At 42.0% G+C, this 121,896-nt stretch overlaps 5 protein-coding genes across 7 annotated transcripts; 4 read left to right on the top strand and 1 right to left on the bottom strand.

Moving 5' to 3' along the window:
* Positions 1-287: 287 nt before the first annotated feature.
* Positions 288-30,549, bottom strand: LOC115159393 (autism susceptibility gene 2 protein homolog). Its single transcript, XM_029709051.1, has 19 exons — positions 29,376-30,549; positions 19,609-19,824; positions 17,611-17,703; positions 17,451-17,477; positions 16,726-16,755; positions 14,923-14,971; positions 7,017-7,353; positions 6,694-6,914; positions 6,304-6,533; positions 4,244-4,294; positions 3,905-4,009; positions 3,724-3,792; positions 3,581-3,610; positions 3,406-3,477; positions 2,989-3,124; positions 2,530-2,601; positions 2,232-2,315; positions 1,898-2,129; positions 288-1,807 (listed from the first exon to the last, which is right to left on the bottom strand). Exons 1-19 carry the CDS (start codon positions 29,724-29,726, stop codon positions 784-786), a joined length of 3,429 nt encoding a protein of 1,142 aa, XP_029564911.1. The 5' UTR covers positions 29,727-30,549; the 3' UTR covers positions 288-783.
* A 9,809-nt stretch (positions 30,550-40,358) lies between these two features.
* Positions 40,359-60,467, top strand: LOC115159396 (polypeptide N-acetylgalactosaminyltransferase 9). 3 transcript variants are annotated; one of them, XM_029709059.1, is made up of 10 exons: positions 40,359-41,414; positions 47,202-47,391; positions 47,501-47,667; positions 47,799-47,973; positions 49,410-49,607; positions 55,878-55,995; positions 57,877-58,062; positions 58,157-58,390; positions 59,480-59,647; positions 59,758-60,467. In XM_029709059.1, the coding sequence occupies exons 1-10, from the start codon at positions 41,174-41,176 to the stop codon at positions 59,902-59,904; spliced, it is 1,824 nt and encodes a 607-aa protein (XP_029564919.1). In that variant the 5' UTR covers positions 40,359-41,173; the 3' UTR covers positions 59,905-60,467. The 3 variants fall into 3 exon arrangements, with proteins under 3 accessions (XP_029564919.1, XP_029564920.1, XP_029564921.1); XM_029709060.1 differs by lacking the exons at positions 40,359-41,414; positions 47,202-47,391; positions 47,799-47,973 and having other exon boundaries at positions 47,600-47,667; XM_029709061.1 differs by lacking the exons at positions 40,359-41,414; positions 47,202-47,391; positions 47,501-47,667; positions 47,799-47,973; positions 49,410-49,607 and adding an exon at positions 50,516-50,925.
* An 18,664-nt stretch (positions 60,468-79,131) lies between these two features.
* On the top strand, positions 79,132-80,976 carry LOC115159407 (heat shock protein beta-1). The gene is made up of 3 exons (XM_029709076.1): positions 79,132-79,906; positions 80,076-80,139; positions 80,386-80,976. The coding sequence occupies exons 1-3, from the start codon at positions 79,504-79,506 to the stop codon at positions 80,543-80,545; spliced, it is 627 nt and encodes a 208-aa protein (XP_029564936.1). The 5' UTR covers positions 79,132-79,503; the 3' UTR covers positions 80,546-80,976.
* Positions 80,977-94,980: 14,004 nt separating this feature from the next.
* On the top strand, positions 94,981-101,031 carry taok3b (TAO kinase 3b). The gene is made up of 8 exons (XM_029709067.1): positions 94,981-95,463; positions 96,530-96,766; positions 96,967-97,095; positions 97,214-97,417; positions 97,583-97,822; positions 98,043-98,255; positions 98,362-98,544; positions 98,629-101,031. The coding sequence occupies exons 2-8, from the start codon at positions 96,581-96,583 to the stop codon at positions 98,788-98,790; spliced, it is 1,317 nt and encodes a 438-aa protein (XP_029564927.1). The 5' UTR covers positions 94,981-95,463; positions 96,530-96,580; the 3' UTR covers positions 98,791-101,031.
* An 8,864-nt stretch (positions 101,032-109,895) lies between these two features.
* Positions 109,896-112,939, top strand: m17 (IL-6 subfamily cytokine M17). Its single transcript, XM_029710602.1, has 3 exons — positions 109,896-110,014; positions 110,423-110,565; positions 112,391-112,939. The coding sequence occupies exons 1-3, from the start codon at positions 109,957-109,959 to the stop codon at positions 112,865-112,867; spliced, it is 678 nt and encodes a 225-aa protein (XP_029566462.1). The 5' UTR covers positions 109,896-109,956; the 3' UTR covers positions 112,868-112,939.
* Positions 112,940-121,896: the final 8,957 nt, after the last annotated feature.

The raw sequence follows: 121,896 nt of genomic DNA, 5'->3' as shown, positions 1-121,896 counted from the left end.
GGTTGTATGTGCTTGTCTGATACAACATGAGGATTTCATAAAAGGTAGCTTTATGGTCATATAGGCTATTTGTTTACTGAAAGCTACACAAATCTGATGACCTTTGCCACTTGATAATCTAAAAGGAATTAAATCAAATCCTTGCTTAGATTCAGCATTTAGTTGAACTATTGAACCCTGTGCCATCAATTCCAAGTGGACAGCATTCTACATTTTGTACCAAGTCTGCCACAAGAGGGAGCACTGCTGATGCAAGTGAAAATAAGAATGAATTATCAAGTAATTACTTTTTTGTTTAAATAGACATTCTTTATAGAAACAAATGACAGGTTATGTGAATATTTACAGAAGGTAAAAGTCAATAACATTTTCAGGTAGGAAACATGGTTACATCTAAAACGAACAATCAAAAGGAGAACATCTATTTTCTGTTTTACCTGTTGATAAATGTGTAATAAAGAACAATGTAATGCATTACACAAAAAACATACAAAATATACAAATTCATAAAATCTACGTCTGTACACGGAAATCTTACAAACATAAAAAACATCATATATTACTATCAAATAACATTATCCAACATCAGTTATTCAACTTATTCAACAGTTTCTATGCAGACTCACTACTTAAACTTCTGATTTATTAACAAATACTCTACAATACACAATTTTGACTTAGAGCTTTTTAATTTTAAAAAGCGAGACATTTCATCAAGTTGAGTGTGTAATGTGTATTTAAAAGGATCCCATTCTTGTCGCTTATTTCTAAGAGACTTCCATGCTACTGTGCCTCTACCTCTACCTCTTTGGCTTTGCAGGATGGGGTGGGGTCCCCAGAAGGTGGGCCACTGGTGGGCGTGGTCTTTCGAGGAGTGGCAGGTCTGCCAGGGGTTGTGGTGGTGGGCACCAGAGGGGGTGGGGCACTAAGAGTGACAGTCTGAGGAGTCCTGTTCAGATGGCCACTGTGTGGAGCTGAGGGGCTGAGCCTAGGGTACATCACCCCACCCAGAGAGGACACAAAAGTGGGTGTGTGGGCTAGGTGGCCCTCCATGGGAGAGCCCTGGAGCTGGTGCAGCCTTGCCCTCTCCTCTGCCTGCCGGTGCCTGTCCTGTAAGTACTGCTGTGGCTGGGGGTGTTGCTCCCGCTGTCTGTGGCCTCTCTCAGGGTCATAGGTCAAATGTACCTGCTGGCTCTGCAGGTACAGCCCTCTGTAGGGGTCTCGAAGTGGGTCCCAGTGGCCTGAGAGGTGAGGGGACACACGGTGGTTTCGACCTGCAGCTAGTGTACTGACCCCCATGAAGGGCTGGATACGGGCTCGCTCCATTGCACTGAGGCTACTCACTGGGTGCACGGGGCTCATGGAGAGGGGTAGAGAGTGAGGTAGATGACTGCTCTGAAGCATGCCTGCGGTGGGGAAGTGGTTGCGCCTTGATGAGGGGTATGGAGCCTGAGAGTGGCCTGGTGGGAGTAAGAGGGTACACTCCGGGGGCCCAGCCATTACCTCTGGCTCATCTCTGCGCTCCTGCTTTATGTTTAAAGGTCCCTTCAGAGTTTGTGTGTTCTCGCTGGATTGGTGGTTCTTCACTGTGGTGTATGGGGTTGAGGATCCTCTATCCTGCACCTCCAGCGCTGGAGAGGAGCTCTGCTTCACCTGGACTCTCCCAAGAGAGGTGCCCTCCCTCTCAGCCTGGGGTCCCTGATCTGGGCTGCTCCTCTTCCTCCCTGGGCTGCTGCTGCCAATCAGGTTACTAATCTGAAAGCCTGAGGATGCGTGGGTGGACTGATGGCTTCTTTCCAGAGTATTCCTATAGAGAGGACAGAATATTATTATATCACAACTTTTGAAGGCCTTTATGGATAGGAAACGCCATTTCCACACTAAGGCTGTCACTGACCCGTCTCTCTCCGACTCCTCCTTGGTAGCAGAGTGATCCCTTTTCTTAGCTTCCCTTTCCCTCTCGCTGCTATGGGCCGCGGGCTTGCGGTCCACATCAGCAGGCCTGGACAGTGCTGGAGGTGTGGGGAAGGAGGGGGGCGTTCGGTGCAGGCGGTTACAGGCTTCCTGAGGGGGGCTGACAAAACCTGACAACCCATGGCTCTGCCTTCCACCAAACAGGCTGCCTGGGCCTGAGAGAGGAAGGGTTGATGTATTTTCAATCAATTTACCAATTTAGTTGAAACAGTAGGTTGTCTTTGGTTGAGGTCAATTATTTGAGAGCGAAAACCTACCAATAGAAGAGGCACCCAGGCCGCCAAATGCATTAGTTGCCAGTTGTCCAAGGTTTCCATAGTGACTGGCTCGTCCAAATGGATCTGAGGAACATCACAAGAACGGCACCTCTTAATGTCTATTCTAAAACTGGTTGTTTGGATCCTGGATGCTGATGCTATCGCGTCGGGCCGAACAATGCCGTTTACCTGTGGCTGTATTCATAATACAGCACTGCCTCTTGTGCCTTATTGCTTAACTGTCTTGGACTTTAAACATCATTATTTAGACGTTACACCAGCAGCCTATGGCACTTACCAGTGAGGTGGCTAGCAGGTAAATAGTGGACGTGATGAGTGGCGGCGCTGAATGGTGATGCAGACAAATGACCTGTAGGGGGTGAAGGTACAGTAGTGAGCGAATCAACCACACTGACGAAGGCTGTTGCCAAAACGTGTCTGTTTGTTGACCTCTGCTGCTGCTAAAATACAGTAAAACTGCAATAAAAAAGGCGTTTTCCTTCTTTTCGCTATGCATTTTTTTTACTCAGCACCGAAGACTTCCTGTTAGTCTATAGACTTGAGTTGCACGCCAATTTTTTTTCTACGAATCAACCACACTCACATTGACATAAAGGGATATAAAGTAAACATGTAATCTCTACAGTAAGCGACCAACACAGTTGCTCCCAAGGCCGTAGAATATCATCATAACTGCACGTAGATCCTCATTTAACATCCACAATAATGAATATGAAAATGGAATGGGCTGGCTAACCTGAGGAGGACAGGAGAGGTCGGGCCAGGTCATGGCCATAGGACAGACCAGGAGGAAGACCCGGAGCAGCTGGCCGACTAAACAGGTCCAGCTTCACCCCGCTCATATTCAGCTTATGTGGATCAAAGCGCATGTGCTGTTTAAGATAGACAGATAAAATGGGGAGGAGAAAGATTGACAGAGGGAGCGAGAGAGAGAAGATTAAAAGCTCAGTAGAGATTGAGAGGTGAGTTGCTGAGACCGAGGAGGATACGGAAAGCATAACTTCACTGATTATTGTAAGTAAGAATTTCACAGCAAGGTCTACACTTGTTGCATCCGGGCGCATGTGACAAAAAGTTTGATTTGGATTTGATTTGTATCGCTATTTGAAACTTTCGCTCCATTGAGTGAAATAAATGAACACATCTTAAGTACCTTCATCCTCTGCTGGTGGTGATGAATCTGCCAGGCGATCTGGGCATGCATTGCACACCATTTGCCAACCTTCTGCAAGAATATATAGAAGGAAAATAATTTGATTAGTCTTAAACCTGAGGGCTAGAATTCTGTCAACAAGCTTACATAAGGCTGGCGAATGGCATATTCTTACCCTAGCTGATGATCTGAATGGATCAGTTATCTGTGAACAGAGCGAGACCAGAAGAACAGAGGATTCATATCTGAACATACACTACGGTATTTTGTGCACACTTTAATGGATACACTGTTATTGTACAGAGAACAGAGGCCTACCCGTAGTCCCTTTGGTAGGAGATTGTGAGGGACTTCTCCTGGCCGTGTCGCCACATCCATAGGATTAGACTAGGGAGAGATAGGAAGTCACGGGTTTAGATTGAGAACAGCATGTGTGGGGTGGTTAACACTGGGTAATGAAAGAGAGACAGACAGAGGGAGTCAGTGATGTGTTATGGACCTTGGGCTGGAAGGCTCCTTGCAGAGAGCTGAAGGGCCCTGGGGGTCCTGAGTGGGGGTGCAGGGCTGGCATGCCAGGCATCTCTGGGGGGTAGGAGGGGAAGAACTGGGCAAGACCACACATAGGTTAAGGTAAGAATACATGAAGTATGACTTTAGGGTAAACAAAATAACTTTGTATGCTCAGAGTAGATCTGTGACTGTACTGCTGAGGTAGTATTGAGTAAAACATCAAATAACTGAATTCATTGAGAAACATATTATAATACAAAATAATTCATTTGAAAGGTAATCCAAAGGAACATATCCCCATCTTTCTGAAAGCAGTACTTTCACTTACATTTTTATGTCTTATGTAGGGGTTTTCCAGTTTAGCTGGGTACTTTTCCAACTGAAAGACAAAAAATGTTGTAAGTAACATTAACAATATTAGACAAAGAAGAAACATTGATGTAAAAATGCTACAAATGATTGTTTTGAGCATTTTGTCATCTTCAAGTCCTGACCTAGTGCTGACGTCTATGCAGCTAAACCTGCTCATTGACTGTTTAACAGATGCATGTACACACTTCGGATGGCTATGTTCAGAGTTTCCATATCTCGGCTGCTTAAACCCAACTGAAGCCCTGCCAATGCTGGCAAAAGCGTCCATGAGCAATTACCCATGATCAAAAGCACTCTAATGACCTCATTCTTTCTGCTGCGGCACAGTCCTTTATCCTGACAGCAGGGCTTTGAGTGTGTCAAAACAGCCATGAGATCCATTTCCATTGGCTTTACTGAGCTGTCAGTGGAACAGCCAGCCATTTCAGGGCTCATACATTTTTTTCCAGTATGATGAAATATTTCAAAATGTTCCCTGGTGGGTGGGAAAAAGTTGAAAACGGCTGAAAGCTAAAATGTGTCTCTCAGGGACTGTATCTGATATTTCTGTTATGTTGAGATACTGTAATAAAGAGTTTGATATTTGAGATGTGAATCTAACACAAGGTTTCCCCCAGAGTAAAGGAGGCGGCTGCTGAGCCTGAGGCTACGCTATTAAGGAGATTGAGTTCGGAAAACAGCAAAAACAAAGCACAGCGTTATCTCTCTCTCTCGTTTCTGGGTGACCTAAAATGTTCCACACAATGAATGTGGGTTTTGATAACATTAAAGAGTAAAACATTGTGAAAAACCATACCAGATGTTTTAGGCTTAGTTATAGTGAAACACGTCAATTCTGGTCTTCATTTTGACAGTTCGTTGCAAAAGTTATATCTTTTAGTAGTAAATCTAGCTATTTTTTCCCCTAGAGGTTCAACTCTGCCATTCAAATGGTGATGTAGAAGCACCTTGAGAAGGTTCCTCTACGTCATCTCAAGGAAGGGGTTCGGTATGAAATACACTCCCTTCTAGATGTGCTGAGTGGTACCAGCTCAAGGTTCACTGTAAAAGCAAGATGCTTCCTTGACTAGGACTACTGACGTTATACAAAATTCAAAATGCAGTAAGGCACTTTTCCGCATATGACCAAATTCAAAGTTTTGTGCTTACAGTTCCATTCCTTTTACGAAGGAAAAAACACAAGTAGGCTATGAGGATTATATGTTTATATTCGTAGCTACATCCATCATAACAAGAAATAGATGACAATGGTGGTCATGTCAACTCGTTGAGTTTTTCCCCAGCTGCTATGAATGATTGGTGGCGCAGTCCAGTAAGACAGTAGACTCATAGTTCAATTACTCCTATTTCTTATCCCACATGAATCAAATATTTTATTTACTATTTTCATTCCGTGCCCACACACTTCTAATTCTGAAAAGTGAAAGCATACCTGTGAGAGGGGTCACCCTGGAAGTAGTTGTAGGTTTTTATACAGTACCCAAGACCAATCTGAGTTCATTTGACCATTGGAAAAAGAGCTACTGCGTAAACACTGCAATGCAGGTTGGATTGAATTGAGCACCTAATCTTCAATTTCAAGGTGATGATTGCACTTTTCTTCCCAACACAATAACGTAATAAATGTCAGTCTACATTTCAACGATTTTTTTTTGCGCCCCACGGGGGATTAGAATTTACACGGATAGTGGCAATAGATGTCAGGAACTTGGTGTCTTACCACTGTGAGCTAACTGTCCAGAGTCGTATTTGCTCATGATGCACATCATTTTATTATCAGAGCGTGCCAGTGGACTTCTGGTAAGTATGCTTTAGTGAAAAAGTGTTGGGATCAGGTACAAGTATGTTTACCCACCCCCAAAATGAATAATTATGAGCAATTCCCCCCACCCACAACTTCTCACCTGAATGCATATTTTTTTATTTGAAGGGGTTGGGCAAAAGCTGAAATTGGGGTTGAGAGTTACCCTTTAACCTCACATGAAGCAGTTTGTGGTGGCCATGTACTGGACTTACATTTAGGTCAGCTGTGCGACCCATATTTGGGGTTGTAGAGAGGATGCCTGGTGGAGGAGGCAAACCATTGGGGTAGGATAAGAAGGTGAGCTGGTGCTGGTGTTGATGTTGGTGCTGGTGTGTGTGCTGGTGGAACTCTGTCCTCAGCAGAGGTGGCCCCGAGCCAGTCCCCCTCTCTGCAGTCTGCGCCAGGAAACGGTTGTTCAGTTCTTGGCGAAGCAGGTCGTGCTCTGTTGTGGGTGAGAGGTTAAAGGTCATACACTATGACAAAAACTGCTCTTTCTCACCCACAACCCGTATCACCACCTACACCTGTTGTACACTAAACACCAATCTATCTCCTATACGGCTCCTTCAATATCCATCTCCTTTACTGTTCAAGCCTCTTACCTGAGTAGCCTGCTTCAGTGGAGTGTCCTACGATGCCATTGGTTGGTAATCCCAGAGGGCTTGTGAACATGGCCGGGCGGCGATGCCCGTGAACTGGCAGGAAGAAGTGGGGTGCGGGCAACTCCGAGACGGACAGGGGGAGGGCCGGCAAGGGAGAAGAATGGTGCCCGAGGTGGGGGGATGGCGGGAGGGTTCGCTTGCGGGAACCCTCTATGCTGCTGCTGTAGGGAGGAGAAAGGCAAGGTTGTAAATAAATATCACCTCATCTAGGATATCAGTATTATGAAATGGTTTGAACAAGTACAGTCAATGCCATGTCCTACCTGTTGTGGAGACCAATGTACAGGGGATGGCCCTGGTGATGTGACAATGGTTCTCTCTTGACCTGGGATAGGCCTGACCCTGGCAGAGTTGGGGTGGTCGTGTTGTGAGGGGACGTCCTCTCCTGCTTCACACACACAGCAGGAAGTGGGCTGGTGGTGCGGGTGCTGGTGAGAGGGGCTGCAGGGGAAGGGCTGCCTGCAGGCTGAGAGCCAGGGGCAGGACTGGCAGCAGACAGATCGAGGGGTGTGTCGCTGCTCTGCTCCTGGCTGCGTTGTAGACCTGACACTGTGGCAGAGCTGCACACCTTCGTCTCGTCCCTCTTATCAACGCCTATGTCTATGAGCAACCAGAGAACATGGGTTACCAACCACAGTTTGACAGAACTGATTTGAAGCTGCAATATGAAACTTTTTGTGGTGAACTGACCAAATTCACATAGAAATGTTGTTATAGATCTGTCATTCTCATTGAAAAAAAGTCTATGTGCGCTATTTCTATGCCTCCCGTTCTTAAGTTTCATTTTTTGTGTCTTTTACATTCGATTTTGTACCCTGGTAGTAGTTGTAGTTTTTTTTTTCTTCAAACAGCTGAAAATACAATATTTTTGGTTATATACTTGCTTGTTTGTTTTGTCACATAAACTGAAATTAGGCAAACTATAAAAATGTTAGAAACCAGGAAATGGCAGACTGATTTCTGCAGAGTGCATCTTTAATATTCTTTCCCACTTCAAATAAATACTGAAACTTATTATACACTATAAATATACAAAAGTATGTGGACACCCCTTCAGCTTAGTGGATTTGGCTATTTCAGCCACACCTGTTGCTGACAGGTGTATCAAATCTAGCACACAGCACACGATCTCCAAAGACAAACATTGGCAGTAGAAGGGCCTTACTGAAAAGCTCAGTGACTTTCAACGTGGCACCGTCATAGGAACCCACCTTTCCAACAAGTCAGTTTGTCAAATTTCTACCCTGCTAGAGCTGCCCCAGTCAACTGTTAAGTGGAAACGTCTAGAAGCAACAACGGCTCAGTCACAAAGTGGTAGGTCACACAAGCTCACAGAACAGGACCGCCAAATGCTGAAGTGCGTAAAAATCATCTGTCCTCGGTTGCAACACTCACTACCGAGTTCCAAACTACCTCTTGAAGCATTGTCATCACAATAACTGTTCATCGGCAGCTTCATGAAATGGGTTTTCATGGCCGAGCAGCCGCACACAAGCCTAAGATCACCATGCGCAATGCCAACTGTCGGCTGGAGTGGTGTGAAGTTTGCCATCATTGGACTCTGGAGCAGTGGAAACATGTTCTCAGGAGTGATGAGTGACACTTCACCATCTGGCAGTCCGACGGACGAATCTGGGTTTGGCAGATGCCAGGAGAACGCTACCTGCCCCAATGCATAGTGCCAACTGTAAAGTTTGGTGGAGGAGGAATAATGATCTGGGTCTGTAGATAGCGACACCACACTATCTACCGAGAGAGTTTTCATCTGTATTTTTCATAGCTGTCTACATACCACCACAGACCGATGCTGCCACTAAGACCACACTCAATGAGCTGTATACCGCTATAAGCAAACATGAAAACACTCATCCAGAGGCGGCGCTCCTAGTGGCCGGGGACTTTATCGCAGGGAAACTTAAATCCTTTTTACCAAAGTTCCGCCAGCATGTTAAATGTGCAACCAGAGGGAAAAAAAAACTCTAGACCACCTTTGCTCCACACACAGAGACACGTACAAAGCTCTCCCTGACCATAATTCTACTCTCCTGATTCCAGCTTACAAGCAAAAATTATAGCAGGAAGCACCGGTGACTCAGTCAATAAAAAAGTGGTCAGATGAAGCAGATGCTAAGCTACAGGACTGTTTTGCTAGCACAGACTGGAATATGTTCCGGGATTCTTCCGATGGCATTGAGGAGTACACTACATTAGTCACTGGCTTCATCAATAAGTGCATCGATGACATCGTCCCCACAGTGACTGTAAGTACATACCCCCAACCAGAAGCCATGGATTACAGGCAACATCCGCACTGAGCTAAAGGCTAGCGCTGCCGCTTTCAAGGAGCGGGACTCTAACCCGGAAGCTTATAAGAAATCCCGCTATGCCCTCCGACGAACCATCAAACAGGCACAACGTTAATACAGTACTAAAATCAAATCGTACTACACCAGCTCTGACGCTCGTCAGATGTGGCAGGGCTTGCAAACTATTACAGACTACAAAGGGAAGCACAGACAAGATCTGCCCAGTGACATGAGCCTACCAGACGAGCTAAATTACTTCTATGCTCGCTTCGAGGCAAGTAACACTGAAACATGCATGAGAGCATCAGCTGTTCCGGACGACTGTGTGATCACACTCTCCGCTGCCGATTTGAGTAAGAGCTTTAAACAGGTCAACATTCACAAGGCCGCAGGGCCAGATGGATTACCAGGATGTGTACTCCGAGCATGCGCTGACCAACTGGCAAGTGTCTAAACTGACATTTTCAACCTCTCCCTGTCCAAGTCTGTAAAACCAACATGTTTCGAGCAGACCACCATAGTGCCTGTGCCCAAGAACACTAAGGTAACCTGCCTAAATGACTACCGACCCATAGCACTCACGTCTGTAGCCATGAAGTGCTTTGAAAGGCTGGTCATGGCTCACATCAACACCATTATCCCAGAAACCCTAGACCCACTACAATTTGCATACCGCCCTAACAGATCCACAGATGATGCAATCTCTATTGCACTTCACACTGCCCTTTGTCACCTGGACAAAGGGAACACCTATGTGAGAATGCTATTCATTGACTACAGCTCAGCGTTCAACACCATACTGCCCTCAAAGGTCATCGCTAAGCTAAAGACCCTGGTACTAAACACTTCCCTCTGAAACTGGATCCTGGACTTCATGACGGACTGCCCCTGGGTGGTAAGGGTCCCCTCCTGTACTCCCTGTTCACTCATGACTGCACGGCCAGGCCATCATTAAGTTTGCCGATGACACAACAGCGTTAGGCCTGATCACCAACAACGACGAGACAGCCTATCGGGAGGAGGTCAGAGACCTGGCCATGTGATGCCACGACAACTTCTCCCTCAACGTGATCAAGACAAAGGAGATGATTGTGGACTACAGGAAAAGGAGGACCAAGCACGCCCCCATTCTCATCGACGGGGCTGTAGTGGACTAGGTTGAGAGCTTCAAGTTCTTTGGTGTCCACATTACCAACAAACTAACATGGTCCAAGACAGTCGTGAAGAGGGCACGACAAAACCTATTCCCCCTCAGGAGACTGAAAAGATTTGGCATGGGTCCTCAAAAGGTTCAACAGCTGCACCATCGAGAGCATCCTGACTGGTTGCATCACTGCCTGGTATGGCAACTGATCGGCCTTCGACCACAGGGCACTACAGATGGTAGTGCGTACGGCCCAGTAAATCACTGGGGCCAAGCTTCCTGCCATCCACGACCTCTATACCAGGCGGTGTCAGAAGAAGGCCCGAAAAATTGTCAAAGACTCCAGCCACCCTAGTCATAGACTGTTCTCTCTGCTACCGCATGGCAAGTGGTACCGGAGCCCCAAGTCTAGGTCCAAGAGGCTTCTTAACAGCTTCTACCCCAAAGCCATAACACTCCTGAACATCTAATCAAATGGCTACCCAGACTATTGCATTGCCTGCCCCCCCCCCTCTTTTACACTGCTGCTACTCTGTTATTATGTATGCATAGTCACTTTAATAACTCTACCTACATGTACATATTACCTTGACTAACCGGTGCCTCCGCACATTGACTCTGTACCGATACCCCCTGTATATAGTCTCGCTATTGTTATTTTACTGCTGCTCTTCAATTATTTGTTACTTTTATTTCTTATTCTTATTTTTATATATATATATATTTTTTAACTGCATTGTTTGTTAGGGCTTGTAAGTAAGCATTTCACTCTAAGGTCTACACCTGTTGTATTTGGTGCATGTGACAAATAACATTCGATTTTTCATGGTTTGGGCTAAGTCCCTTAGTTCCAGTAATGGGAAATCTTAACGCTACAGCATACAAAGGCATTCCAGATGATTCTGTGCTTCCAACTTTGTGGCAACAGTTTGGGGAAGACCCTTTCCTGTTTCAGCATGACAATGCCCCGTGCTCACTAATGCTCTTGTGGCTGAATGGAGGCAAGTCCCTGCAGCAATTTTCCAACATCTAGTGAAACACCTTCCCAGAAGGCTGTTATAGTAGCCAAGAGGGGACCAACTCCATATTAATGCCCATGATTTTGGAATGAGATGTTCGACGAGCAGGTGTCCACATACTTTTGGTCATGTGGTGTATGTGTTCATGCTTAGCTAAAACAACCTTCATTCATAGTGGTGAATAGCTCCTAATCTCTGTTGTCTGGTGACAAAAGCCCTAGTCCTGTGGCCCCCAAGACTGAATACTAGGCCTACATCTAGAAACAACAATGAGGCAACTAATGAGCAGCTTCATAACAGCCAGTGGGTTCATGTCTTGGGCAAATGAGCATGTTCATATTACAAAGTGCTCACAATTTGTTAGTTGCACCATTATATTTTCCATTCACTGCCAGACAGTGTAAGAAAATTATCATTCAATTCAACAAAGCCTATTTTCCCAGCACCAAACAACACTAGTCTCTACTCCCTGCAGTCTTTGAGCTCTGACAAAACCCGAGGGCCCTGGGGAGAGACTAGTGGTGTGTTTAGCACTCTTTGTAATCATAACGTTCAATAGGCTGAAGTCATTGGAAGACTCAATGAGAGACCTCGAAAGCAAACAACAAATGCCCTCTCCAAAGCCCACCACAAGCAGCTTGGAGGTAGGGAGAGTTAAATAGAGACCTTCTAATCGCTTTCACAAGGCATATTAAACCCCTGGCTCAGCTCTAAAAGGTTCTCACCGCCAGCCAGCCAGTGGGATTAGAGCATGCTTTATGCTGCCTGGCCCTGGATGCGCGTCTCCGCTTGGCTCTTTCAGGCCAAATGAGGCCAAATGTGACCATGTTAGTTCTAATGAGCTTTGAGTTTGAGAAATCGTGGGTTGTGAAGAGAACACAATCAATCAAGCTGCCCATATAAGGCAACAACAACTCAGTCGGGTAAAGAATACTGAATGGGAGAAATACCATTCAGTGTTGTTGCTTTGAGAGGCATTCCCTTGGGTGAAAATCGCACTTAATTGTTGAATTGCAGCTATAGTTAGATCACAATATGGACTTGCTAAGAGATGCTAAGGATGATAATAGGGAATATTGCAGTAGATTACAAACTTGCTTGAGCCAGTAGTCTCATTGAGAATGACGTGTGACTCCAAACATCACGTCTTCCTAGCCCCAATGAAGCAGCTAAAGCCACTGAAAGTGCAGGTTCAATCCAATTCATAGCTAAAAGATTGTTTAGAAAGCATTTATCAACTATTTCACACAACTCAACACATTCAAATGCACACACATCTCTGTCAAAACACTTGCATCATTATTCTGTTTTATTCAACATAAAACCCCTCTAGCTCAGAGACTTTATTCTGTTTTATTCAACATAAAACCCCTCTAGCTCAGAGACTTTATTCTGTTTTATTCAACATAAAACCCCTCTAGCTCAGAGACATTATTCTGTTTTATTCAACATAAAACCCCTCTAGCTCAGAGACTTTATTCTGTTTTATTCAACATAAAACCCCTCTAGCTCAGAGACTTTATTCTGTTTTATTCAACATAAAACCCCTCTAGCTCAGAGACTTTATTCTGTTTTATTCAACATAAAACCCCTCTAGCTCAGAGACTTTATTCTGTTTTATTCAACATAAAACCCCTCTAGCTCAGAGACTTTATTCTGTTTTATTCAACATAAAACCCCTCTAGCTCAGAGACATTATTCTGTTTTATTCAACATAAAACCCCTCTAGCTCAGAGACTTTATTCTGTTTTATTCAACATAAAACCCCTCTAGCTCAGAGACTTTATTCTGTTTTATTCAACATAAAACCCCTCTAGCTCAGAGACATTATTCTGTTTTATTCAACATAAAACCCCTCTAGCTCAGAGACTTTATTCTGTTTTATTCAACATAAAACCCCTCTAGCTCAGAGACTTTATTCTGTTTTATTCAACATAAAACCCCTCTAGCTCAGAGACTTTATTCTGTTTTATTCAACATAAAACCCCTCTAGCTCAGAGACATTATTCTGTTTTATTCAACATAAAACCCCTCTAGCTCAGAGACTTTATTCTGTTTTATTCAACATAAAACCCCTCTAGCTCAGAGACATTATTCTGTTTTATTCAACATAAAACCCCTCTAGCTCAGAGACTTTATTCTGTTTTATTCAACATAAAACCCCTCTAGCTCAGAGACTTTATTCTGTTTTATTCAACATAAAACCCCTCTAGCTCAGAGACTTTATTCTGTTTTATTCAACATAAAACCCCTCTAGCTCAGAGACTTTATTCTGTTTTATTCAACATAAAACCCCTCTAGCTCAGAGACTTTATTCTGTTTTATTCAACATAAAACCCCTCTAGCTCAGAGACTTTATTCTGTTTTATTCAACATAAAACCCCTCTAGCTCAGAGACTTTATTCTGTTTTATTCAACATAAAACCCCTCTAGCTCAGAGACTTTATTCTGTTTTATTCAACATAAAACCCCTCTAGCTCAGAGACTTTATTCTGTTTTATTCAACATAAAACCCCTCTAGCTCAGAGACTTTATTCTGTTTTATTCAACATAAAACCCCTCTAGCTCAGAGACTTTATTCTGTTTTATTCAACATAAAACCCCTCTAGCTCAGAGACATTATTCTGTTTTATTCAACATAAAACCCCTCTAGCTCAGAGACTTTATTCTGTTTTATTCAACATAAAACCCCTCTAGCTCAGAGACTTTATTCTGTTTTATTCAACATAAAACCCCTCTAGCTCAGAGACTTTATTCTGTTTTATTCAACATAAAACCCCTCTAGCTCAGAGACTTTATTCTGTTTTATTCAACATAAAACCCCTCTAGCTCAGAGACTTTATTCTGTTTTATTCAACATAAAACCCCTCTAGCTCAGAGACTTTATTCTGTTTTATTCAACATAAAACCCCTCTAGCTCAGAGACTTTATTCTGTTTTATTCAACATAAAACCCCTCTAGCTCAGAGACTTTATTCTGTTTTATTCAACATAAAACCCCTCTAGCTCAGAGACTTTATTCTGTTTTATTCAACATAAAACCCCTCTAGCTCAGAGACTTTATTCTGTTTTATTCAACATAAAACCCCTCTAGCTCAGAGACTTTATTCTGTTTTATTCAACATAAAACCCCTCTAGCTCAGAGACTTTATTCTGTTTTATTCAACATAAAACCCCTCTAGCTCAGAGACTTTATTCTGTTTTATTCAACATAAAACCCCTCTAGCTCAGAGACTTTATTCTGTTTTATTCAACATAAAACCCCTCTAGCTCAGAGACTTTATTCTGTTTTATTCAACATAAAACCCCTCTAGCTCAGAGACTTTATTCTGTTTTATTCAACATAAAACCCCTCTAGCTCAGAGACTTTATTCTGTTTTATTCAACATAAAACCCCTCTAGCTCAGAGACTTTCCACAGAGTAGAGTGACATTCAGTGTCAAACCACGTTGTGCAATTAAGAGTGTGTGGGTATCCTTAAACTACAATGGCCACAACACCTTGACAACAATTAGGTAATTCTTGATAATTGTGTGGTTTGAATAAGGATGTTGCCCTTATTCAAGTGAACAGAAATGGAATGTCCGAAAAAGCATATAAGAGCATGTCACTGAGACAAATATATCTATTCTGTTTAGCAACAGCTAAGCAAGGACAGAGAGTCAAGTGCAAAAAAAAATTGAGAGTGAAAATATTCTTACCATTAGTTGTCCTTAGTGTGAAGAGCTTTTCAGACTCAATCCCTGAAACCTGAGTAAAAAGGAGAAAATAAAAATGTTAGGATTTTGAGTCTGGAACTGTCGCCAAAAGTGATTGCTTTTCCATGGTAATCTTTAACAGCACTCGATCAACAGGACCATCCGGTATGCTGGCTCTTGCTCCACTCCCAGACTCGACGTCAGCTCCACACTCAGGGGGGTGTGTTCAAGTTCCCAATGAATGTATGATCCCGTGGGGCTCAGTTGGTAGAGCTTGGCACTTTCAACGCCAGGGTTGTGGATTCGATTCCCATGGGGGACCAGTATGAAATGTATCCACTCACTACTACTGTAAATTGCTCTGGATAAGAGCGTCTGCAAAAATGACTAAAATAGAAATGGAAAATGAATGAAAATGAGATCAGAGGAACAAAAGGTGAGACATAACTCTTGGTGAACCCAGTCCAATGACATGAGAGGGAAAGGTTTCTAAATGAAACTGAATGAGATTAAATCGAAACCATTCTAACTTGATGTAGTATGTGACAGCTCAATGAATGCATCTTTTGACAGTATAATAAAAAGCATCAGAACATAGATTAAACATTAAGAGGCAATTAATGTAATCAGTCATTTCTTTCATGTAAGAGCACGACGTAAATGCCCATGACATTTACCTTGTGAAAAACAAATTAGAAAGTGGATGACACAAATTAACTTAGTAGCTAAGTATCTTATTCTAATCCATAAATTACATTTAAAACAGTATGTTTCTAATTACATTGCTGAATATTGGCCAGATTGTCATACCAGGCAGCAGACACACACACGCACACACACACACTTAAATAAACTATGTAGTGATATTATATTTGATGTGCTCCTGTGTATTCCTCATCTTTAAGCATTCTGTCCTTTGTAAAGTGTCAATCATACGGATGCTGGGAAAGCGCATGATTATACACTAATGACATCAAATAGACATCAAACTGACCAGATTCAATTGCTAAATCAAATTGTTGAACTCAGCGGAAATTCAGCTGTGGTAAACCATCATGAGGTTCCTTTCGTGTTGCAAATGTAAGTACCTTATTTCCAGATATTCCTGGAATCCAGCAGTTGATTAACAACCTTGCAAAATGCTACATTACCGTAATCTGGTTCATATGACCTCTGTCATGAGTTCAATTTCAGTTTTGGAGCCTCCATATTTAATAGGAGGTTGCTGACACAAATAAATAGATCATATGGAGGAAATAACAGAGACTTGTTATGATAATCAGAACGTCCTTACTTTCGTAAGTAGCCCTAATGATATTCACAGTGTAATCAAGTTAGCTTCAGCGCATTCCTTAGATCAAAATCCAATAATGCAATCAAACAGAGCTGGCATTATTAACATGTAGACATTTAAAACAGAGTTCAATGTCTATAATGTCCGTAAGACACACAGACTGAACGTCACACTCACAAACCAGTACCAAAACACAAGTTAGAGTTTGTGGCCATTTACCCTCCTTGACGTCAACTACGTCCCAAAAATAGTCTGCTCAGGATGGAGGAGGACCACCACTGAGACCAAAGACACCCCACACACTGTTTACGCTGCCCTGACCTATTAAATAAAAAGGTCAGCCAAAACATCTGACCCCATCACAACCCTGTCTGCCATTTGGAGGACCCCCCCCTCTCAGTACAATACAGCCTGGCCAGCTGACAGCCCAGATGGAAATACACGAATACATAACAGAACATGTAGAGGACTGATAAGTTAATAGTTCTGAGAAGTGAGAATGTTGATCTGACCTTGTCATCGATGTCACTCTCACTGTCACACTGCGGGAGAAAGGATGCGAAACGCTGCATTAATTCACGAGAACAGTTTCATCCATCAACACTCAAAATGACACTTTTTAAATGCATCTATAAATAATGCCAATAAAAAACATGGAGATCCATATTATGGTTAGATTAGTAGAAATGTGTTTATTCCTAGAAGAGTCTGTTTACATATCAAGTCAGAGAGAGAGAGAGTGTGTGTGTGCGAGAGAATGAAACCGAGCGGGAGAAAGGGGACATTATTATGCATTAGGTCTGTTACTGCGTTCCAAGTCAGCAACGTGTGTTTAACTGCTGTGTGTACTGAACAGTTCGCTCTAAAGGAATCATCACGCCAGGCGACGCAGCAACACAACTGTGAGCTACTATGTCAGACGGTCAATTTCTACTGAAAACCACTGATAAATCATGTGTCAGTCCCTCCCTCAAGTCCTGGTCACTGGCAACGTGTCACTCAGATATACAAATCACTAATCCGTGTTGACATGACACCTGTTGAGCTACATTACTAAATATCAGCCTGTTAGCTTCTGAGGACATTTTGTTCCAGCAAATGAGGACATTTTGTTCCAGACTGTTCTTCTCAGTATGCACGAGCTAATCACTGACCCGGTTTTATCCTCATACTCTGAGCAGTACCATAGGTAACATAGGGGACATTCATTCTCTCAGAAAGGATTGAAGTCACTCACCGAATAGCCCCGACCAGAGAATGAGCTCTGTGGAAAGAAATTATAATGTTCATGAGCAAGGGCTTATAACAGATTCTGATAAATGCCTTCTGTAAATCAGTCAATAGGTTGTTGTTGGCACACAAAAAAAATCCCTTTATCCAGACAATACTGTTCATACCCCACTGTGGTGTTCTTTAGAGTTGCTTCTCTGAGGCGTGCCCTGTGTTCTGGTGACCTCGGCTCCGCCTTGCCTTCCCAGAAGCCCCTTCACCTGAGGGACAGGACAGACCCAGAGGACAGATCAATCACACACTCAAAGGCTTCCAATTTAACTAATTTTCATCATGTCTTTGAGTCCAGGGTTATCTACATAACATTGAGTTGGAAGACAGTGAATTTACCAGCCCACAGCCCCTCCGCCCAGATGAGAATCTGGCCCACCAGAGGGCACTGGTGTATTACAGGAATGAGTGATTACACATCAGTGAGGACATCCATTTCAATGACACAGTTAACCCGATTTAAAATAAGCAGAGTTCATGTCCAGACTCATTCACTGACCGTGATGGGCAATTAGCCCTAGCCCTGGCCCTGGCCCAACTCCGAGCCAGAGCTGGCTTTTCTTTAAAGGCAAGATAAATGCAGCGCATGCATAAATGGGCACACACACACACCAACATTGGGTTGGAATGGAGACCTTGAATGATCCATGCAGCATAATGCAGATTTTATACAGATATTGATTCAGGAGATCACAAGTTGTTTCAGGACAAAACAGAGAAATCATATTGACTGAAAACTCAGCATGAAGTGATTAAACAGGAACAGCACAATAATGTGGTGTAGATCTGGGGTTTCATGGTTTAAAGCTACCGTTCCATAATGTTCAGCCCATCCTGCAGCATTCCTTTGGCTGCTACACTTCACTGCTTTGACAGGCAGGCCCAGAACACTGTATGTCTAGGTCCCGTGTGGCTCAGTTGGTAGAGCATGGTGTTTGCAACGCCAGGGTTGTGGGTTTGATTCCCACGGGGGACCAGTACGGGAAAAAAAACAAATGTATGAAATGTATGCCTTCACTCTGGATAAGAGCATCTGCTAAATGACTAAAATGTAAATGTTTGTGTAAAAATGACTTATTTAAATAGTCCAGGTGGGATTTTACAGTGGCAGTGAACATGCCATCTTCCAGCTAGTCTCATGACTTGATTTGACATGGTGAATGTCCTGTGTCAATGCGCTTTAGCAAAGTACATGTTATCTGAGAAAGGATGTTATCTGAGGTCCTTCTACTTCCTACAGCACTCCGGATGTTGCTTCAGTGACACAATTAAACTGCTCGATTGATCAAGTGTGAGTAGGTTTCATCCCTTTTGTAGAGTAGATCCCATTTACCTACAGTGTGCTAAGATAAACAGTAAATTCAAGGAACAAAATACAAAAACATACTGAAACAAACCTGATAATAGCTCTGTCCTGTTTTGCATACGAGGCTACCACCCAACATACTGTTTTGCATACTGTTCAGAACAAGAGAGATCCACAAGGGGTCATCAAACAAGCAGTATCTGGTCGACACATACAGATTGGGACGCGGGAATTGGCTAGGCCAGGGACTGATATGGAAGTGGGCATAAGTTTGTGAGTGCCTGGTGTGCTCTCTGCTACAAACACAGACAAATCCTGCGCTGAGGAGGAAGCTCTTCACAAAGCACCTTATCTCGTCTCTTTATTGGCCCTTGTTTCCTGTGTGGCACTCTCCTAACTTCCTGCAAAGCAGACACGCTTGTGTGAAGCAATTACTAGACCAGGATGGGAAGATTCGGAAATTAACCTGATAACACAGTTCATTGACTGGCTGGTGCCGAAAATTAAACACCTCACGGTGGAGCCATTTATTTAATTTTTTTACAGGACAAAAGCCGTATCACCATTAGAAAAAGAAAACTGTGGGATTTGAAGTGGATGACTTGAAACAGCTAAGGAAGAACTCCAAATAAACATATAGCTGCTTAGCTAGGTTAACAACCAAAACAACCAAAATGAAAACAAACTGTAAGACCTCTTTTACTTCTCTGGGCAAAATGCCCACACACAATATGAGGTAGACAGGTTTTAGTTTGTAGGAGAGCATAGTCATTAAAATAGAATGAAGGTTAATTGATCCATAGACTACCTGCTTGCTCTTCTTTGATCTGTTTTTCACCTTCCCTTGCTCCTTCTCTCCATCCTGCTCATGTTCAAAGTCAGCTCGATTGTCAGTGAATCCAATCACAGGAATCACATCCCCCTCAGCAGTCTGTTCAGTCTTCCGTTTCTTCAGCACCTGGCTCTCCCACTTCTCCTTGCCCCCCTGCGACCTCAGGCTCTTTGTGCTCTTCCTCAGAGCCACCTACGAAAGAGCAAACACAAAGGAGGCTTAATATGTACAGCACAGAAGGAGAGCCACCTCGGTATGAATGATGATAATGCTTACACTGAGTCAATATGATAAGGCGGCAAGGAAATCCTTCCAAAACCTCTAGTACATAAATAAAAACCCATCATAAAGAAAAAGGGAATTGAAGAAAAGCCAAAGCTCATGATGCTTCTGGGCATGGTTGTGTATTGAGGTCATATCCTATGAGGCAGGCCTGTGAGACTAGAATATTGGCGGCCAGCTGCTACCCATTGTCAGGCTGTGGCGTTTGGCAGTCTGAGCTAAATGCCCCTGGACTAACCATGCCAGTGGCCTGTGAGTGGGTTGTCAGTGGTGTTGATATGCATACTACCAAGCACAGTGGAGGCAAGCAATGGACATGAACAAGAATCAGTTACAGGTCATCTAAGCCACAGAAGTCGGTGAGATCTTGGAAAGGAGCAATTGAATACATGCTCCCCTCCCCCGATGGCTTTTGGGGTATTGTTCAATGCAAGCACAACTAATCTCACTTAGCCAACGAGTGTGAACTGTGAGCATTCCCTGCTCAGCGTCCCCCCTGCCTACAGCTTCAGCTATCCATGAAAACAAGTGACCTAATGGCACAAGTGTAATCTCCAGAACCATTGCCATAGTGATATTAATATTCATGGCACTGCTAAAAGACTAGCGGCGTGTGGTAAATGATGTGTCACTGTGTTTCTCCACCTCCCTGGACAGTTACCAAGCATGTCTGATAAAAACAATCACTGAGCTTGGCTCTGAATAGCATCAGGCACACACAGCTGTGGAGACGCAGGGGGGGGAGAAACCAAACAAGGGCTGAGTGAGAGAGAGTGGGTGAAAATAACCTTGGGTAGTTGATCCGTTTTGCCAGCTACACTGAATAAAATAGGGTGAAACCAGCTAAATCCAGGTTAGGGTTTGCAGTGAGAATGGCTTTGAGAACGAACACTGGCCCTAAATCCCAGGTAAAGCCCAGCGGCTTACAAAGGATTCAGTGGATGGGCTCTCATCAAGTTCCACTATCACATTCGTACCTCCATCCAGTCACTCTCACCATCCATGAAGCCAAAAGTGGCAGTAACATGCATGTTATAACACGGTCTCTCCTCGGTGGACAGAAGGACATGAACATCAAGTTATTAGCAGCTCGTGTGCCACAGCTTCTGCAATCAGACCTCACATATCAGCTCTCGCCAGGTAGCTGAACATAACCTGGCCTGCGAACGTTCCACAAAGGACACGAGATACAAGTGGTTCGGGAAACAAGGCGGCTTGTTACAGTAGGCTGTTCAAATCCAATTTGCATCCAATCAGCCACTGGCACAGTAAGCACTGCTTCAGCCTCCATTAACGGCTCTGTAAATCATTAACTCTATTGATGTGACATAGATTTCAAAGACGCAATGCAAGCAGGGGTACAGAGAGTCGGTCAGTTAACTGTATAAAGCTAATAGCATCCGCTAACATGCCTTTATCAGAGTAATAGATAGCTAATTTCAGAGAGCTATTTTCCCATGACAAGATATCGTACAAGACAGTAGCGCACAGTTCCTTCTAGAGATCCAGAGAGATCTGTTACAGTGAAATATATGACTACAGTTGTTCCTTCCTATGTTCATTGATTTAAGCACTGCACTGTAGGAGAGTAGACCCAGCAGACCTTGACGTTCCTGGGCATTAGATTCATGATTCTAAACTGTGTGTAAAGCTACAGGTCTACAGATCATTTGTCTTTATCCTCCTGACCACGAGAGATAATACTGGTAACAGCCTGTTCATAGGTGAAGCACTCCATTTATCCATACATCCCCAGCTAGACCGCTTTCTGTCAGGAACTGTTCGATCACATGGCACTATAGGCCAACATCTTCTGGTACAAGGTTCACTTTAAATGCCCCTGACTTTTAAAGATGCCATCTGTAGAGTGGCCAGTGGTGGAAAAAGTACCCAATTGTCATTATTGAATAAAAGTAAAGATACCTTAATAGAAAATGACTTGAGTAAAAGTCGCCCAGTAAAATCCGACTTGAGTAAAACTTTAACAGTATTTCGTTTTAAATACACTTAAGCATCAAAAGTAAATGTAATTGCTAAAATATACTTAAGTATCAAAAGTAAAAGTTTAATCTTTTCAAATTCCTTTTATAAAGCAAACAAGGTGGCACCATTTTCTTGTTTTTTTAAATGTACGGATAGCCAGGGCCATGCGCTAACGCTCAGACATAATTTACTAATGAAGCATGTGTTTCATGAGTTCACCAGGTCAAAGGCAGTAGGGATGACCAGGGATGTTCTCTTGATAAGTGTGTGAATTAGACTATTTTCCTGTCCTGCTAAGCTTTCAAAATGTAACGAGTACTTTTGGGTGTCAGGGAAAATGTATGGAGTAAAAAGTACATTATTTTCTTTAGGAATGTAGTGATGAAGTAAAAGTAAAAGTAGTCAAAATAAATAGTAAAGTACAGATACCCCCAAAAACAACTTAAGTAGTACTTTAAAGTATTTTTACTTAAGTACTTTACACCACTGAGTGGCTATAGATACACTAGGTTCATAATCGCTTTATTTGAATGCTGAAATGGAGTTTGTGTGTCATTTCCTACAGTACTTGTGACACATAATTAAGTGGTAATTAGACACTTAACATTCTGACCAGACATGTTGATTTTGTCCACCCACACCAGACACGATCAGGACACACAGGTTGAAATATCAAAACCAACTCTGAACCAACTATTTTAATTTGGGGACAGGTCAAAAAGCATTAAACATTTATGGCAATTTAGCTAGCTAGCTTGCTGTTGCTAGCAAATTTTTCCTGGGATATAAACATTGGGTTGTTATTTTACCTGAAATGCACAAGGTCCTCTACTCCGACAATTAATCCACAGATAAACGGGGAAACAGAGTTAATTTCTAGTAATCTCTCCTCCTTCAGGCTTCTTCTTCTTTGGACTTTATATGCCAGTTGGCAACCAACTTTAAGGTGCATTACCACCACCAACTGGACTGGAGTGTGGACCTCAGGTCATCTTTCAATCACCCATGTAGGTATTTGCTCCTAAAAACCAATGAGGTGATGGGAGAGGCGGGACTTGCAGTGTGTCAAGCATCACAAATAGAACCAAGTTCTATTTTAGCGCCTGCCTACGCAGATGCTCATTGACTCACAAGAGCAGTGTGTGTGCAATGATTTAATAACATGTATGTGTAAATTTATTTTGCAACGCGAGCTGTGTGGTCAGCATAACACTCTCTATTTCCCATGACACGTCCAGCAGCCTGAGGTCACGGGTCCTGCCACTGAATTACTGGACCTGCACTGACTGGGCAATCAGTCGAGCAATTTATGCACCAGTAATGGACTGAAGACGAGTCATAAACATTCTGGCACTGCCATGGCTTTGCCTTACAAGTCTAAATGTGTAGGCTACTTTGTCACATAACTGTCAAACATATTTAAAGGAGGTACTGGTGGCCAAAAAAGAAACATTATGAAATTGCAATAGAACATAATGTCACTTTCTTGTGTCACAACCTACAGTAATGATAAACACGAGGGCGGAAAATGGAGGCAGTTTATTATCTCCTAGATCCATATGTAAACACGACTGTATATTCTGTCCATATATCACAGAATATAGACTATCTACAGTCCCTGTTGTCTTCATTCTTAGAGGTTGCATGCCTATTGTATTCAGTGTAGCTGGAAATCTACCACAGATCATTTTCACCCACTCTCTCTCATTCAGCCCTTGTTTGGTCTTTGGGTTTGAGTAGTTTCTCTCCCTCTCAACAGATGTGTGTGCCTGATGCTATTCAGAGCCAAGCTAGCAGTGATTGTTTTGATCAGACGTGCTTGGTAACAGTCCAGGGAGGTGGAGAAACCCGAGTGGCGCAGTGGTCTAAGGCACTGCATCTCAGTGCTAGAGGCGTCACTACAGACCCTGGTTTGATTCCAGGATGTACCACAACCGGCCGTGATTGGAGTCCCATAGGGCAGCACACAATTGGTCCAGCGTCGTCCGGGTTAGGCTGTCATTGTAAATAAGAATTTGTTCTCAACTGACTTGCCTAGTTAAATAAAGGTTAAATAAAATAAAATAATATAAAAATGTAATCATAACTGTGTGAAACAATGAGTGATTGCTTCTTCTGCCCAGTACAGATCCGTTCAAGGACATTCCGTGCTTTTATAGACTGATCTTGTCCTGCATAAGAGCGATGTCAGTATCATACAGAATCCTGTCTGACTTACTGTTCATCGACTCAATACATTATCTGCACTGTCAGCTCAGGTGAATCAGATAAAAGACAGACACTGACAAGTGATCCTAATCAGAACTTTGAACTGCTGACAAAAGCAAACAGACAACAAACATGATCAATCCTCAAGACCCACATTATTACACTCACTCTTTTTACAGCGAGATTATTGAGAGGAATTTATCTCAAATTATAAACTGGGTGGTTCAAGCCCTGAATGCTGATTGGCTGACAGCCGTGGTATATCAGACCATAAATGTCAAAACATTTATTTTTACTGCTCTAATTACGTTGGTAACCAGTTTATAATAGCAATAAGGCACCATTGGGGGTTTGTGGTATATGACCAATATATCACGGCTAAGGGCTGTATCGAGGCCATCTATTTTGTGAAGTGCACCAGTCCATCCTGCAGCAAAGCACACCCACAACATGATGCTGCCACTCCCGTGCCCTCACGGTTGGGAAGGTGTTCTTCGGCTTGCAAGCCTCCCCCTATTTCCTCCAAACATAACGATGGTCATTATGGCCAAACAGTTCTATTTTTGTTTCATCAGACCAGAGGACATTTCTCCAAAAAGTACGATCTTTGTCCCCATGTGCAGTTGCAAAATGTAGTCTGGCTTTTTTATGGCAATTTTGAGCAGTGGCTTCTTCCTTGCTGAGCCGCCTTTCCGGTTAGGTCGATATAGGACTTGTTTTACTGTGTATATACATACTTTTGTACCCGTTGCCTCCAGCATCTTCACAAGGTCCTTTGCTGTTGTTCTGGGATTGATTTGCACTTTTTGCACCAAAGTACATTAATCTCTAGGAGACAGAACGCGTCTCCTTCCTGAGCGGTATGACGGCTCCGTGGTCCCATGGTGTTTATACTTGCGTACTATTGTTTGTACAGATGAATGTGGTACCTTCAGGCGTTTGGAAATTGCTCCCAAGGATGAACCAGACTTGTGGAGGTCTACAATTTTATTTCTGAGGTCTTGGCTGATTTCTTTTGATTTTCCCATGATGTCAAGCAAAGAGGCACTGAGTTTGAAGGTATGCCTTGAAATACATCCACAGGTACACCTCCAATTGACTCAAATGATGTCAATTAGCCTATCAGGTTCTAAAGCCATGACATCATTTTCTGGAATTTTCCAAGCTGTTTAAAGGCACAGTCAACTTAGTGAATTATAAGTGAAATAATCTGTCTGTAAACAATTGTTGGAAAAAAATCACTTGTGTCATGCACAAAGTAGATGTCCTAACCGACTTGCCAAAACTATAGTTTGTTAACAAAATAATTGTGGAATGGTTGAAAAACTAGTTTTAATGACTCCAACCTAAGTATGTAAACTTCCGACTTCAACTGTAGACTGACCAGGTGGAAGATATGATCCCTTATTGATGTCACTTGTTAAATCCACTTCAATCAGTGTAGATGAAGGGGAGGATACAGTTTAAAGAAGGAGTTTTAAGCCTTGAAACAATTGAGACATGGATTGTGTTAATGTGCCATTCAGAGGGTGAATAGGCAAGACAAAATATTTCAGTGCCTTGAACAGGGTATGGTAGTAGGTGCCAGGCGCACCAGTTTGTTTCATGAACTGTTTTTCATGCTCAACAGTTTCCCCTGTGTATCAAGAATGGTCCACCACCCAAAGGACATCCAGCCAACTTGACACAACTGTGGGAAGTATTGGAGTCAACTTGTCAAGTCCATGCCCTGACATATTGAGGCTGTTCTGAGGTGGGTGGGGGAGGGGGGGGGGGGTGCAACTCAATATTAGGAAGGTATTCTTAATGTTTTGTACACTCAGTGTATGTTTAGGCAATACAGACATAGCACAGTCATGTTTTACTCTAGCCTATCTTTGACGGCTGTTTATAGTGGCTTGATGAATGCCTCCCCTCTTCTGCCAGGTACTGAGACAATTAGATGACACCATCAGTACCTAACGAGGACTTTTCCTCAGAGAACCTATTCACAGTGGCCTTGCGCAACAGTGGTTGCACTGCGCCCTGGAACTCTAAATTTGGAACTGTATCATATTCGGCAGATAGCCCTACTTATCAGGGCTAAATAGTACCTATCCGCTAAATGGGGCCAACAGTCATTATTAAGCCAGTGGATTGAGGTCATGCAGTAGCAGCACATTCTACATATTAATTTTCTAAATAAAACTCGCTGTCTCTCTCTGTCAGTCTGTCTGTCGCTGCAACAGACAGACATAATGGTGTTCCATGTCAGTTCCAGGCCGTTCAGGACGACTGATGGTTTATTTACAGCATGAGCCGACAAGCAGCAGAACAAAGGATAGGAAATCACAGAGGGGGTTTATGGCAGGGAGAGTCAGCCTGTTTCCTGTCTCACAGCCTGGCTGGGCAGTGGGCCCAGGGAGAGATGGACACACACACACACACACTTTTTACAACTGCGGCCTGCAGCCCTGCAAGTTGTCCATTATGTGGAACTGCGACGAACAAGGGTAAAACACGAAACGTTCAGCATTATTTGGCTGAGTGAAGTCATTGTGCTTCCACCATGCTGAAGAGGCGGATGTAATCCTTGGACATGACAGTCTAGCTGGAGACTAGGGGGGATGGCAAGGACAGATAACATAGAGGAGGGTAAATCAATGAGTGCCTGAGGGAGTAACACACTAACCTGGCTGTGGGACTATATTCAGGCAAACTGAACAGGCCACGGAGAGGTATTTTCAGTGTTCCTAGAACTAGAAGATTGATTCTACTGAAAAAAAGGGCTGAAAGCAAAAGCACGGCTTTCCTGTAAGCACACCGTATTATCAGCTGTCAGTGAACACTTTTACATACACAGACAAGTGACACCTGCTTGTTTAAAAACCCTTGCAGGTCCCCTGAAAGCCAAGCACTTCCTCAATCTTGTCCACACAAGGAACTTGTAAAGAGCGTCATCCGAACAGGCAGGCAAACACCACAAAGAGACAAGGAGCTGTGGGGCAGCAGCCTTTCCCCCTCTTGACTGCCTGGCGAGCTCTCAGCTGGACAGATGGGCCAGAGGTCCGGGAGGCTGGTGCACGTTAACTATGAAGCAGGGCCTTGGCTGTAATAAAGAACCTCTAGAAAGATTTACCAATCAATAGCTGGAATATTTCAATGATATGCTTCTTGATAAAATAAGACCACTGTACCCCTACCTGTACAAGTTCCACCACAGAAATAATCTTGAATATAGCAACACAAAAATAAACCGAGAGCAGTGTCCTTAGAATGCTCTCGACAGTGTTTCTCACGTGCTGCAGCCTATTCAATTAACATTTAGCTTTTGACACACTGGTAGTGTTTATCAAACAGTTATTTACATGGCATCACCTCTGGGGTGTACAGTACAGTACAGTACACACCTGACCGGGAGGACGGACTCCGAGAATACATCAAACATATCATTATATTACTGCAAATAGAGTGTCGAAATGTCTGCTTGGGGGGCCCTACTGCAGTAGGATACTAAACACTTGTAACAGTCTGACAGCTCGCTTAACAAATGACTAATCCTAGATTTAGTATTAATGAAATTCTATCTGGTGAAATCCTAGGAGCTCAGTCATCATAAAAGAGGGAGAGCAGGGAGAGATTCTCCCTGCTGCCAGAGCAGAGCTAGAGAAGAGAACAGACCGTATAACAGAGAAGCGTTTCGCCGTTTCAAGGGTAGGGCTGCTGCAGGCGTCACCCAATCATCCGCATCTAGACTAGTGCCAAAGCCAGACTAGCTGGTTACAGAGCTAATGAAACTAACCCTGTGTAAACAAACATACAGTGGGCCAGAACATCCCAGAGTCACGCCCTGGTGAGTTACACCGTCTCGGTTACAGCACTCACTACAACAATCATTATACAACTATACAGGCCTCGTATTCAAATCCAGGCCTGGGTCATTTTGAGCTGGAGCCATCATCAGTCTACAGTCATCCTCATCCAGAGTATAGTGGAAATCATGTTGGCAATATGCAACAGCTGTATGAAGCAGCTGTTTCTACAGTGATTCATGTGGTTAGCCGTGTATTAGCCGTGTAGTCATATAGCAAAGCATTTCCATGAGTTACACCTCTGAGAAGCAAGGTTTGACAGGGACGGATAAGGACCATCATTACCGATGACAGAAGATCGTGTTGAGTCCTGTCTTGTTTGTCACCCCTGACATTTGGTATAACAATAAGTTTCTCTTCCTAGATGGAGAATGAATCAGAATGATGATGAGTATTCTGTCAGGGCCATATGCACCAATCACTGAGTCAGCTCTGGCTTTTTACTGCCGGGTTGTCTTTCACACAGTGTCACTTAGATACCATTTATCAAGTTTACTGTTAGTCACCATCTGGCGGAAAGCATTAAGAGAAAAATGTCCTCTCCAAGCATTTCAGGCACATAGAAGTCTCCAATGCCTTTATTATTGTCTATTTTGTATCTATTTTGACACATGTCCCTGTGGTGGCCTCGCGGGTTAAGAGCGTTGGGTCAGTAACCCGAAAGGTCGCTGGTTTGAATCCCCGAGCCGGCAAGGTGGAACAATCACATACACTAATACTCCAGCTGATGAACCCTGCACCCGGAAGCATGTAAGAGCAAGACAGGAGTTTTATATCAAATGGGTCAAGCCTAGGCCTACAGTTTACAACTTTTGATTTTCCATTTTTGGACCATCAGCAAATCAGAACATATTCAAAATGTGTGACATCTACCAGCTCTCTCTGCCAAACCCCGGGAATTATCATGACATTGACCAAACCAGCCAGTGTGCAGTAGTGCATCAATAATAATCTGTATTCCAGAAACACATATTCTGGAATGGAAGTAAATCTGATCTATAGAAACACATGGACTGAGTGACACCTCAAAGCATCATAATGGTTGTTGTTGGGATAAATCAATAGTAACCTAACAGCATATGTTCAGCCATCAGCCTCTTGGCATATTGGCCCTGCAAACCAACCAATGTGTGTTTACAGCAATATCCTGGGTCCTGAAAACCTTGTTACAAGGCAGGTACAGTGTAATCACAGTGTAGATAACCATTTTATGTAACACTGTATAGGCTGTTACATAACTTTTACAATAAATGTGCTAATAAACTCACAATGGAGATAACTGCGTCAACTGCACATGACCCTGGCGGAGATCTTGAGCGATGTGGGCCACGCAGGAAGATGTAATCGACTTATGTGTATCATGTCCAAATATACAAACGTGTGTCAAAAAACAACAACAACATAGGCCAACGTTCTTACCTCTAAAGATTCCAGACTGAGAAAGCTGGCTATGGCAAATCCATCAATAATGTCCTCCTCCTGAGACACTGACCCTCGTCTCTTTTTCCGAGAGGGACGCGGGGGCCGGACATAATGCAAGTTGGTCATTTTTCCATAATTACACAGGGCCTTATTCCTGACCGGGCTTTGCCCTAGGTCGGAGCCAGATGATGGACTCCGGTTTTGGTCATTCCTGTCAATCGCATCCCTTCTTCGCACGCGGTCTCGTTGAGATCTTGACCTCCGGCTGCGCTTAATTTTCCCGTCCATTTTCGAACTCAGAGTCGAAGCGATCGCCACACAACAGAGCGAAATTCGTTTTTTGTCCATGTGAAGTAGAAGTGTGCAGAACAGCACTTGCTTTGTTTTACAAATTAAATAAACGATCTGAGACAATCTTCGATCCAACAATAACAGACAAGAACATTTTCGAAGGTTGGTTTCGACTTGAATGCGAACCGTGACTGCCTTTCTAATTGGACCACCACAACAGCAGATTGTTACTTTGTTGTGCCCAGAGAGTGGGAGAACTCTAAATTGTAACTCTTACAATAATATTAACTTGCTTTGCAACTTTTTTTTGCTTGCAATTGTTGTCTGGCTGCGACAGAGCGAGCTGTCAGACGAAGCTACAACGCTGTATCATGTCGGACTGTTCTTCTTCCATCACCGCCCGGCCAAATCTATAGTCATGAACGATTGTGCTTGGCTAGAGGGATCCCGTTTATTTAAGTAAAATAGCCTAAACAACACTTCACTTTTGATAATGTTTGGCCGATTGATTGATTGTTACTCTGGCCGTAGATATGCAAAAGCGAGACACATGAATAATCCACTCAACTCAATAAATTCCGTGATTTGTTGAATCATCCATTCTCAGGCTATTTGTTCAAAGCTTGTCAATCTTCACGCCAAAGTAAGCAAACCCCAGCCAGAAAACGATTCGCCTTTCCTGAATCGGTATTGTTTCTAAATAAATCCAGCCTCGAATTCTTCTTTCCTTGGTTGATATGGTTGGTTCGAATGGCCCGTTGATCTTGAGTAAAATGTTGTGTAAATGGTGTATAAAAAAATTAAAAAACACGTTAGAGTTAAAGCCCACTTCCCCACTTCGCCCTACATTGCATTTTCGGTTGTACAGTAAATCCCAGTACCGTGAACAACTGACGTATTTCCGCCACTTCTGCACGGAAGTGCCTGAAATGATCAGCGAATTAACGCTGAGGGGAGGAGGTGAAAGATGTACCCTTTCATGACCCTATGTACTGCTTGAAAAGGTTGGTTTTACTTCTGTTCTTTATACTGCATTATTATAGGTTTGGAGTTTATTACAACACTGAGTAGCCTATGCTGAGAATAGGCAGATCTTATTGATACTTTAAACAAGCAACAACAAAAAAGAGTTAGTGATGGTGAAATAACGGGTTTTGAGGGAATGTGATTAATTTATTTCACCATTAGTCATGAATAAATACAAGCAAAACAGTTTTTCTAAATGGATTCTCTCTTCTGCATAATAACCTATTACTAATGGGAAAATGTTGCCTACGATGTGTTTAACTAAGGCAGTGTTAAATTAATCGGAGTGGCCACAGATCCAACTTTTCCGGACCCTTCTTCCCAACATTCTCTGCTTTACTCGTTCGGCTGCTCAGAGAAGAGAACAGGCTACTCTGGCAAATGGTTCTCGTTATATGGTTTGATCAAAGCCGAGACAATATCTGCAAGATCACATAATGATATTATTCTACATAACAGAACGGAATAAAATAGCATAGTATGACGTTACTGTAAGACAAAAAAACGCCACCTAATTTCCTATGAGATTTTAGGATGATTGTGCGAATGGTCACATATTTCTCTCTTAAGTGGCCAAAACTCAACAGTGCGCGGCACAAGGCAAAATATGTGCTGTGATTGAAACAAAACACAGGTACACTACCGCTCAAAAGTTTGGGGCCACTTAGAAATGTCCTTGTTTTTTAAAGAAAAGCACATTTTTGTCCATTAAAATAACATCAAATTGATCAGAAATACAGTGTAGACATTGTTAATGTTGTAAATGACTATTGTAGCTGGAAACGGCTGATTTTTTATGGAATATCTACATAGGCGTACAGAGGCCCATTATCAGCAACCATCACTCCTGTGTTCCAATGGCAAGTTGTGTTAGCTAATCCAAGTGTATCATTTTAGAAGGCTAATTGATCATTAGAAAACCCTTTTGCAATTATGTTAGCACAGCTGAAAACTGTTGTCCTGATTAAAGAAGCAATAAAACTGGCCTTTAGACAAGGTGAGTATCTGGAGTATTAGCATATGTTGGTTCGATTACAGGCTCAAATTGTCCAGAAACAAAAAACGTTCTACTGAAACCGGGGCCTCCCACTCCTCTTTCCATTCTGGTTAGAGACAGTTTGCGCTGTTCTGTGAAGGGAGTAGTACACAGCGTTGTACGAGATCTTCAGTTTCTTGGCAATTTCTCGCATGGGATAGCCTTCATTTCTCAGAACAAGAATAGACTGACGAGTTTCAGGAGAAAGTTTTTTGTTTCTGGCCATTTTGAGCCTGTAATCGAACCAAGAAATGCTGACTTTACAGATACTCAACTAGACGAAAGAAGGCCCGTTTTACTGCTTCTCTAATCAGAACAACAGTTTTCAGCTGTGCTAACATAATTCCAAAAGGGTTTTCTAATGATCAATTAGCCTTTTAAAATGATAAACTTGGATCAGCTAACACAACGTGCCATTGGAACACAGGAGTGATGGTTGATGATAATGGGCCTCTTTACGCCTATGTAGATATTCCATTAAAAGTCAGCCGTTTCCAGCTACAATAGTCATTTACAACATTAACAATGTCTACACTCTATTATCTGATCAATTTGAATTTATTTAAATGAGCAAAAAAATGTGCTTTTCTTTCAAAAACAAGGACATTTCTAAGTGACCCAAACTTTTGAACAGTAGTGTATGTTGCAGTTAACACCATCTGCTCTACAATTCGCTCACTGTAGGCTACATGATCTAAATGCATATCCCCATGAAACTGATTGAGATGAAATGGTTGGCATGCAGATACTGCATGGACGTTTCACCAGTAAAACTGGTAGTGATAAATGTGAAGGGAGGCCACAGAAATGTGTACATAATGTAGATCATAATGTGATCTTGCAGACGTTGATTCAGCTTTGATCTAACTTTATTAAACTAGTAGCATTCGCCAGTGTGGGCCTATCCTGTTCTCTGTGCAGCCGAACAAGCAGAGCAAAGACTGTGCGTAAAGTAGGGAATCCCGCACATGCACAGTAGCTTTGGGACCTTTAGCTGTCGGGAAGAAGGGTCCGGTGCAGCCTAGGCCAGAAAATATTCAAACGTTGTAGGTCTAATCCTGATGCACAAGCATGCTCGGCATCGGCATTCCTGTGCCGAGAAAACAAATAAACCTCCATAGCTGTAGGACCTACATTGATTCACGTTAGTGCTCAAAGTGTCCTGCTACAATTGCCTCAGGAACAGGAAATAGTAGAAAAGCTTCCTTAATGCACAGGTTGCCATTACCAGTAACATCCAGCCTTTATTGAGCCTGCCCATGGTTAGAGTCTCTCCCAGAGGAACCTTAGCAGAATGTTAAAATATGCATGAAGCATGAAGATGCTCATATCATCCTCTCTGTTGTCCTCTGGGTTTCTGAACAAAGTTGATCTGATAACGGCTTTATTACTGCAGTTCTACATTTTGCTCTATTATCATTTAACAGTCTCCAAACTCTGTTGATTTTAAATTTATTTGATTTACTATCCTTGTATAGTGAGAGCTGTGCTGCAATAGTTACTACATTCCCCCATTCCCCATGTGTCTCAGGCCTCTAGAGGTGCACTGACAGACTGTGGGTTTACCCTAATTAAGTGCTCTATTTAGAAAGGTCCTGTAAGTTGAATTTGTACAGAATTGCTCCAATAGGCTGCCGGGGAGCATTTACAAATGGGACATGTATGCTCTGAAACATTCAATACTCATTAATGTTCATTTGCTTCATTGTGCTCCCATTTCTCTCCTATTACATTGGATGCAATGGTGATGCTAGCTGGCCGACAAAATATACATCTTGACTTAAGGTAAGGTTATGACTGTCTTCTATTCTTGTTGCCATTCCCAGATGCCAAAGCATTGAGTCTTAAAGCACACTTCAGACAAACCTTTGTTATGAGTGCAATGGTTTACTTTCTAATTAAATCTGACTGATGAGTTGCAGTGAAATTATATGAAACACAGAACAGAGGGACAGAACTGAAACCATCTTTTGTGAGAAACAGGAACATATGTCGTACTTATCAGTTTTGGAATGGTTGGCTAGTAATAAACTAGTCCTGAACATATCTAGAACTTAAAGCGTTATATTTGGTACTAATCATTCCTAAGTTCTAGACCTCAGCTAAATCTGGTAATGAATGATGTGCCTGTTGAGCAAGTTGAGGATACTAAACTTGTTGGTGTCACCTTAGACTCTAAATTGTCATGGTCAAGGCATATTGATTTGATTATTGTAAAGATGAGCAGAGGTCTGTCTGTGCTAAAGAGATGCTCAGCATTTTTAACACCACAGTCCCTTCAATTGAAGCGGTGGGAAACAAACAAGTGACCACATCTCTCACAAAAACTGATAAAAAATGAAATCACAGATAATTATGAGAGCAGGAGAACTTATAAATTGGCTCCAATAATAATAATAACTTTACAAGCACCAAATCAAGGAAATGTCTGATTTTCAAGGTAGGCCTATTTGTCACGGATGACGTATGAAAGAGACCAAGGCGCAGCGTGCGTATCATTCCACATCTTTATTTCTATGTGAAACTATGCAAGACAGACAATAAACAAAAACAACAAACCATGACGACGAGACGCTACATGCATAAACTCAAAATAATCTCCCACAAACACTAGTGGGAAAAACAACAACTTAAATATAATCCCCAATTAGAGACAACGATGACCAGCTGCCTCTAATTGGAATCATACGTAAACCCCAACCTAGAAAAAAGAACCTAGAACACAACATGGAAAATGTAAACTAGACAAAAACCCAACATAGAAAAAAGAACCTAGAACACAATATAGAACATTTAAACTAGACAAAAACCCAACACAGAAAAAAGAAACTAGAACCAAACATAGAAATAATTAAACTAGACAACCCCCCAGTCACGCCCTGACCTACTCTACCATAGAAAAATACGAGATCTCTATGGTCAGGACGTGACACTATTCCAGTACTTGCATTTCTGAGCTCCAAATTCAAGTTCAAGTAGGCTACTTCAAGTCCCTTATATTTTTTTAAATTGCAGGTGTAACTGTCACATCTGCTCCTGCAACGCCCTCTACTGCTCATCCTGTGTCTCCTTGACCTGCCGCCACTCCCCCAGTACTCTCTCCCTCTCTCGCTCTCTGTGTGTGCGTGATTATGTGGGCGGAGACAGGTGTGCTGGAGTCAGAGCAGATCCCCACCAGCTGCAACATGTTCCATAATCAAGACCTCTACAAATACTCAGCCCTGCCACTTCCACGCTGCCAGATCGTAATCTCTGTCAGTCTACGTTTCTAGCCGTTTGTTACTATTCAGATCCTGTTGTCCCTGTTTTCCTTGCCTGATGCTGTTTTCCTCTCCAGTTCTGCCCACTCTGACTCTGGTCCCTGTCTCCAGTCCCACGTATTGTATTCCTAGTACTCTGTCCTGGATTCCCCACTCTACTACTCCCTTGGATTCCCCCCCCCCCCCCGGACCTGCTTACCCTGTCTCACCCCCTCTCGCTCCAGCCTCAGCCTCCGCACCTGGTTTCCAGCAATCCGCCGGAGCTTCCCCTGACCTGCACTCCATCTCCCCCCTGTGTTTCAATAAAAATACCTTTGGGTATTTCATCCCAGTCTCCTCGTCTGAGTCTGCTCTTGGGTTCCACTCTGCGTAACAGTAACATGGGGTAAAAAAAAATATTTATGTAATTTCCTTACCTGATCATATTGTGAATAAGCCCACTAGGTTATGTAATTTGTTGTCATTATATCCAGAATAATTAATAGGAATATCGTTGGATGTTGCACAATAGTCTATCCTAATAGTTGAGCACCGTAGACTCGGTGTCCAATTCGAGGCACAAAAACAAGGAACTTATTAACTTGATGCTTTGTCTGTTAAATCTAAGCAGACCCTGCTGTAAATCAAGCAGACAACAGATGATCAATATTATATCCACCATGGATCCAGTCACAGCTGTCTTCACCGGCGTAAGGAATGAGACACCAAAATATTCTGGACATTCCTCTTGAACACCTTTTTTTCCAGCACTTGGGCTGTTGTTGCATGGCATGCTCTATCGCCACAGTTGTTCGTCACTTGACCGTCATTTGGAAAATTCCTTCCTGGATCAGATGAAAATATCAAGGTCTAACTAATCAGCTGGACACCAAATGCGCATCCAAGAAGTATTATGCATACCGTAATTTCCGGACTATTAAGCGCACCTGAATATAAGCCGCACCCACTGAATTAAAAAAATATATATATTATTTTGAACATAAATAAGCCGCACATGTCTGTAAGCCGCAGGTGCCTACCGGTACATTGAAACAAATGAACTTTACACAGGCTTTAACGAAACACGGCTTGTAACAAAAATAAATAGGCTTTAACGAAAAATTAGCAGTAAGCTTTAGTTGTCTTTTTGCACTGAGTCAATTCCTCATGCTGCTGTTTCCAACGTCTTATCATCGACTCATTAAGACCAAGCTCCCGTGCAGCAGCTCTATTTCTTTTTCCAACAGCCAGATCAATCGCCTTCAACTTGAAAGCTGCATCATATGCATTTCTCCGTGTCTTTGCCATGATGAGGGTGACAAAATGACTGCCGTAATCAGAATGATGGGAAGTTTGAGAGCGCTCGATTTAATCTAAACAGTAAACAAAAAAGTTGTTTGACCTTAACCCGTTCGGCAATTTCATTGGTCTAATGAAAGCTTCATGCCGCCAAAAAACTGAGAACGTCACAGAATATTTTTTGGAGAAAAAAAAATTGAAAGCGGGAAAAATCCATATATTAGCCGCGTCATTGTTTAAGCCGCGAGGTTCAAAGCCTGGGAAAAAAGTTGCGGCTTATAGTCCGGAATTTATGGTAATTATTGAAAAAACACGTTAATGTCAGTATCGATTTAGGTTTTCAGTATCAACGTAAGGTGACTCTCGGTTAGAAGCATTACATTTTGGAATACATACATCATTTGGGATTTGTATGACCATGAAAACTGTTTTCACCCCGTGACAGAAGACACGAAATGTTACATAAATACACCGCATTTTTGAGATCTCTATACAAAAAACTGTCCGACAGCTAGACCCAGGATTCCTACAGGGTTCAAGTTCAATGTCTAATTTAACTGTTTAATGCTTATTATATATAACAACAACTTACACTGCCATAAATGCAAGGACAGAAAAGTAATGTTTTATGCCACACTTTTTTGGACAAATCCATCAAGACACCCACCATAATAAAGGGTTAAACAGGTTTAAAACAACTTGTGACTTTTATTGAATTATAGTTATGATCCCCTCTTTTATTTTAATGTAATGACATGAAAGAAAATTGCAGATTGTTATCAACGACATCAACAGCTGTAACAAGTTGTCCAGTGTAGGAAATCCTCACTGGAACCCTCGTTTAACTGTCAGTAATGTGGGTAACTGTCAGTCATGTCGGTAACTGTCAGTTGTGGGTAACTGTCAGCAATGTGTTCTATTGTTCTTATTTTAAATGTGTTTAGTCCTTGAGCACTTCTTGTGTATTGATGTTCTGTATTATGTCATGTGTTATGTTTTGTGTGGACCCCAGGAAGAGTAGCTGCTGCTTCAGCAACAGCTAATGGGGATCTGAATAAAATACCAAAAATACTAAATATACACTGTCATTTCAGTCACGCACAGATCTGAGAGATCACAGGGCAAATTTGCAAGAATAATCAGTAATGTGTAATGCAATTGTTCAATGTTATTCAATACTAGATAGGCCCAGACAGTCACCATAGCCATTTAATTTTGTGTTACACTGCCCTCTGCTGGTGTAATGCCTGGCTCTTTGAAAACCCCTTGAGAAATCAGAAACATGCCTGTCAGTAGAGGGCAGCACAGGTCTATTCAAGCACAGAGATTGATAGAGGCCTCTAGTTGCCAAAAGGCTATTTTAGCATGGGCAGTGCCATTGAGGGCCTCCACCATGCTTCCCCCATTTTAAAGTTGTCAAAGTTGTCAACTGGGTGGGTATTCCTATAGGTTGTAGCCACAATGGCTCTACCCATGCTGTCACATCCTATAATGGCACACATATAAAGATGAGTCCTCTATCTAGCTCTAGGATCCCAGGTCACTCACTGTGCTGTTGGATCCAGTTCTCCAACATTTACATTGTACCTTTTACTATGGGATGAATGGTTTATCCACAGCTTCCACATTCACCTGTAAAAATCTTTCCCTGTGTGCACATTGCACATCATCTAACAGAAATACCTGCAGAAACGCTCTCATTAAAATAATTTTGTCATCTTTAGCTAACGATGATATTGAATCTTTTCAATGTCACCGTATGGTAGACATAATAGCTAAGCAAACTTACAATACAAGATTACAAAACTCTGATCAAGGACAACAAGATAGAACTGCAGCTTGTCTGTGTCTTGCATAGAATTAGAAATTAGAACAGTAATTTAGTAGGATCTCTATGGTGTCTTGTCTCTCCCCTCCATCTCAGATTTCAAAGAAACAAATGCCATTGAAACATGTTAGGTAGACTACATATTGCAATGAGGCAAGGATCTCTATTATCGTTATTCTCACCATCTTTTTTTCTGCTTGTGATGTGCTGTATAATCCGTTTACTGAAGCAGTGACCACAGCAGCTGGAGCCTGATGGCGCTCATGAAGTTGTGAGGTTAATCTGGCTAAGAGAGGGTGTCTGACACCGAGGCAGCCCCAGGCTCTCAGTTGGATGAGATGGCTTTAGACAGTTGCTAATACAGAGGCAGGATTGCCTGGGGAATGTGTTTGCATTGATTCACTGGGAAGGCCAATTAGATAGAGCGAGAGAGAGAGAATCAGGCAGTCATCCCCAGTGCCACCTCTGCTGTATCTTTTTAAGCGATATATTCTGGATGTTGTGGATTTCAATGGGGTATTCTTCAGCAATGATGTGTAGTGTTGGTTCACAGAATAGCTACTAGATGGGCTATTGCTCTCGAATGGTTTAAGGTAGAAAAGCAAAAGCAACTTTAAAATGTGCAGACAGGCTGGCTTTTGCTAGTGTCAAATATATCTTAACAAACACTTTATGTGGCTAAAGGTCAGTGTGTTTTTCAAACAATAACAAGTTTAATGGAAGATTAGTGGCCTTAGCCAAGGGTACCCTAACTGGCGGGAAACAATTTTTTATTGTTAGACATAAAAGACTGTAAAAACACCAAATCTGTTCCAAAGTATCCCATGTATAATAGAGAGATATATGCGATCGTATACAAATGCAAGCAAGGTTGGAAATGATTATGTTTTAGTAAAAAATAATATCTGTTGGGGCTTCTTGTGGTTCATTTGCAGTCTACAAATCATTTGTAATTATGGCTGAATCTGGTTGATGATCCCTGATTTGACCTATTGCCCTGTGCCCTTTAACACATGATCAAGTAAGAAAATATTATCAGTTGGCATTTCTGTTCTGAGCAGACATTTTCATTCCTGTCACTTTGCTGAAAATAAACACCGTTTTGGTCACAAATCAACTTTTGTTAGAAACATTAACCTGCCCTCAGCACTTTTTACCCAGAATATAACATATCTTATGAAGTCAGGGTTATGCTGATGGATGTAAAGCTGTACATGAATATTCTCTATGGATGATTTGGTTTGTCTGCATAATCAATTTCACCAAGCAAATAACAGTTTTGCTAATGTTGTTAGATGCAAATAAGGGATTTGGCAGATCCACATATCAGATTGAAAAGATTAAATTCATGTGCTCAGAACATGGCACTTCTTGGATCACTTTGACCAAGTAAATAAAAGTATTGCAAGTATTGGGCCCTGGAAAACATGTATGTCCTTATTCTTGACTTTTCTTTTAGATTATGGTGCAGCTTCTTCAATGCATAATGCTACTGTAGGATTATTTAACAGCTGGCTTCAGTCCTTTATTACTGCAATATAATTTAGGTCTTGATGATATGTATTTTATTATTCAATAAATTATGCAATTGTACACATGTGATAATGATTATGTGTGGGTGGGGATATTTATTCTCTCTCCATAGGTGTTTATTATCATTGGATGTTCTGGGACAGGCTTTATTTATTCTATATGATATGAGGCCCCACAAACCCTCCCCAGGTCTAGACTGTTGACCGTTGCCCTGAGGAACAGTTTGGGCCTCTGGGGTGGATTGTGTAATTATAGCAACGCACATTCAGCACCCGCCTGCTTTATGTGGGGTGCCCTGGGAAATAACTGTACAGCGAAAAACCACATCAGCAAAACTCCACAGAATGACATTGTGTACTTTCCTGGCTTTATTCATGGTGTTTCCTAGAAAGCACACCAAACATCCTTGATTGACCTTGGTGGCTTAGTTTCTTGACGATGGAAGTAGGCCCAGTCATGTTACCTTGCTTAATCAATAAGGGAAATAGGTTTAGATCACAAGGGTTCACAATAGATTACCAATTAATAAACATTTAAATACAATTGGCATTTAATATAAAGTCAGAGCTGCTGAAAGTAATTGGTGACAAATTGCACCAGATATTATTATTTTTTTTACCTCAACTGGTTAAAACTATTAAACCAATTGTTACCTCAACTGATTAAAACGATCAAAACAACTATTGATCAGCTTTGAACACTGACTGTAATAGGGCTCTTCGAGAGAGAGAGATTCTTATTCGTATTTTTAGAACTACATTGTTGGTTAGGGGCTTGTAAGTAAGCATTTCACGGTAAGGTCTACTACACCTGTTGTATTCGGCGCATGTGACTAATATAATTTGATTTGATTTGAGAGAGAGAGAGAGAGACCAGTAACAAGAATGCTTTTATCTCTCTGTACAGACAGACGCAGAGAGCATCCGCGCGATATCGGACATACCTTGGTCCTTTTATCGATAGCCTTCTAAACAGTCTTCATCAAGCGAGCATGAGAAACTGCGAGTAAGGATTACATTAATGTCTCATCAGTAACTCCTTGGTGTTTTTTTTCTTTCATGTTTTTTTTAAATCATCAAGAAGGGTGACTGAGTGAAACCAGAAGGGATAATACCTACTCTAGCTTCTTTTGTCATGAATTTTAGCCTACTACTGGCAAGTGGAAAACAAGCCCCATCTCTCTCAATTGAGAGAGAGATTCTGTCGTTCTAACGGTGTGGCAGTGTAAGCAGTTGGTTGGGGGGGCAGGAATTCGTCCTAAAATCTCTTCTCTCTTGACCCATTTTGGAGAGGATAACCTGTGCAATGGAATGGCAATGAGATTCAATTTGGGTTGATTGTTTTTATATAGTCTTCTTGCCTACTATAATCCCTGCGGCGAAAGTGGTGCTGATGACAGGATATCTCATTTTCTGCGCGGGAGCACTGAGGTGGCTATGATGACGATACGTTCCTTATACATATAAACAAAGATCGGTCACTAAACTTGGATTGTGCATGTTTTTCTATCACGGGTAGATGTTGTCGGTTTCCCTTCGGTTTCATGGCTGGCGCACGGCAGATAAAAACTTTGTTGACTTTAAACATCTGCATGTTTGTGGGTATTATACTGTTCTCGGTTTACTGCAGAATTCAGGATCGTTCAGAGGAACTCCTGAAGAACGGCAGGACCACTGTGCAAAGATCTAACCGCAGAAATGGGAAAGTTACTAACTTTGTGGAGAAGCAAGCTATTCTTCAGAGGCTTGAGCATCTTGAGGACGTGGTCTACCATCAATTGAACGGTAAATGATTGATCCATGTGATCATGAACACCAAGAGTCAGCTTGGTGCAACTTTATTTCACCCCACATCAGTGCTTTATGAATTACTTTTATAGTGGCCCGACTGAGTAAATCATGCATTTTACAGTGTTTCTTTGATTTGCCACATCTCAGCTGTTGTACAACCTATGGGTATTGTCATTCCCCTAAACTGGAATAACCGATCAACCTGGCCCACATCCACCTCATCCATTATAGTCCCACTCCCAGCATCGCTTTCAGCCTAAATGTCTAATCTGTTTTTACATCATTCAAAAATAACCCAGACAAAGGGCTCTGTTTTTCTCCGAAAGAACGGCATTATACAAATCTATTCCAGGGTTCCCCAACTGGCGGCCCTCAGGCCGAACTTGGCCCTTGGGTGATTTTATTTGTCCATTTTTTTATTGTTTGACATAAACGACTGTAAAAACACCAGCAAATCAGCTCCAAGTGATTTTCATTTTGGAAATATGTTCCCAAGTATTCCCACTAGAGTTGCAATTTTGGGGAATATTCCGAGGTGGAAACTTTCCGTGGGATTTAATGGCAATATATGGGAATTAACGGGAATATATGGGAATTAACGGGAATATATGGGAATTAACGAAAATATATGCAAATTAATATTAATACCATTTAACAGTAGATGTTTTTTTGCATTGGATAAATTGACCATATCATATGGAGACAGAAACATAAACCTTTTACCTTATCATAAGTAGTTAAAATAATGAAATCCTTCCAATAGAAATTTTAAAAAACAATTTAGTTACGAATTGAACTTTAATTAAATGAGTTGACTTCACATGGGATGATTTCACTGAACAACAAAAGGGAATATTGAATGATCCCCAATGATCCATCGCATCTCCCAAAAACGTTTTCAATATACATCTGTAAAATGATAGTCTAGAAACTAAAGCTTTGGATGTCTTCCTCTGAGGCTTCCATGTCTTCTCCCTGGACCTCCTCAATCTCCACCTCTTGAACATCAGACTCCAAGGCCTCATCTTCACTGTCACTTTCCAACCTTGTTGAGGATGGCTTGTTGTCAGGCTCAAAAAGCCTCAAATTTGCCCAGATGGCCACCAATTTTTCAACCCTTGTATTGGTCAGCCTGTTGCGTTCTTTGGTGTGTGTGTTCCCAAACAAGGACCAGTTGTGCTCTGAGGTGGCTGATGTTGGTGGGATTTGGAGGATGATGGAGGCAACAGGGGAAACAGCCTTAGATCCACAAAGTCCCTTCCACCAGGTGGCTGATGAGATATGTTGGCACGACTGCTATATTGCATCTCCATCCCAAAGCCCTTGCTTGGAAGTGTACTTTGCCAGACTACCAAGAACCGTGGCCTCATCCAGGCCAAGCTTTCGAGACACGGAAGTGATGACACCATAGGCCTTGTTGATCTCTGCACCAGACAGGATGCTCTCGCCAGCATACTTGGGATCCAAGTATCCATGCTGTGGCGTGTATGGGCTTCTTCTTCTTCATGCTTTTTGATGTATTTCAGAACTGCAGTTTCCTCTGCTTGGAGAAACAGTGATGTGGGCAGGGCAGTACAGATTTCTTCTCTTACATCTGCAAGCAGAGTCTGAACATCAGACACGATGGCATTGTCTCCTCAATCCGTGCAATGGCTACTACTATAGGTTTCAGGAGTTTCAGGCTGCTTACCACTCTCTCCCAAAATACATCATCCAGGAGGATCCTCTTGATGGGGCTGTCCATATCAGCAGACTGTGATATGGCCATTTCTTGGAGAGACTCCTTCCCCTCCAGGAGACTGTCAAACATGATGACAACACCACCCAAAACGGGTGTTGCTGGGCAGCTTCAATGTGGTGCTCTTATTATCCTCACTTTGCTTGGTGAGGTAGATTGCTGCTATAACTCGATGACCCTTCACATACCTAATCATTTCCTTGGGTCTCTTGTAGAGTGTATCCATTGTTTTCAGTGCCTTGATGTCCTTGAGGAGCAGATTCAATGCATGAGCAGCACAGCCAATGGGTGTGATGTGAGGGTAGGAATCCTCCACTTTAGACCAAGCAGCCTTCATGTTCGCAGCATTGTCTGTCACCAGTGCAAATACCTTCTGTGGTCCAAGGTCATTGATGACTGCCTTCAGCTCATCTGCAATGTAGAGACCGACGTGTCTGTTGTCCCTTGTGTCTGTGTTGTAAAATACTGGTTGAGGGGTGGCGATGATGTAGTTAATTATTCCTTGCCCACGAACATTTGACCACCCATCAGAGAGGATTTCGATACAGTCCGCTTTCTCTCTGATTTACTTGACCTTCACTTGAAGCAGTTAGATTAAACAACTCCTTTGTAAGATAAATGTTTTAAAATGAAACATGTATGGAAACAGGTGAATTAACACAGTTAGCAGGCTCAGTTAGCAGGCTCAAGCAAGCTAAAACCCACATGGTAGCAAAAACGAATTAGCAGAAATTGTTAACAAGTTAGAAATGATTTAAAAACACACTTTGCTGTAGGCTACTATTTACTAGTTAACCAAAAAATCATGTATGTCATATAAAATATATTCACCCCACCCAGTATTGTAATCAAAACTTACCAGAAAGCATGTAGTCCTTGGCTCAGACAGTGTAGTAGTGTGGGCTCAATAGCATCTCATTAGTGTGCAAGATCTTGAGAATCAGCTGTACATGTGATGGAGGAGTGCACTGCACATGTGATGGAAGAATGTACTGTGCATGCAGAGGGTTACAATTCCATTGAATTGGGGATAGTGTAACCAAAATATGCCACAAGGCCTAGAATTGCCTTATGTGTATCCCACAAAAAAGGTTCACTGTTATAAGCTAACTTTTTTGATGAATTTAAGCAAAATTCCCCAAATTCCTGGGCTTAACTTCCCTTGGAAAATGTCCAGAAAAATTACGGAAATTTACCGGAAAGTTTCCGACACTTTGCAACCCTAATTCCCACGCATAATTCAGAGATATGTGATCGTATACAAATGTAAGCAAGGTTTGAAATGATTCTGCTTTAGTCAAATATTATATCTATTTGGGCTTCTTGCGGTCAATGTGCAGTCTATAAATGATTTGTAATTATGTTCTGGCCCCCAGACCATTCACTCAAGAAAAACATTTAGTTGATGAGCCCTAGTCGAATCCATATGGAGAGTTATACTTTACGTTTTATATAAAATAACATTCCAGATAATTAACACTATTACTGTAAATACAATGTGTGATTGGCCAGACATTTGTTTGTTTGTTATTAGATAAAATAAAATATTATTTGTCACATGATCCGAATACATCATGTGTAGTAGACCTTACCGTGAAAGGCTTATTTGCCAGCCCTTAACCAACAATGCAAATTTGCTAAATAAACTACAAGGATAAAATATAACACAATAAAATAACAATAATGGGGCTATATACAAGGGGTACCGGTACCAAGTCAATGTGCAGGGGTACAGGTTAGTCAAAGTAATTTAGGTAATATGTACATGTAGGTAGGGGTAAAGTGACTATGAATAGATAATAAACAGAGAGTAGCAGCAGAGTATCTGAAGAGTGCGAAGGAATGTGTGTGTGTTTGACATCAATACGCATGTGTGTGTGTGTTTTGTGTGCTGGAGTGTCAGTGTAGTATGTGTGAGTGTGTGTTTAGAGTCTAGTGAGTGTGCATAGAGCCAGTGCAAGGGAGTCAGTGCAACAAAATAAATAAAAAGACAAATAAAATAAGGGGGTCAATGCAAATAGTCAGGTTAGCAATTTGATTAATTGTTCAGCAGTCTCATGGCTTGGGGGTTAAAGCTGTTAAGGAGCCTTTTGGTCCCAGACTTGGCGGTCCCGTACTGCTTGCTTTGCGGTAGCAGAGAGAACAGTCGATGACTTGGGTGGCTGGAGTCTTTGAAAATGTTTAAGGCCTTCCTCTGACACCTCCTGGTATAGAGGTCCTAGGTGGCAGGAAGCTTGGGCCCCAGTGATGTACTGGGCCGTACACACTACCCTCTGTAGCGCCTTGCGATCAGATGTCAAGCAGTTGCCATACCAAACAGTGATGCAACCAGTCAGGATGCTCTTGATGGTGCAGCTGTAGAACTTCTTGAGGATCTGAGGTCCCATGCCAAATTTTTCAGCCTCCTCAGGGGGAATAGGCGTTGTCGTGCCCTCTTTACGACTGTCTTGGTGTGTTTGGACCCTGATAGGTCTTTAGTGATGTGGACACCAAGGAACTTGAAGCTCTCAACCTGCTCCACTATAGCCCCGTCCTTTTCCTGTAGTCCACGATCAGCCCCTTTGTCTTGCTCATGTTGAGGGAGAGGTTGTTGTCCCGGCACCACACTGCCAGGCCTCTGACCTCCTCCCTATAAGCTGTCTCATCGTCGTCGGTGATCAGGCCTACCACCGTCGTGTCATCGGCACACATCATGATGGTGTTGGAGTCATGTTTGGCCACACTGTCATGGGTGAACAGGGAGTACACACCCCTGAGCACACTCCCTGAGGGGCCCCCATGTTGAGGGTCAGCGTGGTGGATATGTTGTTGCCTACCCTCATCACCTGGGGGCAGCCCGTCAGGAAGTCCAGGATCTAGTTGCAGATGGAGGTGTTCAGTCCCAGGGTCCTTAGCTCAGTGATGAGCTTGGAGGGCACTATGGTGTTGAACGCTAAGCTGTAGTCAATGAACATCATTCTCACGTAGAGGTGGCCAACACTCTTACTGGAGAGACACTAATAAGGTGCTGAATCAGATTTGTTTTAGAGGACTGTTTGGAACAAAAGACTGCAAATCCAGTAGCTCTCCATGAGAAGAGTAATGTCCATGGCCCCTCTTTTTAGCACCTACAATAGTTAGCAACATTCTCTTTGAGGAGCTTAATTGGACTCCACCACAAAGCAGTTTAGGAGGATGGATGCTGTCAGCCTTAATTGATGGGTCTCAACCTTGCTTTAAACAAGTGTAGAGGACAAACTAGTTATCCTGAAATATCACCTCTTCTTTTGCTGCACAAAACAAGCAGTCCCAAGAAGAAATCTCTATATCCCATGATCCTGAGGTTATATATCAGGAGGTCACTGATGTAATTTAAGCCAGTTAGGGACATTTCTGCAGCAGGTTTGACGGTTATATCACATTTACTGATTCCTCTTCCTTATCCAATGTGGTGTTGTATGATGCATTTGCATCATAAAATCCCCCCAAGGGACAAGCTAATTCAATCAATTTATTCAACCAATAATTGCTCTAACTCATTCCCAATGTTTTGACTATGACACTCATAATTCAGTGTTTAAATGCATAATCAGTTCAGAAGTTGGATTAGCAAGATGCCAGGTCCTGCTGTAGTACTGACAGTATAAGCCATTCTACTCACATTACAAGTCAATCATCCTATCCCCTGTCCCACTGTGTATTACTTCCCACCAGTAAAGTCTAGGTGAATAATAATAATAATAATAGCCTTCAGTTTCCTTTATCCCTGGCTATCCTGTTTGTCAGTCAGACTGGGAGTTTATTAAGATGACCAATTATAATTTCACAGACAAGGTGCTGCAGACAGTAGACTTGTCAATTATTTCTCTTGTCTAAACTTCAATTGCCAACTCTCTAATGAATCTAGATGCTCACCTTTTGTTTACGTTCTCGGGGGAAAAGAGACAGCTCAAGTGACTGACACATTGAGATGAAAAGGGTAACAGCTTGCTTGCTTTTGTGATCCAGAGGCACCTCAGACAGTTTGCAAAATGAGTCTGACATTTTTCTCTGACTTTCCACAGGTCTGGGAAAGCCAGTTGGGGTACTGGAGGGACGAGTGGGCCAGGGACAGGGGCAGGCCAGGACCCCTGCAACTCTGAGAAACCCTGTCCGCGACCCAGATGGGGGAAAGTACGAAGAGTACGGCTACAACGCACAGCTGAGCAATCAAATCCCACTGGATAGATCCATTCCTGACTACAGGCCGAAAAAGTAGGTCCTAAACCCTGCCCTCACAGCTTGAAAACCAGAAGGTAACATAATAAAGCATTATGAGTTTAGGGTACTGATGTGACAGCTTCTCACTAAATTGTGTTGACAGGTGCAAGCTGATGACTTACCCAGATGACCTCCCTCAGATGACGGTGGTGTTCATCTTTGTAAATGAGGCCTTGTCAGTGATCCTACGGTCAGTCCACAGCCTGGTCAATCACACACCTGCACACATCCTCAAGGAGATCATCCTGGTGGACGACAACAGTGACAGTGGTAAGACAAGGGCTTTTACAGTGTGCGTGTGCGTGTGTAAGAGGGAGAGAAAGAGCGCAAGAGAGAGAGAGAGAGATTTGAAATGATGGTTTTCTAGTTTGAGCTCCAACAGATTATTCTTGTTGTTGTAGTGGAGCTAAAGCTGAATCTGGATCAGTATGTGAATAAGCAGTACCCAGGCCTAGTGAAGATGGTGAGAAATAGCAGACGGGAGGGACTTATACGGGCCAGAATCCTTGGCTGGAAAGCTGCCACTGCACCAGTTGTTGGCTTCTTTGACGCACATGTTGAGTTCAACACAGCATGGTGAGGAACAGCTTCTTATTTCCCCTCAGATTGACACTTGAAAAGGAGTTTAAAATCGTCTCATGCATTATCATCAATCAGATGCAGATTCCTCCCAACACTGAGGTGCCATACGTCCGCCATATGTCCTCCAATATCTAGCTATATACTGTACTATTTTAAGCCTGGAATTCATTACACTGAGATCTGCTGACAGTGTTTGTGCAACTGACAGAAAGCATTTTTATTTGCAAATCAGAGGTGTTCCTTTCTCTCAGTAATGGAAAGACAAGGAGGTACAGTAGTCACCACAATCCATCTTTACCACACCACTTCAGAAAGAGGAATTAATTCAGGCAAGGTGACACTCTCTCTCAGAAGTTAACCCTGTTTGTTCTAAAAATGATATTGCAGCTGTGAAATGTAGACTCCTTAACTGCACTCATATTGCAAAAGTTATGTCCACAATGGAAATGATATCTGATTGCATCAGTCAAGTTTTACACTGAAAAACCATTGAACACACCATGCGTCCCATGGGTCGTTCCATGTCATTTCAGTAAACCATGACACCCACCATCTGAAATTGTTTCTGTAGTTAGAAACATATAAGATTAGCATTCCTGCAACATTCTTTTGTCGAAATATAATCTGATCTCTGAGAAATTAAGCTAATTGATTGCACCCAAATTGTCCATTTTAATTTATAGGATTCATATAATATTAACTAAGTATAGTACCTAACATCTAATTTGGTCCAAACTTTTTTCAAACAATGAGTAAGACATGAAGAATCCAAAGACATGATCAAAAGACCCCCACGCACCCCTGCACACCCCATGCCAATCCCAATCCAAAAACAAGTATAAAATGGCCAATTTGGATGCAATCAATTAGCTTAATTTCTCAGAGATCAAATTATATTTCAACAAAATAATGTTGCAGAAATGCTAATCTTATCTGTTTCTAAAAACAGAAACGATTTCAGAGCATTCTGAGATGGTGGGTGTCGAAATCCTCTTTCTTGTGCTTTTTGAGGTGGAACGACCTACATGTGAGGCCATCAGTGTTTCACTACAGTTGTAACACATAGAACTGCTAGCTACAGTACATAAATTACTAGTTATTTGGTTTTGTTCTCTGGAACGGATGTGAAATGGAAAATAAACTGTCAAGTGTAAGGGAAGATGAGAACAGTACGGTACCTTCCTCTGCTAGCAGTGAGGATTCAGGATGTTTTGATGATGATGATTAAACGCTTGAACAGACTGTGGTGGCCCCATTTTCCCCCTGGGAACAGATGAGATGACAGAAACATGATTTACTGTCATGCTTTTCCTATCATGTCAGCATGAACACCACAGTGTACAGTTACCAGTAAACATCTCAAGCAACTTTAGAATATTTATAGAGATGAAAAGTTTGACTAAAATCTGTTTCCTTTCCTCCTTTGACAGGGCAGAGCCAATCCTAACCAGAATCAGGGAGGATCGAACACGTATTATTCTACCGTCGATCGACAACATCAAGTACAACACGTTTGAGGTGCAGCAGTATGCTAACGCGGCCCATGGCTACAACTGGGGCCTTTGGTGTATGTACATCACCCCCCCTCAGGCCTGGCAGGACAGAGGAGATGAGACGGCCCCCATCAGGTATGGGAAAAGTACAGTATGTCTCTCGGACATTATTGGGGCAGTTCTCTGATGCAATATTCTGCAATACATTTCCTATCGATAGTCTACACCCCTTCTATTCACATTTTCTTGCATTACAACGTTGGATTGAAATAGATTTAATTGTAATTTTTGTCATTGATCTACACAAAATACTCCATAATGTCAAAGTGAAAAGAAAATTCTACACATTCTTTGAAATTAATCCAAATGAAATAAGTATTCACCCCCTTTTTTTAGGCAAGCCTAAATTAATTCACAAGTAAAATTTGGCTCAACAAATCACAGTTATATGGACTCACTCTGTGTGAAATAATAGGGGTTGATGTGATTTTTGAATGACCACCCCTTCCTCTGTCCCCCATACATCAACAACTGTAAGGTCCGTCCCTCAGTCAAGTATTGAATTTCAAGCACAGATTCAACTACAAAGACCAACAAGCTTTTCGAAAGCTTCATAAAGAAGGGCAATGATTAGTAGATGGGTGACAATAACATATCAGACACTGAATATCTCTTTAACCATGGCCAAGTTAATAATTATGCTCTGGATGATGTATTAAAGCAGACACAAAGATGTAGTCGTCCTTCTGAACTGAGCTCTATTACAGGAAGGTATGCTTAGGGATTAAGGCTGCAACCCGCCTCAACCAATGTGGTACGGATCTGCTATTTTTATACTTTAGAACCGAAACCCCCATCAGCAGCTAGCCAGCTAACTAGCTACTAGCTAGTAGTCAGTTAGCCACTGCTAGCGTTCTTCCCCGTTAACTCGGACACCAGCCAGCCTCAGCTTGGTCAAGACCTGCCAGTCTGCACAGCGCGATATCAACCCAGAGACTGCTTTTTCTCTACCACATCTCAGGATTCCTACCGCAAGCTCTGAACCTTTACACCAGATCTTCGCAGCATACTTAGCTTCAATCCGAGTATCTACCCCTGGCTAACGTCACTGTCCCGAAGCAAGCACCAGTTAGCCTTGAGCTAGTCTCGAGTTAAGCCCATCTCCCGGCTTGCCAAAGAGGTCCACCAGCTAATTCCTGGGCTACAATAACTCTTTTGCCAATTGGCCTGGACCCTTTACTGCTGACACGGAGCCCCGCCAATCCATCATGACTGGTCTGCTGATGTAATCATCCGAGGTGGTTTCAACAGGCCCTTCCGTTCCGACATGGTCAAAGGCCCATCTGCTTTCCCCGGCCCGCTACCTGTCTGAATCGCCGTGTCTCCAGCTCGCCTAGCGTAGTAGCGACTACTGAATCGGCTCCCTGATTCACCTAATGCTACTCATTGGACGGTATGATCACTTGGCTACACATGCCTCTCCCTAATGTCAATATGCCTTGTCTATTGCTGTTTTGATGAGTGATTATTGTCTTATTTCACTGTAGAGCCCCCAGCCCTGCCCAATATGCCTTAGATAGTTTTGCCTCACCCCCCACACATGCGGTGACCTCACCTGGCTTAACTGGTGCCTCTAGAGACAAAACCGCTCTCATCGTCACGCAATGCCTAGGTTTACCTCCACTGTACTCACATCCTACCATACCCTTGTCTGTACATTATGCCTTGAATCTATTCTTCCACGCCCAGAAATCTGCTCCTTTTACTCTCTGTTCTGAACACACTAGATGACCAGTTCTTATAGCCTTTAGCCGTACCCTTATCCTACACCTCCTCTGTTCCTCTGGTGATGTAGAGGTGAACCCAGGCCCTGCAGCCCCCAGCACCACTCCTATTCCCCAGGCACTCTCATTTGTTGACTTCTGTAACCGTAAAAGCCTTGGTTTCATGCATGTTAACATCAGTTTGTTTTTTTCACTGCTTTAGCATCCTCCGCCAACCCTAATGTCCAAGCCATGTCTGAATCCTGGCTTAGGAAGGCCACCAAAAATCCTGAAATTTCCATCCCCAACTACAACATCCGATCACTGTACCTGTACACAGCCAATCTGTAAATAGCACACCCAACTACCTCATCCCCACATTGTTATTTATCTTCAAATCAAATGTATTTATATAGCCCTTCTTACATCAGCTGATATCTCAAAGTGCTGTACAGAAACCCAGCCTAAAACCCCAAACAGCAAGCAATGCAGGTGTAGAAGCACGGTGGCTAGGAAAAACTCCCTAGAAAGGCCAAAACCTAGGAGGAAACCTAGAGAGGAACCAGGCTATGAGGGGTGGCCAGTCCTCTTCTGGCTGTGCCGGGTGGAGATTATAACAGCACATGGCCAAGCTGTTCAAATGTTCATAAATGACCAGCATGGTCAAATAATAATAATCATAGTAGTTGTCGAGGGTGCAACAAGTCAGTAACACAAGAGTAAGTGTCAGTTGGCTTTTTCATAGCCGATCTTTGAGAGTATCTCTACCGCTCCTGCTGTCTCTAGAGAGTTGAAAACAGCAGGTCTGGGACAGCTTCTTGCTCTTTTGCACCCCAGTATATGTACTTGCACATCATCATCTGCACATCTATCACTACAGTGTTAATGCTAAATTGAAATTATTTCGCCTCTATAGCCTATTTATAGCCTTACCTCCCAAATCTTCTACATTTGCACACACTGTACATAGATTTTTCTATTGTGTTATTGACTGTACGTTTGTTTATGTGTACCTCTGTGTTGTTTTTGTCACGCTGCTTTGCTTTATCTTGGCCAGGTCGCAGTTGTAAATGAGAACTTGCTCTCAACTGGCCTACCTGGTTAAATAAAGGTTAAATAAATAAAAATACAAAATAAATAAAAAATATGATATGATATACAACGTCTGCTGGAGTGGTGTAAAGCTCGCCGCCATTGTACTCTGGAGCAGTGGAAATGCATTCTCTGGAGTGATGAATCACGCTTCACCATCTGGCAGTCCGACGGACGAATCTGCCCAAATGCATAGTGCCAACTGTAAAGTTTGGTGGAGGAGGAATAATGGTCTGAGGCTGTTTTTCATGGTTCGAGCTAGGCCCCTTAGTTCCAGTGAAGGGAAATCTGAACCCTACAGCATACAATGACATTCTAGAAGATTATGTGCTTCCAACTTTGTGGCAACAGTTTGGGGAAGGTCCTTTCCTGTTTCTGTCACCTGTTCCTGTGATGCAAATAGTCCAGGTAGCCATTTGATTACCTGTTCAGGAGTCTTATGGCTTGGGGGTAAAAACTGTTGAGAAGCCTTTTTGTCTTAGACTTGGCACTCCGGTACCGCTTGCCATGCGGTAGAAGAGAGAACAGTCTATGACTGGGGTGGATGGGGTCTTTGACAATTTTTAGAGCCTTCCTCTGACACCGCCTGGTGTAGAGGTCCTGGATGGCAGGTAGCTTAGCGGTGATGCACTGGGCCGTACGCAATGATGCACTGGGCCGTACGCACTACCCTCTGTTGTGCCTTGCGGTACCAGGCAGTGATGCAACCAGTCAGGATGCTCTCGATGGTGCAGCTGTAGAACCTTTTGAGGATCTCAGGACCCATGCCAAATCTTTTTATTTTCCTGAGGGGGAATAGGCTTTGTCGTGCCCTCTTCACGACTGTCTTGGTGTGTTTGGACCATTCTAGTTTGTTGTTGATGTGGACACCAAAGAACTTGAAGCTCAAGTCAACCAGCATGATTTTCCCGTACTCCTTTTGCTATTCTCTTTTTGATCGTCTTCCCGGTTTTGACCCCTGCCTGTCTCTGGACTACTTTCCCGCCTGCCTGATCATCCTGCCTGCCCTGACCTTGATTCTACCTTCCCTTCGGTACCTATTGGACTCTGAACTGGTTTTGACCCTTTTGCCTGTCCACGACCATTCTCTTGACTTACCCTATTGGATGAATAAATACTGTAAGACTCCAACCATCTGCCTCCTGTGTCTGCATCTGGGTCTCGCCTTGTGTCATGATAGTTTCAGCATTACAATGCCCCCGTGCACAAAGTGAGGTCCATACAGAACTGGTTTGTTGAGATCGGTGTGGAATAACTTGACTGGCCTGCACAGAGCCCTGACTTCAACCCCATCAAATACCTTTGGTATGAATTGGAACACCACCTGAGAGCCAGGCCTAATCACCCAACATCAGTGACCGACCTCACTAAGGCTTTTGTGGCTGAATGGAACCAAATCCCCGCAGCAATGTTCCAACATCTAGTGGAAAGCCTCCCCAGAAGAGTGGAGGCTGTTATAGCAACAAATGGGGGATTTTGGAAAGAGATGTTCGACGAGCAGGTGTCGACATACCACTTGGTCATGTAGTGTGTCGTCAGACATAATATCCCGATATGTAACTGTATAGATTTTGTCCCCCATCACTATTAGGGCTGCCGCCATGAGGCCATTAGTGCTTTTTAAACAGCTAAAAGGTTCTATGACTGTGATGGGAGAGAACTGAGGATGGATCAACAACATTGTAGTGACTCCACAATAATGACCTAAATAACAGAGTGAAAAGAAGAATACAAATATACAGAATATTCCAAAACATGTGTGGTGGAAATTCAACACCAAGGACACCTGAAGTCAGTATTAAATGAATCCCTCTTTATTATCACGGCCGGAGAGGTCCACCAACTCAATCTAAGCTTGATGCTACACAAACAAGTCATATAAGCATGATTTACATGTTTCATTATTCATTTTTAATGTTGGTTCCTGCATGTGACTGACTGATACCTCACAAGGTATTTTCTTTCATAGCTGGGACCTTGAAACTGAGATGCTCCTTTTGGTTACCAGAGCAATGTTCTGGGCGTACTGCCAAATTGCTTATCAATGATATTATGGTTTACTCCTGTGTGTAGTCAATCCGTCACTCGAATGAACCCAACCAAGACATGTAATTACAAAGCAGCATTATTCTAAACATATGACCACCATTAAGTTTGCCGATGACACAACAGTGTTTGTCCTGATCAACGACGAGACTGACCAGGAGGTCAGAGACCTGGCCGTGTGGTGCAAGGACAACAACCTCTCCCTCAACGTGATGAAGACAAAGGAGATGATTGTGGACTACAGGAAAAGGAGGACCGAGCACGCCCCCATTCTCATCGATGGGGCTGTAGTGGAGCAGGTTGAGATCTTCAAGTTCCTTGGCGTCCACATCACCAACAAACTAACATGGTCCAAGCACACCAAGACAGTCACGAAGAAGGCACGACAAAACCTATTCCCCCTCAGTAGACTGAAAAGATTTGGCATGGGTCCTCAGATCCTCAAAAGGTTCTACAGCTGCACCATCGAGAGCATCCTGACGGGTTGCATCACTGCATGGTATGGCAACTGCTCGGCCTCCAACCGCAAGGAACTACTGAGGGTAGTGCATACGGCCTAGTACATCACCGGGGCCAAGCTTCCTGCCATCCAGGACCTCTATACCAGGCAGTGTCAGAGGAAGGCCCTAAAAATTGTCCAAGATTCCAGCCACCCTAGTCATAGACTGTTCTCTCTGATACTGCACGGCAAGCGGTACCGGAGCCCCAAGTCTAGGTTCAAGAGGCTTCTAAACAGCTTCTACCCCCAAGCCATAAGACTCCTGAACATCTAATCAAATGGCTTCTCAGACTATTTGCATTACCTCAATTACCTTGACTAACCGGTAATTATTTTAGATATTTTCTTAAAACTGCATTGTTGGTTAGGGCTTGTAAGTAAGCATTTCACTGTAAGGTCTACACCTGTTGTATTCGGCGCATGTGACAAATACAATTTGATTTGTTTTGATACACACAGAGAACATTTCCATCACACATGCAATGTATGCAACGAGGCACTGAAGTAATACTTATAAGAACATGGCAAAGGAATACACTTTTTGGCCTAAATGTTTGGGGCAAATCTAACACAACACTTCACTGAGTAACTGCCCCCTTAAATTGCTGTCTAGCCATGATCCCCAACACCTTGACAGAGCTTGGGAAAATATTGCACAATCCAGGTGTGCAAAGCTCATATGAGACTTACCCAAGAAGACTCACAGCTGTAATCACTACCAAAGGTGTTTCCAACATGTTAGTGTCGTACATATTAGTGTTTTATTTTTCATTACTCAAAAACAAATGTTAGAATTTGTCTTCCACTTTGACATTAGAGTATTTTGTGTTGATCGTGTTGATCGATCCACTTTGCAACAGAATAACAGTGAAGAAATCCAAGGGTGTGTAGGCTTTCTATAGACAGAAAACGTGGGCTTGAAAAACTTGTTCTTAAAATATACACGATGTTCTAACTCTGTACAGGGTAGGCCGCTAGGCCTTAATCTGTTATTTCTCCGTTCAGGACCCCTGCCATGATTGGCTGCTCCTTTGTGGTGAACAGAGAATACTTTGAAGAGATTGGCCTTCTAGACCCAGGCATGGAGGTGTATGGAGGAGAGAACATTGAATTGGGCATGAGGGTAAGTTTCTAAATGGTACATGCTTAAACTAAGAACTGATCAATACAGTATGTTATGTGGTCCATTATGTGTTAGCCATTACAATGTGATTATAAAGCAAGAAAATCATTCTGTAATTGTGACTGGCGAGTTCAAGTGTTTGTGTGCTGTAAGAGATGCATGAAGTTCAATTAAGCTGTGTCACAGTAAAAAGGATGTGGGTGGGATTTAATATGAATGTAACGGTAGCAAATTGTTCTATATATTTTGGCCCTGATCCAAATAGATTTCAATATCTTTTAAAAAGGGATAGGCTGCCATTATGTGAAGTATGATTCAAAACAAGTTCAGTTTTACGTTTTAAGTCTTGTGTACAAGTCCAGTGAAATGCCTTTCTTGCCAGCTCTAAACCCAACAATTCAGTAATCTATATCAATGTAGTACTAAACATAACAAAAGGTAGAACAAAAACACACAGTAATAAAAATAAGAAATAAGAAGAACATGATAAAGTAAGCACATTATATACAGGGTCAGTTTTGCTATCAAACAGAATGGAATATTCAATCCGATCATTTAACTTAGGTCCTAAAATAATTTGTGACTTGGCATCAATGGCATGTTATTAAAACATATGGGTCTGTTCTGACTAAATTCTCTCCCTGCATGTTTTGTTTGGCTCTGCTGAGATCATTAAGGAATCATTAGGCTCTAAGCATACAGAGAGACCAGTTGGCATGAATATGGATGGAAGTTATCCTGCACCGCACCACCTGGTACTGCTGAATAACAAAACATGCCCTTATAGTGCACCAAAAAATGGTCTGTGTCAGGTGATTTGTCCATCAGTTATTTCCCAAAAGCTTTTTCTAATACTATAACTGAGATAGTTTAATTGTTTTTGGGAAACAGGAATATTTTTGTTTGTAGACTGTAAAAAAGTCTGTAGTGACGTTGGTGTGGAAGTTGTGTCCCAGTGTGAGAACTGAATGTGTTCCAGAACTCTGCAGTCACCTACCAGCGTCCCACTGACACACAGACTTATTTCACACTTCCAACATGATCGTTATGACGTGAGCAGCAGTGTGCGGGAAACGAGAGGAGACAGCAAGACAGAGACAGCAGGACAGAGACAGCAGGACAGAGACAGCAGGACAGAGACAGAGACAGAGACAGAGAGACAGAGAGAGAGAGAGAGAGAGAGAGAGAGAGAGAGAGAGAGAGAGAGAGAGAGAGAGAGAGAGAGAGAGAGAGAGAGAGAGAGAGAGAGAGAGAGAGAGAGAGAGAGAGAGAGAGAGAGAGAGAGAGAGAGAGAGAGAGAGAGAGAGAGAGAGAGAGAGAGAGAGAGAGAGAGAGAGAGAGAGAGAGAGAGAGAGAGAGAGAGAGAGAGAGAGAGAGATGCACCTATTATGCTGAGAGGGGAATAAAGTACAAAACATTTGGTCCAGGTAATGGAGACAGTGGGAAAGGGTGACAGCACAATAACAGAAACCCAATGAGAGACAGCTGATTGTATCAAAAGAGATCTAAGGCAAATTATATTTTTGCTAACCCTACAACACCTCTCTGTGCTGTGCTCAATGCACTGGAGTATGAAGAGGTACTCTAAAAAAAAATTCTGGCAACACCATCAGTATAGTATAATCATACACACAATGAAGTGGCCCTTTGCCTGAAAAATGTCCTAGCAACTGGGCAATTGGAAGGTGTTAACAGCTCTCCATGTGCCTGTGGGCAATTGCCTCGGCGGCACCTCTCTCAACAAGATTTATCTTTAGAATATAATGCTATTTTACTATTGTGGTCAGGCTTCTTTCTTTCTTTCTTTCTTTCTTTCTTTCTTTCTTTCTTTCTTTCTTTCTTTCTTTCTTTCTTTCTTGAACTGTCTATGTTATGTCTCAGGTATGGCAGTGCGGGGGGAGTATGGAGGTGTTACCGTGTGCTCGGGTGGCACACATTGAACGCACCAAGAAACCCTATAACAACGACATTGATTACTATGCAAAGCGCAATGCCTTGAGGGCCGCCGAGGTGTGGATGGACGACTACAAATCGCACGTCTACATGGCCTGGAATATCCCCATCAACGTGAGTCTAGTGTAGTTCCCCAATATTCTACAGCTCAATTGCGTCTTAACTGGTCATTGATTTTGGTGCTGTGAATTGTTTTCTAACTCAACAGAACCCCGGAGTTGATTTTGGAGATGTTTCTGAGAGAATCGCCTTGAGGAAGAAATTGCAATGTCATAGTTTCCAGTGGTACTTGCAGAATGTGTATCCAGAGATGCGAGTGTACAATGACACCATCACCTACGGCGAGGTGCGAAACAGCAAGGCCAGTGGCTATTGCTTAGACCAAGGACCTAATGATGACAACAGCGCGATTCTCTACCCGTGTCATGGCATGACATCTCAGGTCAGGAAAAGTTCTTAAAACCTTATATGCTTGAATGCATAGAAATGTAATCCTCTTACACAAGCTCTTATGTTAGTTCAGGAAAACATTTATAACTATCCCATACACTCTGGCCCCTGCAGATGTCCACAATATATTATGCATACCCATTTGCGTTGAAGCCCTTCCATTGTTCATCTTACAGTAGTTGGTTGTGCTTTCATTTAGCTTGCTTTAGCATGGTAATTCAGTGAATTCCAAATGAATTGGCTTGGCACAGGGTAATTTGACAAGGTTACCTCTACTCAGAATAGTGCAGCAGCACCTGTGATGGGCTCCAACATCCTCTCTGGCATCTAGTTTCCTGAGTGTTGTTCACTGTGAATAATTCAACCCTGGATTTTGTAATCGTCTGTGCCCTTACTTGTGACATTCACTGGTTTGAAGTTGCGTTTGGCGTGTGAAATGAAATAGAGATCAAGCTCACAACGTCAAATGACAATGAACTCTTCCGATAGGATCACTGGGTCTCATTTATAACAAAATGTACTCACCTAAGGGATCTGTATGGTCCATTACGCTCATAAACAATTTAGCTTTCATCAGCATGGAACATACATACCACATATCCCTGTGGTATCTATCAAGTCTACATTGTCATTAGTATTTCAGTCAATTACACAGCAAATGTTTGTTGGACATCTCAACAGTAACTAAGGACAGGCCTTCCATTGGATTTGATTGAAGTTCAATAGAGCTGGATTGAAGGCTTACTTGGTCATGTCTCATCTTTTGTTTCAAGATGGCCTTTCCACTGGGTAGTTGTGGTTCAGCTGTTGAAAGAGCAGGCACTGGTTTGACAGCTCTTGTTCAGCTCAAGAGGCACTATGACCTTTTGTACTCAAGGTATCAAGAAGGATCTTTCTCATGAGACAGCTCAAGGATTACACAATAACATGTACCATTCCTATGTGTACAGATGTATTCAACAGGTTTTGTATTGTCCAGTGACTACTGTATGTAGGTGTCTGCAAAGATAGTATTTGTGTATAACCTTTCATATATTTTGTCAGAACTTGATGTTTACTTGGCATTGACATGTTTTTTTAGCTGGGCCGTTATAGCTCAGAAGGGCTTTTGCAGCTTGGTCCCCTGGGTTCTACTACGTTCTTGCCCAACACCAAGTGTCTGGTGGACGAGGGACGAGGGCGGACGCCAAGTCTCAAAAAATTTGATGGAGCGTCACACTCATCACAAAGGCTTTGGGACTTCAGTCAGGTAAAACTTCAAAATGTCATGACTTGTGGGGAAAAAAGGACTCCTGCCAAAACTGTATTGCTTTTTAATACTGCAATTATAACCACAGCTTGTTCCTCTTCCCTCTGTAGAACGGCCCAATAATCAGCAGAGACACTGGTCGTTGTTTGGAGGTGGAGATGTCTAAAGAGGCCAGCTTCGGCCTACGGCTGGTGGTCCAGAGGTGCTCTGGTCAGAGGTGGACTATCAGGAACTGGATCAAACCTCCACGACACTGAGGGCACAATATACAGGCCAGCTGATGTCTACAAAAAAGACATGGGACTCTTACCTTGTAGCACTTGGACAATCCACTTTACAAATATTGTGTTCCTTTGGATTGAGGTTATAGACTCTGTTGTCTGCTCCTGGAAATGTCAAGGAATTTCAAAAACATCTCAACACCAACCTTCCACATCTCAAGCATCTTAACAACAAGTCATCACAAAGTATGGAGGATACTTATCCTTACGAAGAACCAGAGGAAGTACCATACCCGCTACAGAGGTTGTCTATGACAATGATAGTTGCAGTCTGCGATACTAAAGGAGGTAATACAAGCGAACTGGCACATGTTGACGAACCAGTTCATTTTGAGTGTGTTTTGTTTCTGATTTCAGATTTCATTCATATCACGCCATAATCCCTGAACACAATTATGTTCCTTCAATCATATGTCTGTCATCTGGAGGGCTAAATTATCTCACATTCATGGACAATAGAGGAAAAAGTGAAAAACACAAATTGTACACAACAACTTGAATCGAATGATAATATGACATTAAACATTATGACATATGTGTTCCTTCTTGACGAGTGATTTTGTATAAGAGCGGAGTTTTTTACTATTCTTAATCATGAAAAGTATTGATTTCTCACCTCTACAGCTGGTTCCACATACATTTACGCAAAGGGCTGACCTTGAGTCTCCAGGCTCTCTAATTATATGAAAGTGTTTCAATCAGACAACATGTGAACTGTAATCTTTGTGATCAAGCACAGGGGAGGCATCCAGGTAGCCATTTGATTAGCTGTTCAACAGTTTTACGGCTTGGGGGTAGAAGCTGTTAATAAGCATTTTGGGCCTAGACTTGGCCCTCTGGTACCGCTTGCCGTGGGGTAGCAGAGAGAACAGTCTGTGACTAGGGTGGCTGGAGTCTTCGGCAATTTTTAAGGCCTTCATCTGACACAGCCTGGTACAGAGGTCCTGGATGGCAGGAAGCTTGGCACCGGTGATGTACTGGGCCATACGCACTACCCTCTGTAGCACCGATCGGAGGCCAAGCAGTTGCCATACCAGGCGGTGATGGAACCTGTCAGGATGCTCTCGATGGTGCAACTGTATAACTTTTTGAGGATCTGAGGACCCATGCCAAATCTTTTCAGCCTCCTGAGGGGGAATAGGCATTGTCGTGCCCTCTTCACGACTGTCCTGGTGTGTTTGGACCATGGTAGTTTGTTGGTGATGTGGACACAAAGGAACTTGAAGCTCTCAACTTGCTCCACTACAGCCCCGTCGATGAGAATGGGGGTGTTCTCGGCCCTCCGTTTCCTGTAGTCCACAATCATCTCCTTTGTCTTGATCACGTTGAGGTAGAGGTTGTTGTCCTAGCACCACACTGCCAGGTCTCTGACCTCCTCTCTATAGGCTGTCTCATTGTTGTCGGTGATCAGGCCTACCACCATTGTGTCGTCGGCGAACTTAATGATGGTGTTGGAGTCGTGCTTGGCCACGCAGTCATGGGTGAACAGGGAGTACTGAAGAGGACTAAGCACGCACCCTTGAGGGTTGAGGATCAGTGTTGAGGATCAGGGTGACAGATGTGTTGTTGCCTACCCTTATCACCTGGGGGCAGCCAGTCAAGAAATCCAGGATCCAGTTGCAGATAGAGGTGTTTAGTCCCAGGGTCCTTAGCTTAGTGATGAGCTTTGAGGGCACTATGGTGTTGAACGCTGAGCTGTAGTCAATGAACAGCATTCTCCCGTAGGTCTTCCTTTTGTCCAGGTGGGAAAGGGCAGTGTTGAGTGCAATAGAGATAGCGTCATCTGTGGATCGGTATGCAAATTGGAGTGGGTCTAGGGTTTCTGGGATGATGGTGTTGATGTGCGCCATGACCGGCTTTTCAAAGCACTTCATGGCTACAGATGTTTAGGCAGGTTACCTTGGTGTTCTTGGGCACAGGGACTATGGTGGTCTGCTTGAAACATGTATGTATTGCAGACTCGGCCAGGGACAGGTTGAAAATGTCAGTGAAGAAACTTGCCAGTTTGTCTGTGAATGTTGACCTGTTTAAAGGTCTTACTCACATGGGCTAAGGCGAGCGTGATCACACAGTCTTTCGGAACAGCTGGTGCTCTCATGCATGCTTCAGTGTTGCTTGCGTCCCGGTTAGAGTCCTGCTCCTTGAAAGCGGGATTCTACCCTTTAGCTCAGTACAGATGTTGCCTGTAATCCATGGCTTCTGGTTGGGGTATGTAAGTATGGTCACTGTGGGGATAACGTCATCGATGCACTTATTGATGAAGCCGGTGACGGATATGGTATACTGCTCAATGCTATCGGATGAGTCCCGAAACATATTTCAGTCTGTGCTAGCAAAACAGTCCTGTAGCTTAGCATCTGCGTCATCTGACTACTTCCGTATTGAGCGAGTCACTGGTACTTCCTGCTTTAGTTTTTGCTTGTAAGCAGGAATCAGGAGGATAGAATTATCGCCAGATTTGCCAAATGGAGGGCCAGGGAGAGCTTTTCACGCGTCTCTGTGTGTGGAGTAAAGGTGGTCTTGAGTTTTTTGGGGCTTTGGTTGCACATGTAAAATGCTGGTAGAAATTAGGTCAACCGGATTTAAGTTTCCCTGCATTAAAGTCCTCGGCCACTAGGAGCGCCGCCTCTGGATGAGCATTTTATTGTTTGCTTATAGCTTTATACTGCTCATTGAGTATGGTCTTAGTACAAGCATCGTTTTTTGATGGTAAATAGACAGCTACGAAAAATATAGATAAACTCTCTTGGTAAATAGTGTGGTCTACAGTTTATCATGAGATACTCCACCTCAGGCGAGCAAAACCTTGAAACTTAATTTTGATTTTGCATACCAGCTGTTATTGACAAATAGACACAGACCACCACCCCTTGTCTTGCCGGAGGCTGCTGTTTTGTCTTGCCGATGCATGGATAAACCAGCAAACTGTATATTATCCATGTCGTTGTTCAGCCACTATTCGGTGAAACATAAGATATTACAGTTTTGAATGTCCCATTGGTAGGATAGTCTTGAACGGAGCTCATCCAGTTTATTCTCCAATGATTGCACATTGGCCAATAGGATGGATGGTAGAGGTGGGTTACTCACTCGCCTACGAATTCTAACAAGGAACCCGGACCTGCGTCTCTTGTATAGGTACCTCCTGCTCATTTTCCCTGTGTAGAACCTAGTTATGACAAGTTTTTGCTGTTTGGTATTCACTACCATTGCAATATTTGAGATACTGAAATAGAGTATGTGCAACCTGTGCAAAACAATTTCAATTCAAGGTCAAGACAAGTAGAGCGAAGATGATATGTTGTTGAAAAATGCATGAGTATCATGAGATGCCGAGGGTGATAGCTGTGCTTGTTTTAATCTTGCGTAGTGACTACCTCAGACTGAAGACAAATTGCTTGTTCCCTCATCATGCTACATCAGAAGATACGGGCCTAACTCCACTTCCCCTCTATAATAAAAGAGTGGGTTTGGCTCAGGGGGAGAGAGGATAAGTAGGTGGCAGAATGCAGAATGGACCGCAATATCCCTTCCAGGAGGAGACCGCTGGAATATAAAATGTCAAATTAAATTGGTGGTGGATTTCTTTACACTATGATGAAAGCAAGCACAGTTCCCTGCTAGGCTTTAAATGTGACAATACCTGTTATTAAAGCTTTGCTGCTGTGACAGGTTTTTCCAGAAACAATATATTTCATTCAGAAACATAATGGATGAATATTGATATGTTCATAGAAAGTTGTAGACCCATGCATATAATATGTGTATTAAAAGTTTTGGAAAAAGGATTCAATTTCTCGTGGTGCCCATCTCAAATACCAGATATGATTTGAACTTGAAATAATTCTAGATCTCCAAAGTCTACAAGAGATAAATGTTATCATAAATGTTAAAAGTGATAAATGATACAAGTGGTTTGGTTGGAGCAGTTGGAGATAACCCTGGGAAAGTTCTTCACCTCTGAGGTAAGTCCCACAGTGATCTGAGTTATTGATGTCCAAACCCTGGAATCGTTCTCCATGGGACATAGCTTGGGTGAACCTGTTAGGAGGCTGGAGAAGGCTAATCAGAGCCCAGCAGGCAGTGTTATCGGGTACAGGGGAGGAGAGGATTTCTAACCTGATACTCAGAGTACTGTGACACACTTCCACTTGGCTACAGCCTGCCAGCACAGCCTGGAGCCACATCTAACCCCTCCAGCTATCTGAGCCCAATCTGCCTGTGTGTGTGTGTGTGTGTGTGTGTGTGTGAGAGGATTAGCATCTCCATAAATAACTGCTGATACCGTTTGAATAATTTAATAATTTTGAAAACATTTACAAATGTTTCTGTGACAGTGTATGAATTTACTGGAAATCTAATACAACAGCATATCTATACTGAACAAAAATATAAATGCAACATGCAACAATTTCATTGATTTTACTGAGTTACAGTTCATATGAGGAAATTAGTCAATTGAAATTAATTCATTAGGCCCTAATCTATTGATTTCACATGACTGGCAATACAGATATAGATCTGTTGGTCACAGATACCTTAAAGACAATGGGCCTCACAATGGGCCTCAGGACCCTGTTATGGTAATTTTGTGCATTAAAATTGCCATAGATAAAATGCAATTGCGTTCGTTGTCCTTAACTTATGCCTGCCCATACCATAACCCCACCGCCACCATGGGGCACTCTGTTCACAACGTTGACATCAGCAAACCTCTCGCCCACATGACGCCACATACGTGGTCTGCGGTTGTGAGGCCGGTTGGATGTACAAATTCTCTAAAACAGCATTGGAGACGGCTTATGGTAGATAAATTAACATTAAATTATCTGGCAACAGCTCTGGTGGACATTCCTGCAGTCAACATGCCAATTGCATGTTGTGTGACAAAACTGCGCATTTTAGAGTGGACTTTTATTGTCCCCCAGCACAAGGTGCATCTGTGTAAGGATCATGCTGTTTATTCAGCTTCTTGATATGCCACACTGGATGGATTATCTTGGCAAAGGAGAAATGCTCACAAACAGGGATGTACACAAATTTGTGCTCAAAATTTGAGAGAATAATCTTTTTGTGCTTATGGAACATTTCTGGGATCTTTTATTTCAGCTCATGAAACATGCGACCAACACTTTACAAGTTGAGTTTATATTTTTGTTCAGTGTAAATCAAGAGCGCAACAAAACTCACAAAGCACAACAGTATTGTTTTTGTCAAAAGATATTTGGTAGAAATGCTTGTTGCCTAAAATTGCATTTCCCATCCTCTAAGATTGATGCTTGTTTGTTCTCTATCGGATGAAAAAAGCAACCAACAATGCAGGAAATAAATCAAAATAAGTGTCCCCTTGAAAATAATCCCAGTAAGTACAGTATTTCTATTTGTATTTATTATGGATCCCCATTAGCTGTTGCCAAAGCAGAAGCTACTCTTCCTGGGGTCAAGCAAAATTAAGGCAGTTATACCATTTTAAAAACATTACAATACATTCACAACAGGTTTCACAGCATATTAAGTGTGTGCCCTCAGGCCCCTATTCTACGACCACATATCTACTACCACATATCTGACGGCTGAAGAATGTACCTTACCTAAAACATCAATGCCTCTTTATCAAACTGTAAATGCTTTGAAATGATGTCTCACAACAATACAGCTGTCATGCTCAGCTTCTTTTGATGCTTTGTTTGTTCCTTTTTTCTTTGTAGTGTAAGGTCTGATAATTATCTTGGTTGAAGGCATGAGCAGAGGGAGGGAGCGACCATCAAAGCACTCATCCATCCATTTCAGTTGAATATGGCACACCTTCACTGAGATGCAATGCAATTCCTGTTTCATGTGTACCGCACCCATCATCAATAAAACAAGGGCAGTGTCAAAGGGTATTACATTTACGTTAATGCAAATGCAATAACGTTGTTGAGTAGGATACCACAGTATGTGCAATAGCAGAGGGTGAAAGTTTAGTATCCTATATGCAGAGATATCGGCTTTAATATCATCCTCTTGCAGGAAAGCTGACTCTAGTAACATAGCACAGCCAATAACATTGTAAATGGAACACTTTACATGTACACTGCCTCTAGTATAGAAATGCTGAAGGCTAAGGAGGGTATTTCTCCCAGGTCTTTTAGGGAGAATGCCATGCCATCTTAAGAGATTCCTGTGAGCTGTAGAGCCTCCAAAAACAACACATTTTAGTAATTTAGCAGACGCTATTATACAGAGTGACTGACAGTAGTGAGTTCATCTTAAGATACCTAGGTGAGACAACACATATCTCATAGTAAATGCATTTTTCCTCAAAGCAGCTATCAGCAAAGTCAGTGCTAGAAGGAAAAGATCAAGTGTGAGTGTTAGTTCACGAAAGGCAACGGTGGGATTATTTAAGATACTCTTTGAAGAGGTAGGGGTTCAGAAGTTTCTGGAAGATTGGCAGGGATTCAGCTGTCCTAACATCAGGGAAAGCTCGTTCCACCATTTAGGGTGGTAGGACAGAGAAGAGATTTGACTGGGGTGAGCGGGAGCTGACCTACCGTAGAGGTGGGAGGGCCAAGAGACCAGAGGTGGGTTGGGGTGTAGGATTTGAGCATAGCCTGAAGGTAGGGACGGGCAGTTCCCCTTGCTGCTTCGTAGGCAAGCACCAGGGTGTTGAAGTGGATGCGAGCTTTGAAGCCAGGAAGGCAGTGGAGTGTGCGGTGACATAGGAAAACCTGGGAAGGTTGAACACCAAGCGGGTTGCAGCGTTCTGGATAAGAGGCATTTTTTACTATTTATTCGCTCCCCAGCCAACAGAGTTGCAGTAGTCCAGATGGGAGATGACAACTACTGCCTAAACCTGTCATGTGGTTGTCTTACTTTGTTACCTTAAGATGAATGCATTAACTAAGTTGCTCTGGATAAAAGCATCTGCTAAATTACTAAAATGTCAAAATGTATCCCCATTCTCCAGAGCAGTGAGCTGTGCATCGCACTTCATGGCTACTACAGTATGTGTGATTCAACATGCATTATCAGCCTCCAGCCAGTCACCCAGTAGCATCACAGCTCCTGCATGAGTCAACAGAAGACAGCCACCCATTTACTGGGATAGATTGATGTTAGGATAGCATCATCCCATCCCCCTCTAATCAACAGATATATGGGTTTACACACTAGGCTGGAGCTATGTCACACATTACCCTGATGAAGTGATGCTCCCATCTTTATGATGGAGTGATGCGCCCATCTTTATGATGGTGTGTGTGTTACCTGTTCAATTTCTGAAACGTTTCAGCACATCATATGCTCTTGAGAGAAAATCTTCTCCCATTTCGCCCTGTTAATGAGTACCTACAACTTTGGTAAATCACAGTATTACGGTTCGGGCTGTTCATTAAATTGAATGGCCTCTGCTCTATATTACTGCTGGAGGCTATGAAGAGTGTGGACTCATTTGAATGACAAGCTTGTCAGAACAGCTTGCACTTGGTGAATGTGCTTATTCCATTACAATATCAAAATAATGTTTATTTCCACATGATCAGTATTAATGAGATTTCCTTGCTGAAGGCAACAGTTCCCCCTGAATAGATGGAATTTATATTCTGAAGGATTGGCTGTCACTGTTAGTGTCACTGCAATGTGGCCACATTTCTGCAAATGTGGAGGTATCTGCTAAAAAATTGAATGTAGCGGATTTGATTGCATTAGTTGTGCCCAATGATCTTTCTGTATTTCCTTAGATAAGATATTGAATAAATGACATATTCACATGCAAATCTTGTCTAAATCGTCAAAATCTAATTGAATATATCATCATATTTTCAGCTACATTTGGAAAGCTCACAATAACTCAATGTGATTTGCCAGTGTGGTGTAATTGCATCTTCTTTCATTTGTGTAAGTGAGCAGAGCAGTTTGGCATAAGTGTTTTGTACTCTGAATCCCTCTTTACTAGAGCAGTGGAGGGTCGTACTTACGGAGTTGGCTGTTGCCTCAGCCAAGCCTCTTTCAAATCAGACTTTCAAAGTGATTAATACAAGCACTAATTATCACACAAAAATATCCTTGAGTCTCTCGGATTTTCTAAGTGGGTGTTCATTAGCTATTCACTGGTAATTACATATATCATCATTGTGTCTTAATTCAGTCAGGTTTTTGAGTCTGAGAACTATACTTAGCACCAGGTCTGTCTCAAGGGGGCTCTCTGCCTCCAGAGGTTACCAAGGCAACTAACTGACTCGCAGGTGGCATTGTTATGATCAGAATGGATATTGTACATAAATCTAGGGGCTGAGAGACAAAATGTGACTCGATTCAGGAAGGTGGGCAATTGATGCTAGTTCCTACTTAGTAGGGCTGTTTAAAAAAAAACTGTTAAACAACAAACGGGTGTGTTATCTGTAGGCCTAAATATGAATTTAAATATTTAATTATGAGCCTAGTTTAGCCAAGGAGAAAGCCCTGAGCTATATAAGGAGAAAGACAGGATCCTTTCTGGTTTGCCACGATTGGCTGAGATAATGAAGGGACTGGACGTGCCAAGAGATGAGTCCTGATTGGTCAGTCATGTCACAGGCTTCTGTCTAACAGAATAGATCATCTTTGCTAACTCTGATTTTTTTTTTTTTAAAGGTACAGCTATGGACTAGAGGTCTTCTCGGGTCCCGGAAATGAGACCTGAACCGATCTGTACCTGCGAAATGCACAACTGACCCGACCTTGTCATTTTTGAAAACAATACCTGACCCAAATTGGATTCTAGGTGGACCAGATCCGTCCAGAACATGTCCAAAATGAGAGAGACCTGGATTCAAGTTGGGTCGGGTCTGTATTGGACCCAAATGGATCCGCAATATTTTAAATGCAGCTTCATTGCCACGCAAGCCAGAAATATGTAGTTGTCTGGCAGGCATTTTCTGTCGTATCTAAAATAATGGATTTTTGGTCTACAGTTTAGCATTTTCATAATGGCATCCCTATAGTTTGATGGTGCATATTATGGGGCTTTCCTGATTTCTGTTGACAAAATATTTGAGTTGGAGGATTTGTTTTATGTGAGGCATGGTCACGTATCAGACAGACCAGCGCATAATTCAGTTGTCTGTAACCCGCACTCTAAAAAGAAAAGGTTCCTGGAGTATCCTTTAGGGGTTCTTCAAATTGAAACTGTGGGGGAACCCCTATAAGATCTTCAAAGAACCCCTTTTAATGCATCCTCAAAGAACCTTTTGAAGAACCTTTTGGGGTACATTTTTGAACTACCCCTCCTGCCCTACTATTATGAATAATAATAATAATAATAATAATAATAATAACAATAACACAATATTTTAGTTCTCAGTGTTTATCATGATTTTAGTGGCAAAGCAGAAAAAAATATCCAAATATGATGTAAACTCAAAGCAGAGCCCCAAGTCCAGTGGATATATTCTCTGGAGTGTTGGTGTTAATGTGTTGATGTTCTCCGTATCCATAGGCAGAATGATTTTGCAGCACATGGTAATCTAACAGGTTTCCTGTTATAATCAGAGGTGTAGAGAGGGTGAAGTCTGTGAATCCCAAAAATAGTAATTAAACAGATGATTAACAAAACATGCAAATGACAGAATTCATACCTTGGTATTTGAGGTGAATGTGAATGAAAAAAAACTGTTTTGATAATGGTTTTCATACACATACCTTGTCCATAATGTAGAGGCCTATGGGATATTCATTCACGAGGTAAGAGAGGAGGATGGTAAATGTGATCTGTATAGAATACCAATTGACATACCTTTGTATGCCTCCTTGTCTGTACACCTACAGACACAAAAGTGATCAGTTCAGTCATCTGCACATAATACAGCTGTCCTTCAACATATTTTTATAGCCTATATATTCTTACCTCTTTGTTGATTGATATTCATTGAATTGTGTCAATTTTCTGTTTTAGAAAGATTTGTACACATATGAAAAGATAGATGGTATCATCATAAAGTAATATCAATTAGATCATAACAAGGGACAAACCTTACCTTAAATTGTGGAGATCTTTACATTTGTCAGTTAAGTGCCTGCACCTGCTGCCGTTTCAAATTGAAATATTAGTTGGGCAGTTATGTTCCTGCAAGAACCCCCACCAACTAAGGAGGTTCCTCGATGAACCCCACCTTCTATGGGGTTCTTTGAAGAACCTTAGGGTTCATGGCACTGAAAATGTGTGACGCTCGTCGTAAGGAGTAGACCAAGGTGCAGCGTGTTGAGTGCTCATGATAAATATTTATTTAAACTCAGAACACTAAAGCAAAACAACAAATAACGGAAAACGACCGTCACGTTCTGCAGGCTTTACAGAGCTGTGCAAAAACAAGATCCCACAACTGAAAGTGTGGGGGGGGGGGGGAGGGCTGCCTAAGTATGATTCCTAATCAGAGACAACGATAAACAGCTGCCTGATTAGGAACCATACTTGGCTCAACACAAAGAAATAGAAAACATAGAAATACAAAATCTAGAATGCCCACCCAAATCACACCCTGACCTAACCAAAATAGAGAAAATAAACGGCAATCTAAGGTCAGGGCGTGACAAAATGGCCCCCAAAAGGATCTTCCAAGAACCCCAGAGGAGGTGGGGTTCATCGAGGAACCTTCTTAGTTGGTAGGGTTCTTGCAGGAACCTGACTGCCCAACTGAAACATTTGGATTTTCATTTGAAAGGACAGCAGGTGCAGGCACTTAACTGAAAAATGTAAAATCTCCTCAATTAAGGTAAGGTTTGTGTCACTCTTTGTTCGGGCGGTGTTCGGCGGTCGATATCACCGGCTTTCTACCCATCAACGCTCCATTTTTTATTTATCCATTAGTTTTGTCTTGTTCCCTGCGCACCTGGTTATCATTCCTCAATCACACTACATGTATTTATTCCTCTGTTCCCCCTCATGTCTTTGTGTGATTGTTTCGTGTTACGTGTCATTTGACGCGCTATTTCTGGTGTGCGTTTATGCCGTGTTTAATATTCACGTGGTATGTTTATTTGTTTGTACTTTATTATTGTGACTGTTTGCGTGTTTTTACACTTTGGCATATTGGCTGGAGGTTTCGACGCAGTGGCGTCCGTCTGTTGGTTTCTCCAGCCTGAATAAAGTGTGTGCTTGTTCACAACTCTGCTCTCCTGCACCTGACTCCGCTCCCAGTACGCACACCATCGACAGTTTGTCCATTGTTATAATCTAATTTATATTATTTTATGATGATACCATCTATCTTTTCAAATGTGTACAAATCTTTCTAAAACAGAAAATGGACACAATTCAATGGATATCAATCAACAAAGAGGTAAGAATATATAGGCTATAAAAATATGTTGAAGGATAGCAAAGCCTCTTAAAGCTTTTGAAAAACACAAAAAAATGATGGATCCCTGGCTATTGCCTGCTAAAAACTATTGGCTAAAGAGATTAATACATTTGACCGATGATAAAGATCAAGACACATCTAACACTGAATGATACATCTCTATTACAGACGGGAGTTATACTGTAATGCCCCCAAAGTGGTGTGGGGGGTACTAAATAAACACCATCAATCACAAAGGAGACAGATGGCTTATCAGCACAGCAGTTAGGAATCAACCATATAGTGATTTAAAATGAGAACATTTGAATAACTTGTGTTACAGTTAACTGGTTGTAGCACAGGCCAACAGGATAATATATTATATTCTCACTGTGTGTAGTTAATGCATCACACACGGTTCGTAATTATATTCCTTATCAGCTCACTCACAGTTCAGGGTGTTGATGAAGGGTCTTATGTTTTGTGAGGTATTTCATATGTAAGGCAGTTAGAGCCATCTGCAGGCAAAGCTTTCACACTACAGCCTTAATCCTCAATGGTAAAAATAGGGTCCAAAATAAACAGGCACTGATGAGTGAATTAGTCAGCAGAGGAGCTTAAAGAAATGTGTTAACGCAATGACCTTTGCTACCATTACTCAATAGAGATGCCTGTAATGTTAGTGAACGAAAGGTTACGGGACATTGGACTGTTGAGCACAAAAAAAAGATTTGATGAAACTTTACATTTGCCCTTATATTTATGGTACCTGTCAAAAGTTAGGACACATCTACTCATTTCAGGGTTTTTCTTAATTTTTTACAATTTTCTACATTGTAGAATAATAGTGAAGACATCAAAACTATGAAGTAACACATATGTAATCATGTAGTAACCAAAAGTGTTAAACAAATCAAAATATATTTTATATTTGAGATTCTTCAAAGTAGCCACCCTTTACCTTGATGACAGCTTTGCACACTCTTGGTATTCTCTCAACCAGCTTCACGTGGAATGCTTTTCCAACAGTCTTGAAGGAGTTCCCACATATGCTGAGCACTTGTTGGCTGCTTTTCCTTAACTCTGTGGTCCAACTCAACCCAAATCATCTCAATTGGGTTGAGGTCGTGTGATTGTGGAGGCCAGGTCATCTAATGCAGCAGTCCATCACTCTCCTCATTGGTCAAATAGCCCTTACACAGCCTGGAGGTGTGTTGGGCCATTGTCCTGTTGAAAACAAATGATAGTCCCACTAAGTGCAAACCAGATGGGATGGTGTTCGCTGCAGAATGCTGTGGTAGCCATGCTGGTTAAGTGTGCTTTGAATTCAAAATAAATCACTGACAGTGTCACCAGCAAAGTACCCCCACACCATCACAACTCCTCCTCCGTGCTTCATGGTGGGAACCACACATCCGGACACGGCAGTTGGAACTAAAAATCTCAAATTTGGGCTCATCAGACCAAAGGACAGATTTCCACCGGTCTCATGTCCATTGCTCATGTTTCTTGGCCCAAGCAAGTCTATTCATCTTATTGGTATCCTTTAGAACTGGTTTCTTTGAAGCAATTCGACCATGAAGTCTCCTCTGAACAGTTGTGATGTTGAGATGTGTCTGTTACTTGAACTCCATGAAGCATTTGAGCTGCAATTTCTGAGGTAACTGGGTCTTCCTTTCCTGTGGCGATTCATTATGGCGCTTGATGGTTTTTGCAACTGCACTTGAAGAAACTTTCAAAGTTCTTGACTGACCTTCCTATCTTAAAGTAATGATGGACTGTCGTTTCTCTTTGCTTATTTGAGCTGTTCTTGCCATAATATGGCTTGGTTTTTTTACCAAATAGGGCTATCTTCTGTATACAACACCATACCCTGTCACAACACAACTGGTTGGCTCAAATGCATTAAGAAGGAAAGAAATTCCACAAATTAACTTTTAACAAGGCACACCTGTTAATTGAAATGCATTCCAGGTGACTACTGTTAAGGCAAGGGCTGATTTCAAGGTTTTACTGCTAACCTACAAAGCATTACATGGGCTTGCTCCTACCTATCTTTCCGATTTGGTCCTGCCGTACATACCTACACGTACGCTACGGTCACAAGACGCAGGCCTCCTAATTGTCCCTAGAATTTCTAAGCAAACGGCTGGAGGTAGGGCTTTCTCCTATAGAGCTCCATTTTTATGTAATGGTCTGCCTACCCATGTGAGAGACGCAGACTCAGTCTCAACCTTTAAGTCTTTACTGAAGACTTATCTCTTCAGTAGGTCCTATGATTAAGTATAGTCTGGCCCAGGAGTGTGAAGGTGAACGGAAAGGCTGGAGCAACGAACCGCCCTTGCTGTCTCTGCCTTGTCGGTTCCCCTCTTCCCACTGGGACTCTCTGCCTCTAACCCTTTTACAGGGGCTGAGTCACTGACTTACTGGTGTTCTTCCATGCCGTCCATGGGAGGGGTGCGTCACTTGAGTAGGTTGAGCCACTGACGTGGTCTTCCTGTCTGGGTTGGCGCCCCCCCCTTGGGTTGTGCCGTGGCGGACATCTTTGTGGGCTATACTCGGCCTTGTCTTCGGACGGTAAGTTGGTGGTTGTAGATATCCCTCTAGTGGTGTGGGGGCTGTGCTTTGGCAAAGTGGGTGGGGTTATATCCTGCCTGTTTGGCCCTGTCCGGGGGTATCATCGGATGGGGCCACAGTGTCTTCTGATCCCTCCTGTCTCAGCCTCCAGTATTTATGCTGCAGTAGTTTATGTGTCGGGGGGCTAGGGTCAGTCTGTTACATCTGGAGTATTCTCTTGTCTTATCCGGTGTCCTGTGTGAATGTAAATATGCTCTCTCTAATTCTCTCTTTCTTTCTTTCTTTCTCTCGGAGGACCTGAGCCCTAGGACTACCTGGCATGATGACTCCTTGCTGTCCCCAGTCCACCTGGCCATGCTGCTGCTCCAGTTTCAACTGTTCTGCCTGCGGCTACGGAACCCTGACCTGTTCACCGGACGTGCTTGTTGCACCCTCGACAATTACTATGATTATTATTATTTGACCATGCTGGTCATTTACGAACATTTTAACATCTTGACCATGTTCTGTTATAATATCCACCCGGCACAGCCAGAAGAGGACTGGCCACCCCTCATAGCCTGGTTCCTCTCTAGGTTTCTTCCTAGGTTTTTGGCCTTTCTCAGGAGTTTTTCCTAGGGAGTTTTTCCCAGCCACCGTGCTTCTTTCACATGCATTGCTTGCTGTTTGGGGTTTTAGGCTGGGTTTCTGTACAGCACTTTGAGATTTCAGCTGATGTACGAAGGGCTATATAAATAAATTTGATTTGGTTTGATTTGATTTACTTCATGAAGCTGGTTGAGAGAATGCCAAGAGTGTGCAAAGCTGTCACCTTATAAAATATTTTGATTTGTTTAACAATTTTTTTGGTTACTAGATGATTCCATATGTGTTATTTCATAGTTTTGATGTCTTCAATAATATTCTACAATGTAGAAAATAGTTAAAATAAAGAAAAATCATGGAATGAGTAGGTGTGTCCAAACTTTTGACTGGTACTGTATATACACTGAGTATACACTGCTCCTTTCATGACAGACTTTACAGGTGAATTCGGGTGAAAGCTATGATCCCTTATTGTTAAATCCACTTTCATCAGTGTAGATGAAGGAGAGGAGACAGGTTAAAGAAGGATTTTTAAGCCTTGAGACAGTTGTTACTGCTAAATGAACTCAGTAAGGCTGAGGGTCGATATCATGGGCATATTGCCAGTGGGGTCACTTCAACTTTATTCTGCTTATGTTTGAAATTAGTTGCTTTTCTATGTACTGCCTGTCCTGTCTTCTCTTGATTTCCCCAAATCTTTAAAATGCGTTACTACACCACTGTTTCATCCCACTGGGCACAACGATTCAGCCAGTGTGTGCCAAATGGGTCCTTTAATCAAAAAGGGAAGGATTTCAAAGCATTCACAACTCCCTTGAACAAAATTATTTATCTTTCCCTCTTAAACCACACTGACGTTACAGTACATGCCCTTTGTTTTTCAGATAATCTCGTGGGAATTATAATTTGTTCAGTTATTGGAGCAATATTATTAAACTTAATGATAGTAACACTCAGTCAACAGCAGGAAAAATAAAAGGTACGGTAAAGGGATCTTCATGCAGTTCCTTTTCCTTTACACACTTCCTCTGAAAAATACACATTTTATACTACAGTTAAGGTTGGAGTCATTAAAACTAGTTTTTCAACCACTCCACAATTTTTTTGTTAACAAACTATAGTTTTGGCAAGTCGGTTAGGACATCTACTTTGTGCATGACACAAGTAATCTTTCCAACAATTGTTTACAGACAGATTATTTCACTTATAATTCACTGTCTCACAATTCCAGTGGGTCAGAAGTTTACATACACTAAGTTGACTGTGCCTTTAAACAGCTTGGAAAATTCCAGAAAATGTCATCATGGCTTTAGAAGCTTCTGATAGGCTAATTGACATCATTTGAGTCCATTGGAGGTGCACTTGTGGATGTATTTCAAGGCCTACCTTCAAATTCAATGCTGCAGGAGGTACTGGTGCACTTCACAAAATAGATGGCATCATGAGGTAGGAAAATTATGTGGATATACTGAAGCAACATCTCAAGACATAAGTAAGGAAGTTAAAGCTTGGTTGCAAATGGGTCTTCCAAATGGACAATGACCCCAAGCATACTTCCAAAGCTGTGGCACAATGGCTTAAGGACAACAAATTCAAGGTACTGGAGTGTCCATCACAAAGCCCTGACATCAATCCTATAGAAGATTCGTGGGCAGAAATGAAAAAGCGTGTGCGAGCAAGGAGGCCTACAAACCTAACTCACAGTTACACCAGCTCTGTCAAGAGGAATGGGCCATAATTCACCCAACTTATTGTGGGAAGCTTGTGGAAGGCTACCCGAAACGTTTCACCCAAGTTAAACAATTTAAAGACAATGCTACCAAATACTAATTGAGTGTATGTAAACTTCTGACCCACTGGGAATGTGATGAAAGAAATAAAAGCTGAAATAAATAATTATCTCTTCTATTGTTCTGACAATTCACATTCTTAAAATAAAGTGATGATCCTAACTGACCTAAGACAGGGAATTTTTACTAGGATTAAATGTCAGGAATTGTGAAAAACTGAGTTTAAATGTATTTGGCTAAGGTGTATGTAAACTTCCAACTTCAACTGTATACGTAGTTATGCTTTCAAGGTTGTGAGCTCCATTGTACAACAGTTACACATTTCTGGTTTCTTTCTGGTTTTTATTTGTTCAGTGAAACTGCAGCGTCTGCTATGTCAGAGATCAGATGCTGTCTGATGATGGACAAGATAAGATCAGCTGTTTCCAATGGACCTTCTGCAGGATCCAGACCTCTCTCTTTACAGCCACCTCTACAGCGCATAGTGTAGTTGGTCAAGAATTCCTGCAAAGAGAATGACTGCCTCACAGAAAACTGAAAGGTTAACTTCAGTATTATATTCTTCAATAGACATACTCCATAACTGTTTGTACGTAACCCACTTCATTACTTTTGCATCAAGGACTCAGGTATGACTATGTCTCAAGGTCAGAGTTGCAAAAATATTACATTGTTCTACTGCTGACAGTGAAAGTAAAGTTAATAACACCATAATTTGTCTAGCTCTATGGCAAAACACAACAATGTTGAGTTAAAACAGTACTGTACATAATGACTTGTATATTTGCACTTCTAACTGTAATGCAAAATGTGAATGTGCTGGCATGTAAGAATTATTTTAGAATCATTCCACTACCACACTAATAAATGGTATTGCAGTACTGATTGAGTCAGGTGTGAGGTTCATTGTTTGAATGATTTATGACAGATTGGTTTTGGACTTTGTTTGAGCTGTAAAGATTAAGATGACTTATGTCACATTCACAATCCATTTACTCTGTAATTAATTGAGCCCTCTGGCATAATATTGACACACATTTCCCAACTACGGTACCACAGTCTCAACTAAAGTGCAGTAGTAGTCCACCATGTGGTTATACTTGAAAACTGCTACCACCAGCTACCACCAGTGTTTTGATGTATCTGTTATTCTTTTTTACAGACAACGTGCTGGGCATTGGTCTTCCGGGGGACCCATCATCGTGCGGCTCTCTTCTCCAGCCTTCACCTAGTGTAACTGACAACAAAAATATATTTATTAACGTCTTCACTATCTGGGTTGGGAGCCGGGGTAGGGGCTCACCCGTGGGAGTGTGTCTCGGAGGGAAGAGCCGAGCGGCCTCACTTGAGAGACCAGTGCGATCAACGTTGACGTATGAGATGAATATGTGTGAATGTCTTTGTATTTGACCACGTCACCACTAGATAACTCGTTTTTTTTGTATTTCATTTATTTGTATTTCATTTATTGTATTTCCTATTATTTCATTTTTGAAAACCAATGTACAATCAATGTCCAAATACTCATACCTGCGTTCTAAATAGTAGGCAATTTAGGTTTGCGAAAATAGAACGTTATATAGTATGTGAAATTTCGAAAATCATGTATGCTTTAAATGCCAGGACGTCATACTAATTTCGGCTTTTCATTTAGTAGAATTTACTGCACACTTTTGAAGAATAGAATCGTCTTTCCAGGCTCACTTGTGTTTCACAACCACGGATAATGAACGAATGGCGGGAATCAATGCAATTAAGCATTAGATGATTCATTTTTAGGATGGGTGAGTCTAGTATGTTGATCTGTTGCTTACTGCATTCGTTTTTACTGAACAGTACATTCAAAATAACATGTAGTAAGATTAGTACACAGTATGTAGTTTTAGTAAGTAGTAGGCAAAACCAGATTTTGGACAGGGCCAACGTGTGAATAGCATATTGCAGCATGAAAGCACCTTTATTTGAGAATTTATGCACACCACCACCCCCTCTCATCCCCCACCTGTAGAATACAATTGTTGTTATGCTGTATTACTAATATCTGAAAGACAATACACAAATATATAAACACTACGAAACTGCAGCAACGAAACAATTCTCCAACAGCAACTGGCCCAGTTGTTGCAATAGAGGGTACACCAATTCTAGTTTCCATCCTTGCCTGATAGACGGATTGGGGCCTGGAAACTTGGTTAGTGGACTCTAAAGCTAACAAATAAGAGTTATCAATTACGTATGGGAGAGAGAGAGAGAGAGAACTAAGTGGGACTTCACCCCTTCACCCCAGGGAGATGTTGAATGGAGAGAGCCTGAGTTGTTGACATTATGTAGATAATCCCTTTCATGACCCTCCTAAAACACGCTGGCGCAGGCTTATTAGATTCATTCCCCTCTGACAGTGAGTGAGGGGACAGAGAGTCACACCCAGGGGTAAAGCAGGGCAAACCAGAGGAAAGGCCTACAGGCTCTTCATATCAACATTCCTCACTACCTCTCTATTGCGTCAGTCTATCTATTAGAACTCCATCACTCCCCTCAGATGCAGGAGCAACAGTGTCAACATGTAAGTGAATGTTACATGCCCATAGATGTACGTAGAAGTTGAAGTCACTGCAAAAGAACCTATTAGGTGTCAGTAAACCATGGTTCCGACAGTGGGGTAACCAGAAAAGTCATGCTTTGGAGTTTGGGGCTGGAACTAAAAGTTTCCCCCTCGTTCCTACAGTAGCTGACGAGTTGCATAGCAGCTTCTGCGCTGAATGGACATGCTGTCCCTGCACATAGCTGAACGGTGCGATTACTATGGAGAAGACAAAGAGCACCAGTATGTGACAAGACTGCAGAGGCCAAGCGCTGAATAAACCCCATCGTTGCTGCACCCAGAGTCATCCACCAACTACTTGCCATTTACGCCTTGGAGCTATAAATACACATACTTAAGATTTATTCTCTCCAGGTCCCAGGGCAACAGAGGAGCAACACCACTGCCCCAACCATGCCAGTCAACTCATTGTCATGCCATGGATAAGACTTACTGTTTGATAAGTTCTCGAATGGATCAGCTGGGTATATAAAGGGTGTGAGTGATGCTCCACAGCTGAACAAAGTCTGATTGTCCAGGGCAGTCCTTCCCACTATGAGCCAGCCTTCCTGAACTGTTTGGGAGAAAATATTGCTGCCTTTTTGTGTGTTGAGTAAGTCATTAACCCTGACTTAGTCATTGTAATTAGACAACGATTAAATTACATTAGCTAGCCAGGGGAAAACCAAGAGAGGAAACCGTTTTTTCCCTCCTAGTACCACTCTCAGGCCATTCCGAAGTCATGGCTGACCACAACAAGGTATTACCGCGTCCTCTTTTCCGCCGAGATGTAAACTGGGATCCTTTCCGTGAGTGGACACAGCCTAGCCGCATGATCATGGAGCAGGACTTTGGCCTCCCTCCTTTCCTGGATCCAGGTGATGTGAGCTGGATAGACTGGGCTAGGAGGAGACTGGCATCATCATCCTGGCCAGGGTACACACGCCATCCCCTCTTCGCCCCCGGCACTACTCCCCCTGCCGCAGTGGCACCCCAGACCTCAGCCAGACTTCAGAGACAACTGTCTGGAGGAGTGTCAGAGATCAGGACAGGACAGGACAGCTGGAGGATCACACTGGATGTCAATCACTTCTCACCAGAGGAGATATCAATCAAAACCAAGGGGGGCTTCCTGGAGATTACAGGTACTAACATTATTTCTCTGATCTGAGAAACCAGAATATGGTGGCAGTTTGAACATTCATTGTTACTAAAAAGGTTTGACAATTAACTGATAAAAATTGTTATAGAGGTCTCACGTCCACATGCTCCTTATTCAATTACTTCAATTATTGTCTCAAATTATATTTTAAGGTCAACATGAAGAAAGGGAGGATGAACATGGATCAGTCTCAAGGTGCTTTACAAGAAAATACAAGTAAGTTGTAATAGAAAATAAAGTCCCTCACAATGCTATGACAAAGACATAACGGTAATGAAAGTAAGAACTCAAAAAATTATGTGTGGAATTGAACGTCTTTGCTGTTGATTGCTATAGGAAGACATTCTAAATGGTTTAATTACATTTGTAAAAACAGATGACAAGCAGTCTATTGAATCACAGTAAACAAGTCTTTGCCTGTCTGTCTTTGCCTGTCTGATTGTTGTTGTTTGTTTATTGAAGGCTGCCCCCTGGTGTGGACTTGCAGCACGTCAGCTCATCTCTGTCTGGTGAAGGGGTTCTCTTGGTAGAAGCACCCCTCCCAGGCTCAACCACCACCATCCTCCCCAGTGACATGGTCATCCCCATTCAGATCAAGCACGAGTGTGAGAGGAAAGAGTGAATCCAGTGATTCATTACAATTAGACGTAAAGCTTGGGGTAGAGCTTTAAAGCTGATGTCGGCGTTGACAGCTTTTGACAACAATTTTTTGAATTAAGCCTTGGTCATTTAAGATGACAAACATAGTGGCTTCTATTGCTATTGAAACACCATCACTTTATTTACTCTCACTGTAACTACGTGTGTGGCATGTTTTTCTATGTATTATGTTAAATCATTTCCCGCAAAGACTAGCAAAACCAAGATAAACTGAAAAATCAAGACTGTTGAAGTGTACTTTCTCATTTGTCAACTGATAGATTATCTGGGAGTCAACATGACTATGCCTAATAATGCTGGAACAGTTCTGCAGAGCATACGTTTCAACGTGATCTATTTCTATGAATTGAATCTCCTTTGAACCAAAGCAATAAACAATCCATGGCAAAATGACACATATTGAGGAGGGCTAGGGACTTTTATGTATGCGGTGTCTGTCTTTGTATTAGAACTGCTGCCTGTGAACACACATTACTTACTCTAAACTAGACCTGGAAGTAGTAGAACGTTTTAAATGAGTCAAACCAAAATAACTACTGTGTAAATACAGTATAAAGTGAAGTAATTTCCATTTTAGTTATTTATCAGACACTCTTATCCAGAGCAACTTACTGTTATTGCATTCACTAACGGAATGCACTAGGTACAACGACCACATAAGTCAAAGTAAGCAAACTTCCTCAATAAAGCAGACAAGCGTTAGTGCAAGAAAGGTTAGTACAACGCTAGGGTGTGGGTCCTTCCCCCCCATTCTCTTCTCTCATTTCCCTCAAACTCTTGCCTACTTGATCGAAAAGGACTTGGCAAATGTTCCTGATGGTGGCACTGTTGCCCTGCATTTGCCTTAAGCCTTCAAGTGTGACAGTTTTATGCTAAGAACTCTGTTTAAATACATTAGAGATATACTTGTGCTTGATGTGTGCTCCAAAATCTTATATTCATTGGTGTGGGCGTGTTGACCCATGTCAGAGGCTACAACGTTCAGTCGTTCACTAACAGGAGTTGAAACCCTCTCAGCTGGTACACTGTGACAAATCACATAAACAGCGTTTGGTCAGTAGAGACAGTGAGAAACATCGATGGATACCTCCAGCCTGAAAACATCGAATGGTACTGTAAAACCTCCGATTTCGGCTGAGGCTGTTAAATGTGTTGATTATGACACCATAAAAAAAATTCTAATGAATTAATGTTAAAGACAATGCAAGTAATCTACTCTCAGAATTTTGACACAACAGTTCTACAGTGGTCTGCAAACCAAAATATTTAAATGTAATCTGTCCTGTACTTGTACTAGGTGTCACATCCTGTCATTGGCCTGTCATGTAATGTTCTGTTGTCTGATATCACTGCAATTCAGAAGAACCTGAAGTGCAGATGAATGGTTTAGTACTCGCACTTAGGGAATGTGATGACTTCACCCAAAGCAAGGTGACACAGATACTTTTTCTGCCTTTGATGTCAGTTATCATAGACACTGGCCCACTGTTAAGTCACTTGTTAATTGTGGTTCTATACATTAGGCCTAATGTAAATGTCAAAATCAAATCAAATCAAATATATTTATATAGCCCTTCGTACATCAGCTGAAATCTCAAAGTGCTGTACAGAAACCCAGCCTAAAACCCCAAACAGCAAGCAATGCATGTGAAAGAAGGTGGCTAGGAAAAACTCCCTAGGAAAAACTCCCTAGAAAGGCCAAAAACCTAGGAAGAAACCTAGAGAGGAACCAGGCTATGAGGGGTGGCCAGTCCTCTTCTAGCTGTGCCGGGTGGATATTATAACAGAACATGGTCAAGATGTTCAAATGTTCATAAATGACCAGCATGGTCAAATAATAATAATCATAGTAGTTGTCGAGGGTGCAACAAGCACGTCCGGTGAACAGGTCAGGGTTCCGTAGCCGCAGGCAGAACAGTTGAAACTGGAGCAGCAGCATGGCCAGGTGGACTGGGGACAGCAAGGAGTCATCATGCCAAGTAGTCCTGAGGCATGGTCCTTAGGGCTCAGGTCCTCCGAGAGAAAGAAAGAAAGAGAGATAAAGAGAGAGAATTAGAGAGAGCATATTTAAATTCACACAGGACACCGGATAAGGCAAGAGAATACTCCAGATGTAACAGACTGACCCTAGCCCCCGACACATAAACTACTGCAGCATAAATACTGGAGGCTGAGACAGGAGGGATCAGAAGACACTGTGGCCCCATCCGATGATACCCCCGGACAGGGCCAAACAGGCAGGATATAACCCCACCCACTTTGCCAAAGCACAGCCCCCAGACCACTAGAGGGATGTCTACAACCACCAACTTACCGTCCGAAGACAAGGCCGAGGATAGCCCACAAAGATCTCCGCCATGGCACAACCCAAGGGGGGGCGCCAACCCAAACAGGAAGACCACGTCAGTGACTCAACCCACTCAAGTGACGCACCCCTCCCATGGACGGCATGGAAGAACACCAGTAAGTCAGTGACTCAGCCCCTGTAATAGGGTTAGAGGCAGAGAATCCCAGTGGAAAGAGGGGAACCGGCAAGGCAGAGACAGCAAGGGCGGTTCGTTGCTCCAGCCTTTCCGTTCACCTTCACACTCCTGGGCCAGACTATACTTAATCATAGGACCAACTGAAGAGATAAGTCTTCAGTAAAGACTTAAAGGTTGAGACTGAGTCTGCGTCTCTCACATGGGTAGGCAGACCATTCCATAAAAATGGAGCTCTATAGGAGAAGGCCCTACCTCCAGCCGTTTGCTTAGAAATTAGCGTACGTGTAGGTATGTACGGCAGGACCAAATCGGAAAGATAGGTAGGAGCAAGCCCATGTAATGCTTTGTAGGTTAGCAGTAAAACCTTGAAATCAGCCCTTGCCTTAACAGGAAGCCCGTGTAGGGAGGCTAGCACTGGAGTAATATGATTACATTTTTTTGTTCTAGTCAGGATTCTAGCAGCCGTATTTAGCACTAACTGAAGTTTGTTTTGTGCTTTATCCGGGTAGCCGGAAAGTAGAGCATTGCAGTAGTCCAGCCTAGAAGTAACAAAAGCATGGATTAATTTTTCTGCGTCATTTTTGGACAGAAAGTTTCTGATTTTTGCAATGTTACGTAGATGGAAAAAAGCTGTCCTTGAAACAGTCTTGATATGTTTTTCAAAAGAGAGATCAGGGTCCAGAGTAACGCCGAGGTCCTTCACAGTTTTATTTGAGACGACTGTACAACCATCCAGATTAATTGTCAGATTCAACAGAAGATCTCTTTGTTTCTTGGGACCTAGAACAAGCATCTCTGTTTTGTCCGAGTTTAAAAGTAGAAAGTTTGCAGCCATCCACTTCCTTATGTCTGAAACACAGGCTTCTAGCGAGGGCAATTTTGGGGCTTCACCATGTTTCATTGAAATGTACAGCTGTGTGTCGTCCGCATAGCAGTGAAATGTAACATTATGTTTTCGAATGACATCCCCAAGAGGTAAAATATATAGTGAAAACAATAGTGGTCCTAAAACGGAACCTTGAGGAACACCGAAATTTACAATTGATTTGTCAGAGGACAAACCATTCACAGAGACAAACTGATATCTTTCCGACAGATAAGATCTAAACCAGGCCAGAACTTGTCCATGTAGACCAATCTGGGTTTCCAATCTCTCCAAAAGAATGTGGTGATCGATGGTATCAAAAGCGGCACTAAGATCTAGGAGCATGAGGACAGATGCAGAGCCTCGGTCTGACGTCATTAAAAGGTAATTTACCACCTTCACAAGTGCAGTCTCAGTGCTATGACAGTGTCTAAAACCAGACTGAAGCGTTTCGTATAAATTGTTTGTCTTCAGGAAGGCAGTACCTGAGGTACAGGTACTGGAAGAAAGAAAACGATGTATGGCTACAAGACTTGTGTCCAGAAGAGCAGAAGATGAGTGGGGCTTGACCCAGACAATCCTATGTTTGTTGTATCAAAGGAAACTATTCATAGTGCCTTTAGCCCAATAAGGGCTGATAGAATGTGCAGTGAAATCAACAAATAGCGATTAACACCCATAAACCACTGGAAGCCACAGGAGTGCATTCTGTGTCAGCTGAATATCATGTTTGCAATAGTTGTTTTTTCCAAATATGACTGACTATTTCTGGCAGTGTAAGAATCCATAAGACTTTTGGAACATTGCCAAGGTGCGGCCGTTTCTCACTCAGGCTGATACAGAGAGAATCATCCATGCTTTTTATTACAAGCAAGCTTGACTACTGTAATGCTCTCCTGTCTGGACTACCTAAGAAAGCCATTGGTCAACTGCAAAACATAAAGAATGCTGCAGCACGGGTAGTGACCAAGACTAGACGGAGAGCACACATTACACTGATTTTAAGCTCTCTGCACTGGCTGCCTCTGAGTTTTAGAATTAATTTTCAGATTATTCTATTGTTTGTAAATCAATCCATGATTGTGCACCCCAATAGATGCCAGACATGCTTTTAAAGTTATGTGCCCAGTAGGTCCCTGTAACGATCGTCAAAAGGAGTAGACCAAGGTGCAGCGTGGTATGTGTTCATCTTGGTATTTATTTGAACTCTGAACACTTAAACAAAATAATAAACATGGAACACGACCGTCACGTCTTGCAGGCTTTACACAGCAGTACAAAAATAAGATCCCACAACTCAAGGAGGGAAAAGGGCTGCCTAAGTATGGTTCACAATCAGAGACAACGATAGGCAGCTGCCTCTGATTGGAAACCATACCTGGCCAAAACATAGAAATATAAACCATAGAATGCCCACCCCACACCCTGATCTAACAACATAGAGAAATAAACCTTCTCTCTCCGGTCAGGGTGTGACAGTCCCTCAGGTATTCTGGCACTGGCGTTTAACTATCCCAAAGCAAAACTATGGACATTTTTAAAAGAGATCTTAAAACATACCTTTTTAGCTTGCTTTTCCTTAGGGTGCTTTTTAGTCGTTCAGTTTCTTATTGTCATTCTTTCATTTTTTATCATCTTATGTTTATTGTGTAGTAAATATTTCAGTTTTTATTTTCATTGTTTTTATTATTTTGTCGCTATGAATTACATTGTGTTCCTGTCTGAAATGTGCTGTATAAATAAAGCTTGATTTGATTTGATAATAACTTGCATTGGGCCTATATTATGAATGAAAATAAATATGTACATTCTCTCTGCTAGACAAGACTAGGCTTACTGCACTTGTTATAAACATATGTATGCAAGCACATGTTTTATTAAACAAAAATACATATCCTTTTGGACATGTTCTGCAGCTGATTTTCCTGGTGATTTCCCCAGTGTCAAGTTACTGTAAGTAGAAAAATGCAGGCCTCTTTTGATGGACTAAAGCCAGGGTAACCCAACTTTCAATTACTTTCCTTACTGTGATCCCAGTCAATAAAACTAATATCAAATGATTTAAATATCCATGCAACCTTTTAGAGTTGTGGTGTGAGAGATGTTTTAAGTGGGGCTGATGGTGTTGGCATTTGGTGCTGCACTACTGGCAAAGCAGTAAATATCAGAGGCATGGGTTGCCTTGTGTTACCCGCTCGAAATTCTAACCCTCATATCTCACAGATATATAACTGATCCCTTGCAGTAGAAAGTTCAAGATCTTATCAGTTACAGAACTAAATAAGCTAGTCATTTACCCCACCCATCATACTTTTCTATCCATAGTATGTGGCAAAATGTGTTAGCATGATATTCAAATGGGAAAGGCCAAATATGGTTGACAGTGAGGCATGCTTTCCTCAATTGAATGAATACATCTGTATGAGCCACAATCTGTAAGATTTCCAGTCACTCCTTGATTTCTTAACATGACTTATGTAAATCCACAAGGCATCCATTGGGCTTGATATACAGTATCATGTGTGCATAAGTGATTTAAATTAGATAGACCTTGACCTAGTTTCCTGGTCTGGGAGTTATAGTGTTCCTTGGTTTGGGATTTGAAATGAGAGAAGCTTGCTGATTACGGTTTAATGAGAAGTTATAACGTTTAAATACCCAGGCCAGTGTTCCTGACAGGGGTTTTCATCATGGACAATGAGGGCTGCCAAAAACAAAGGACTAATGTGGCAGATGAGTGATGTTGGGTATATAATGTAAGGATAAAGCTCAGCAAGTAAGGAAGGGTTGACAACTAAATTAAGAGCACACTTTGACCAGGCAGAATAAACTGTTTTTCTTACGGAATTAGTTCTAGTTAAATTGACAATATTATAGGTTACAATATTTTCCATAGCTTACGTAGACCTAAGAACCACTACAAACATGAATTCTTTAGTAAAGTTATATTTGAAAGACATTTCTATCTTATTATATGGCTTGTTTTTTTTAAGGCAAAGAACAGGCAACAGAGATCCATCATTGACACCTGCAAATACAGCCTGGTCTCATACACTAGATGTAACATAGTAAACATATTACATGAGACAGTTGGTTACCTAAGCAAAAACTGGTAGTAGGGTGGTTGGTCACGGTGGATGAGTGAGCGTAGTGAACGTTTAGCAAGCCAAAGGTTTCAACTACTTAGTACTTTTTAGCTACTTTGCAACTACTTAGCATGTTAGCTAACCCTTCTCCTAACCCTAACCTTAACCCTTTTAGCTAACCCTTCCCCTAACCCTAACTCTTTTAGCTAAACATTCCCCTAACCTTAACCATTTAACCTAACTCCTAAACATAACCCTAACCTTAACCCTAACCCCTAACCGCAATTCTAGCTAACAATAGCCAGCTAGCTAATGTTAGCCACCTAGCTAGAATTCGTAACATATCATACATTTAGCAAATTCGGAACATATACTTAATACAAATTGTAATTCGTAACACATCATACGAAATGGGTGATGGACATCCACAAATTATTACATATTGTAAGGACAGATGCTGGGACACAAGAAGCAAGTACAGGGAGTGAATATTTTATGAATAAACAGACAGGAAACAAAACATGAACAGCATCTGGACAAGGGACACAATGACATTAATGCTGACTAAGGAAAGAAACTGAGAAAGTGACAGATATAGGGGAGGTAATTAATAACGTGATGGAGTCCTGGTGAGTCCAATGAAGCGCTGATGTGCGTAACGATGGTGACAGGTGTGCGTAATGATAAGCAGTCTGGTGACCTCGAGTGCCAGAGAGGGGGAGCAGGAGCAGGCGTGACACATACTGTACCATACGAAATGAAACATAAACATATCATGCTACATGGAGTATCTCGGATTTACACACATAATAATACGAAATGCTCTGCGACCAGGTTGGCAAATTATATTCTGTTGCATGTCCCATGAGATTTTCCACTAGTGTCACAGAAATAGTTTGGTGTGTGATGACATGAAACACTAAGCTGCCTGCCATCCAGGACCTCTACACCAGGCAGTGTCAGAGGAAGGCCCTACAAATTGTCAAAGACCCCAGCCACCCCAGTCATAGACTGTTCTCTCTACTACCGCATGGCAAGCGGCACCGGAGTGCCAAGTCTAGGACAAAAAGGCTTCTCAACAGTTTTTACCCCCAAGTCATAAGACTCCTGAACAGGTAATCAAATGGCTACCTGGACTATTTGCATTGTGTTCCCCCCAACCCCTCTTTTTACGCTGCTGCTACTCTCTATTTATCATATATGCATAGTCACTTTAACTATACATTCATGTACATACTACCTCAATTGGGCCGACCAACCAGTGCTCCCGCACATTGGCTAACTGGGCTATTTGCATTGTGTCCTTCCACCCAGCACTCGCCAACCCCTCTTTTATGCTACTGCTACTCTCTGTCCATCATACATGCATAGTCACTTTAACCATATCTACATGTAAATACTACCTCAATCAGCCTGACTAACCGGTGTCAGTATGTAGCCTCGCTACTTTTATAGCCTCGCTACTGTATATAGCCTGTCTTTTTATTGTTGTTTTATTTCTTTACTTACCTATTGTTCACCTAACACCTTTTTTGCACTATTGGTTAGAGCCTGTAAGTAAGCAATTCACTGTAAGGTCTACACCTGTTGTATTCAGAGCACGTGACAAATAAACTTTGATTTGATTTGATTTGAGGCTATAATTTTATGTTGATAGCTGCATGATTAGACTAAAGGCAAAAGGTGTAAAATAGCATGAGATTAGCGAAACAAATGCACCCCAAATGAAGACAATTGGCGATGTGGATGCATTAATAAAGTGAGAGTTATTATAAATAAATGTTAGGTAGGCCAATCATGTCAAAAAATGAAGAAGTTATGCTTCTAGTATCAGTATTATCAGGGTCGGATTAATGCAGGGGCTTACTGGGGCTGAAGGCCCTGGGCTCAGGCACGTGGGGGGGCCCAAGAGGCAGCAAAAAAACAAAGTAAAATAAATATACAGTATATACAGTTGAAGTCAGAAGATTACATACACATTAGACAAATACATTTAACTCAGTTTTTCACAATTCCTGACATTGAATCAGAGTAACAATTCCCTGTCTTAGGTCAGTTAGGATCACCACTTTATTTTAAGAATGTGAAATGTCAGGATAATAGTAGAGAGAATGATTTAGTTCAGCTTTTATTTCTTTCATCACATTCCCAGTGGGTCAGAAGTTTACATAGACTCAATTAGTATTTGGTAGCATTACCTTCAAATTGTTTAACTTGGGTCCAACGTTTCAGGTAGCCTTCCACAAGCTTCCCACAATAAGTTGGATGAATTTTGGCCCATTCCTCCTGACAGAGCTGGTGTAACTGAGTCAGGTTTGTAGGCCTCCATGCTCGCACACGCTTTTTCAGTTCTGCCCACAAATCTTCTATAGGATTGATGTCAGGGCTTTGTGATGGACACTCCAATACCTTGACTTCGTTGTCCTGCTATTTTGCCACAACTTTGGAAGTATGCTTGGGGTCATTGACCATTTGGAAGACCGATTTGCGAACAAGCTTTATCTTCCTGATGTCTTGAGATGTTGCTTTAATATATCCACATAATTTCCCTGCCTCATGATGCTATCTATTTTGTGAAGTGCACCAGTCCCTCCTGCAGCAAAGCACCTCCACAACATGATGCTGCCACCCATGTGCTTCACGGTTGGGAAGGTGTTCTTCGGCTTGCAAGCATCCCCCTTTTCCCTCCAAACATAACAATGGTCATTATGGCCAAACAGTTCTATTTTTGTTTCATCAGACCAGAGGACATTTCTCCAAAAAGTACAATCTTTGTCTCCATGTGCAGTTGCAAACCGTAGTCTGGCTTTTTTATGGCGTCTTTAGATATAGGACTTGTTTTACTATGGATATAGATCATTTTGTACCTGTTTCCTCCAGCATCTTCAGAAGGTCATTTGCTGTTGTTCTGGGATTGATATGCACTTTTCACACCAAAGTATGTTTATCTCAAGGAGACAGAACGCATCTCCTTCCTGAGCGGTATGACGGCTAGGTGGTCCCATGGTGTTTATACTTGCGTACTATTGTTTGTACAGATGAACGTGGTACCTCCAGGCATTTGGAAATTGCTCCCATGGATGAATCAGACTTGTGGAGGTCTGCAATTGTTTTCTGAGGTCTTGGCTGATTTCTTTTGATTTTCTAATGATGTCAAGCAAAGAGGCGCAGAGTTTTGCTATCTTGCCCTTGCTGTCTCTGCCTGGCCGGTTCCCCTCTCTCCACTGGGATTCTCTGCCTCTAACCCTATTACAGGGGCTGAGTCACTGGCTTACTGGTGCTCTTCCATGCTGTCCCTAGGAGGGGTGCGTCACTTGAGTGGGTTGAGTCACTGACGTGGTCTTCCTGTCTGGGTTGGCGCCCCCCCTTGGGTTGTGCCGTGGCGGTGATCTTTGTGGGCTATACTCGGCCTTGTCTCCGGATGGTAAGTTGGTGGTTGAAGACATCCCTCTAGTGGTGTGGGGGCTGTGCTTTGGCAAAGTGGGTGGGGTTATATCCTGCCTGTTTGGCCCTGTCCGGGGGTATCATCGGATGGGGCCACAGTGTCTACTGACCCCTCCTGTCTCAGCCTCCAGTATTTCTGCTGCAGTAGTTTATGTGTCGGGGGGCTAGGGTCAGTCTGTTATATCTGGAGTATTTCTCCTGTCTTATACGGTGTCCTGTGTGAACTTAAGTATGCTCTCTCTAATTCTCTAATTCTTTCTTTCTTTCTTTCTTTCTTTCTTTCTTTCTTTCTTTCTTTCTCTCTCTCAGAGGACCTGAGCCCTAGGACCATGCCTCAGAACTACCTGGCATGATGACTCCTTGTTGTCCCCAGTCCACCTGGCCGTGCTGCTGCTCCAGTTTCAATTGTTCTGCCTGCGGCTATGGAACCCTGACCTGTTCACTGTGATTACTATTATTTGATCATGCTGGTAATTTATGAACATTTGAACATCTTTGCCATGTTCTGTTATAATCTCCACCTGGCACAGCCAGAAGAGGACTGGCCACCTCTCATAGCCTGGTTCCTCTCTAGGTTTCTTCCGAGGTTTTGGCCTTCCTAGGGAGTTTTTCCTAGCCACCGTGCTTCTACACCTGCATTGCTTGCTGTTTGAGGTTTTAGGCTGGGTTTCTGTACAGCACTTTGATATATCAGCTGATGTAAGAAGGGCTATATAAATACATTTGATTCGATTTGATATGATTTGAAGGTAGGCCTTGAAAAACATCCACAGGTACACCTCCAGTTGACTCAAATGATGTCAATTAGCCTATCAGAAGCTTCATTTTCTGGAATTTTCCAAGCTGTTTAAAGGCACAGTCAACTTAGTGTATGTAAACTTCTGACCCACTGGAATGTGATACAGTGAATTATAAGTGAAATAATCTGTATGTAATCAATTGTTGGAAAAATTACTTGTGTCATGCACAAAGTAGATGTCCTAAACTATTGTTTGTAGACTTGCCAAAACTATAGTTTGTTAAAAAGAAATTTGTGGGGTGGTTAAAAAACAAGTTTTAATGACTCCAACCTAAGTGTATGTAAACTTCCGACTTCATCTGTATAAGGAAATATATATACAGTATATATTATGTATGTCACACCCTGATCTGTTTCACCTGTCTTTGTGCTTGCCTCCACCTCCCTCCAGGTGTTGCCAATCTTCCCCATTATCCCCAGTGCATTTATACCTGTGTTCTCTGTTTGTTTGTTGCCAGTTCGTTTTGTTTTCGAGAAACCTACTTGCGTTTTCCCCCTTAGTCCTGTCTGTTCTAGTTACTGTTTTCTAGTTTTTCCCGGTTTTGACAATTCTGCCTGCCCTGACCCTGAGCCTGTCTGCCGTTCTGTACCTTGCCACACCACACTGGATTGTTGACCCCTGCCTGCTCTGACCCTGAGGCTGCTTGCCGTTCTGGACCTTTTGCACCCTATCTGGATTACTGACCTCTGCCTGCCCTTGACCTGTTGTTTTGCCTGCCCCTGTGCAAGTAACAAACTTTTGTTACTCCAGCTGCTAATCCACAGTTATTTTCTAAAAAATAACTGTGGATTAAGTTTTATCACAAGCACATACAGGTTAACTGCCAAATAAAGGAAACACCAACATAAAGTGTCATAAAAGGGTGAACAGCTTCAATGCGCCTTGGCATAGATTTTACAAGTGGACCTAAACCATGCCAGGAAAATGCACCCCATGCCATAACATATACTTTGTATTAGGGCTGTCCCCAAAGAAAAAATTATTGGTCAACTGAGAGTCGTGTTTTTTTCTCCATATATAGACACATCCTATGTGTTTTAATCAAATCAACTATATGTACTGAGCTTGTCTGATGCTTTAAGCGCACTGTTTGATTAAATAATTAAGACACACAAATGACTAGAGGGAGTTTGACTTGCTGTTAAAAAAAATGACAGCGGGTGACGGTGTGACTAGCACCTGTTGTCTCTCTTTGCTGCAGCGACCACCACAGAACATCAACAGTATTTATCGCGCTGTTCGTGTTGCTGAAGATGCAACATAATTACAGCCATTTATGACGGAAAAGTTCCGTTACCGAAATCCCTGATTTGTTTAGGAAAAACATTCCCAATTCCCTCAAACCTTGCTCTCTTTACGTGAAACATGTAAGCATCACATACACGTGACCAATAGGGCCTGACCTATAGACTATCATAATCACATCAATAAATTGGTTATAACAAACTCTGAACACCATAACACGTGACAGCAAAATGGATGTAGAGGACGTGACAAATATACGAGAAACGAGGGAATGCTTACTGGTTGCTCAGGAGGTAACGGGGAAGTCAGATGTGTGGAATACATTTGACTAGTTTTGGAAAATACTGGAGATCACGAAAAATAAGTTAAGGAGCAAGCACTGCGTGCACATTATGTGTCCGAACAGGTGCTGTCAGATTACAATATAATTTTTCTGACCGTTTGGAACAATGTAAACAACACTAAAGAGTGTGCAAAGCTGTCATCAAGGCAAAGAGTGGCTACTTTGAAGAATCTCAAATATTAAATATATTTTGATTTGTTTAACACTTTTTTGGTTACTACATGATTCCATATGTGTTATTTCATAGTTTTGATGTCTTCACTACTATTCCACAATGTAGAAAATAGTAAAAAGAAAGAAAACTGTACATTTTTGACTAAGCTTGCCCAGGCTATTCATGCAAATGTTTTATTTTTAATATTTCACAATATTAAAGTATTGGACTCTGTTAAACATATAGGTCATAGAAAGTAATACCAGCCGTGTGGCAGCTTCTTCAGAGGTGGTTGAATAAGCTCACGCCTGATGTCAGGTAACAAGTTATAGGCGTGGAAGAGGAAAGGACTGACTTTAAGAAGATCTAAAGGTCTGGTCAGGGAACGCCACCATGAACATGACAGTTAAAATAAATAGTGTTTGAGGTAAGGATGACATTTTACATTTCAGTCATTTAGCAGACGCTCTTTTCCAGAGTGACTTACATTTAATTAGTGCATTCATCTTAAGATAGCTAGGTGACCACATACGGTTCCCCTTGCAGTTCCTATCATGGGCTTTTTCAGGAGCATACCTTATTCTGACATAGTAATAGGTTTCCCATTTAGATAGAGAATTAGAGGACTGTTTGCTTGGTTCTCAGCTCTACTGCAGTTGACTGAGGATGTTGGCTTGAAATGTATTCTCTTTGATCAGTGCTATGATTGTGGGTCACTGAAACCCCCTTTTAGAAACTGTTATCCTACACTTTTGACCCATCCAGTGGTTTGTTGTGACAAGCTTTGTTTCTTGGGGCCTTTACATAACTCCCAGTAGTAATTTAATTGGCCATTTATACGACAAACTGAGTCAGTGAGAAACATAATATGAAATTGCAGTATGTAGCGTAATTGGTAACACTATATAATAATTTAATGAATAAGCATTCATACATATTATACATATTTATAAAGTGTGTATCTAAAATGTCATTATTTGTAAACATGTATAATAATTTAGGAACATTATAAGAATCCCAATTCATAAGCAATTATGGCATATGTAATCATTTATAAAACATGTACAAGATTATTCCTGAAAATTATAGTAAAGGGTAATAGAATAATCTTTACAGTAGTTTACCTATTAGCCAGTCCTCTGAACTAGTATTCATTTTGAGGCGTTTTTACAATACTATGACTCTTTTATAATGAACTTGTTGTTGATTCAGACATTTTTACAAATCTGTATCTAGAATCGTCAAGATTCGAGCAAATTTATTAATTTAAGGAAGCCACACCAGATAATGAATGTAATGTTCAGGATTGGTATCATTGTATATGTCATAGGGGTCATCGAATGGAGACCAAGGCGCAGCGTGTATAGTGCTCATTCTTTGTCTTTAATGAAAACACTTTAACAACAAAACGACCAACAACAGTCCCGTCAGGTACACTAGACTAAACAGAAACATCTACCCACAAACCCCAAAGGAAAACAGGCTGCCTAAGTATGGCTTCCAATCAGAGACAACGAAAGACACCTGCCTCTGATTGGAAACCATACCCGGGCAAAACAGGGAAAACGAAACATAGAAATAGAATTCTAGCACGATCCCACCTAGAAACAGAAAACCCCAAAACCACCCAAAACAACCACCTGTCACGTCCTGACCACTCCACTATGGCAAATGACCGCTTACAATGGTCAGGACGTGACAGTATAGCATGCATCCAGTATTTGAAACATTGTAGTGTGTGAGAGATTATTGGAAGACAGTAGAAACAATTCATTGGAATATACACAAATTATCTAGCTGATTAGTATTGTCATAGGAAAACAATGCCTTGGATGGATCTGTGTTTGATTTGCATATTTTCACAGATCACATAATATGTCATCATGGGAATACAGGGAAATGAACACCACTCCTAATCATTTTATTTTATTTGGAGGTAGGAGAGAGGGAGTGCAACAATCTCTCTTTGTCATTTTCCTCCTCTTCTTCTTGTCTTGATTGTCTGTGATAGTCATTGCATAATTCACCCTTTCCCACCGGATCCATTTGGTTCCTCCTCCTCAGGAAGTGGAGACGCCAGAGACAAGGACTGCCTTCAGCTGCTGCCTTTCTGACGGTGCCTGCGATCGCTCTGCGATGCCCTGTTCATTTCTAGCGAGGAGCTGCAGGCAGTAGCGAGAGACCACGCAGGGGAAGGATGCATTTAAAGCAGGATGTGTGCTGGATGCTGGGAGACACGGCAGCGATAGCAGCAGCAGCAGCGAGCACGGAGGGCCTGGGAAGCGCCCACACCCTCTCTCTCCTCCTTTTCCTCCCCCCCTGCAGGACCATGCTTGCGTGAGGGATGAGGCTGTGCACAGGGACGCCAGGCCAGAGCTGCGGCCTACTTCTTCTCACAAGAGCCGGGCTCTCGACTGCAAGATCTGTGAACGCTTTGCCACCATCAAATCAGCATCTTTGGTAGGCAGGCTCCCTCTCCCGCTTGGAGGGTCTCTCTCTCCATCCTCTCAGCAGCACATCTGTAGCCATGGCAACCGGATCCCGTTAATAAGTGTCGTTTTTTTCCATCCTCAGGTTCCCCCCTCCGCTTTCATGTGTGTGTAATCGTTTGGATTTATATCAAATCTCTTTCTATATCTGTTTATCGTGATGTGTTTTTGGTTATTGATTTACAAGCTGTGTGTGGACGTACCTTTAGCATTTTCATCCCAGAATAGTAGGCCTGCAAAACAGGCTCATACCTATTGAGCTCTCCATTTGTGGCTACATACAGTATGTACGTGATAGATGTATTAGCATGAAGAACACCACATTGACATTCAAGACACCCTTGTTATGTTCATGTATGTAGCTATTATAATTGACGATGCATGTGCTATGTTACTAGCATGAAATCTGAGCTGAGCAGCCATGATCATTTAGTGAAGAGGAGTGTGCATTATTTCCTGCCCTGGCTAATACTATCCACAGATACTGTACCTAATAATCCTCAAGAATGTACACTAATTAACAACTGCGCGTGTTTGTGTGTGTGCATGTTTGTATGTGTGAAAGTTATGAAAGAATTTGTGACAGGTGGTCATAGAGGCCATCTTTAGTTATAATTGATTGGACTTTACACATGTTGGACTAAAATGCTAATGAGAATATATTTAGTAAATTCTGGAATGAATTTACTGTAGTTATACTACATCAAGGGTGATATTCAGAGACTGTGATCTAGAGTACGCGCAACTACATAGAACCAAATGCATACTGCAGTTACCCTTATTTCACTTAAGGTATTCTTGCAAAGATAATAAAATATGTCAGGTTATGTGTCAGATTCACAAAGGACATTGTTCTACTGTATTTTACAGTCTACTACTCAGTGCAACTAGGGTACTCGTGTTTCTCCTTTTGTGAGTCCATATTTAACGATATAGTTCAGTACATTTTAATTGTACAGTAAGTATCTCAGGCCCTCTTGCTTTTCACACCTGACTGTTCTCTCTGTGCCCTCTGACCCCCTGACCCCTGTGTCCAGGTCACCAGGTAGATCCAGGAGCATGAGCAGGACTCTGAGCTGCGGGAGCAGATGTCTGGTTATAAGCGCATGCGGCGGCAGCACCAGAAGCAGCTGATCGCCCTGGAGAACAGGCTGAAGGCGGAGATGGACGAGCATAGGCTCCGGTTGCAGAAGGAAGTAGAGACCCACGCCAACAACACTTACATTGAACTGGAGAGACTGGCTAAACGGCACACCGTTCACACAGACAAAGAGGTGAATAATGATGTTGCATGGTAGGACAGTAGGTCTTGGTTGCTGTGAATGAAAATGGAAACTGAAGATGGTCCAGCCCCTTGATTAGATTGCATCCGTAGCATTTTTCCCTTTCAGCATAATGTCAGAATTTTAAACAGCACATCGAAGGGAGGTGATAAACAAAATAAATCTTGGACATTTCATATGTTCCCGTACAGATAAAGGCAGCTACAGCAGAGGAGAAGAGGATCCAGCAACAGATCATTGCCCAGCAAAAGAAGGAGCTGACCACCTTCGTAGACAACCAGAAAAAAGAGTACAGGCTCTGTAAAGACAAGATCAAAGAGGTAAATGCCTAAATCATTTACACATTCTTTTCCCCTTGGTCTGAGATTAAACTGTTTGCATTTTCCATGGATTCCATGCATCACCCATTAAGCCCTGGTTCTTATCTGGATGTTGCAGGAGATGAATGAGGACCCCAGTACGCCCAAGGAGGAGAAGCAGGAGCGTCTTTCCAGGCACAAGGAGACGGTGCAGCGCTCACAGGCTGAGGATGAGGCCCACCTTCTGGACCAGCAGAGGCTGGTCTATGACAGGAGCTGCCGTGCTCTGAAACGCAGGACACTGGTCAAGAGGCACGAGTTTGAACAGGAGCAAATGAGAGAGGTACAGTTCCTCTCTGATATTTAGTTTGCCATTGATGCTGATAGAATTGCCTCTAGAATTGTCACCCCAACCTCTTTTGTTAAATGGCCTAATTTGCATTATAGAAATCTGAAGTACTTTACATTCAAAATGAAATGAGGAGATGAGAAATATGTCCCACCCCAGGAGCTGAATAAGAAGAAGACCCAGAAGGAGATGGAGCAGGCCTTGATGATCCGACAGGACGAGTCCACTCAGGAGCTGGAGCGCAGGCAGCTGCAGACACTGCAGAGGCTCCGTGTTGAGCTGATCCTCCTGCAGCACCAGACCGAGTTGGAGAACCAGGAGGAGTACAACGGCCGGCGGCAGAGAGAGCTGCACAGGAAGCACGCCCTGGAGCAGCGGCAGCAGCCCCGGAACCTCAAGGTGCATAGAATCTATACTGCAGCTGTTGCACTGTACATTTGGTTTAGTAAGAGCCAATGATAAATCATTGTGTGTCTGCACATCTAGGCAAAGACCCTTGAATTAAAGTCGCACCCCTGGTCAGACTGAAGCTCAGCCGGTAGTCATAACCGGCAAAATGATTGTTTCTTACTGTATGTTTCTTACGATTGTTTCTTTCTTTCTATTTGTCCTTCTGGAGATGTTGGAGATGCAGATCAAGAAACAGTTCCAGGACACGTGTAAGGTGCAGAACAAGCAGTATAAAGCCCTGAGGAACCATCAGCTTGAGGTCTCTCCTAAGAGCGAGCACAAGGCCATCCTAAAGTCACTGAAGGAGGAGCAGACACGAAAGCTCGCTGTGCTGGCCGAGCAGTACGAGCAGAGCATCAACGAGATGATGGCCTCACAAGCGGTAAGGGCACTACTCACCCTTAACCTCCAAACAGCCACACAATGCTTACTGGTACATGTCTTTTTTTAACCCTCTCTCTCTTTCGCTTGTCTCTGTGGTCCCCCAGATGCGTCTGGAGGAGGAGCAGGAAAGGGAGTGCCAGGCATTGAAGCAGCAGCTGCAGCAGGAGATGGAGCTCCTGGATGCCTACCAGAGCAAGACCAAGGCCCAGACAGAAGCCCAACACGAGAGGGAGCTGCAGATGCTGGAGCAGAAGGTCTCCTTACGCAGGGCCCACCTGGAACAGAAGGTATGTTTTGGTTATGTTGTAACACAGGCTCACCTCTTTAAACTGACCACGTCCCTTATTTGCTTATCACTTTTGTGGTTTCAGATTGAAGAGGAGCTGGACTCGCTTCAGAAGGAACGCACTGAAAGGATCAAGCAGCTTTTTGAACGGCAGGAGAGGGAGATGGACGCTTTCGATGCAGAGAGCGCTAGGCTGGGGTTTGGGAGCTTAGGATCGCTGGACTTCCCCAAGGAGGACGACAGATGAAAATGGATGTGGTTGTGGAGGACTAGACTCTTCTCTTCTGGTGTATGGTGTAGGCATGTGCCTGCATTCTCACTGTCAACTTGACCATGGCCATCTCTACAGTGACAACGCCAGATAACCCTCTTTCTCTCTTCCTCTCTAGAGTCTTTTAGATACCACATCACAGCATAGAGCGGTCATTTGCCATGGGAACTACTTTTGTTAAACTTTAGAAAAAGGGGAAAAATCAAACAAGATTAATTCACAACACAAGTTCAACCAAGTGTGTGTAACTCGAAAGTCTTGCGTTGGAGATTACAAGAATAGAATACTTATAAAAAATAAGAACTGACTCTTTCCTCCATGCCATCATCCTCCTTTTGGTATGAATTCAGGAAATTCAGGAAATTTTAGTAAAAATTAGCACTTTGATATGTTTAAGTATTAACCCATCATGTTCATATGATGCTTAATGCGTATGTCACATGGAGGGGCATTGCGATTGTGGAATGTGAGCTGCGGACGACACCGTGGTGTTTAGCTGCTTCTTCTTTCTTTTTTTTCTCACAGAATGTGAATAATACTGTATGTGAATACTACAAGCTAAAAGAAGGTACCGGGACGGTGCCAGATCTTATATGTAAACAGTTTTAAAGAGAGATTTTACTTCATTCCATATTGTGCTAAAGCATATGGTCCTTCACTTTTTAAACAATTCCGGTACTTTATTTTTCATTGTTCAGTATTTAGGATTTATTGGCATCAGTTTGATCAAGCTGTGTATTTTATCAGAATGATTCAACTCCGTCAAACTGGTTATTATTGCATGCACTTTAAAGACACATTCAGGTTGTGAAGTGATGCATGACTCTGTCCAGAGATTTTAGCCGTTTGTAAATAAAAGTGGTCATTGCATTTTTTGTTTTAATCCCTATTGATAAGCGCCATATTTGATATGAAAATGTCACAAATGCCTTTATTTAAGTTGTGCCTATGAAGCGGGTTTTGATTTGTCGTTGTTGTTCTTTCATGTTTGTTTAGCACGGCCAATACCATTGTTTGTTCCATCCAAATTTGGGAATCATTTAATGTTCACTAATCAAAGGTCTTGTCAAGGATAATGGTGAGAATTGTGCTGTATAACTTTTGATATAAATATTTGTATTTGAGAGCATAAATAGGAGATACAGAAGCATTGGTCGCTTACTAATGACGGAACTTCACATTATACTTAGAAATATGTTTTTTTTTCTTGGTAATGCGGTAGATCAAACATACTGAAAACTCGAATCACTGAAGACTTTTATCAGATTGTATAAAAAACACAGTTAAATGGTATCACAGAATTATTGTAAATGCATAGATTTTTTTTAAAGCTGTCTGGTAATAGTTAACCAGGCGGGTGGTTGCTTTGTTCTGGGTTGCATTCAAGTCGTAGCTGTTTAGTAACCAGATGTACAATGTTTTGCAGTGTTCATTGTTGTTATTGCACATAAGGTTGCAAAATGTGTCCATTACAGTGACTGGGAAGGAAATTGCTTGGTGCTTGATTTCTAATATCACCATCAGCCTTTGACACAGACAGAATACTGGATTGAATGCCTGTCTATGGAATGTTACAACTATTTCAACATGTCCAGGTTTAACAGTTTTGAAAGATTGTTTTAAGTTGAGATCTTTAATGCAACACTGATATTTTGACAGTTGCCTCCAAACCCACACCCTAGTCCTGTTCCTCACACATTGATATCATTTAAGTGATGGAAATCACGCCCTTCCTAGTGGTAGGCTGGGCAAGTGAGATTAAGAATGTTAAAATATCTGACACATAAATGCAACAAAACTATGAACTTCAAAATACATTAATAAACAACTAATACTTTCAATGTAAGAAACCAAGTATGGCATTATTGATACCTCCAGACTCATGACTTGTGGCAAGACTTCAAGTGCCAAAGTTATACAGTAGGCTTCAGTTTTGGAATTATTTGCTGTAAATTACTCCATAGAACGGGGCATATTTTGAGGTTGGAAGGTTTTGGAGAATGTACGTTTTCTTGGCGAATGGTTTAGATCCATATGCTATTTTCTTTGGGTTGGTTTAACTTGAGACTGGTTCAAACCTGTTATGAACCAAACTGTTTATGTGGACTTATGTTATCAAGAAAGGGGACTTCCCTAAACTAAGCCACACAGCGTTTCCTGTGTGGTACAGAGATTAAATAAAAGAGATTCTCTTGAAACAAGAGGTCTGCATCAACATCCTGCATCCAATGTCAGTGCTCCCCTGAATGAATGTGCAATTATTTTATTATTTCCTGCATTATTACCGTACATGCTTTACGTAAAGTATACCCCCTGACAATTATGTAAGAAATACACAAATAGTTATAGCATATTAGATTCACTAGAAGTAACAGTCCATATTCCCCACAGTGCTGTGTGTGTGAACCGGTGGTGAGGGAAGTTACCCCTGCAGTGCTTCCTGTTTCCAAGATGCCCTGTGGTTTACCATCTTATAATGCAGACTGTGTATCTGTTTGATCTGGCTGTTGGGTAAGGACATTCTCATATGGTAGAGGGGTTGTGGCAAAAGCGGTCTACCCTCACCTGAGTTGTGCTGACAGGGATGTGGTTGAAGGAGTTCCCCCTGACATTAAACACTTCTGAGTTGAAAGGAGGAAATGTGGGTCATAATCATGAAAAGTGAAATGAGTGTACTCTTTACATATAAGTGCATGTATTCTCACAGAGCACAATGACTAGACAGGAACCTAACCAGGATTCATGTTATTCATATTGAGTAAAGCAATGATGTGTAGGTGAGTAAGTCCACACATCAAAGTCCGAGACAAGCAGAAATGGAGCAACATACATAATTATACATCACGTCTTAGGTTGGCAAAATGTTTCTGTTAAAAATAACTGTTTTCAGTATTGGCTGTTCCAGACGACTGTGTGATCTCGCTCTTCGTAGGTGATGTAAGACCTTTAAACAGGTTAACATCAGTGGAGGCTGCTGAGGGGAGAACGGCTCATGATAATGGCTGGAACGGCGCAATTGGAACGGCATCAAACACCAGGAAACCCTGTGCCTGATATATTTGATATCATTCCACTGATTCCGCTCCAGTTATTACCATGAGCCCGTTCTCCCCAATTAAGGAGGCACCAACCTCCTGTGGTTAACATTCACAAGGCCACGGTGCCAGACAGATCACCAGGACGCGTACTCAGAGAATGTGCTGACCAGCTGGCAAGTGTCTTCACTGAAATTTTCAACCTCTCCCTGACCCAGTCTGTAATACCTACATGTTTCAAGCAGACCACCATAGTCCCTGTACGGAAGAACGCCAAGGTAACCTGTCTAAATGACTATCACCCCGTAGCAGTCACATCCATAGCCATGAAATCCTTTGAAAGGCTCATCATGGCTCACATCAACACCATTATCCCAGACATTCTGGACCCACTCCAATTCTCATACCACCAAAGTTTCCTCAAAAAAATGTCCAGCACTAAGACATTTTTGGGTCTGCTGAGCGCAAACTTCAACGATGTAAAAATTCAGTTCAACTTCCAGCTTGCCTTTACTGTGAACACTGAGGCTGTACCCGCTTGAAGTTACAGTTTCAGACAGTGGTCAAGTAGGCTACTGTGGCTATTTGATCATAATGTTGGTCTACCAGAGTGTCCTACCGTCAAAAACAATGAAAAAAATGCATCCCATAACACTTTAACATGGAAATAGCTGTTTTATCATTCCGCCTACAGTAGCAGCCAATGTGTGGTGTTCAATGTTGGCCTACATTCCATGAGACCTTTGAAAAAAACATGCAGGGCTTGACATTAACCACTTGTCCTTCAGACAAGGAGATGACTGAAAATGTTTTTGTGTTGTTTGATGTAAGAAACCATTTCACAAAATACAGTCCATTATTATTCCCAAACCATTATTACAGAGAATTAAACAAATGATGCTACCCTCTGCCTATTGTCAATTTAGCTTATTCAAGCCTGTCTCAAAATACAACACTGCCTCTTTAAGACAAAAAAAGCTCTTTACCCGACTTGCTTTTCAAAGATGGCTAGCAATGTACACGTTTTGTGCTCTTTTAGGAAGCAATCACTCCCCCATTGCTTGACTACAAATTATTTATAACTGCGCTAATAACTCACTAACTAGCAAAAGATATGAACAAATGTGCACACGTTGCTACATGCAGCTCTCGTTTTGATCTCAAAGCAAGCACATCTACTCAAAACCACTCATGCTTTAAACACAGTTCAGTTCAAAGTAAACGGCACAGATCCATATATGGCAATGTTCTATTTGCATATAGGCCTACTGCAGCTCTGATTGGTTATGCCGCACCGGTCTGTGTAGAGTATGGGCTGAGTCCTGTATGTCAATGCAATTGAATCCTACTCCAATGCATTCTGACTACAACAAAATCTCTTGCATAGTTAGTTTTGTTTCGGTATGTTGCATTGAAAGTGGCTAATATTACGTTGATTCAATCACAATTTCCACAGTAAAGGGTAACGTTGATAGTGTTAAGTAAGGGGGAAAACGCTAGAAAGTTGAGTGAAGTTCAATCTCATGCTTCTCTGCGCGGGCTGATATTTCTTCTGTGTGGTAGTCCCAGGAAGCTGGGCCCCCGCACATGTGCACAGCTTAGAGGGAACATTGCATACCGCCCCAACAGATCCAGAGATGACGCAATCTCTATTGCACTCCCACCTGGATAAGAGGAACACCTATGTGAGGATGCTGTTCATCGACTACAGCTCAGCGTTCAACACCCTGGTGCCCTCCAAGCTCATCACTAAGCTAAGGATCCTGGGACTGACCACCTCCATCTGCAACTGGATCCTGGACTGACGGGTCACCCCCAGGTGGTGAGGATAGGCAACAACACATCTGTCACGTTGACCCTTAACACGGGGGCCCCTCAGAGGTGTGTGCTTAGTTCCCTCCTGTACTCTCTGTTCACCCACGACTGCGTGCCTGTGCAGGACTCCAACACCATCATTAAGTTTACAGACAACACAACGGTGGTAGGCCTGATCACCGACGACAGTGAGACGGCCTATAGGGGGAGGTCAGTGACCTGGCAGTGTAGTGCCGGGACAACAACATCTTCTCTCAATGTCAGCAAGATAAAGGAGCTGATTGTGGACTACAGGAAATGGAGGGTCGGCCATGCCCCCATCCACATCGACGGGGCTGTAGTGGAGCGGGTCGTGAGCTTCAAGTTCCTCGGTGTGCATCACTAAGGAATAATATGGTCCAACTTTGATGTAAATGTGTGCTTGTTCACAAAATATACACACACCAAAACAGTTGTGAAGAGGGCACGACAACGCTGAATTTTTTTTGCCATGGGCCTTCAGATCCTCAAAAAGTTCTACAGCTGCACCATTGAAACATCTTGACTGGCTGCATCACCACTTGGCAACTGCTTGGCATCGGTCTGCAAGGCGCTACAGAGGGTAGTGTGTACGGCCCAGTACATCACTGGGGCTGAGCTCTCTGCCATCCAGGACCTCTATAGCAGGTGGTGTCAGAGGAAGGTCCTAAAAATGGTCAGACTCCAGCCACCCAAGTCATTGACATTTCTCTCCACTACCACACGGCAAGCGGCACCGACGTCTAGCACCTAAAGGACTCTGAACAGCTTCTACCCCCAAGCCATAAGACTGCTAAATAGTTAACCAAATAGCTCCATGGACTATCTGCAATGACCTTTTTTGCACTAATTCTTTTTGACTCTATGCACACACACACTGGACTCTACCCACACACTCACACATACTTACCCTGACACTCCAACATACACACACGTACACACTCATCACATATGCTGCTGCTACTGTTTATAAATCCTGTTGCCTAATCACTTTATCCCTACCTATTGTATATGTACAGTTGAAGTCGGAAGTTTACAAACACTTAGGTTGGAGTCATTAAAAGTATTTTTTCAACCACTCCACAAATTTCTAGTTAACCAACTATAATTTTGGCAAGTCGGTTAGGACATCTACTTTGTGGATGACACAAGTAATTTTTCCAACAATTGTTTACAGACAGATCATTTCACTTATAATTCACTGTATCACAATTCCAGTGGGTGAGAAGTTTACATACACTAAGTTGACTGTACCTTTAAACAGCTTGGAAAATTCCAGAAAATTATGTCATGGCTTTAGAAGCTTCTGGTAGGCTAATTGACATCATTTGAGTCAATTGGAGGTGTACCTGTGGATGTATTTCAAGGCCTACCTTCAAACTCAGTGCCTCTTTGCTTGACATCATGGGAAAATGAAAAGAAATCAGCCAAGATCTCAGAAAAACAATTGTAGACTTCCACAAGTCTGGTTCATCCTTGGGAGCAATTTCCAAACGCCTGAAGGTACCACATACATCTGTACAAACAATAGTACGCAAGTATAAACACCATGGGACCACGCATCTGTCATACCGCTCAGGAAGGAGACGCGTTGTGTCTCCTAGAGATGAATGTACTTTAGTGCGAAAAGTGCATATCAATCCCAGAACAACAGCAAAGGACCCTGTGAAGATGCTGGAGGAAACAGGTTAAAAAGTATCTATATCCACAGTAAACAAGTCCTATATCGACATAACCTGAAAGGCCGCTCAGCAAGGAAGAAGCCACTGCTCCAAAACCACCATAAAAAAGCCAGACTACAGTTTGCAGTTGCACATGGGGACAAATATTGTACTTTTTGGAGAAATGTCCTCTGGTCTGATGAAACAGAAATAGAACTGTTTGGCCATAATGATCATCGTTATGTTTGGAGGAAAAAGTGGGATGCTTGCAAGCCGAAGAACACCATCGTGAAGCACTGGGATGGCAGCATCATGTTGTGGGGGTGCTTTGCTGCACTTTGGTGCACTTCCCAAAATAGATGGCATCATGAGGTAGGAAAATTAGGCGGATATATTGAAGCAGCAATTCAAGACATCAGCAAGGAAGTTAAAGCTTGGTCGCAATTGGGTCTTCCAAATGGACATGACCCCAAGCATACTTCCAAAGTTGTGGCAAAATGGCTTAAGGACAACAAAGTCAAGGTACTGGAGTGGCCATCACAAAGCCCTGACATCAATTCTATAGAAAATGTGTGGGCAGAACTGAAAAAGCGTGTGCGAGCAAGGAGGCCTACAAACCTGACTCAGTTACACCAGCTCTGTCAGGAGGAATGGGCCATAATTCACCCAACTTATTTTGGGAAGCTTGTGGAAGGCTACCCGAAATGTTTGACCCAAGTTAAACAATTTAAAGGCAATGCTACCAAATACTAACTGAGTGTATGCAAACTTCTGACCCACTGGGAATGTGATGAAAGAAATAAAAGCTGAAATAAATAATTCTCTCTACTATTATCCTGACATTTCACATTCTTAAAATAAAGTGGTGATCCTAACTGACCTGAAACAGGGAATTTTTACTCAGATTAAATATCAGGAATTGTGAAAAACTGAGTTTAAATGTATTTGGCTTAGGTGTATGTAAACTTCTGACTTCAACTGTACATATCTACCTCAATTACCTCGTATCCCTGCACACAGGGGCAGCAGCGGCAGCGTAGCCTAGTGGTTAGAGTGTTGGACTAGTAACCGAAAGGTTGCAAGATTGAATCCCTGAGCTGACAAGGTACAAATCTGTTGTTCTGCCCCTGAACAAGGCAGTTAACCCACTGTTCCTAGGCCGTCGTTGAAAATAAGAATTTGTTCTTAACTACCTTGCCTAATTAAATAAAAGTTAAATAAAACTAATAGACTTGGTACTGGTACCCCGTGTAAATAGCTAAGTTTTCTTTACTCATTTATTCCTCATGCTATTATTTTTCAATTTATTCTTCTTGTAACTATTTTTATTATTTTTATATTATTATTTTATTTCATTTTATTTTGCATTGTTGGGACGGGCCCGTAAGTAACCATTTCACTGTTAGTCTACACTTGTTGTTTACGAAGCATGTGACAAATACAATTTGATTTGATTTGGCTCCACCTTGGTACTTAATTTCCCAAATGTCATCACTGATCATTCATCACTGTTTTGGTCATGGTTGGTTCAAACAAAAATGGAGTATGCGGTTTATTAGTTATAAACAACACCATAGTTGGACCATCATCATCTGATGAAAAGTGGGCCTCTCTGAAACACAGATGAACCAAACAGGAGTTTCCTGACAAAATCAACTTTTGTGGGTTTCAAGAGCTTTGAGGTGTGTCTTGGTTTGGTGTTGGGGACAGAGAGACACTACAGGGTGCGGTACTGTTGTTTCCTGGCCGACTTTGTTGACTCTGACCCTTTCTTTACACTGTCTTTTACACACTGGGGAAAGTCTCCTCTTGAGAAACTTTCGTCCTGTGCGTTGAAAAGTTCCCGTGAGCCCACATGCAAGTGTAACCGATGTGAAATGGCTAGCTAGTTAGTGGTGGTGCGCGCTAATAGCGTTTCAATCGGTGAAGTCACTCGCTCTGAGACCTTGAAGTAGCTGTTCCCCTTGCTCTGCAAGGGCTGTGGCTTTTGTGGTGCGATGGGTGACAATGCTTCGAAGGTGGCTGTTGTCTGTGTGCAGAGGGTCCCTGGTTCAAGCCCAGGTAGGGTGAGGAGAGGGATAGAAGCTATATACTGTTACACAAGGGTTTCTCATGAACCTGAAAATGGGTACAGGGTCTTTACTGACATACGCTGTGAGTTCACTCTGTTTTGTTTCCTCTATATAGAAGAACACAGTTATACAGTATTTTCTTTACTGAACAAAATATAAACACATGTAAAGTGTTGGTCCACTGTTTCATGGGCTGAAATAAAAGATCCCAGAAATGTTCCATACTTTTTGTGCCCAAATGTTTATATCCATGTTAGTGAGCATTTCACCTTTGCCAAAATAATCCATCCACCTGACAGGTGTAGTATATAAATAAGCTTATTAAACAGCATGATCATTACACAGGTGCACCTTGTGCTGGAGACAATAAAAGGCCACCCTAAAATGTGCAGTTTTGTCACACAATACAATGCCACAGATGTCTCAAGTTTTGAGGCAGCATGCAATTGGCGTGCTGACTGCAGGAATGTCCACCAGAGTTTTGCCAGAGAATTGAATGGTAATTTCTCGACCATAAACCACCTCCAACGTTGTTTTAGAAAATTTGTCAGTACATCCAACCGGCAGCTAGCGACTGGAACGAGCTGCAACAAACACTCAAACTGGACAGTTTTATGTCTTCATTCAAAGTCCCAATCATGAACACTCTTACTGATAGTTGAGGCTGCTTTGCGTGATGTGCTGTTGCCTCCACCTTCTTGCCCTTTGTGCTGTTATCTGTGCCCAACAATGTTGTGTTGCTGCTGCCATGTTGTGTTGCTACCATCCTGTGTTGTCATGTGTTGCTGCCATGCTATGTTGTTGTCTTAGGTCTCTCTTTATATAGTGTAGTGTTGTCTCTCTTGTTGTGATGTGTGTTTTGCCTTATATTTTTAATCCCAGCCCCCATCCCCGCAGGAGGCCTTTTGCCTTCTGGTAGGCCGTCATTGTAAATAAGAATTTGTTCTTAACTGACTTGCCTAGTTAAATAAAGGTTAAATAAAACAAAACAGAATAAATAAAATTGATGTTGTTTTCTAAAGCACATAAAACTAACTTTGATGATTTAACCATGTGTACTTTGGATGGTGTCCATACTAATCATGTCCCTGCTTACAAATATCTGGGCATCTGGATAGATGAAAACTGTCTTTTAAAAAGCATATTGATAAGTTAGTAAAGAAGCTGGGAATACAAATGGGCTTCTTCTATAGAAATAGATCCTGCCTCTCGCTAAATAGTAGAAAGCAGATTATACAGTCGACGTTCCTATCAGTCCTAGACTATGGCGAAAACATCTGTATGAACACAGCTGCCACCTCATTAAAGCCGTTAGATGCAGTTTATCATAGCGCACTGCACTTTAATACGGGCGACAATAATAGTACTCACCACTGCATTCTCTAGCAGGAAGTTGGTTGACCCTCTTTGATGTCACATAGGTTGATACATTGCTATGTTTTCATGTATAAAGCCCTTTTACAAAAAGTCCCTCTGTGTCTAACATCATTACTAAACTTTAGACATATCAGTTACCACACCAGGTCTCACGGATGGATAACTTTGGAAATTCCTTTGGTCTCTACTGAGTTAGGTAAATCAGCTTTTAGTTTTCTTACACCTTATTTGTGGAACAATCTTCAACATGTTGTTAAATATGATGTTCTGGTGCCTATACGGCAATTCAGAAAGCTCATTGAGGACCTTATTACTGATGAATGTGTTTTGATTACCGTTTTTTTTCTTTCTGCCTGCATTCCATATTTTGATGTCTCTATTTTATGTAATTCAGTGCTAATCTGTAAAAGAGACCTTGGTCTCAGTAAAATAAAGGTTAAATAAACAATTTATAAAACTAAAAGGAATTTAAAACGATATCATATGATACCCCAACTGAACAGATTGCAACACTGCATTAACATCTTTTAAAACTTCACAACTACTTACTCTAGGAGGCGACAGCACTACTACAATGAATTGTGTCAGAGTGGGTTGACCTGTTGTGACTGGTACAAAATAAATGACCTCACATATGCATAGGTTATTATATGAATTTGTTAGCACAGCTTTTACAGTACACTACCTTAACTCAAAGATTGTAATCCATTGACAGTTATACTGTTTGTAAATGTATGTGCTCAATCCTGAACAAGGCAGTTAACCCCCGTTCCTAGGCCGTCATTGAAAATAAGGACGTGTTCTTAACTGACTTGCCTAGTTAAAAAAAGGACAAAAATTTTTTTTTTTTTTTTTTACAAATTAATATACCTGCAATGCTGTAATATATACTGTAGATACATCTGGCATCTGTGAACCCTGTGGGAGTGAGCTCAGACCACAGATAATGGTGAACATACACATACATTTAGATTTGGTATATCAAATATAGTCATTCAGGTCTGAAAAACAAATCTGGGAAATGCAGTTGCTTCACAAAGAAAGAGCTGAGCACGTCATTTCCTCCAATGACAAATGGGTGGTTTCAGTCTTTTAAAATGTTTTTCAGGGGAGTGATCATGACTAGTCTGTGTCTAACACTTGGCCTGTGTCATTGTATGGGAAATGAGTGGTCATGTAAAGAATATGTGTCCTCAGCTGACCATATCACAAGCAGCAAGAAGTAAGTAAAATGACATTATAAAACCATTATTGCTATATTTCATAATTGGTGAAAAACTATATATTCAACCATGTGGATACTGTAGTACTTGCTGTAATGTCACCTGTATTTATGGAACATCAATGTGCAGACATTAAATGAATGATGATGTGCAAATGTTGAATATACATTTTTTGTTGTGTATGAATGATTGTACTCATATGCACAGGTACAAACTTAGTATGTGTCCACTCAACTTGTATTTTGTCCTTTGCTCATTATACAGACATTTTAAATACTGTAACTGTTACCACAGCTACTTATCGCAATATATTTCATACCTCTAATTTAGATTGTCATGTAACTATGCTAAAGTCTGTGATATAGGTGTTAGTGTGGTGATTTTAATTGTCTCACCTTGCTCCTCAGCATTGCTCTCTCTGTTACTGGCCATTGATTCAGTGAGTGCTGGAGTAGTATGTAGGAAGCAACCGTGCGGGAGTTCCCTACAAAGAAGTTTGAAGCTAACCAAACTCATACACAAGGAATCTGTGGACCTCTTAAAAACATATGTAAGTCAAGGCATAATATTTGTCCAGTATTTTAAACTGGGTAGTTCGAGCCTTAAATGCTGATTGGCTGACAGCCGTGGTGTATCAGACTGTATACCATGGAAATGACAAAACATGTATTTTTACTGCTGTAATTACGTTGGTAACCAGTTTGAATACTGATTGTCTGATTGGCTTAATTATAGCCTCGGGTAACATTTACAGTTGAAGTCGGAAGTTTACATACACTTAGGTTGGAGTCATTAAAACTCGTTTTTCAACCACCCACTTGTTAGCAAACTATAGTTTTGGAAAGTCGGTTAGGACATCTACTTTGTGCAAGACACAAGTAATTTTTCCAACAATTGTTTACAGACAGATTATTTCACTTTATCACAATTCACTGTTTTAATTCACTGTTTCACAATTCCAGTGGGTCAGAAGTTTACATACACTAAGTTGGCTGTGCCTTTAAACAGTTTGGAAAATTCCAGAAAATGATGTCATGGCTTTAGAAGCTTCTGATGGGCTAATTGACACCATTTGAGTCAATTGGAGGTGTACCTGTGGATGTATTTCAAGTCCTACCTTCAAACTCAGTGCCTCTTTGCTTGACATCATGGGAAAATGAAAAGAAATCAGCCAAGACCTCAGAAAAAACATTGTAGACCTCCACAAGTCTGGTTCATCCTCATCAACAGCAAAGGACCCTGTGAAGATGCTGGAGGAAACAGGTACAAAAGTATCTATATCCACAGTAAAACGAGTCCTATATCGACATAACCTGAAAGGCCGCTCAGCAAGGAAGAAGCCACTGCCCCAAAACAGCCATAAAAAAAGCCAGACTACAGTTTGCAACTGCACATGGGGACAAAGATTGTACTTTTTGGAGAAATGTCCTCTGGTCTGATGAAACAAAAATAGAATTGTTTGGCCATAATGACCATCGTTATGTTTGGAGGAAAACGTGGGACGCTTGCAAGCCGAAGAACACAATCCCAACCGTGAAGCACGGGGGTGGCAGCATCATGTTGTGGGGGTGCTTTGCTGCAGGAGGGACTGGTGCACTTCATAAAGTAGATGGCATCATGAAGACGGAAAATGATGTGGATATATTGAAGCAACATCTAAAGACATCAGTCAGGAAGTTAAAGCTTGGTCGCAAATGGGTCTTCAAAATGGACATGACCCCAAGCATACTTCCAAAGTTGCAAAATGGTTTAAGGACAACAAAGTCAAGGTATTGGACTGGCCATCACAAAGCCCTGACATCAATCCTATAGAAAATGTGTGGGCAAAACTGAAAAAGCGTGTGCGAGCAAGGAGGCCTACAAAACTGACTCAATTACACCAGCTCTGTCAGGAGGAATGGGCCAAAATTAACCCAACTTATTGTGGGAAGCTTGTGGAAGGCTACCCGAAACGTTTGACCCAAGTTAAACAATTTAAAGGCAATGCTACCAAATACTAATTGAGTGTATGTAAACTTCTGACCCACTGGGAATATGATGAAAGAAATAAAAGCTGAAATAAATCATTCTCTCTACTATTATTCTGAGATTTCACATTCTTAAAATAAAGTGGTGATCCTAACTGACCTAAAACAGAACATTTTTACTTGGATTAAATGTCAGGAATTGTGAAAAACTGAGTTTGAATGTATTTGGCTAAACTTCCGACTTCAACTGTATATGATGGAATCATCCAAAGTCTAATGGGAAATGTAAAACTACTTTTAAGCTATTTTATGGCCAAATCATAATGGATTATAGGCTACCTGTTGGATTTTGTAAAAGTGCTTCCAAGAACTTCCACTAATTTGATATTTCTTTTCATTGATCTCCAGAAGGTCAGTCAAGGAGACATGTCAGAGCTGTTCTGCCAGATGTCAATCAACAACGTTCCTGACCCAAACATCTCTGGCCTTGACCCCTCAGAGCGGATGTTGAGCATCTACTCCCACTGTAAGGCTTTCCTACCACACCTGAAGAGGGTCACTGAGCAACAGACAGACTTACAGCCACCATCCAGCTCACTGCTGAGCAAACTCTCTACTGCCCATAACCGCACCAATGGTCTGGCCAACCAAATAAACTGCATTTACCAAACCCTCTTTCCAAACCTGCCCATCCCACCTGAGCCTGTAGACGGACCGACTTCAGTACCCCCCTCTCAGAACGTGTTCCAGCAGAAGGTCTATGGCTGTGTGGTTCTAAAGAGATTCAAGGAGTTCCTGTCACGGGTCACACGGGAACTAAGGACCCTAAAGAGCCAAGTGTGCACTAGGAGGACAACATTTGCAGACACAAATGCACTGTTCTGAGGCTGACCTATTTATTTTATTTATTATTTAATGTACACTTGAAGGTATGGAGGCTTATTGCTGCCACTGAAAGAAAAAATGGCCGGCCAATATTTTTCAGTGGCAGCAATAATCCCCTGTGCATACCACGTCATTTGAACGTCGTCATTTCTGTAATATTTGGTTGAGATGTTAACCAATGAGATTTCAATCTTCATTCATCCACTCAAAAAGACAGCCAGAATTTTGTTGTGTTCCCAATGTGTTATCGATATGCTTTCAACCATCTAAAAGCGCAACCAAATTCCATTGAAAAACAATGTCAGATTATTATTTTTTTGTCATGTAAATGTGTTATCGCTGCACTTTCAACCATTTAATAGCACAACAAAGTTCAAATGGGAATAAAATGTCATATATTTTGTATTTATGCAACAATTTAATGTGTTATCACTGTGCTTCATCTAATAGCACAACCAAATGATGTGTATTGCAGCTGAGATTACATTAAAAGTACATAGTGCAAGTGATCAATGCTGTTCGAGATTTTGTGCAGATTCAAATAGCAATTGTGAAGATCTCCACTGACCTGGGACCTTTGCATGCTATCTTGAACATGAATGCTTTCTATGATTATTGTCACGCTTGTGTGTAGTGGGTGAGGAGGAATCAAGTGCAGGAAGCAGCGATTCAGGGTATTGGCTTTAATAGGCACAATGGCTAAACGACAAGCCAACCCAAACAGCGCACAGAGCGCACTACAAAACAAAGTGCCCCAAAAACAAGGGACAAAACACAGCTTGCGCAAAACACACGCACCACTGAAAATGTACAACAAACAGCGTGTCACTACGCACAGCATACAATGAAATACAATCACGTACAAAAAACCATACATTCTACGCTAACCTAAATAACCCCCCCACTAATGACTAACCCAAAACAGGTGCGTGCCTACCTAGACCTAACCAAACGAAAGTGAAACAAAACAAGGATCGATGGCAGCTAGTAGTTCGGCGACGACGACCGCCGAGCCCCGCCCGGCCGAGGAGGGGCGCCACCATCCGTCACAGTCGTGACAATTATAGAAGACATTTGTAGTTACAGTAACAAATCAAAATCAAATGAAATGAAATTTTATTTGTCACATACACATGTTAGCAGATGTTAATGCGAGCGTAGCGAAATGCTTAGATATTAGATATTACCATGCAGTAATATCTAACATCTAAGCATTTCGCTACACTCACATTAACATCTGCTAACATGTGTATGTGACAAATAAAATTGAATTTGATTTAATCTAACCTAACAATTTCACAACAACTACCTCATACACACAAGTGTAAAGGAATGAATACGAATATGTACATAAAAATATATAAATGAGTGATGGCCGAACGGCATAGGCAGGATGTAGTAGATGGTACAGAGTACAGTATATACTGTATGACATGAGTAATGTAGGGTATGAAAACATTATATAAAGTGGCATTGTTTAAAATGGCTAGTGATACATTTACTTACATCAAGATGTCAAGATGCAGTAGATGGTATAGCGTACAATATATACATATGAGATGAGTAATGTAGGGTATGTAAACATTATATAAAGTGGCATTGTTTAAAGTGGCTAGTGATACATTTATTAAATACATTTTTCCATTATTAAAGTGGCTAGAGTTGAGTCAGTATGTTGGCAGCAGCCACTCAATTTTAGTGATGGCTGTTTAACAGTCAGATGGCCATGAGATAGAAGCTGTTTTTCAGTCTCTCGGTCCCCGCTTTGATGCACCTCAACATGGCAGTGGATGTGTTGCTCATTTTAAGTTTGTATAAATACTGTTACATTAGTTTGTAAGACAGCCTTAAATTTGGGCTTTAAACTGTATTGCATAAGTGACGCAAAGAAATATCAACATTTGAAGGAGATGTATCTTCTGCTTGGATAGTTCCATCTGTGCCACTGACTTATTCTAGCTTTATTTCCAGTTTGTCTACAAATTCATAATTTATACACTACCGGTCAAAAGTTTTAGAACACCTACTCATTCAAGGGTTTTTCTGTACTTTTACTATTTTCTACATTGTAGAATAATAGTGAAGCCATCAGAACTATGAAATAACACATATGGAATCACGTAGTAACCAAATAAGTGTTAAACAAATCAAAATACATTTTATATTTTAGATTTTTCAAAGTAGCCACCCTTTGCCTTGATGACAGCTTTGCACACTCTTGGTATTCTCTCATCCAGCTTCATGAGGTAGTCACCTGAAATGCATTTCAACTAACAGGTGTGCCTTGTTAAAAGTTAATTTGTGGAATTTCTTTCCTTCTTAATGCATTTGAGCCAATTGGTTGTGTTGTGACAAGGTAGAGTATACAGAAGATAGGCCTATTTGGTAAAAGACCAAGTCAAAATTATGGAAAGAACAGCTCAAATAAGCAAAGAGAAATGACAGTCCATCATTACTTTAAGACATTAAGGTCAGTCAATCTGGCAAATTTCAAGTGCAGTCGCAAAAACCATCAAGCTCTCTGATGAAACTGGCTCTCATGTGGACCGCCACAGGAATGGAAGACCCAGAGTTACCTCTGCTGCAGAGGATAAGTTCATTAGAGTTACCAGCCTCAGAAATTGCAGCCCAAATAAATGCTTCATAGAGTTCAAGTAACAGACACATCTTCACATCAACTGTTCAGAGGAGACTGTGTGAATCAGGCCTTCATGATCGAATTGCTGCAAAGAAACCACTACTAAAGGACACCAATAAGACACTTGCTTGGGCCAAGAAACACCAGCAAAGGACATTAGACCGGTGGAAATTTGTCCTTTGGTCTGATGAGTCCAAATTGGAGATTTTTGTTTCCAATCGCTGTGTCTGTTTGAGACGCAGTGTGGGTGAATGGATGATCTCCACATGTGTATTTCTCACTGTAAAGCATGGAGGAGGTGTTATGGTGTGGGGGTGCTTTGCTGGTGACACTGTCTGTGATTTATTTAGAATTCAAGGCACACTTAACCAGCATGGCTACCACAGCATTCTGCAGCGATACGCCATCCCATCTGATTTGAGCTTAGTGGGACTATCATTTGTTTTTCAACAGGACAATAATCCAACACAACTCCAGGCGGTGTAAGGGCTATTTTACCAAGAAGGAGAGTGATGGAGTGCTGTATCAGATGACCTGGCCTTCACAATCCCCCGACCTCAACCAAATTTAGATGGTTTGGGATGAGTCGGACCGCAGAGTGAAAGAAAAGCACCAAACAAGTGCTCAGCATATGTGGGAACTCCTTCAAGACTGTTGGAAAAGCATTCCAGGTGAAGCTGGTTGAGATAATGCCAAGAGAGTGCCAAGCTGTCATCAAGGCAAAGGGTGGCTATATGAAGAATCTCAAATATAAAATATATTTTGATTTGTTTAACACCTTTTTGGTTACTACATGATTCCATATGTGTTATTTCATAGTTTTGATGTCTTCACTACTACAATGTAGAAAATAGTATAAAAATAAAGAAAAAAATCTTGAATGAGTAGGTGTTCTAAAACTTTTGACCGGTAGAGTATGTTAGATTCACATCTCCATCTCAACCAAAAATCTAAAGAATAGGACTAAATAACATCTAACTACACAGATGGAGCTATCCAAGCAGAAGATACATCTCGTTAAAATGTTGATATTTTGTGGCACTGTATCACGACTGTTCAAATGATTGGACCAAAGCGCAGTGTGTTCGTAGTTCCACATCTTTATTAACCGTGAAACTAAATGCAATACACCAAACACTTGAAATAACAAAACAACAAACCGTGACGCAGAGAGGAAAACACACTACTCAAAACTAACAACCCACAAAACCAAAAGGAAAAACCCCCTACATAAATATGATCTCCAATTAGAGACAACGAGATCTGGCTGCCTCTAATTGGAGATCATCCCAATAACCCCAACATAGAAATAGAAATCTAGAAAACCCACATAGAAACAGAAAACAAGAAAACCACCCAAAACACCCCCGTCACACCCTGACCACTCTACTGTAGAAAATGACCTCTTACAAGGGTCAGGACGTGACACACTGACAGCTAAACATAATTCAATATCCAGCTTGTCTACAAATTAATAATTTATATGTTGGATTCACGTCTCCATCGCAACCAAAAATCTAAGTTAAAGAATAGGATTAAATCAAATCAAACTTTAAATGCACTTTAAATCAAGTTTGACCTGTTTAAGTCCTATTCTTTAACTTATATTTTTGGTTGAGATGGAGACGTGAATCCAACATATGAATTATTAACTTTAAGATTCAATTTTAAATCAGCCAAAGTTTGAAACCCTAGGTTTATCTATTGTCTATTTTTAGCTGAACCCTGGGTTGAATGTAATCAATAGCTGTTGAAGACTTCGCACATGTTACACTGAGTGTACAAAACATTAAGAAAACTTTCTACTCGTCGGGGCATGGACTCTACAATGTTCTTAATGCTTTGTAAATACTGTAATTAGTGATAAACACTAAATGTAAAACACATTAGGAACACCTTCTCTTTCCATGACATAGACTGACCAGGTGAATCCAGATTAAAGCTATGATCCCCTATTGATGTCCCTTGTTAATTCCACTTCAATCAGTGATTAAGCGGAGGAGACAGGTTAAAGAAGGAGTTTTAAGCCTTGAGACAATTGAGACATGGATTGTGTATATGTACCATTCAGAGGGGGAATGGGCAAGACAAAATATTTAATTGTCTTTGAACGGAGTGTGGTAGTAGGTGCCAGGCACACTGGCTGGAGTGTGTCAAGAACTGCAGCGCTGCTGGGTTTTTCACGCTCAACAGTTTCCCGTGTGTATCAAGAATGGTCCACCACCCAAAGGACACCGAGACAAACTTGACACAACTGTGGGAAGCATTGGAGTCAACATGGGCCAGCATCCCTGTGGAGCGCTTTCGACACCGTGTGGAGTCCATGCCCCAAAAAATGTAGCCTGTTCTGAGGATAAAATGAGGTGAAACACAATATTACGAAGGTGTTCCTAATGTTTCGTACACTCGGTGTATAACAAAGTACGGTTACATTTCATTTGCTCTGTTAAACCTACTCTTTGGAGTGACTTCAAGCAACAGTGAATCTATTTAGTTGTTAAGAGATCTCTTAATAACCATTCTCACAATAGCACATCGGTAATAGTCAGTGACAAATATCAAAGCTAAGCAGGGATGGCCTTAGTTAAAACCCTGGAAGGGAAACCCGATTGATAGCTATAGATAAATCAACTACTATATGCTGCCCAGATGTATTATTTAATTCTGATAGTGGATAGAACGTTGAAGATCTGACATTGTTTCAAAGGTACAAATTCAACATATTTTATACAAGGTTGTTTATGTTGAAAATTGGTTACCATGATGACATAATCCTGTGGTTGAAATTTCACCCTCAAAACAACAGTTTATGTTGATTATTTTTTTCAAATCTAATGTATTTTCCATGTAGATCCCACGTCACCATACGTTGACAAAGTAAGTTGGACAAAGTTGATTCAACCAGTTTGTGCCAAGTAGGAAACTTCCGTTGGGAGTATAATTAACGTACGTAGTTATATTATGTTTGTGTGGAGAATGTATTAACTTGTGTTAATATGGCCCTGCAGTATTTTTGTACAATAGGGTCATAAATACTGTGAGATTTTAAAATGAATGTCTTTGTCAAATCTGAGTCACTTTTATCGTTTTGTAAACTAATTTCACATAATGCTTTTCACAGGATGTGCTCAAGTAAAGTCTATGATATTAACCTTACACTGCAAAAATTCAACCCAGTGGTCCAAACATGAGAAATTATTCTAAACCAGGAAGCAATTGAGACACTGAGTCTGTGATCTCATCTCACAATGACGCATGTCTTGAAGACAGCACAGCATCTGATAGGAAAGATTTTGTGAAACTGGCGGGCTTCTGTCTGGCCAGTCACAAGGTGTGGGTGTGTATGGGTCAGATTATCTGTGTGTTCTGGGGTGATGTGTTCATATAGATGTAATGGTAATCTGCATTACACCATATAAAGCAGATCTGTACTGGCACGCAATATAAGAGTGCCATGATTATTCAAACATTCTATGTCAAACTAATTATCAATGGACTGTCAGTTTACATGATCAGGTGCCAATTACAACCAAAGTATGTTGCGTGAGTGTTACTTGGGTGGATAACGATTGTTAAGTACACGTGTTGGCAGTTGACATGAATGAATGAATGTAACTGATAGTTTGGCAACAGTGAGCATCTGTCGAAAACAATCCGAATAAGCAGTACAGACAAACACCATCAGAAATATTCTAGGCTTTCCTTAGATCACGAGCTCATGCAAAACTGGAAGTTGAGGAGGGATACACTCTAGGTCATGAATCAAGTTCCCTGTTTTAACCCAGAACTTTATTTAAAGAGACAAGTGGGTAAGTGGGCAACATCTGAAATCCTAATACATCACTGGAATAAAAGGTAATTAACACAGATTCCCTTTGGGATTGAAACAGACTTGATAATCATCCTTTTTAGGTGAACCTAAGCTTTCTATTTATCATGTTATTTTCTATATCCAAGATGAGGCGAAAGGTCATATATATATACAGGGAAAATGGGAGGATGATGAAAGCTGCTACAGTCAGCTAAAAGTCAGTCAGCTCACAAAGAACAGACAGAGGAAAACTCCCTTCAGATAAATTTGGCTAATTTTATGGGAGAACCAGGAAGTCTGCAGGAGTATTCTCCTTTGGGAGTTGTTCATGTAAATGTAATGTACTGTGCTGAAAACTACAAATAAAACCAAATTACAGTCAACTATGGTAAATCATTGTTCATTTACAAGAATGCACACACAATACAATTAGGTCAGTATGTTCAAGTTCAAGGTTCAACTTTATTGTCCCAGAGGGAAATTGGTTTGGCAGCAAAGGAGGATTAAAAACATCATTGAACAAACAGTATAAAATCCACATGGATTACAATGACACACAGTTCTAGTGAATACAATGGTCTAGCTGGTCCATCAATACTAATAGCCATCAATACTAATATATACAGTAGGCCTACTAGTGGCCGACATTAGCAGAAGCACAAAAGTATAGTGAGCCAAAGTTGTCTAATAAGTAAAGTGTCCTGTGCAATCTTAGGTCATCTTGTCAACAACATATCATCAATGTGCTGACAATACCCCCAAAAGATTAACGGCAACATCACCTTCATCATCATCAACAACGTTTTACCATCGTCATCCTCAAAATCACCCCTAGCCTACCTCCTTATCTTCCCTGTATTCAAAAGGGAAATGGCTATAGGGGTGACAGAGTGCTTGTACCTGTCAATATTAACAGTGAGACATCTACTGGGAGGCAGAGGGTAGGAGCTGGAACTCAAGGTGTAGGGGATGGGCACAGTCAGACAGGATGGATTCTGCCTTCTTCACCACTTATCTGTTCTCTTGTACAGGTCAGACAGACTACTCTGCTGGACTTCCGTGATCTCACTGCCCACTTTCACTATTCTAGCTATCATTGTGCCAAGATACTTGTAGTTGTCTACACTGTCTATCGCCTGTCCTTTGATGATAATGTTGTGAAGGTAGGGGGGTGATGCCTGAAATCCATACACGTCTTTGGTTTTTGTCACATTCAGTTGTAAGAATCCACTTCGACACCAATGTACAAAATTCTCAACAACAGGGCCATGGGGGAGTTTCATTGGACTGAAGGAGACTAACTATTACAGTCGTCCCCAAACTTCAGTCTCGGTTCTCGTACTGGCTACGACAATCATCAGTCTACAGGATATAGAGGAGTGATGAGAAGACACACCCCTGGGGTGAGCCTGTTGATGATGACAGCTCCCCTGACAGGCATCCATTCACCCTCACGCTCTGGGTTCTGTTGGTTAGAAAGTCGAGGATCCAACCCACAACATGAGAGTCTACACCAAAAGCATTAGTGAGTTGGTTCACTAACAGATGGGGTTGAATGGTGTTAAAAGCAGATGAGAAATCAACAAAAAAAAACTTGCCATGAGTTTTTTTTGCTACCCTAGATGTTTGCACGGAAGGTCAGTTAGGGTGACAGTAGCATCCTGTACACCCCGCTTAGCCTTATATGTAAACTGAAACAGATCAAGAAGGTGCTGTGTCTTGTCCAGAAGCGCTTTCTTAATCAGTTTCTCAAAGGACGTAATGACCAAGGAAGTCAAGGAGACTGGTCTGTAGTCATTAAAAACCTTTGGGTGGTTGTTCTTGGCGACTGGGATCACAGTAGACTGTTTCCATAGATTTGGCACCCTCTGCTGGCTGAGCGACTTATTAAAGACGTAATTAAAGATAGGGCCTAGTTTCTCTGCACAGGAGGTGAGCAGGCGGCTACCTATATTGTCTGGTCCCGGGTAAAACTCCTGTGCCATTTGATTGTCAGAATTAAAGCCATCTAGTGACACCCTTTTTAAAAAACTTTTATCCCCACAATAGTTTTCATACCATCCCAGGCCGAGACTAAATTGTTACCAAGATCTCTTTTGTGTCCTTGTACATCTGTTTAGCTCTCCTGATTTCACCTCTTTCTGCAGCCTATTTAAGTCAGTAAGGTTTCCATCTTAACATTTATCTTACTGTTTAACAGAACCCTGAGAGACTTGCTAACCCAGGGCTTAATATTGGGGTACGTAAACCTTCACAACCTTATCTGGGATGACTACATCTTCACAATATGAAACCCAGGAGCTAACAGCATCAGTGAGATCGTCAATATCAGCACGACTCTTTAAACATGTCCCAGTCAGTACACTCATTCAATACACCCCTGTAGGGTCAGGGAGGAATCTCAGTCCAGTTCTTAATCCGCTATGAAGCACTTTACCCCTCCACAGGGCTGTGTGATATACCAGGATAAGGGCCATGCAGTTGTGGTCAGCTGTGCCCATTTCAGGGGTAGGGGGGATTTATACTCTCCCTTAAAAGAACCGTAACACAAGACCAGGATCTTGTGATTTCTGGTGGGCA

The sequence above is a fragment of the Salmo trutta genome, chromosome 23 (genome assembly GCF_901001165.1).
Source record: "Salmo trutta chromosome 23, fSalTru1.1, whole genome shotgun sequence".
In the NCBI taxonomy this organism is placed as follows: Eukaryota; Metazoa; Chordata; class Actinopteri; order Salmoniformes; family Salmonidae; genus Salmo; species Salmo trutta.
This window is presented reverse-complemented; position numbering and strand designations above follow the sequence as displayed.

Excerpts from the sequence above, each read along its gene's own strand:
- taok3b (XM_029709067.1), top strand. The coding sequence starts at position 96,581 with ATGTCTGGTTATAAGCGCATGCGGCGGCAGCACCAGAAGCAGCTGATC. Across the intron at positions 96,767-96,966 it reads CCGTTCACACAGACAAAGAG|ATAAAGGCAGCTACAGCAGA; the intron begins GTGAATAATGAT and ends GTTCCCGTACAG. Across the intron at positions 97,096-97,213 it reads GTAAAGACAAGATCAAAGAG|GAGATGAATGAGGACCCCAG; the intron begins GTAAATGCCTAA and ends TGGATGTTGCAG.
- LOC115159393 (XM_029709051.1), bottom strand. The coding sequence starts at position 29,726 with ATGGACAAAAAACGAATTTCGCTCTGTTGTGTGGCGATCGCTTCGACT. Across the intron at positions 3,793-3,904 it reads AAGGAGCCTTCCAGCCCAAG|TCTAATCCTATGGATGTGGC; the intron begins GTCCATAACACA and ends ATCTCTCCCTAG. Across the intron at positions 2,130-2,231 it reads CCTGGGTGCCTCTTCTATTG|GCCCAGGCAGCCTGTTTGGT; the intron begins GTAGGTTTTCGC and ends TTCCTCTCTCAG.
- LOC115159407 (XM_029709076.1), top strand. The coding sequence starts at position 79,504 with ATGGCTGACCACAACAAGGTATTACCGCGTCCTCTTTTCCGCCGAGAT. Across the intron at positions 79,907-80,075 it reads GGGCTTCCTGGAGATTACAG|GTCAACATGAAGAAAGGGAG; the intron begins GTACTAACATTA and ends TTATATTTTAAG. Across the intron at positions 80,140-80,385 it reads TGCTTTACAAGAAAATACAA|GCTGCCCCCTGGTGTGGACT; the intron begins GTAAGTTGTAAT and ends TGTTTATTGAAG.
- LOC115159396 (XM_029709059.1), top strand. The coding sequence starts at position 41,174 with ATGGCTGGCGCACGGCAGATAAAAACTTTGTTGACTTTAAACATCTGC. Across the intron at positions 47,668-47,798 it reads GGACGACAACAGTGACAGTG|TGGAGCTAAAGCTGAATCTG; the intron begins GTAAGACAAGGG and ends TTGTTGTTGTAG. Across the intron at positions 55,996-57,876 it reads ACATTGAATTGGGCATGAGG|GTATGGCAGTGCGGGGGGAG; the intron begins GTAAGTTTCTAA and ends GTTATGTCTCAG.
- m17 (XM_029710602.1), top strand. The coding sequence starts at position 109,957 with ATGAGTGGTCATGTAAAGAATATGTGTCCTCAGCTGACCATATCACAA. Across the intron at positions 110,015-110,422 it reads CATATCACAAGCAGCAAGAA|CATTGCTCTCTCTGTTACTG; the intron begins GTAAGTAAAATG and ends CTTGCTCCTCAG. Across the intron at positions 110,566-112,390 it reads TGGACCTCTTAAAAACATAT|AAGGTCAGTCAAGGAGACAT; the intron begins GTAAGTCAAGGC and ends ATTGATCTCCAG.